Source organism: Equus przewalskii, chromosome 29 (genome assembly GCF_037783145.1).
Source record: "Equus przewalskii isolate Varuska chromosome 29, EquPr2, whole genome shotgun sequence".
NCBI lineage: Eukaryota > Metazoa > Chordata > Mammalia > Perissodactyla > Equidae > Equus > Equus przewalskii.
The window spans coordinates 4,050,613-4,157,038 of NC_091859.1; the positions used below are offsets into that span (position 1 = coordinate 4,050,613).

Consider the following 106,426-nt stretch of genomic DNA (forward strand, 5'->3'; position numbering starts at 1 on the left):
CAGATACCTGAATTGGGACTACGATCTTCTGAAGCCTGATCCAGTTCTCTTCCCGCACAATCAACTTGTTTCTCTAATCTTCAGTGTCTTTTCAAAATTAGCTTCTCTCAAAATGCATGTATCTCAATTTGCAGGTGGGAGCCAGTTTTGGAGTAAAAATACAAATATATCTAAAAGCATAACAGTAGTGAAGTCAATGGGTATCAGGCAATCACTCCTGTTTCTCTCCTACACTCCAGGAAGTTCCCCCACCCCCCAAAGATAAACTGAGAAAAAAAGGAAAAAGGAAACAAAAACTGAACTTCAATTTTTATAAGCTTGTCAAAGACCTTAAAAAATTCTACTACTCAACTAACCTTGCCCCTTCCACAAATAGGTATTGAAGACAAGAGCATTAGAACCTGTCCTTGTCTGTTCCTGGCACGGAGGCTCAGTACACATAAATTGCTCCAGTATTTCTGAATACACTTCTTTAAGCTATTAGGAACATGGTCTAAAAAAACACATTTACACAATTCAGATATTGTGTTAAAACATCTATTATAAAAGCAATAATCATGGATCTATGTTTTGATTATATAAATTGTACTTTTCAGTCAATTTTCAAAACAATTAACTACTCTATGAAAGTTCTGTTGTTATTACAGCCAATTAATGTCTGTATACAAAATGGAACTAAATTAGCTATATGTTAACCCATATTATTTGCAGATCCAAAATAATTTGCATTTGAAGCTCAAGACACATCCATTGAACACCTGCTATCTGCAAATAAATGCAATGTTAGAAAAAGTGAAGTATATAAGCCTACTCAACGTTGCCTTTTAAATTTTTAAGTCTAAAATATTTATTGAGCCCCTAGCGTGTCTGTGACAAATGAGATATAGTTTCTAAAGGAGCTTACAATTGTATACAACTTTATTAGAAAGTTAAAGCGTGCTCATTTCTTCATTCAACAAATATTTGCTGAGGGCACACGGGCTCAGTATCTGCTCTGGGTGCTGCTAGAGCAGTGAAGCAAACAACTGCACTGCTTTAGTGAAGGTTACAATCTCATAGAAGCAACAGCATTAAATAAACAAATGTCCAATGTGGAGTAGCAATTAACACGGTGAGGAAAAATACAGCGGGCTAATGGGATAGACACTGGCATGTAGGAGGTGTATGTCGTGTGTAGCTGTATGATCAGGTATGGCTTCAATGGGGGGAATTCTGCAGGTAAAGGGGACAGCAAGTGCAAAAGGCCTGAAGAGACAGCATCCTCGTCAAACTGGCAGATGTGGCTGAGGTAGAGCGAGCCAGGGGAGAATGTAGGAGAGGGACCCGAGATTAACTGCGGTCAGGTTCTGTAGTGCCTTGGGGGCCATACTGAGGTCTTCAGATTTTATAAGTGTGGTAAGAGGTCGTTAGAGGGTTTTGAAAAGAGGAGGGCTTATGTTTTAAAATCTGGCTGTTCTATGGAAAATAAATTGTAATGAAGTAGGAATGGATACTGAGAAACTGAGTAGAAAGGTGTGACTGCCTTTGTCCAGTAAGAAATGGTGGTGGCTCTAACCAGGATGTTGGCAGTTTGCAGAATGGAAAGAAGTGTTTGGATTCAGGATATAGTTTAAAAGTAGAGCTAACAGGATTTGTAAATTGATTGAATGCAGTGTTTGAGAGGAAAGGAAGAATAAAGTAATAAGGCACATGAAGTGTTTGGAGGAGTAAGAGGGTATGATGATTAATTTTATATGTCAACTTGGCTAGATGATGGTGGCCAGGTGTTTGGTCAAATACCAGTCTAGATGTTTCAAAAAGATAGTTTTTAGATGTGAGTATCATTTAAATCAATGGACTATGAGTACAGTAGATCACTCTCCAAAGTGTGGGTGAGCCTCATCTAATTGGTTGAAGGCCTTAAAAGCAAAGACTGAAGTTTCGCAAAGAAGATGGGATTCTGCCTCCAGAGTGCAACATGGGAAGTCTGCATGAGTTTCCAGCCTGCAGCCTCAAGTCTGCAGCATCAGCTCTCGCCGAGTCTTCCACCTGTCTGCTGGCCATGCAGACTGGGCTTGCCAGCCCCACCATTGTGTGAGCCAATTTCTTTAAAATCTCTGTCTGTGAGTATGTGTGTGTGTGTGTGTGCTTGTGTGTGTGTGTGTGGGTGTAAAGTGGGGGGCATATGTTCTGGTGTTCCTTTCTCTGGATAACCCTGACTAATGCAGAGGGAAAAAGAGAAATAGACACAGGAACATGAGGTGATTTAGTGACAGGAGATTCCTTCTAATTGGAGGACCTTGTAAAAGGAACTAACATTTGATCGCAGTCTTAAAGATTCATTTGTTAATTGGTTCGTCAAATATTGAACTCCTCTGTTGAGATGCTTGGGATACTGTAGTAAAAAAATAGCAAATAAGCAGTCCCTCCTCGTGGGGCTTGCATTCAATTAAGGGGAGAGATGATGGCAATAAAAATAAGAAAATTGCATCATAAGATGTGAGGATAAGGGCTATGGAGAAGCGTAAGGCAGAAAAAGGCTAATGGGAAGTGACAGGGTAGGATGGGTAACATACAATCCCACTGTCAGGTCTTTTGAAAAGGTGTAATTGGAGCAGATGTTTGGAGGAGGTGGTAAAGGAGCCGTGGAGCTTTCAGGGAAGAGACTTCTAGCTGAAGAAACAAGAGCAAGCGCCCAGCGGCAGGAGCACCTTGGCTTTTTCAAGGAGCAACAATGGGGCCAGAGTGTCTGGAGGAGGGAAAAGGGAGGGGAGAGAAGCAGGAGATGAGATCAGAGAGGGGCACTACTGTGTAAGGGCCTGGAGGCCCTTGTGAGGCCTCGGGATTTTGCTGTGAGTGCCTGGGCAACCGATAATTGGAAGATTTTGAGCAGAGGAGTGACATGATCTGACTTACATTTAACAGCATCACTCTGGATGCTGTGTTGAGAACAGTATTTAAATATTTGAATATGAAGATTATAAATATAGATAAAGGCAATGGAATGAGGTCTTAGAAATACTCTCTTATTTTCCTCTAGAGATTTTTTTCACATTTAAGTCTTAATCTGGAATTTAATTTTGTGTAACGAAAAGGAAGTGATTAAATCTTACATTTTTCCACAGGATAGGTAATTATATGAGAATATTTTTTAAGAAGCCCATATCACCTAACTCATCAAAAATGCCATCTCTGTTGTATACCAGTTTTGAGAGGTACATACGGGTACTTCTTGACTATTTTTTCATTCTATCTACAGTCATTCACTACGGAAGGACATTTTAGTCAACAATGGACTGCATATAGGATGGTGGTCCCATAAGATTAGTACCGTACAGCTAGGTGTGTAGCAGGCTATACCATCTAGGTCTGTGTAAGTGCACTCTGTGATGTTTGCACCTGAAAAAATCGCCTAAAGATGCTTTTCTCAGAATGTATCCTCCATGATTATGTGGCACATGACTATATTTATAACTGAATACCAATAAAAGTAGTATACTTTCAAACCTTGAGTTGCAGCTCAAGTTGTAATTCAAGAAACATCAATAATCTTAAATACATATGAAGAAAGAAAAAAGTAAAAACTCTTTCTGATTTCTTGACTTCTATTGGGTTGATTAAATATCCTTCTTTTGTCATTTTCCCTCTACTAGCTTGGTATTTCTTTCTTTTAATAATTATTCTTAAATTTTAATACGTATGCATCACTCAACAGAATCAAAAGTTAGCATCTCCACTCTTCCCCCAGCAATACAAGACCTTGGAATAGTTCAACTGTGATCACTAAGCTTTCCCATCTTCCATCTGATTTTTGCCTGGTGTTACAGTTCCACTTTGTATTTATACTCTTTCTCCAGTATCCACATGCTTTCCTCTTGCATCTCCTTCAAGTATTTGCTCAAAAGCCACCTTTTCAGAGACATCCACACTCATCATCCTATTTAAAACCACAACCTGCCATCCCCACCACCACACCCCCCTCAGAGTCCCTATAAACTCCTTAGCCTCATTTATTTTTTCCATAGATATTACCACCTTTCTAAATCGTGCTATAGCATTTATTTATTATGTTGTCATGCATTGTGTTTCCCTTCACTAGGATTCTAGAAAGGTTTTGTTTTGTTTTTTATGGGTATATCCCAAGCACCAAGAAGAACACCTGGTACATAGTAGTCACTCAAAATACTTACGTATACTAAAGCCTGTATACGATCACAGTGTCTGCGTCTGAAGAGTAGACTACAGGAGGTGAAGAATGGGAGCAGGAGGAGCCACTAAGAAGCCACTGCAATTATGCACAGAATCAAGGAGGTGCCATTTCGAATGGTGAGCAGTGCTCAAGGTCGGAAAATACAAAGACAAATTCAACAGGATTTACTAAGGACTAAAGCCTCCAAAGTTGGGGGCCTGAGCCATCAGAAGGATGGGGCTGCCAGGAACTGAGACAGGGAAGACGTGGGAGGGTCCGGATGGGGGTGTGGGATATCGGAAGCTCAGTTTGGACTGTGTATGTAATTCCGAAGTCACATATATTGCAATTCTTCATTAGTAGATAATGGACAAGAAATATTTTCTCTATTGCTCAGTCGAATTTTCATTAGGATCCTTGTATTTTTCTCCATTTTATAACTTAGTTTTCTGCTTTCTATTAAAAAGTGGTAACTAGTTGCATCAAAGTTTTTTTTCTTAATGGCAAGGCTAATTGACTAGAACATTCAGTAGGTGTAAATATGTGTTCACTTGAATTAAACGGCATTGTAAACAACATCAAATCATCCAATAAAGATATTTATTTGAAACACAGAAACAGTGAGAAATGTCAGTTAATGTCAGAAAAAGTGCCGGTTTATTATTGAATAACAATATAACCGATATAATGGATTTAAAACATTAAGCCACATGAACCTGATTTATATTGCAACGTAGGTAAAATAACAGTGTCCTCTGTCCTAGTCGTTAGCACGCCAACCTAGGCAGAGCTTCATCTGAAGTTCACTAGTCACCAAAGCAGGTCTGTTCCAGATTTAAGTACCAAGAGAAGATTTTGTCCAGAGAACTACTTGGCTACACTTTTCCAGTATCTATTTTTATCTTTCTAGGTCAGTCTCTTCAAATGAGAAAAAGGCAATAAATTATTAAATTTTTACAAAGTAAAGATTTAAGATCACATTATGTCGTCGAGTGTTCAAAATGTGTACTCTTGCTGTATTCCCAATCTCTGAGGAAACGGACAATATGATGCTGCAGTTTATTTAAAACAGTAAAAAAGCTCTACACAGAAGCTGAGTCTGTGAAACTAATATACAGGGTTTTGCACAGGCCTGGCCCAGTGTCAGCATCTAATACATGTCGTCCTTTTACATAACACTGTGCTGCCTGCATGTTACAATATGGATTGTAATCCAGGCACCCTCAGCAGTGATTCCGGATTGGGTCCGCAGAAAGCTCCTCGGATGGTTAAAACTGCACCAGAGGGCGACTCAGGGTTTCCCTGTGGCCCAGGGTTCTGGAGCGGGCTAATCCTGCCGCCTGTCCGGCCTCGGCTCTGTCCCTGCCCGCCGGCCCGGGCCGCTGCGCATCCCCTCGCTGGCCTAGAGCCTGTGCGGACGGACGCACGGAGCCGAGCGAGAGCGTGGTCCCCAGAGGCGGGGGGCGGGGACACTCACTGGCCCGGCCGTTGAAGGTCTGCGCAGTCGGGGCATTCTCTGCGTCCCACCATGGTTCTGAGGAAGAAACTCAATTGTTTATGGACCTTAAGTCTCTGTCTAGTAGCCAGTAAATCGCTTCCCAAAGTCCCCTCCATCACAGACCAGAGTTTTATAGACGCTTGCGTCAAGAGTCACAACGAAATGCGTGGCAAAGTCGATCCCCCCGCGGCCAACATGAAACACATGGTGAGAAAGAACTCGGGCCGGGATCTTATTTCTCTGGTTCGTCCTAAGGCATCTGGGGGATAAATTCATAGACTCATTTGTATGAAATAAGTCTGGACTTTCAGCATGCAGTTAAAAATCACAGGTTGGCTGGGCTGTCTCCTCCAGGGTAGCATAGGAGTGGATGGGAAAGGAAAGCTTGAAGTTCTTCCTTGCCAAGACTTAGTGGATTTCGCTCCCTTGTGCGGGGTTCGGGACGGGGAGAGAAGGAGGTTGGGGAGGGCCGTGTTTGTGACTTGCTTGGTTTATGGTTCAGGCTTCTCTTCGCTGCACGGGTTCCGCCCCCTCCGTTTTGGCTAGCGCTTCCCAAACCACACAGTCAAGGTACTGTGCATAAAAGAACTAGCACTGGCATGGAGTCTGCTTTGTTCTCTTATCTATTTTTATATCTTATGAACTCGAGGTTGAAACAACAGTACATGTGTGGTGTTCATCTGCAAAAAACAATGTTCTACAAGGATATAAATAGTGAAATCACTGCTTGAAGAATATCAGATTGTCAATTCATGAAAAACAATAAATATGTGAAGCTTAATTTCAAAAACCTTGACTGATTGTTGTAGATCTCCGTCATATAGACAATAAAGCAAAACAAGAGTGCTCTATTGAAGAATGAGCGTAAAGAACATGGGATTATTAAAGTAATCCATAGAATTTACAAATTTTTAACAAATTGACTATGAATTTTACTGCTGGAGATTTCCCTTGCATTATAACTTTTTCTTGCATGTAAATAGGATGTCATCATGAAATTATGAACATAACTGTGGATAGCATTAGTCTTGCTTATGTATGTACTAGGCAGATGTAGCTGTACTGTAACTCTTATATCTGCTCCAGCTTTCTTCCTGTCTAGCCAGCAGAAAATAAAGTGGAAGTAGTTATAAAGTCACAACTCAGGCGCTAAAACAAGCTCAAAACTGCACTATGCTGCTACATGAGAAAAGGATGTAAATTTAGGAAATATTGGATTAAGCAAAAATAAACCCATCTCTTTAATCAGAATTGTTAAAATGTTTTGATATGTAACACATACTTTAATCTCCAACAGGTTGGGACAGTCAATGGCATGTTTTGTTATGCAGTTTGCTCTATATTTCAGTATCTTTTTTTAAGAACTATTTTATGTTATAAAAATGCTACTTAAATATGTGTGTGTATATTTACATATATATACACATATTCTATATAAACACATATATATGCTATATTTTCCAAAGGAAACAATGAAAGGGTGAACATAAAATTAATTTAAATTTACATAACTACCTGCAGGAGAGAGGGAAGAAAGGAGTAGGGTGGAGGATACATGAATGAAAACAAGCCTTCTTTGGACTCACTTTGTTTTGTAGTTTGACTTTGTAAACGTGTAAAAGTCTTTGTTGTTTTTACCATTTGCATTGTGGGGGATCAGAATTGGCCACCCCAAAATATGTCTCTTTGCCTTGCCTTGATTATTTTTAAGAACAAAAGACTCTGAAAGAAACTATGACCTTCCCTCTAAGTGCCTAAAAGAAATTTAAAATAAAGGCCTGTCCCCAGGACAGGCCATCACCATAGATAACTCTGGGTTTCGGCAGACTGGGAGGACCCTTGCTAAGCCCACTCTTATCAAAGTTCTATTTACCAAACATTTGCTTTTCCATCTCCATGTGAATTGCCTTCCTCTCCTTTGAAGCCCCAAACCACCACCCCCAACATCCTCCTTTGTCTTTAGCTGAAAAAGGTGTTTAAGATGAGAACCTCTGCCATTTTGGCAAGTTTCTCAGTTTGCCTGAGTCTCTCTCATGTATACATGTTATAAAGCTTTGTTTAATTTTCTCCTGTTATTCTGTCTCATGTGAAATTAATTCATAGTCCAGCCAGAAAGACCTAGAGTGGCTACAGGAAATGTCTTCCTCCCCTACAGCATTTTCTGGGTCTCTTCATTTCTGTGTGCAAATCCATACTTCCACCTGGTATCATTTTCTTTCCACCTAAGGGACATTAACATTTCTTATACTGTGAGTCTGTCGGTAATTAATCCTATCAACTTTTTATGTCTTTGAAGTCTTTATTTCTTCTTAATTTTTGATAGATATTATCACTGGGTATAGAATTCTAGGTTGGACTTTCAAGATGTTTTCCCACTATCTTCTATCTTCTTACACATTGTTTGTGATGAGAAATCTGCTGGATCATTGTCTTTGTTCCCATGTACCTCGTATGTATTTCTCCTCTGGCTGCTTTTAAGAATTTCTCTTTATCCTTTGTTTTGAACAATTTGATTATGATGTGCCCTGGTATAGTATTGTTCATGTTTCCTGGGGTTCATTGAGCTTCTTGAATCTGCAAATTTTAATCAAATTAGGAAAATTTTAGCCATTGCAGATAATTTTTTATCAGATGCCAGATACTTTGAATTTTACTTTGCTGGGTGATGGTTATTTTTGTATTTCTATAAATATTCTTGACTTTTTTTCCTGCCTTGCATTTATGTTACTTAGCATTTTGATCCATTTGTGTCTTGTTTTTAAGATTTGTTAGGCAGGACAAAAGCAGTGGTTTAGCCTAGGGATAATTATCACCCACTATTAAGGCAAGACCTTTCTGAGTACTCTACACAATTCCCAAGACCGTGAGGTTTTCCAATCTGCCTAGTGGGAAGAGGCATTATACCGAATACTGTGTGAGCCTTAGGTAATATTCCCTCTTATCCTTTTGAGTGATTCATTCCCTGGCCTAGGGTAGGTTCCTTATATGCATATGCTAATCAGCACTCTGCTAAACACTCCAGGGGACCCTCTGAACGTCTTCGGAGTTCTCTTTCTGTGCAGGGCTCTCCTTTCTGGTACTCCTTTATGGCCTGAAAATTCTCTCCAGGCAGTAAGCTCAGGCACTCGGAGGGCTCCCTTTGCTGGTTCCCTCCTCTCAGGGATCACTGTTCATTGTTGCCTGATGTCCTGTGTCTTGACAGCTGCTTTTTCACATATTTTGTTTTTATTGTTTCAAGTGGGAAGGTAAAGCTGGTCCTGTTACCCCATCTTGGCCAGAAGCAGAAGTGCTGACTGTTGACTAAGTCTTCAACAGGAGTTTGCCCTGTCTTCCACTACTAAATCATCCAGGAAAACCAGGTGCCTCATTTCTCATATCAATTTCTGTATCTGTCAGAAAATGATAGACTATGCTCTGTTAACAAATAAATCCTGAAATCGCACAGGCTTTCATTTCCCATTTTTTATTTTTTATTGACATTAAACTATAAAACATAATGATTTGATATATGTGTATATTGTGAAATGATCACCACAATCAGTTTAGTAAATGTCCATCATCTAGTATAGTTACAAAATTTTTTCTTGTAATGAGAACTTTTAAGATCTAATCTCTTAGCAACTTTTAAATATGCGAGACAGCATGGTTAACTGTAGCCCCCATTCTGTACTTTATATCCCCAGAACTTATTTGTCTTGTAACTGGAAGTTTGTACCTTTTGACCATCTTCATCCATTTTGTCCATGCCCCCAACTCCCCCTCCAGCAACCGCCAATCTGTTCTCTGTATCTACGAGTTTGGTTTTTTTAGATTCCACGTATAAGTGAGCTCTTACAGTATTTGTCTCTCACTGTCTGCCTTATTTCACTTAGAATTCTTCAAACAAAAGTTTAATATCTCACTCACACAAAGTCCACTAAACAATACATGTTTAGTATCTTACTTGCACCACTCTCCACATCACCTCTTCTCCATGCAGTGCTTTCAGCTGTTTACATCTTGGTGCCATCATGCCAACACATGTTCTTCAGAGTCACCGTTGAGAAAGCTAGAGGGTTGCACAGGAGTGTTTATGATCCGGCCTGGAGGCGATATGTCGTTCCTACCCATATTCCTCTCAGCAAAATTAGTCTGATGACCCTAGCCTGCTTGCATTAAATGTCTCTACCACAGAACTGCTTCTGTGGCCATCAAATATTCTTTTATTCCTTTCCTCCTGTACGCAGAACAAATTCAAGGCCTCCCTCAAAGGGTAAAACCCAATATCCTATCCAGCCACTGAATCAGAGTCTAACATCTCTGAGTGGTATGCAACAATCTCTCCAACCAGGTTGGTTGTGGGCACTCTTGGCCTAGTGACTGTGTCTGCCCTCCACATAAGCAATATTCAATAGTAGCACAAAGAGAAGACAATCATAACAAACACTTCTATTCAGAAAGTGGAAGAATGGGAGCCACACAGCAATCATTGGTTCAGAGCAATTCTGAAATCTGTAGGGCAGGTATTGTGAAGACCTGCTAGACTGGGGGTCAGAAATTTCTTTAATTAGAGGTAGTAAGAGTTCCCTTATCCATTGGTTTCTGTGGTCCCTATCTTCTTCCTCTGCAATGTTCTTGCTCATCCATCATCCTTCTTGGCCCAGTGTAAATTGGGCATTGGGAATGGCATCTTTGAGGGCTGCATAGCCTCTCAGACTGCTTTCTGCCCACGGAAGTTTAAGGTCCAAAGGTCATTGAAAGTATTCAGCATTCCCAGGCTTTTTCACAAGAGGTTTACAATACCTTTGGGAATACGTCTCTCTCAAAAACTCTGAAGGTCTTTCAGCTATATGCTTCCAATCAGTTCCAGGTACCAGGACCCACACTTCAAGTACAGTTTGGAGAAATTTTCAAGCCTTTATTCCTTTGTTTTCTCACCCTAGTGCTTTTCTTTCTCATTTTAATGCCAGTTACCTTGAAACAAGACTTTTGGGAAAATGGGTACACCCTTAACCTGGTCCATTTGCTGAGGCACTTTTTAATCAACTAAGAGGACTTCCTTGGAGTCATGTACTTCATCTCTTCTCTGCCCTGAGGCTTTTTAATCACATGCAAGTTTTATTCCATTTGTTTCTCAAAGCCTTTTAAAAATCTTATATCTTCTTATATGCTATATAGAAGCAATTCATTTTCCATATCTCAAAAAGTCCCACATTTCTTGATTCTCTTTTTCATTTCTGCTTCCAAACTGGCCAGTGTTTTACTCTTGTAATATCTTGTTGAACCCACACTATAACGAACAAACACTATTAATGTTCTGTTTTCCAACCTCTGCTTGGAGCTCCAAGTTCAATGGACTCATGGCCTGCCTCCTGAGTTATAGATCACATTTTGTCAGATGTTTTGCCTCTGAGTCACATGGATTGTCATCGTTCCTGCCTCTGGCATAAGTTTCCTCACGGCTTGTCAGCTAACTGAAAAGTTCTCGCACATGGTTCAGGCAAGCTCGCCACTAACATTTGTGGGCTGGAGGAAAAGTAAAAATGGAAGCCCACATACAGTCTCATTGTTTGCTTAACAATTAAATCTTTATTTAGTAAGGAATGTGTGGTTTCAGGAACTTCATCTAACCCATTCAGATTTGGATTTAATCAGAATAATTTTGCAAATCTGCATTGATCTTATCAGTAACTAAATTTTCATTTCTTCTAAAATAACCAAAACTGTCTATTAAAATTAAAAGGCAAAGTTATAATGGATAAGTATTAATTTTAAGTATTTTAAATTTTTTTAGAAAATTCAATTGTCTTTTTATATATTTTTCTAAATATAAAATTATTCACCATTCTAGTGCTCATGTCCATCTGGTGGCCAATGTAAATAACTGATGTCATGCTCCACTTTGATAACATACAGATCTGCATTTATCCCTACTTAACAGTGAAGGAAATGGTTCCCATTGCAAAATGTGCCCCTTACCCCCAAGACAGGAACATAAAGAGAGAATTGAGGAAACAGATCTTCAAAGGTACTGCTAAACAATATTATATTCTGCAAGAATCTACTGCTTTCATGCAGAAAGGAAAGGAAAGTTGATCTTTTCTCTTACCAAAGTTCATAGTAAGAGTTCAAATCTTCCAAAGCTTCCATATTTCAAATCTTTCTTGGACTCTGAAGCAGTGTCTGTCTCCAATGTCATTGGCAGCAATATTCACAAACCTATTTACCATTCAGCTATAGATGTCTTTTGTTTTGAAAACATCTGGCAAAAGATGGAGACATTCAGTGTCATGGGTCACACTGAGCCTATGCTAAGGAGAATGAGGAAAGTCTTTTATAATAAATTGTGTGTGTGTGTGTGTGTGTGTGTGTGTGTGTGTAATATGTGATGTCCTGTGAAATCTAGACCCAGGAAGGGATCCTTCCTGCCTAGGTCTCAGGGTGGTATACGTTTAGACTTGTATTCTGACTGCACCCTACTTCCAATAATAAGTTTTATAAGAGGCTAGGCAAGGCTGTGATATGAAGTAAACCCTGAAATTTCAGCGGCTTAACAAAAGAAAGTCTCATTTCTTACTTGTACCTGTTGTAGAGAAGGTGAGTTAGAATTGAACCTCTCTTGCTTGGACAAGGGGGAGCCCCCAACCCTAGCTAGCTCATTGACAGGCAGTATAATAAGAGCTTCCAAAGTCATTCATTGGATAATTGCTTTACCAATGTGAAGAAAAGCCAGCCCTGGTGGTCTAGTGGTAAAGATCCAAGGCTCTCATCACTGTGGCCTGTGTTGGTGTCCTGATCAGGGAACCACACCACTCGACTGTCTGTTGTCATACTGTGGCAGCTGTGTGTTGCTGTAATGCTGAAAGCTATGCCACTGGTATTTCAAATACCAGTAGGGTCACCCATGGTGGACAGGTTTTAGTGGAGCTTCAGATTAGGAAGAAGGACTTGGCCACCCACTTCCAAAGGTTGGCCATGAAAACTCTGTGAACAGCAGCAGAGCACTGTCTCATACAGGGACGGAAGGTGAGAAGATGGAGCAAAAAGCCCAGGCAGGGCTCAGCTCTGCTGCACACAGGGTCACTAGGAGTCAGAATGGACACAACAGCACTGACAACAAATGTGAAGAATAAGGAAGAACAAGAGGGTATCTGCTGATTCTCTTGCAATTCTAAAAGTAAGAGGTTTAGTTTCTTCTCATTTCTTCCCCACTTTTTGTTGAATTAATATAACTTTTATATGCAGATTGTTGTTTTTCTTAATTGCAAATGTTTGTCATGTTGGAGGTAACAGCACAAATAAATTTTAAGATAAGTGCTGGCAAGGTTGTGGAGAAATTGAAACTGTTGTACACTGTTGATGACAGTGTAAAATTGTGTTGCAGTTATAGAAAACAGTATGGAGATTACTCAAGAAGTTAAAAATAGAATTACCATATAATCCAGAAATCCCACTTCTGAGTATATATCAAAAAAAGTTGAAATCACTGTCTTGAAGGGATATTCTGCACTCCCATGTTTATTGCAGCATTGTTCACAACAGCCAAGCTGTAGAAGCAACCCAATGGTCCATCAATAGATGAATGGATGAAGAAAATGTGTTATATACATATTTTAGAATATTATTCAACCTTAAAACAGAAGGAAATCCTGCCATTTGTGACAACATGGAAGAACCTGCAGGACATTATGCTACGTGAAATAAGGCAGTTACAGAAGGACAAATATTGCATGATTCCACTCTTTTGAGGTATCTGAAATAGTCAAACTCATAGAAGCAGAGAATACAGTAGTAGTTGCCAGGGGCTGGGAAGTGGGGGGTGGGGGAATTAGGGAATTGTTATTCAAAGGGATAAAGTTTCAGTCACATCAGCTATGTTAGATAAGTTCTAGAGATCTGCCATATGGCATAGTGCCTATAGTCCATGGTATGGTATGGTGCATTCCAGCTTTGTGAGAAGGTAGCTCTGATGTTAAGTGTTCTTACCACAGAAACAAACAAACAAAAACAAAGAGATGCAAAGAAACTCTGAGAAGTATTGGTTATGGCTATTACCTTGATTGTGGTATTGCTATTGTGGTGTTTGCATATGTCCAAACTCATCAAATGGTACACATTAATATGTGCAGTTCTTTCTATCAATTTTACCTCAATAAATCATTTGTTTAAAGTATTATTTTTTCATTTGAATTATTTCTTATAGTCCTTTCAGGAATTTTTGGACATTGACTATGTACTATTTATTGTTCAACATCGTCCTTTTTACACTATCCGTGTATAGCGTAAATTCTTCAGTAACACACTGACACATCCCAGTATTCTCCTGTCCTCAACCCTGTGCACAATATAATGTTTCTTGCCACAGCACAAGCAAAAGCATCATGATTACATGAGCATATTCTTAAAAAGATTGTGTGGGTACTCTCCATCAGATGAAACTGTTTTAATTATCTTTGTTTTTACTTTATATTTTGAAGAATTCCTTAGTGGGCTTTTTCTTCTTTGTGTGTAGAGAAACTACATAGATGTAACTCACTACATGAGAGCTTTGATTAGAAAAGCTTCTGGAGGGTACTGGAGTCACTAGTTACTAGGCATAAGACTGGTGATCGAGCTTCATTAAAATTTATGTCCATAAGCATGTCAAATTCTTCCGTTTACAAGTTAAGGCAGAATATTGCTCAATAAAACGTTTCCCCCAGGGCCAGAGACTTACTAGCATTAAGTTTTAAGTGAAAGTATTGCCAGATCTAAGGGGTGATTAAAATAGATTATCTAGAAAAGTTTTTAATTACATTGTTTAATCAGAAAAAAATGAGTTTTAATTATAAGGTCCTTGGGAATTCTAAAATGCAAATAAATGCTTTTAGTTATAAACACATCTAAGTGGTTACAATTTGTACATACACATGTACATAGTATATGTCTGTTTGAACTGGCTTGAAATACTTGTTTGAAAGCATATAATTCCTTGGCTATCAGATGTTAATTCCTACTCTTTCAAGGTCATGGTGTTTGCCATTTGGATAAGACTAGCTCTTAGTTAGAATGATAGAACAATTTTCTCTTGTACCATACTTTGGATAGGAGATGACTTGGTACAAGCTATTCTAGAGTAAAGCATTAGAACTATGTTTTTTTATTATTATTATTTTTTATTGAGTTATTGATAGGTTACAATCTTGTGAAATTTCAATTGTACATTAATGTTTGTCAGTCATGTTGTAGGTGCACCACTTCACCCTTTGTGCCCACCCCCCACCCCACCTTTCCCCGGGTATCCACTAAACTGTTCTTGGTCCATAGTTTTAAATTCCTCATATGAGTGGAGTCATACACAGATTATCTTTCTCTTGCTGGCTTATTTCACTTAACATAATTCTCTCAAGGTCCATCCATGTTATTGCAAATGGAATGATTTTGTTCTGTTTTGCAGCTGAGTAGTATTCCATTGTATATATGTACCACATCTTCTTTATCCATTCGTCTGTTGATGGGCACTTAGGTTGCTTCCACGTCTTGGCTATTGTAAACAGTGCTGCAATAAACATTGGGGTGCACAGGACTTTTGGGATTGCTGACTTCAGGCTCTTTGGATAAATACCCAGTAGTGGGATGGCTGGATCGTATGGTAGTTCTATTTTTAGTTTTTTGAGGAATCTCCATACTGTTTTCCATAGTGGCTGCACCAGTTTGCATTCCCACCAGCAGTGTATAAGGGTTCCTTTTTCTCCGCAACCTCTCCAAAATTTGTTGCTATTAGTTTTAGATATTTTTGTCATTCTAACAGGTGTAAGGTGATATCTTAGTGTAGTTTTGATTTGCATTTCCCTGATGATCAGCGATGATGAGCATCTTTTCATGTGCCTATTGGCCATCAGTATATCTTCTTTGGAGAAATGTCTGTTCATGTCTCCAGCCCATTTTTTGATTGGGTTGTTTGATGTTTTGTGGTTGAGTTGTGAGAGTTCTTTATATATTAAGGATATTAAGCCTTTGTCAGATATATGACTTGCAAATATTTTTCCCAGTTAGTGGGTTGTTTTTTTGTTTCAATCCTGTTTTCATTTGCCTTGAAAAAGCTCTTTAATCTGATGAAGTCCCATTTGTTTATTCTTTCTATTGTTTCCCTTTTCTGGGAAGACACGGTGTCCGAAAAGATCCTTTTAATACTGATGTCAAGGAGTGTACTGCCTACATTTTCTTCCAGAAGCCTTATGGTTTCAGGTCTCACCTTTAGGTCTTTAATCCATTTTGAGTTTATTGTGGTGAATGGTGAAAAAGAATGGTCAATTTTCATTCTTTTACATGTGGCTTTCCAGTTTTCCCAGCACCATTTGTTGAAAAGACTTTCTTTTCTCCATTGTACCCCCTCAGCTCCTTTGTCAAAGATAAGCTGTCCATAGATGTGTGGTTTTATTTCTGGGCTTTCAATTCTGTTCCATTGATCTGTGCACCTGTTTTTGTACCAGTACCATGCTGTTTTGATTACTGCAGCTTTGTAGTATGTTTTGAAGTCAGGGATTGTGATGCCTCCCGTTTTGTTCTTTTTTCTCAGGATTGCTTTAGCAATTCGGGGTCTTTTGTTGCCCCATATGAATTTTAGGATTCTTTGTTCTAATTCTGTAAAGAATGTCATTGGGATTCTGATTGGGATGGTGTTGAATCTGTAGATTGCTTTAGGTAGTATGGACATTTTAACTATGTTTATTCTTCCAATCCATGTACATGGGATGTCTTTCCATCTCCTTATGTCATCATCCAATTCTCTCAGAAAGGCCTTGTAATTTTCAATATATAGGTCCTTCACTTCCTTAGTTAAATTTACCCCAAGGTATTTTATTCTTTTTGTTGAGATTGTGAATGGAATTGTATTCTTGAGTTCTTTTTCTGTTGGTTCATTACTGGAGTATAGAAATGCTACTGATTTATGCAAATTGATTTTATACCCTGCAACTTTGCTGTAGTTGTTGATTACTTCTAACAGTTTTCCAATGGATTCTTTGGGGTTTTCTATATATAAGATCATGTCGTCTGCAAACAGCGAGAGTTTCACTTCTTCCCTCCCTATTTGGATTCCTTTTATTCCTTTTTCTTGCCTGATTGCTCTGGCCAGGACCTCCAGTACTATGTTAAATAAGAGTGGTGATAGAGGGCATCCTTGTCTCGTTCCTGTTTTCAGGGGGATGGGGTTCAGTTTTTGCCCATTGAGTATGATGTTGGCTATGGGTTTGTTGTATATGGCCTTTATTATGTTGAGGTAGTTTCCTTCTATGCCCATTTTGTTCAGAGTTTTTATCATAAATGGCTGTTGGATCTTGTCAAATGCCTTCTCTGCATCTATTGAGATGATCATGTGGTTTTTATTCCTCAGTTTGTTGATGTGGTGTATCACATTGATTTATTTGCAGATGTTGAACCATCCCTGTGTCCCTGGTATGAATCTCACCTGATCCTGATGTATGATTCTTTTAATGAATTGCTGAATTCTGGTTGCCAAAATTTTGTTTAGAATTTTTGCATCTATGTTCATCAGTGATATTGGCCTGTAGTTCTCTTTTTTCGTGGTGTCCTTGTCAGGTTTTGGGATCAGCGTAATGTTGGCCTCATAGAATGTGTTAGGAAGTGTTCCATCTTCCCTAATTTTTTGGAATAGCTTGAAAAGGATAGGTATTAAATCCTCTCTGAAAGTTTGGTAGAATTCCCCAGGAAAGCCATCTGGTCCTGGGGTTTTATTCTTTGGGATGTTTTTGGTTGCTGTTTCAATCTCTTTCCTTGTGATTGGTCTGTTCAAATTGTCTGCCTCTTCTTGCATGAGCTTTGGGAGATTGTAGGAGTCCAAGAATTTATCCATTTCCTCTAGGTTATCCATTCTGTTGGCATATAGTTTTTTGTAGTATTCTCTTATAATCTGTTGTATTTCTGCAGAGTCTGTTGTTATTTCTCCTCGCTCATTTCTGATTTTGTTTATTTGAGCTTTCTCCCTTTTTTTCTTTGTAAGTCTGGCTAGTGGTTTGTCAATTTTATTTATCTTCTCAAAAGACCAGCTCTTTGTCTCATTGATCCTTTCTACTGCCTTTTGCATTTCAATAGTATTTATTTCTGCTCTGATTTTTATTATTTCTCTCCTTCTGCTGACTTTGGGCTTCATTTGTTCTTTTTTCTCTAGTTCAGTTAGGTGTGCTGTAAGGTTGCTTATTTGGGATTTTTCTTGTTTGTTAAGATGTGCCTGTGAAAATTGCAATGAATTTTCCTCTTAATACAGCTTTTACTGTATCCCATATGAGTTGGTATGGCATGCTATCATTTTCATTTGTTTCCAGGTATTTTTTTATTTCTTCTTTAATTTCTTCACTGATCCATTGCTTGTTCAGTAGTGTGTTGTTTAGTCTCCACATCTTTGTGCCTTTCTCAGCTTTTTTCTTGTAATTTATTTCTAGCCTTATAGCACTATGATTGGAGAAGATGCTTGTTATTATTTCAATTTTTTTAAAGTTGTAGAGGCTTGCCTTGTTTCCCAACATATGGTCTATCCTAGCGAATGTTCCATGTGCACTTGAGAAGAATGTGTATTCAGCTCCTTCAGGGTGGAGTGATCTATTTATGTCTATTAAGTCCAATTGTTTTAGTTTTTCATTCAGCTCCACTATTTCCTTGTTGATTTTCTGTCTGGATGATCTGTCCATTGATGTGAGTGGGGTGTTGAGGTCCCCTACTATTATTGTGTTGTTTTTAACATCTTCCTTTAGGTCTGTTAATAATTGCTTTATGAATCTTGGTGCTCCTGTGTTGGGTACATAGATATTTATAAGTGTTATTTCTTCTTGATGAAGTGTCCCTTTGATCATTATATATTGTCCCTCTGTGTCTCTCTTTACCTGTCTTATTTTGAAATCCACTTGGTCTGATATGGGAATTGCAACACCTGCCTTTTTTTCCTTGCTATTTGCTTGAAGTATTGTCCTCCACCCCTTCACCCTGAGTCTGTGTTTGTCCTTGGGGCTGAGGTGTGTTTCCTGGAGGCAACAAATTGTTGGATCTTGTTCTTTAATCCATTTTGCCACTCTGTGTCTTTTTATTGGAGAGTTCAATCTGTTCACATTGAGAGTGATTATTGATGCATGTGGACTTAATGCTGTCAATCTGTCGCTCATTATCTTGTTTTCCTGTGTTTCTTTTCCTGTGTGCTTTAGACTACCCATTTAATACTGCACTTTCTTATGCTGGGTTTCTTAGATTTTTCCTTATCTATGATTTGTGACTCTGTTCTGTACTTTATTTTAGTGTCTACCTTGAAGTTTGTATTTAGAATCTCGTGTATAATATAGTCTATTCTCTGGTGGTCTCTTACTTAGTCGACCAATACTGATTTAGACCCTTTGCTCTTCCCCTCCTAAATAATTATTTTCATTTTTTATTCCAACTCGTCTTATTAATTTGTAGTTAGAGTGCTACGATCGTCCTTGTTTTGGTAGTTTCCTTATTTTCACCCTAATGCTATAGTTGAATATTTGCTATCCTGTTCTGGTTCTATCCATCAGTCTCCCTAGTCTGTGGCTTGTGTCCCCTTTCTCCCTTTTTTCTTTTTTCAAGTATGAGAGCCTTCTTGAGGATTTCTTGTAATGGAGGGCTTTTAGTTACAAATTCCCTTAACTTTTGTTTGTCTGGAAAAGATTTAATTTCTCCCTCATATCTGAAGGAAATTCTTGCTGGATAGAGTATTCTTGGCTGAAGGTTTTTATCCTTTAAAGCTTTGAATATATGTCTCCTAGCTTGTAGGGTTTCTGTAGAGAAATCTGCTGACAGTCTGATAGGGGCTCCTTTATAGGTTATTCTCTTTTTTTTTCTTACTTCCCTGAGTATTCTTTCCTTATCATTCCTATTTGCCAACTTTACTATTATGTGCCTTGCGGTGGGTCTTTTTACATTGACAAATCTAGGAGATCTAAAACCGTCCTCTACACACATTCTCCGTTGATCCCTAGATTTGGGAAGTTCTCTTCAATAATTTCGTTAAGCACACTTTCTGCTCCATTTTCCTTTTCCATATTCTCGGGAATTCCTATGATCCTTATGTTCTTACTCCTCATTGAATCCATTATCTCTCGGAGATTTTCCTCATTTTTTTTAATTCTTAGTTCTCTTTCTTCCTCTGTCTGGCGCCATTCAGCCTGTCTGTCCTCGATTATGCTGATTTGCTCCTCTAGGTTGTCTACACGGGCATTCAGGGAATCTGTATTCTGTTTTATCTGGTCCATTGTGTTTTTCATCTCAAGTAATTCTGTTTGATTCTTCTTTATGATTTCAATCTCTTTTGTGAAGTAACTCCAGAACTCGGCTTGTTTCTCTTTCTCTCTACCTCATTGAGTTTTTTGATTATAGCTGCTCTGAATTCATTATCACTTAGTTTACCTAATTCCAAGTCCTCAGGACTTAATTCTGTGTTTTTATTGTTTTCCTTCTGGTCTGGGGCTTTTATAAATTGCTGGATGGTAGAGGAGCGGTTTTTTCTCATGGTGGTAGAATTCGGTTGCAGTTACAGCCTGTCGCCACTAGATGGGGGTCGACAGCGGCGTGTTATCTCTCCGCCTTCGGGGCAAGATGGCTGCGCCCACTGGCTTTGCTGGGGGGGAGGGGCTGTTACTCACACGCGCCGGTCTGGGTTCAGATCAGTTCTGTTCTCTGGTCTCCCAAGGCCCTTGATTTATAGGGTCCCCGCGGACGGAAGCTTTCCCCCCCGTCAGCGGGTCTCCACTGAATCAGCGGCAGGAGTCCTGGATGATCCCCCAGTCACGTGGCCCCTCCCCTGCTCCTTCCCGACCCGTGCCGCAGTGATCGCAGACTCTAGGGGAGGGAGCGATGTTCTCTCCTACCGTTCCAGTGCCTCCGAAGGTGTAAAGCAGGGTTTATGATCTCCACCTTCTTGGTATTGTAGGTCTCTAACGAGCTGGCATTATGTTATTCTCTGAAATTCAGTTCTTCCAATCTTTTGTTGTATTTTGGAGGGGAGAGGTCAGCTCACCCCGCCATTTTGCTCCGCCCACCTCCTCAGAACTATGTTTTCATTAATATTTTTTCGTTTAAAATATGTACCAGATTTGAGCTAGTTTTTGTTTGTTTGTTTTTCTTTTAAAGCAGGGAAATCTCCCAATGATTCAGGCAAAACACAAGGACTCTCACAAGCTTAAGGGGAGGTAAAGTTTTCTAGAGTTTATAGCTAAACTGAGATAGCTTAGAAAAGGAATGAATTGTGTAAAAGCTATAGCTAGGAATATACTAAATGAAATGATCTGGCTTGAAAACATTTGTTGACTTGTTGATTTCTTGTTTGTTTGGTTCTGAATTGTATCTTCCTACAGTAAATGTGAGAAAAATGGAAATTCTGTCTTTGGGATATTTTACCTGTTCCAAGTATGTATATTTTTGGTAGAGGGTGGTATTTGAGAACTCATCACTTAGTTTATTCATTTTTCAGAAGAGTAAATTATGAATCATGCTCGGGGAGCTGCTGAAGTCTCTCTTGACTACTGAAAACAAAATTTTTAATACAGCTATTTTTGTAGTTTGAAGGAAAATGAATGATTAAAATGTCAAAAAAAAAAGAATATAGGAAATTAACCATTGAAGTTAGTAGTATGAATTTAAATCTAAAATCTTAAGATGACATTTATTTTCATTAAATCACCTTCAGTTTAATTTTTAGTCCTCACATTGACAAGGGGGTTAAACCTGTGATCTTTAACATTTTGGGGACTCCTCTTCCTCCATCATTACACGAAAAACCTGGGGTCTTTGTTCCAAAGGATAGGAGAAGCATCTTTAGGAATCAAGTCAACAATCATCACTGTCCTTCCAAACTAGTCACCATTGGGATGCCAGTGACATTGTCCATCCACGTTTGGACATGCAACTGCCCCCGTGGCAGTCCTATAGCACAGAACTCTTGATGGGGGCTGGGAGAACCATGTTAGATAGCCTACCTGCCTAGTCCATCATCCTGCCTTCCCCTCTGAAATCTTGCTGTATGCTCAAGGCTGTGATTCTGATACTGGTAGTAGCCATTATTTTTAGCTACTTAAACTTTCTACCATGCCAAATTCTTGAAGCAAGGAATTATAGGGAGTCTATCTACCTCTTGGAAATGTCTTCTTTGGAGTTTTGGAGACAAGAATGGGAAATACAACAAGCAAAGACCTTTAAAAATCACCTTCCTGACAAGATGAGGTAGATCCATTTACCCTCTCTCTCCCATTAAGTACAGCTAATAACCTTGGATATTATATATAGAAGAAATATAAGACTTTTAAAGTTGGAAAGAAGAAAGAAGACAGATTAATTAGAGACTCCAAGACTCAAGAAATGACACAAGGTGAGTTCCCTGGATTTCCTGTTTGATTCCAATATATTCCGGATTTGGCACAAAGAAGCCTGAAACCCAGAAATTCCAATGGATGCAGAAAATAAAAGCTTCAAGAAAAGCCTGCTCTCTCTTGCCAGTGAACCAGGAAAGGGGAAGTCTAGTAAGGCAGAAACCTTTTTTTCCAATGACCCTCCTACTCTGGACAAACAACACAGGAAAACATCTATCCTTTTCAGCCAAGGCCAAGTGGCGAGCCTAGACTACCATACTTGCCTGAAACTAATGAGGCACCCCTCCTACCTCCTTTCCCCCAGTGTTGTATCAGAAGAGGCTAAGTGAAGGGACTTCCAGCCCCCACCAGGCAGCAAGGAGGTGCCGCTCCCCCTCCCAACCAGGGTGGTGTCAGAGGAGGCCAAGCATAGAGCATGAACTTTCACCACCACCCAGCAGTAATGAGGTGGCCCTCACAACAACCCACCCACCCACCATATCAGTGTAGGCCATGTGGAAAGTGAGGACTTCAAGCCCCGTCCCATGGTAATGAGGTACCCCTTCCTCTCCTGTGATGTTGGTAGAGACCAAGTTGGGAGCTTAGATTTTCATCCCCACCTGGTGATAACAAGACACCCTTTCCTCCCCCCATGGGATGACATCAGCAGAAGCAAAGGGGGAGCCTGGATGTCCATCTCCTTTTGGTAGTAACAAGGCATCCCTCCCCACAGCAGGGTTAATAAGAGTAAATGGAGAGCCTGGACTTTCACCCGCCAACCAGTGATAAACAGGTGGTGCCCTGTTTCCCCCATTGGAGCAATGTCAGCGAAGATCTGCTAAAACAGGAGGATTAAATAAGATCTAGAGTGTCATAACATAAAACTCAAAATGTCAAAGATACAATAAAAAATCACTCATCATACCAAGAACCAAGAAAATCTCTACAAGACAACAGATGCCAGCGCTCAATGACATAGGTGTTAGAATTATCTGACAAGGATTTTGAAGTAGTCGTCATAACAATTTTTCAAAGAGAAGTTATAAAAATGCTTCAAACAAATGAAAAAATAGGAATCTCAGCAAGGAAATGGAAGTTATAAAGAAGTCTCAAATGGAAATTGTACAACTGGAAAGATAGTAACCAAAATTAAAAACTCATTGGGTGGGCACAAAAGCACAATGAGTATGACAAAGGAAAAACTCAGTGAACTTGAAAACAGAACAACAGAAATTACCAAATTTGAACAAAAGAGAGAAAATTAACTGAAAAAAAATGAACAGAGCATCAGGGATATATGGGACAATAACAAAATTCCTAACATTCATGTCATTGGACTCCCAGAAGGATAGGAGAAAGATGGGGAGAGGCAAAACAAATATTCTAAGAAATAGTAGTTGGGAATTTCCAAAATTTGGATAAAGACATAAATAATAAATCTGAGTGAAGCCCAAATATGATGAACTCAAAGAAATTCATTCCAAAATACATCATAATCAATCTTCAGAAAATTTAAGACAAAGAAAAACAACTTAAAAGCAGCTGGAGAGAATGCATTGCCTATAGGAAAGCAACAATTTCAATGCCAACAAACTTCTCATCCAAACCCATGGAGGCCAGAAGGAAGTGGCACAACATTTTCGATTTCAATTTCAATTTCACGTTCAAAGAAGAGTCAGCCAGAATTCTATCCAAAGAAACTACACTTCAGGAGTGAAGGTGAAATTGAGACATTCTCAGATTCAGGAGAACTAAGATAATTTGTCATAAGCAGACCTACTCTGAAAGACTAGCTAAGGAAAATTCTGTAAACAATAAGATAATGATAAACCAGGACTCTTGGAACATCAGGAATGAAGAAAGAAGAAGGTAAAGAGTGAAAATATGAATAAATAAACTATTCTTCTCATATTTCCTAAATTATGTTTGACAATTGAAGCAAAAATTATAACATTGTTTGATATGGTTTTAATATATGTAGAATAAATATTTAAGATAATTATATTATTGGTGGAGTGAGTGGTAAAGGGACCTAAATGGAAGTAATATTCCTACATTTCATTCAAACTTGTAAAAGCTGACACCAGTAGTTTGTGATAAGTTACATATATTATGTAATACCTATAGCAACCACTAAAACAGCTGTATAAAGATATATACTGAAAAATACTGTGGATGAATCAAAATGAATTCTAAATAATGTTCAAGTAATTCACAGGAGGACAGGAAAAGTGAAACAGGAATGAAAAATGAGGGATAAAATTAAAAATAAACAATAAAATGGTAGACATTCTCTAACTTATCAATAAGTACAGCAAATGTAAATAGTCCAAATATATCAATTAAAAAACAGAGATTGACAGAGTGGATTAAAAACAAACAAACAAACAGGAGCCAAAAATATGCTGTAACCAAGAAACTCACTTCAAAAATAATGATATAGGTGGGTTGAAAGTAAAAGTATGGAGAAAGAAATGTCATGGAAGTGTGAATCAAAGGAGAGCAGGACTCCCTTTATAAATGTCAAATAAAGCAGATTTCAGAGCATAGAAAATTACCAGAGACAGAGAATGACATCACATAATGATAAAATGATCAATCAATCATAAAGAAATTGTAATAAAAAATTTGTGTGCCCCAAACAGCAGACCTTTAAAATACAGGAAGGACAGCTGATATAACTGAGAGAAGAAATAGAAAAGTCTTCAATTACATTTGGAGATTTCAAAATTCTTCTCTCAACAATAAGACAGAAAATCAGCAAGGATAAAGGATAAAGAACTTAACAATACCATTAATCAACTAGGATCTAATTGACATTTATACAACACTCCACTCAATAGCTAGAGAATACACATTCTTATCAAGCCTATGGAACATTAAGCAAGATTGACCATATCTTGAGCCGCAAAATAAAAACTCAGTAAGTTCAAGAGAATTGAAATTGTATACAGTATGTTCTCAGAACATAATGAAATCAAGAAATCACTGCATAATGATAACAAGAAACTCTAAACACTTGGAAATTAAACACATTTGTAAGTAACCCATGGGTCAAAGAGAAAGTCTCAAGTAAACTTTTAAAAATATATATCGAAAATATATCAAAACCTATACAATGCAGCTAAGGCAGTGCTGAGAAGGAAATGTACGGCACTAAACGGTTATATTAGAAAAGAGGGGGCAGGCCCGTGTCTGAGTGGTTAAGCTCACACATTCTGCTTGGGCGGCCCTGGGTTTTGTCAGTTTGGATCCTGGGCACGGACATGGCACCACTCATCAGGCCGTGTTGAGGCGGCGTCCCATATTGCACCACCAGAGGCACTGGTGACTAGAATAAACAACTATGTACTAGAGGGCTTTGGAGAGAAGAAGAAAAAAAAGGAAAAGAGGAAAGCTATTAAATGGATAATCTAAATTCTACCCAAATAAACAAGAAAAAAAGCAAAATAAACATAAGGAAGAAAATAATGATAAGAGAAATCAAAGAAGTTGCAAACAGAAAAATGATAGAACAGATCAATAGAATAAAAAATCTGATTCTTTGAAAAGGTCAATGAAATACACAGTGGCACAAATTACCAATATCAGGAATGAATCAGGGGTATCATTACAGACCCTGCAGACAAATACTATGGACGACTCTACACACGTTTGACGTCCATAAGCAGAGAAAAAACAGAAATGAGCTTTGCCCTAAACTTTACAACTTATAAAAAATTAACACAAAATGAGTCATATATTTAAATGCAAAACATAAAACTTTTAGAAGAAAAAGTGGAGAAGATCCTCAACACCTACAGCTAGATGAGGCTTCCTAATATGGTGGGTTACTTTGATTAGACATCTCACCAATACCACAAGCTATAAAAGAAAAAGTTAATAAGTTGAATCTCATCAAAATTAAAAAATTCTGCTCTTTAAGACACCCTCTTAAGAGATGAAAAGACAAGCTACAGACTGGAAGAAAATATATACAAACCACTTATCTCAGGAAGAACTGTCTAGAATCCATAAAGAACTCTCAAAACTCAACAGTAAATAAAACAATTCAACTAGAAAATGAACAAAAGACTGAAGAGACATTTCACCACAGGGATAGCCAGATGGAAGTAAACACATGAAAGTATGTTCAACATTGTTAACCATCAGGGAAATGCAAATTAAAACCACAATATGGTATCACTACAGACCAGTTAGAAAAACTAGAATAAAAAATAGTGACAATGCCAAATACTGGAGAGAAAAAGGAAAACTTAACTGCTATGCAAAAACTTTTTCACACATGTTCATTGCAGCTTTTTTGGTAAAAGCCCAAACTTGTAAACATCCAAATTTCCATCAATAAGTGAACACACTGTGGTACATCCATACCATAGAATACTACTCATCAGTAAAGAGGAATAAAATATCGACACAAGAAACAGTGTAGGTGGATCTCAAGAGAATTATGCTGAGTGAAAAAAAGCCAATTTCAAAATGGTTACATTCTGTGGGATTCTATTTATATAACATTCTTGAGATGACAAAATTATAGAGATGGAGAACACATTAGTGATGCCAGGGGTTAGGGATAGGGCGGGGAGTGAGTAAGACTTTAAGGATCATTGTGCTGATGCAAAGGTTGTATATCTTGATTATGGGGGCAGTTACTTCAGTTTATACATGTGATAAAAAATTGCATAAAACGACAAACACAAGTGGATGCACGTAAACCTCTTGTAATCTTAATCCGTTAATAGTAACAATGTCAATTTCTTGATTTTGATATCGTTCTATAGTAGCATAAAACATTATTAATGGGGAAACGAGGTGAAGTTTACACAGGACCTCTGTGTACTATTTTTATAACTTCTTGTGAATCTAGAATTAGTTTAAAATAAAAATTTTTTAAAATCATCTTGCTAATAATAGCAACCTTAAGACAAGGTCACTTTTGTTAAAAATTGTTTCTGGACTCCATTCCGTTCCATCGGGCTCTTTGTCTACCTTTGTGCAAAGACTACACTGTCCTAATGTAGCTTTATGATGTCTTGATATCTGGTGGAGTAAGTCTTCCAGCTTTGTTTTACTTTGTAAAGATTGGCTTGGCTATTGTTGGCTCTTTGAATTTCTATATACATATCATAATCGATTTCCAGGGAAAAAAGCTACTTGGATTTCCATTAGAAGTGAATTAGGTCAGCCTGGTGGCGCAGTGGTTAAGTTCGCACATTCCTCTTCAGTGGCCCAGGGTTCGCCGGTTCGGATTCCAGGTGTGGACACAGCACCACTTGGCAAGCCATGCTGTGGTAGTCGTCCCACATGTAAAGTAGAGGAAGATGGGCACGGATGTTAGCTCAGGGCCAGTCTTCCTCAGCAAAAAGAGGAGGACTGGCAGCAGTTAGCTCAGGGCTAATCTTCCTCAAATAAATAAATAAATATTAAAAAAATAAATTAATTAAATATTAAGATCTATATTCTTTACAATACTGAATCTTCTAGTCCATGAACATTTTATTTCTCTCCATTTATTTCAGTCTTTAAAAATTTCTCTTAGTGATATTTTGTAGTTTTCAGTGTAGAGATTTTTTTTAAATCATTTACTAGAATTATTTATACATATTTGATGTTTTTGAAGTTATTTGTTTCTGGATTGTATATGGAAATACAATTTTGTATATTTTCCTGGTATCTGGCAACTTTGATACTTTCATTTATTTCTTATAGTTTTGTTTGTGTTTTCATTTGAATTTTCTATGCACCCAGTCATCTGTGAATAATGATATATTCCAATCGTTATATATTTTATATCTTTTGTCTTATATATTTATAGGTCACATAGTTTATTGTACTACCTATCTTCCAATACAATTTTAAATAGAAATAATGAGACATCTTGTTTCATTCCCAATCTTGGGGGAAAGCTTTCAACATTTCACCATTATATACTGATACTTGTGGCAGGGTTTTTTTTATAGATACCCTTGATCAAATTAAGAGAATTTTATTCTTAGAGGACTGAGAGGCTTTTTCTCTTTGAAATTATAAATGGACACTCATCCTTTACTTATGACATATTTGCATGACCTTCTGAATTACTAATCTGTGAACTCTGACTGATTTAAATCACATTCAAATATATTTGTTGAGTGCCTTTACTGTACCAGGCCATCAACTGGGTCCTGGAAATACGAAGATGAACTGTGATAGGGTGGGCACTAAATGAGTGGTTTTGAAGCAGAACTAAAAAGAAATGACTAACTATGAACATAATAAATACAAAATAAAAACTATATTTTATTAAAATAAAAATTTAAACAAAAATCAATTGATTACAATCATTAAAATAACTTTAATCCAAACAAATATGCACAATTCAATTTAAATGATTTTTATCTTTCAGACTTGGGATGAAGGTTTAGCGCAGATTGCTGAGGCATGGACAAAGAAGTGCAAATTCCAACACAACACCTGTTTATCAAAATCATATGAATGCCATCCAGCTTTTCAATTTGTTGGAGAAAACATGTGGTTAGGTGGATTCAGAATATTTACACCAAAATCTGCTGTTGTTGCCTGGTATAATGAAAATAAATTTTATGATATTAATAGTCCGTCATGTTCCAGAGTTTGTGGCCACTATACACAGGTAAATATTTGACATTTTATTGACTAGTTCTTATTCATGCACATTTCAATCATAAGACAACTTTCTTAGCATTTTCTTTTGAGTTTATGGAAAACTCACCTTCATTTGGAAGATACTTTTACTGGGAATACAACCCTACGCAGTGAGGTTTTTCTTTTTCCTGAACGTTTAAAACCTTACTCCACTGTCGTCTCACTTGCATTGTTTCCAACAAGAAATCTTCTGTAATCCTTTTATTTGTTCCTCTGCGCTAACATATCTTCTCCTCTGGACTGCCTTTGCAATTTTTTCTTTGTTACAGGTATTGAGCAATTTCATAATAATGTACCACAGTTTTCTTCACATGTTTTGTGTTGCCGTTTACCGAGCTTCTTGGAATTGTAGGTCTACAGTTTAAGTCAAATTTGGGAAAATGTTGTCCATTGTTTCTTGAACTATTTCTGTTACTCTCCCTCACTCCTCTCTTCCCAGAGTCCAGTTACTTATGTAGAAGCCACTCGAAGTTTCCCCACAGTTGATTGATGATCTCTTCTCTTTTTTCTTGAATTTTTTCTCTCTGTAATTAATTCCTGATAGTCTTATTGTTATATCTTTAAATTCACTAATCTTTTCCTTTGTAATGTTAATCTACTATTAATGATATTTTGTTTGTTTTTCATCTTAAACATTAAAGTCTACATCTCTAAAAGTTTTATTTTTGTCTTTTTTATATCATCAGTGACTATACCTAGTATGTTTAATCTTTCATCTAGCTTTTTAACCATATGGGATACAATTATAATTATTTTAATGTTTTCCCTGTTAATTCTAGCATCTATGTTCTGGGTTAGTTTCAATGGATTGATTTTTCATCTTCCTTATGGGTCAAATTTTCCTGCTTCCTATCATGTTAGGTAAATTTTGTTGCATTCCCAACTTTGTAAATTTTGCCTTATTAGATGCTGGAATCATTTATATACCTGTAAATATTTCTGAACTGTCTTCTGGGATACAGTTATCTGGAATTTATTTGATCCTTTTGGCTTCTGCTTTCAAAATATGTTGGGTGGAATGAAAGCAGAGTTTAGTCTAGGGCTAATTATCTCTCACCAGTGAGGCATGGTTCCTATGCATACTGTACCCAATGCCCCAGAAATTATGAAATTTTTCAGTCTGGCTAGTGGGAACAGGCCCTATTCCTGGCCCTGTGGAACCTCTAGTTTTTATAGGTGAGTCTTCACGTGCATGCTCTGATCACTGCTCTGCTGAAATGATGATGAGGACTCCCTGTAGATCTCCACAGTTGTGTCACTGTAAGATTTTCTCCTCTCCTATGCTATCCTCTTTGAGTTCCTGCCTTCTTGGTCCCCCATACTCTCAGCTCTGTCTCTCAACTATATGAATCCATCAAGCTTCTTCTGATTTCCCCATCACTCCACACCCCCAGCCATGGCCTAGAAACTCTCTCAAAGCAATAAGCTGGGACAATTGTACAGCTCACATCTTTCCCCCCCAACTCTCAGGGGGCATTATTCTTTGTTGTCTGATGTCCAGTATCTTGAAAAATATTATTTCCTATAATTTTCCAATTCTTTTTGTTGTTTTAGATGGGAGGTTTGGTGAGAAGTAATAGTCACTTTTTATCCAAGCTAATCCTAGAGATGGCACTGAGCTCCTAGAAAGGCCCATTTAAGCAACAGAAAGAGCTAACTTTGTTTTCCAAACTTATTCATCTGTATAAGTTGAATTAAGATAGAGTGTCTTAAAGCAAGTCATTTTTACCAGAAGTGCACCAAACAAAGAAATTAGCAGCTTCCATGCTCCCTGTCTATTGACTCTTTGTCCAATAACAGTTTGCAATAAGACTGGAAACCCTTCTCAGGATATATGTTGTTAGCAAAAAATATGGTTTGGTTACTGCTGGGAAAATTGAGAGAATGGAATCAAACGTCAGGTATCCTGATAATAAGCAGAAAGCAATATCCTTAATATGACATCAAGGCTGAATCACAGCCTTTGTGTTATCCTTTGTTTCCTCTATTGTTGCAAGGAAAAAGGAACCTGTTCCCAGATAACCCTTCTCACTTAATATTGCTACATCAGAAACGGGAGCTCATTCCTCACTGGCTAATTTACATATATGCTTAAATAATTAGGAATGGGTACATTCTTCATATTGGTTCAAGAATTCTATATTGTTCAGTGTTCTAAACAAAATGAGCTAAAAATTTCTTCATTTGTCTTCTGCAGATATTCATATTGAAATTACAACCAGTGTTCATATTAATGTTACATCTAGTCCCTTTAGTGAAAGCAATACATTTTTAACTTACATATAGTCAATATTTATTTTTACCATTCTCAAAGCAAAAAAAATTCACAATTTAGATATAATAAGCAAATAGAATTTCATGGCATAGTCAGTTATTCATGAACCAAATTTTCAAACATGGTTTCTTGAAAATATATACACTTGTAGTCATATAATTTATTAACTTTCTAAAGCATTCAAAAGGAAAGAGATGTTTTAAAGATCTAGCTTAATCTCATTTTATTAAGTGGAAACTAGCTTATCATTGATCTGTCATTCTCCCAAATCACACAAATGGTTAGAAGCAAAACTCTCTTACTTCTCGATTTATTGTGATTTTACTGCACTTTGCTGACTGCCAGACATTAAAGAGCCATTAAAATATACTTTGCAAAACTATTGATTCTGGCTACACCCAGGCCATGGGAAATAGTGACTAATACGTCATTTATAAAAAATGTTAATACATTTTGTTAGTAGAATTGTAAAATAAGTTTCAGAAAATTCACTTATGTTGTCAAAATCTTTATCATTTTTCCTTGGATTATTTTTGTTTTCCAAATGGAGTAAATCAGTATTTTCCCTTTGTTCATTTGGAGAAAGGAGGAAAATTTTATTCTATCCTTGTCACAAAGGAGTAGTAACATTCTTCACTTCCTTCTCTCTCCCCATGGCTAGTTTTCCACAGGAATCTTCTTCCTTTTGAATAACTTTTCTATTCTTCGCAACTAGATAAAAATAAAGATTCACCATCCCTATGGCAGGCATTGTTTTGCAATAAAGTCAATATGTTTTTAATCTCTATCTGTCTCTTATGACTTGACAAAAGTAAGAATATAGTTAAGACCATAAAATTTAAAATGTGATCATAAACTAGGTAGAATTTTTCTGAGAAAAAGAAATAAAAGTTAATTATTGTTTTCATTTATAATCTGATTTTAATATTGTTTGTATGACATGACCATGAAGAAAATAAAAATATGTTTCATAAATCATCTGGGAGAAATTATGCTTTTTGCTATATATTATATTTTTATTTGTGAGAATTATCAGTGAGGGAAAAAATAGGTAGCACTCATGAAAGCAGCCTTAACAAAATAATTGTTTTAAACTAAATATTAGAAATTAAGGGAAAAATAGCCAATAAGTATTTATGCACATTCATTTTTTGTAGCATGACAAAGATTATACCTGTTCCCACAATGCATTGTTTGTGTAGAGTTTTTTCGCATATTTTATTTTTAAATTCCTTTCCTTATAGGTAGTTTGGGCCAATTCATATAAAGTTGGTTGTGCAGTTAGAATTTGTCCTAACCTTGGGGGAGCTGAAACTGCAGTATTTGTATGCAACTATGGACCTGCGTAAGTTATTTTGTTGTTAAAAATACTTTAAATTGAAATACATGTTGAGAATTGTTTCCAAAAATAGGATCTTATACTAAAGAGACAAGTATATTTTTGATCAGTGAAGTCTCCCTCTATACTGCTAACCAAAAGAAATAGATGAAAATAGAAAGTGGTGAGAGAATGTTACCTTGTGTAAAAAGTTATATCTATCATGAAATATTTAAACTTGAGAGTGAAAATGATGGAGATTGTTAGGTAAAAAAAAGATAACATAAAATGCATTGCCATAGTAATATCTAAATACTGGAACACAAAATAGGTTGGCAAGTGGTCCTCTAATATAATATAACATAACTGGAATGAGTAAATGATTGAGAAAGATGGTGAAAAGCACATTCGTCTAAGAAAAGAATACATAATTTTTAATTGTCTCACTGATACTTGCATATCTAAATGGAAATATAATATTAACCTAATGGGAGTCTCCAAAATGAAATTCTGGAACTCTAGGTCTGTACAAGGAAAGAGATAAAATCAGTTAATAATCCACCTCTCTAACAAACAAAAATTTCAAAATAAAATGTACAAAAGATGAAAACATAGGTAAAGAATAAATATACAGGATTGACAAAAAGGAGCTGAGATATGCCAAAATTTCTACGAAAAGGTACTAATCTATATATCTCTTTCTGTGTTTTTTTCCATTCCATCTCAATTAGAAGCAAAAACAAGAATGACAAATACATAGCCTTAAAGCTTGGGCAGAGTACAATTTTTATAAATACCAGAGAAATTGCAGAACTACTGAACACTTATTTATTGTCATCAAAAATAGAATACACAGAGAAAAAAGAATCCAAGAAAGATAAAAAGAGCATCAGTTAGCTATGAGATAACTTTAGTGGGAACTGATTTCCTGAAAGAGGGGACATAAAAATATTTGAAGAAATATGGCCCAAAACTTTTCAAGCTTAAGGAAAATTATAAACTTGAAGAACTAAGGAGCTTAACAAACCGCAATCACAAGGAACATGAAGAAAACTATACCAACTCACCTTATAATCAAATTTTCAAAATCAGTAATAAAGAGGAAACCTTAAAAGCAGCCAGAGAACATGCTACATACAGAGGAACAAAGCTAAGGATGATGGCAGATTTCTCCTTGCAAGCAGTGCAAGAGAGAAGACAGCAATATCTTTAAATACTGGAAGAAAAAGAACTGTCAACTGAGAATTCTATATCCTATAAAAATATCTTTCAAAAATAAAAGTGAAATAAGGATATTTGCAGACCATTGGAAATGGTAACTACATGGGTAAATATATAGGATATTTTTCTTATTTAATTATCTTTCAAAGAGAATTGTTTAATCAAAGATAATAGTGATGTATCATGAGAGTTATAACATATGTAAAATTAAAATCTGTGATAACTATAGCATAAAGGTTGGGAGGGGAAAATGGTAGTGTATTACCTTAAGGTTATTCTACTCTATGTTAAGTGAAGTAATTTAACTTGACTGTGATAAGTAAAAGATGCATACTATAAACCATAAAGTAACTACTAAAATAACAAAACAAAGAGTAATAGCAAATAAGCTAACAAAGCAGGTACAATTAAATTTTAAAATATATTTAACTAATCGAAAGGAATGCAGAAAAAGAGGAAAGGGGGAACAAAGGGTAGATGAGACAAACAGAATAAATAAGAATATGACAGCCTCAAACCTAACTATGTCACTATCACATCAAATGTAAATGGTACAAACACCCAAACGAAAAGGCAGAGATGGCAAGATTGGCTAAGAAATTGAGAACCAATTATATTCTGTCTACAAAAAGCATATTTTAAATATAATGACACAAATAGATTAAAAGTAAAAGAATGGAAAAATGTTTACTATGCTAACATTAGTCAAAATAAAGCTGCAGGGTCTATAGTAAAATCAGATAATGTGGATTTTAGAGCAAAGAATATTACCTGAGGTAAAGAAGATCACTTCAAAATAATAATGGAGTTAACTGATCATGAGTCAACTTGGATGAAATGGAAAAATTCCTCAAAACACACAAATTACAAAGGATAAATGAAATCTAAAGAAAATTACAAAGCAATATCTCTTATGAACACAGGTACAAAAATTCTAAACAAAATTTAGCCATTGAATCCAACAATATAGTAAAAGCATAATATGCCTTGTCCAAATGGAGTTTATTCCAGGAATACAGGGCTGGTTTAACATTCTAAAATCCATCAATGTAATTCACTATATTAATTAATCAACCTAAAAATAAAGATCATATGATCATATGATCATCTCAATAGAGAAAAAGCTATTCATTCTTCTTTTTTGGTGACAAAGATTTGCCCTGAGCTAACATCTGTGCCAATCTTGCTCTATTTTTCATATGTAGAGCACCACCACAGCATGACATGATGAGTGATGTATGTCTGCATCTGGGAACTGAACCCACAAACCTGGTCCACCAAAGTGGAGCACATAGGACTTTGCCACTATGCCATGGGGCCAGCCCTCAAAACATTCATTCTTGATAAAAGTGCTCAGCAAACTAGAAATAGAAGGGAACTATTTAAACCTAATAGAGGGCATCTACAAAAAGCCTATATGTAGCATTATATCAATAGGAAAAAACTTTGCAGTACTTTTGCTGTACTTTTTCTGTAAAGTACCAGACAGTAAATATGCTAGACTTTGCATGCCACATACGTTCTGTTACATATGCATCTTTGTTTTTGTTTTGTTTTATATAACTCATTAAAAACATTTAAAAAAAAATTCGTAGCTCACAGACTCCATAAAAACAGACCACAGGCCCTATTTGACCTATGAGCCATACTGTGCTGACTACTGGTCCGTAGGTCTATATAAAAAGCCAACAGAATCTATGAAAACTCTTGGAGAACTAATAAGGAAGTTTAGCAATTTTTAAGGATACAAAATCAGTATACAAAACTCAATTACATGTCCATATACTAGCAATGAACAACCATAAATTGAATTAAAATAACAATACCATTCATAGTAGCATCAAAGATATAAATTATCTAAAAGGGTTAATCTCCATAATATACAAAGAACTCACACGGCTTAACAACAAAAAAACAAACAACCCGATCAAAAAATGGGCAGAGGACATGAACAGACATTTCTCAAAAGAAGATATAAATATGGCCAATAGACACATGAAAAGATGTTCATCATTGCTAATCATCAGGGAAATGCAAATCAAAACTAACTAAGATATCACCTTACACCCGTTAGATTGGCAAAAACATCCAAAACTAAGAGCGACAAATGTTGGAGAGGTTGTGGAGAAAAAGGAACCCTCATACACTGTTGGTGGGAATGCAAACTAGTACAGCCACTATGGAAAACAGTATGGAGATTTCTCAAAAAGTTAAAAATAGAAATACCCTATGACCCAGCCATCCCATTACTGGGTATCTATCCTAAGAACCTGAAATCAGAAATCCCAAGAGTCCCTTGCACCCCTATGTTCATCGCAGCATTATTTACAATAGCCAAGACGTGGAACCAACCTACATGCCCAGAAACTGATGATTGGATAAAGAAGATATGGTATATACACACAATGGAATACTACTCAGCCATAAAAAAAAGACAAAATTGGCCCATTCGCATCAACATGGATGGACCTCTGGGTATTATGTTAAGTGAAATAAGCCAGTCAGAGAAAGACGAACTCTATAGGACTCCACTCATAGGTGGAAGTTAACATATTGACAAGGAGATCTGATCGGTGGTTACCAGGGAAAAGGGGGGGTGGGGGGAGGGCACAAAGGGGGAAGAGGTGTACCCACAACATGACTAACAATAATGTACCACTGAAATCTCACAAGGTTGTAATCTATCATAACATTAATTAATAAAAAAAATCAGAAAAAAAAATATATAAATTATCTAGGGATAAATCTGGCAGAAAACTTGAAAGACATGTACACTGAAAAACTACATAATGTTCATGACAGAAATTAACAATGACACAAATAATTAGAGAGATACACCTTATTAATGGGTTAAAGGACTCATTATTGTTAAGATGTAATTTTTCATTGAATTGATCTACAGATTCAATATAATCCCAATAAAAATCCCAGCAGGATTTTATTGTAGAAATTGACAAACTGATAATAAAATTCATATGGAAATGCACAGGACTTAGAATAGCCAAAAGAACTGTGGAAAACAAAACAAATTTGAAGGGCTAACACTACTGTTTTCAAGAATTATTAAAGCTAGAATAATTACAACATTGTGATATTGATATAAAGTTAGACAAAAAGATCAGTGGAACAGAATACAGAGTTTAGAAATAAACCCATACATGATTGACCACATATGTTCAACTGATTTTTCACAAATGCACAAAAGCAATGCAGTGAAAAAAGATTTTTCAACTAATGGTGCCAGAGCAATTTATCATCCATATATAAAAAACAAAGGTAGACTAGGATGCGCACAACATACAACCTTTAAAAACTAACTCAAAATGGATCATAGACCTAAAATGTAAAACCTAAAACTATAAAACTTTCAGAAGAAAACATAGATGAAACTTCTGTGACCTTATGATAGACAAAGATTTTTTAGCTACCACACCGAAAGCATGATCCATAAGAGAATAAATAGATTAATTGGATTTCATTAAAATTAAAAATTACTGCTATTCAGACACTGGTAAGACAATGAAAAGATAAGCCACAGATTGGAAGAAAGTCTTTGCAAAACATATGATAAAGGATTTATGACAAGAATATAGGAAGAACTCCCACAATCAATATTAGGAAAACTTAAAACTCAACAAGAACAAAAAGGACAAAAGATTAACAAGATATGCAGATGAAAAATAAGCACATGAAACGATGCTCAAAATAATTAACCATTAGAGAAATACAAATTAAAATCACAATGAATACCACTACACAACAATTAGAATGGCTAAAGACAGGTGGCTCCAGATCCTAAGGCTAGAATTCTCACACACTGCTAGTAGGAATATAAAGTGTTACAACTACTTTGTAAAAACAGTGCAGCAATTTCTTAAAAAGTTAAATATGCACCTATCATGTGATCTATTCATTCCAATCCTAGGTATTTATCCAAGCAAATGTATGTCCATATAAAGACTTGTATGCGAATGTTCAAAATGTGCATAGTAACTTTTATTTGTACTAGCCAAAAACTAGAACAACTCAAATGTCCGTCAGTGGATGAATGGATAAACCAATTGTGCCATCTTCTTTAGTGGAATACCGCTCCTGTTATCAACGTTTTTCTTTGTGTGCTCTAGGTAAATAACACTTTTTTAAGTCTTCCACTGTCACAGAGATGGAAAAAAGAGATTTTTCAAAATGTATCAACTTATATTATTGAAAAGTAGGCATAATAGCTGCCAAATCTTTTTGGCACATCATCAAGTAGAACTAGATAAGGACTGTGATATTGTACTTTTAAATTAAACCATAAAGCATGTCTCCATCTGCAATTTAAATCTTGCTTATTCCATTTACAAAATCAAGAGGTAATCACAGTGTTTATAACAAAAACGTTGTGACAGTCACATGCATAATTATATCGGGTTTACATCTAATTTGTGTTCTAAAGAATATTCAAAAATATAACTGCCACATGGATCAGGGACATCCTGTAAAGGACAGTCTCAGTAGTTTCTTTTTACAAAAGAAATGAACATAAAATTGGGGTAAAATTTATTTTTTCCTTTTCAACATTCATAACTTGGTGAGTGACCAAAACAACTTGCTTAAATGCATGCACAAAATTAGAGAAATTAATAACCATTTGGCTAATCAATGTTTCTCTTTTTTACAGTGGAAATATTCGAAATGTCATCCCTTACACTAAAGGAGCCTCCTGCTCTATGTGTGCAGCAGGAGACACTTGTGCAAAGAAGCTCTGCTGTAAGCCAAAGGGAAAAATAACCATCACATTCTGTTTGGAGAACAAATTCACTATATTTTAAAATTTGGCTACGTAAGCTTATAGAGAATTTATGGGCAAGATTTGATTGCTGCTATATGATACAAATTATTTGTCATAAATTATCATATTTAAACTCAGATGGCCCCTCCCTTCTTCCCTGATTATTTCCCCTCTCAGGCTAAAGGACAGGAAGGAGGCAGGCAGAACTGATGGAGTTTGCTGCTGCACTCAAAACAGCGATCGGTTGAAGTGTTTCTTATCTGTGTTTTCTTCCATCCACCTGCTTTTATTTCTTGTTACTAAAATAGTGACTCATTCAGAAGCAATACATTAGTGTCCAAATTAATTGTGATTTATAACTATGTTTCTCTTTCATCACCGGCCTTTAGTTTTCAGAACAGAGTTACTTTTTAAGGATAAGTGTGTAAATTCTTGATTGAGGACAGAGTGAGATGGGTGAAGAGTGGAGATGATTTGAAAATTGTTCAAAAAAAAGGTGGTGCCATGAAAGAAGACAGACACAAAAAATGCATATTAATTCCATTTCTGCAAAGTTCAAAATCATGAAAACGCATCTACATCTGGAGCCAGGATACTGGTTACCTTTAGAGAGGAAAGAGGAGTTAGTAATTAGATGAGGATGCCAAGGACTTTCTGGACCTATGCTGTAGTTCCCCAGGTGTGCTCACTTTGTAGTAATTCATCAATCTTTCCATTTATGAGGTATGCATGTTTCTATATTCATACATTTCAATTACGGAATGAATTGTAAGTATGGTCCCTCTAATTTCAGATTTCAAAGAATTTTTAAAAATAAATTTGTTGTCTATCTTGTATTTGCAAACTAATGTTTTCCAGTCAAGGGATATAAAGACAACAATGGTGCACTATTTTTTCACCTCGCCTTCCTGCCTGGTATCTAAACCACCATCATTTTCCACCTGAACTAGTGGTCTCCCACTTCTCTTTCTACTTAAAACTGTTTTACATAAAGAAAATCAGATCAAATAACGTCTTTTCTTAAAATTCATCACTTGCTTCTTACTGCAGTTGAAGACACGCCTGACTCTACACCCCGTGGCTGACAAGCCCAGCGTCTCTGTCTCTGGTCTCTCTCTCCTATTGTATTTTTTGTTATCCTCTCTTTGACATAGTAAGCTCCATCATCTCTACCTCCCAACATTCCAACCTCCTTCTAAAAAGTCCAGCATGCAGATCACCTGTGGGTCTGTTTCTAGTTTCAGGACTGTTTTGTTTTCCCTTGGTTTTGGTAATATGCTCTGTTTCTTCGTGTGGTGAATTGTCTTTAAAGACAGCTGCCAACAATTTCTCCCCTCCTTTACACACAAGCCCCTCCTCCCATCAGGAAGGGACACTGTTTCTCCTCCCCTGGAATAAGGACCTGATAATTGTGTCGGTTCTGGGCCTGGCCTTTAAGAGACCTGGCAGCTCTGGCTTTTGCTGTTAGAAGCCCCCCAGCACGTTAAGAAATCCATGCTCTCCTGCTGGAGATGTCACACTGAGAAAAGCCCTGGAGAGGAGAGGTCATTTTTCTGTTTCAACCCCGAATGAGTTCTGGCTAAGTGCAGCCATGTCGTTGAACCCTGATGACACTACATATAGCAGAGGAATCTCCTAGTAGAGCCAGCCAACCCAGGTCATTGTGAGAAATAATAATTTTTATTCTTTTAAGCCACTAAGTCTTGGATTTGTTTCACAGCAGTAGATTTTGGAAATACTTGGTGTGCCTAGTAAGTTTTTATTAAACGCTTAACAACATGTGTAAAACAAAAATGTAGAGTGTTCTGCCTTTTCCTCTGCTGAACAGTAGAGTCAGGGGTGTTCACCTTAATCCAAACGGAATTCAGTTGAGGCTGGTTAGAATTTATGTAAGGTTCCGTCTACCTCTGTTCGCCCCTGTTCCACAGGTGTAGACTTCTGGGGCTTACCACGGAAAGACTGGTGTGTTCATTGTTGCCTTTCCCTGGTGGGTTCTGAACCCAAATCCTTACTGCTTTAGCATGCAGAAATTACTGAAAAATCTGCTTTGATTTCCAGAGGTTTTCAGCCTAGTGTTTTAGCCTCCTGCCCCCGACAGCTTCAAAATTAAACACACAGCTTGAGTGCAAAATGGGCATCTCTTGGGCTCATTTCTTCCACCTCTACCCCTCAGCCGGATCTTGAACTATGCAATTCTCCAATTATATCTCTCTAGCCCTGCAAGGCCAGCAAAAGCTCTGCTGATTTCTCTGTTTTCCGGAAATTGACCTCTGCCTAGGCAAAGACCAGATTTTCAGCTCTAGTCCTGGGCCCAGAAAAAACAAATGGCCCCAGGAAAAGAATAGCTTTCATAACATCAGCCCACCTCTCCAAGGATCTCCTAATCTGAAATCTTGATCCTCTAGTCTTTGTTGCTTTAGCACTCTTAAACATTGTTTTGTTTTATGTTATATGGATTTTCTAGCTGTGCTTGATGAGAGCTTTTATCTGTCATAAAAGACTCCATCCTGGAGACTGAAGCAGCTGTTGACAGTGGGTCTCCCAGACAGTACCCACAAGCTGCAGAGGCTGCAATAAAGCTTTGATACCTGGTAGCAGGTGTTTCCCTGACTTGTTCCTTTCCCAAATTATTTGGCTAATCTTGGCCCTTTGCTTTTGCATATTAATGTTAAGGTAAACTTATCAATTCCACAGAAGACCTGGAAATTTTGGTTGGAATTACATTGAATTTATAGATAAATTTGGGAAGAATTAGCATCTTTAGCACATTGACTATTTCCATTAATAAAGATGCTTTATTCTGGCTTTTTAAACATTTTCAGTTAAGTTTTGAAATGTTCTCAGTAAAGGTCTTAGACATCAAATTAGATTCCTTGGTAACAGGTATTTGTTGCTATTATAAATGGTGTTTTAAAATTATGTTTCCTAATTGGTTTCTGCTGATTTATAGAAATATACATTATTTTTATATCAGTCTACTATCCAGGAATCTTACTGAATTCTCTTATTATTTCTAATGATTTGTTGATTCTCATGGATTTTCTATAATGACAATCATGTTATTTGTAAAAAATGCAAGTCTTGTTCTTTCTTCTGATCTTTGTCAGTTATTTATTTTACTAATATTAATAGTGAATCTTCCAGTGCAATGTTGATCATGAGCTATAATAGTAGATACCATTCTCTTGTTCCTGACTTTAAAAATAGTGTTTCACCATTATGCATATTTGCTTTAGATAGTTTTTAATGAATCCTCACTGCCAGGTTATGGAAGTTTTCTCTTTTCCTTGTTTTTCTATGAGCTTTTATCTTGAATGAAAGTTTATCAGATTTTTTTTCTGCCTCTCTTGAAATGATCCCCAATTTTTTTTCCTTTAGTGTTTTAATGCTTTAAACTACATCAAAAGATTTCCCTTTTTTTGGAAACCATTTTAGAAGTAATACTGTGCAACTTTAATTTTTAAAAATTTAGTTGTGCTTTAAATCCCACATTGAGTAAATACAATTTTTTTCAATATTGGTCCATTTCACTAATATTTTCAAATTATTGTATTACAAATAATATTGTATACAAATAAATAATATTGTAAAGAGGTAGGTACATGCTGGTTTTTTAATTTTTAAAATCTGTCTTTTATCATATTCTATTTCCTGTTTCCATTTTTTATTTATAACTTCCCTTGTTATTATTTTAAACCACTTTATTGAAGTATAATTGACTTATAAAAAGCTGTACATGTGTTTAATGTATACAACTTAACCAATGAGATTTATACTTTCATATGGGTATCAGGAGTCAAGTGATGGCTCAGTAATCCAAATTTAAACTGTTCTTTCATTACCATGATAAATCCAATTTGGTCATGAGGTTTCTTTTATAGATTGCTAGATTTCTGTTAACATTTTACTTATAATTTTTGCATTTAATTTTAAAATTATGACTGGTCTGTAATTTTCCTTCTTCATTTCTCCTAATATGATTTTGACTGCAAGATTGAAGTTGTCTCATAAAAGAAGTTGAAAGTTGGCAACATTACTTCTTTTAACATTTTGGTTACAATTTTTGTAAGATTCCGATTATTTATTTTTTTAATGTCTGGGAGAAGTTTTCTGTAAAATGATTTTGCTCTGGTTTGTATGTGTATGTGTTTGTAGATTTTTAATTACCAATTTAATTTCTTTAAATGTTCTATGAGGGGCTGGCACGGTGGTGTAGTGGTTAGTTCGGCATGCTCCGCTTCGGCAGCCTAAAGTTTGAGGGTTCAGATCCCAGACCTACACTGTTCATCTAGCCATGCTGTGGTGGAAATCCACATAGAAAATAGAGGAGGATTGGCACAGATGTTAGCTCAGGGCCAAACTTTCTCAAGCAAAAATAAATAAATAAATGTTATGTGAAATTCAGGTTCTGAGTGAAAATTGGCAAATTTCTGTTTTATTCAAGTTTTAATGAAATTCTCTTATCTTTTTATCTCTGTTCTATGTTCCATTTGTTTAAGTCCTATGACTTTTGGTTTGTGCCTTTCCTCTTTTTTGTCCATCATTTTCTATAGAAAGCCAACTTTTAACTGTGTTAACTTCTTTTTTTTTCTTTTTGTTTTGTTTTGTTTTTTTGAGGAAGGTTAGCCCTGAGCTAACATCTGCTGCCAATCCTTCTCTTTTTGCTGAGGAAGCCTGGCCCTGTGCTAACATCCGTGCCCATCTTCCTCTACTTTATGTGTGGGATGCCTACCACAGCATGGCCTAGAAAACGGTGCGTAGATCTGAACCTGGGATCTGAACCAGTGAACCCTGGGCCGCTGAAGCAGGGCTTGCAAACTTAACCACTGCACCACCTGGCTGGCCCCTGTTAACTTCTTTTTTGAGGAGATGTAACATAATGGTTAAATGTTTAGACCTGGAGTCAGATTGCTTAACTCAGGAGGTGACTAAGAGAATTAGTATGATAAATCATACAAAGTGATTTGAGCCCCAAATAAAGTAAGTGCTCAGTAAATTTTAGCTATTATTATAGTTAAGTTCCTCATTATTTTCTATCATTGACCCAGTTTATTTTTTTCATAGCATGAATCACTCTCTGAAATGATCATTTTTATTTATGTATCTGAGTTTTAAATTGATGATAGATTTTCTTCCTTCACTTTTCTTTTAGGAAAAGAACTTTATTATTTCCTGATAACCATACAGACATAGTAGTCACTCAAAAAATGAGTACATGAATGAAAAAAAATGAAATAAATGAATTTCTAACAAATCTCAGGGTCCTGTTAAAATGGCAAATAAGGGAGAAAAATATGATGGGAGAAAGATGTAAAGCAAAGTGTGGAGCAAGGGCCACTGCAGAAATGAACAAGACGTTTAATGAAGGGCTCTGCATATCCAAAACTCAACAAGAAAGAATTATGTTCTTTTTCAAAAACTTTAAATGGGCATGGCAGAGGGCCAAAAATAGAGTTAACTACTGTGTATACTTCTGCCTCTTTTAGGCTTTTGTGCCTTCAATAGAAGAGGCACTCTAGAAATATTTGTGGGCATGACATTGCTGGCAGTGGGCATCTGAGATTTTTAAGTCCTGTGGGATTTGAGGAGGAAGCTTTCACTTACTTAAGGTAAAAAGCCAAACGAAGTTTCCTAAGCTGATTATCTTGTTCAAAAAGTCAGACAAGTAAGTAAATGCTTCTAATTTTATATTATTTTTTCTATTTTAGATAATAAAGAACGTGACAAACTTCAAAGTATGTATCAAAATATTTCAGTGTTGATTCAGTTACTTTCTCTCCTTGAAACTACGTTGAGCTCTTAACTGTTGTGTTTTACCGACAGAGTATCCCAACTGGAAACCACCTGGGGAAGCACCTCCTCAGACAGCGTATAAACTATTGTACCTAATTATTGTTCTTCCAAGAATAGTTTAACTGTTATTTACATACAAGAGAAATTCGAAAGACACAACAATAAAGGAACTAAATGGCTCAATGTAACTCTCATCGGTTTAATTATTAAGACTTCTGAACTCCTGTCTCATCTAAATGTAATGCCTTTTATTGAGGTAACATTGCTTTATAACAATATGTTAATTTCGGGTGTACATCATTATATTTCAACTTCTGTATAGATTACAGTGTGTTCACCACCAAAATTCTAGTTGCCATCCATCACCGCACAAATGTGCCCCTGTACCCCTTTTGCCCTCTCCCCACCCCCCTTCCCCTCTGGTAACCACCAATCTGTCCTCTGTATCTGTGTGTTAGCTAGTTTCTTTGTTTGCTTATCTTCCACATACAAGTGAAATCATATGGCATTTGACTTTCTCCATCTGACTTATTTCACTTAGCATAATACCTTCAAGGTCCATCCATGTTGTTGCAATGACAATATCTCATTGTTTTTAAGGCTGAGTAGTATTCCATTGTATATATATGCTATAGCTATTCATCTATTCATTCATCTATTGATGGGCACTTAGGTTGTTTCCAAGTCTTGGCTATTGTGAATAATGCTGACATGAACATAGGGGTGCAAATAACTTTTCAAATTAGTGTTTTTGTTTACTTTGGATAAATACCCAGAAGTAGAATAGTAGAATATGGTAGTTCTATTTCTAATTTTTTGAGGAATCTCCATTGTGGCTGAACCAATTTACATTCCCAACAGCAGTGTATAAGAGTTCCCTTTTCTCCACATCTTCTCCAACACTTGTTCCTTCTTGTCTTCTTAATGAAAGCCATTCTAAAAGGCATGAGGTGATATTTCATTATGGTTTTGATTTGCATTTCCCTAATAATTAGAGATGTTAAACATCTTTTCATGTGCCTGTTGGCCATCTATATGTCATCTCTGGAAAAATGTTCAGATCCTCTGCCCATTTTTTAGTTGGGTTGTTGTTGTGTTGTATGACTTCTTTATAGATTTTGAATATTAACCCCTTATCAAATAGATGATTTGCAATTATCTTCTCCCAACTGGTAGGTTGTCTTTTCGATTTGTTGATGGTTTCCCTTGCTATGCAGAAGCTTTTAAGTTTGATGTAGTCCCATTTGTTTATATTTTCTTTTGTTTTCCTTGCCTGAGGAGACATATTCAAAAAGATGCTGCTCAGACTGATGTTAAAGAGATTGAAACAGTAATCAAAAATCTCCCCAAAAACAGAAGTCCAGGACCAGATGGCTTCTCTGATGTATTCTACCGGACATTCAAAGAAGAATTAATAGCTATCCTTCTCAAAGTCTTTCAAAAAATTGAAGAGGATATGACACTTCCTAACTCATTTTACAATGCCACCATTACCCTGATATGAAAGCCAGACAAGGACAACACAAAGAAGGAAAATTACAGACCAATATCGCTCATAACTATAGATGCAAAATTCCTCAGCAAAATATTAGCAAATTGAATACAACAATACATTAAAAGGATCATACACCATAATCAAGTGGGATTTATTCCAGGGATGTAAGGATGGTTCAACATCTGCAAATCAGTCAATGTGATACACCAGATTAACAAAATGAAGGAAAAAATCACATAAGCATCTCAATAGATGCAGAGAAAGCATTCAACAAGATACAGCATCCATTTATTACAAAAGCTCTCAATAAAATGTGTATGGAAGGAAAGCACCTCAACATAATAAAGGCCATATATGAGAAATTGAGAGATAACATCATTCTCAATGGGGAAAAACTGAAAGCTATCCTTCTGAGAACAGGAACAAGACAAGCATGCCTACTCTTGCCGCTCTTATTTAACATAGTATTGGAAGGTCTAGCCAGAGCCATTAGGCAAGAAAAAGAAATAAAATGTCTCCAGATTGGAAAAGAAGAAGTAAAATTTTCACTATTTGTGGATGACATGATTGTATGTATCAAAAGCCCTAAGAACCCACCAAAAATCTATTAGAAATAGTTAACAAATATAGTGAAGTTGCAGGGTACACAATCAACATACAAAAATCAGTTGTATTTCTATACACTAACAACGAATTAGCAGAAAGAGAAATCAAGAATACAATCCCATTTACAATCACAACAAAAAGAATAAAATATCTAGGAATAATTTAACTAAGGAGGTGAGAGAACTGTACACTGAAAATTGTAAGACGTTATTGAAAGAAATAAAAGAAAACACAAAGAAATGGAAAGATATTTTGTGTCCGTGGATTTGAAGAATCAACATAGTTAAAATGTCCATATTCGCTAAAGCAATCTATAGATTCAATGCTATCCTTATCAGAATCCCAATGATATTTTTACTGGAAATAGAACAAAGAATCCTAAAATTTACATAGAACAGTAAAAGACTCTGAATACCCAAAGCAATCTTGAGTAAAAAGAACAAAGTTGGAGGTATCACACTCCCTGATTTCAAAATATACTATGAAGCTATAGTAATCAAAATAGCATGGTACTGGCACAAAAACAGACACACAGATCAATGGACCAGAGTTGAGATACCAGAAATAAACCCACATATCTATGGACAACCAATTTTTGACAAGGGAGCCAAAAACAGATAATGGAGAAAGGAAAGTCTCTTCAATAAATGGTGTTGGGAGAACTGGACAGCCACATGCAAAAGACTGAAAGTAGACCACTATCTTATATCATACACAAGAATTAACTCAAAATGGATTAGAGACTTGACTGTAAGACCTGTAACCATAAAATGAGAAGGAAATGTAGGAGAACTGGAAAACAAATGATAAAATGGAAGCATTAAGCCCTCATATATTGATAATCACCCTAAATGTAAATGGTTTGAATTCTCCAATAAAAAGACGTAGAATGGCCAGATGGATTAAAAAACAAGATTCAACAATATGCTGCCTCCAGGAAACACATAGCAGCTCTAATGACAGATACAGGCTCAGAGTGAAGGGATGGAAGATGATACTCCAAGATAATGGCAAACAAAAGAAAGCCGGTATCACAATACTTATATCAGACAAAATAGACTTCAAGATAAGATGGGTAAAGAGAGAAAAAGAGGGGCAGTATATAATGATCAAAGGGCCACTCCACCAACAAGACATTACACTTATACATATCTATCCACCCAACGCAGGAGCACCAAAGTATGTAAAACAACTGTTAACAAGCCTAAATAAGATATTAATAATAATACAATAATAGTAGGGGACCTCAACACTCCACTCACATCAGTGGATAGATCATCCAGACAGAACATCAACAAGGAAACAGTGGAATTACGTGAAAAGCTAGACCAGTTAGACTTAACAGACATATATAGAACACTCCCTCCAAAAATAGCAGAATTCACATTCTTCTTAAGTGTGTACAGAACATTCTCAAGGACAGACCATATCTTGGGAAACAAGGCAAGCCTCAATAAATTTAAGAAGAATGAAAGCTATCCCTCTGAGAACAGGAAGAAGACAAGGATGCCCACTATCACCACTGTTATTCTACATAGTACTGGAGGTTTTGGCCAGAGCAATTAGGCAAGAGAAAGAAAGAAAAGGAATCCAGATAGAAAGAGAAGAAGCGAAACTCTCGGTTTGCAGACCACATCATCTTATGTATAAAAAACCCTAAAGAATCCATTGGAAAACTGTTAGAAATAATTAACAACTACAGTAAAGTTGCAGGGTACAAAATCAACTTATAAAAATCAGTTTCATTTCTATACTCTAATAGCGAACTTACAGAAAGAGAACTCAAGAATACAATTCCATTTACATCTCAACAAAAAGAATAAAATATCTAGGAATAAATTTAACCAAGGAGCTGAAGGACTTGTACAATGAAAACTATAAGACATTATTGAAAGAAATAAATGATGACATAAATAGACGGAAAGAGATTCCATGCACATGGATTGGAAGAACAAACATATTTAAAATGTTCATACTACCCAAAGCAACCTGCAGATTCAATGCAATCCCAATCAGAATCCCAATGACATTCTTCACTGAAATAGAACAAAGAATCCTAAAATTCATATGGGGCAACCAAAGACTCCGAAGTGCTAAAGCAATCCTGAGAAAAAAGAACAAAGCTGGAGGCATCACACTCCCTGATTTCAAAATGTACTACAAAGTCATAGTAACCAAAACAGCATGATACTGGTACAAAAACAGGCACACAGATCAGTGGAACAGAACTGAAAACCCAAAAATAAAACTGGACATCTACACACAGCTATTCTTTGACAAAGGTGCCAAGAATATACAATGGAGAAAAGATAATCTCTTCAATAAATGATGTTGGGAAATCTGGATAACCACTTGCAAAAGAATGAAGCTAGGCCATTATCTCATGCCATATGCAAAAATAAACTCAAAATGGATAAAAGACTTGAAGATGCACTCTAAAACGACAACACTCCTGGAAGATAATATACATAGTGCACTCTGTGACGTCAAACTTAAAAGGATCTTTTCGACTACCACGTCTTCTTGGACAAGGGAAACAAAAGAAAAAATAAACAATTGGGACGTCATCAGACTAAAGAGTTTTTGCAAGGCAAAAGAAACTAGGATCAAAACAAAAAGACAACCCACCAATTGGGAGAAAGTATTTGCAAAGCATATATTTGACAAAGGGGTAATCTCCATAATATACAAGGAACTCACACAACTGAACAACAAACAAACAAACAGCCCAATCAAAAAATGGGCTGAGGATATGAACAGACATTTTTCCAAAGAAGATATACAAATGGCCAATAAACACATGAAAAGATGTTCAACAACACTAATCATCAGGGAAATGCAAATCAAAACTACCACTTAACATCCATTAAAATGGCTATAATCACTAAGACTAAAAATAGCAAATGTTGGAAAGGGTGTGGAAAGAAGGAACCCTCATACACTGCTGGTGGGAATGCTACCTGGTGCAGCTACTATGGAAAACAGTATGGAATTCCTCAAAACTCTAGAAATAGAAATACCATATGACCCAGCTATCCCACTACTGGGTATCTACCCGAACAATCTGAAATCAACAATCCAAAGTAACGTATGTACCCCTATGTTCATTGCAGCACTACTCACAATAGCGAAGACATGGAAACAATTCATGTGGCCATCAACTGATGAATGGATAAAGAAGATGTGGTACATACACACAATGGAATACTACTCAGCCATAAAAAAGACAAAATCATCCCATTTGCAACAACATGGATAGTCCTGGAGAGTATTATGCTAAGCAAAATAAACCAGACTGAGACAGACAAACACCATATGATTTCACTTATATGTGGAATGTAAACAAATACATGGACAAAGAAAACAATTCAGTGGTTGCCAGGAGAAGGGGAGTCGGGGTGGGCACACAGGAAATGAAGCGGAGCACTTTTGTGGTGGCAGACAACAAATAATGTACAACTGAAATCTCACAGTGATGTAAACTATTATGAACTCAATTTAAAAATTTAAAAAGAAAATTTAGAGATCCCATCAAGATGGTGGTGTAGGCAAACTGTGAACTCATCTCCTCCCATGAACACAACCAGGTTACAACTATTTTTGGAAAAATTACCCTGGATAGAAAATAGAAAACTGGATAAAAAGAACCCCCACAACAAGGGACAGTCCTGACTAAGGCGGAAGGGGCAGAAATTCCTTTTGGAGAGAAAAAAAGCTGCCTTCAGGAGCAGCAGAATTTCTCAGCTGGCCAGGCTGGAGTCATCCTAAGGTATGCAGCCCTCCCTGGAGAAGTGAGGTCCTGAGTGGTGGCCTGAGACTGCTATAAGCATCGTTCAGACTCAGCACAACTGAGATGAGTGTCTTACTATCTGGCTTCACTGGCTATTAACTGCAGTGGAGATACCCCCAGAAAAGCTATCGGATGAAAGTTTAAAAGACCCAGATCCTAAAGGGCCCATGCACAAACTCACCCATCTCAGCACCCTAAAACCACCAGAGGAAAGGCTGACAGTCCTTTGATGAAAAGAGACTCACCTGGTAGGCTCTGGGTGCATCTTGGCAAGAGGAGAGACCTCTCTGGAGACTGAGACTTTGGTGGTGGCCATTGTTGTGACTTAGTCCAGGTGTACTGACACAGACTCTGGCAGATACCATTGAAATACTTCCCCTGGCCTGTTAGCCCAGGGGTCTGCAACACCCACTGGAGTGCAGATTTAATCCAGTTCAGCCAGAGCAGGCAGCCCACCCTAGGGACTGACGCCACTCAACAACAAGCCCTCAGGCTACTTTTCAGCCTGCATTGACTTGATCTTCTACAGGCAGGAGAGTGTGTCCACCTCTGTGGGTCAGGGCCTATGTGAGGATCAGGTGAACTGTGGGGGGCATTGGTGGAGAGGTGGGGACCTCTGCAATAGGGTGTCAGGGTATGCTCCATGGGATTGGAAAGAGTGCACAGACCAGGACAGTGTTGATGGTGTGTGTGGTCCTGTGGGGGGTGAGGCTTATCAACACAGAAGACCTGTGCTCCACAAATAGCCATAAAAAGGATCAGCCCCACACTCCAAAGCCTGAAACACTTGAAGGCTCCCATGCCTAGGGCTAGCCCCACTCAGCTGCACTCCTAAGAGAACTGACAACAGCCTTGTAGGCCTGAGGCCTATAGCAACTGTAAGCCCCTGACCGTAGAAACCAGCTACACTGGGCACCTACCCAATTAACAGAAAAACTGCAACAGGAGTGTGCTGTTAGACCTTGCAGCCAATGGTGCTGAGGCTCCCCAAGCCAGATTTACAAACAGCTGACCAGGGAAGGAAAGACTAGACTCCCTGGGTACCTGCATTAAGAGCAAGCCTGCCACAGCCAAAGGACACAAGTAGCCCACAAAGGGGTCACTCCCACGTCATTTGGATTGGTGATGAGAGGGAAGCACACTGCTGGGCCTCAAAAGGCATCTCTTACAGAAGGCCACTTCTCCAAGATCAGGAGAGAGACCCGACTCACCTAATACATAGATATAAGCACAGAGAAAGAGGCAAAATGAGGAGACAAAGGAATACATTCCAAGCAAGAGAACAGGACAAAACCCCAGAAAAAGAACTAAATGAAACAGAAATAAGCAATCTACCTGACAAAGAGTTCAAACAAAACTCATAAGGATGCCCACAGATATTGGGAGAAGACTGGATGAACACAGTGAGCTCATCAACAAAGAACTAAAAAAAGTAAAATAGAACCAATCAGAAATGAATAATACAATACTGTAAATAAAAAAAAACACTATAAGTACTCAACAGCAGAGTAGAGGATACAGGAGAACAGATTAGTGAGCTGGACGAAAGACTAGAGGAAATCACCCAAGCTGAACAGATAAAAGAAAAAAAGAATTAAGAATGAGAACAGTCTAAGGGAACTCTGGGACAATATCAAGCATGCTAAAACTCAAATTGTAGGTGTCCCAGAAGGAGAAGAGAGACAAAGGGGCAGAAAATCTATTTGAAGAAATAAGAGTTGAAAACTTTCTTAAACCTAAGGAAGAAAACAGACATCCAAGTACAGGAAGCACAGAGAGCTCCAAACAAGATAGCCAAAAGAAGCCCATACCAAGACAAATTATAATTAAAATGTTATAAATTAAAGACAAGAGGGAATCCTAAAAGTGGCAAGAGAAAGGCAACAAGTGGCATACAAAGGAAAGCCCATAAGGCTATCAGCAGACTTCTCAGCTGAAACCCTACAGACAAGAAAATAATGGCATGACATATTTAAAGTGCTAAAAGGAGCAAACCTATAGCTAAGAATACTCTATCCATCAAGCTTGTCATTCAGAATGGAAGGAGAGATAAAGAGCTTCGTAGACAAGCAAAAGTTAAAGGAGTTTATTACCAAGAAACCAGTTCTACAAGAAATGCTGAACTTGTGGGAAAGTGATGACCACAAATAGGGATTAGGAAATTATCAAAAACAAACAAACAAACAAACAAACCAGGCCATAAAATCACTGATAAAGGTAAAAATATAGTAAAGGTAGCAGACTGACTACCTGTGAAGATAATAGTAAGGTTAAAAGACAAAAGTACTAAAATTACCTATTTCAATGATAAGAGGGTAATGAGTAGACACACACAAAACAAGAGATTAGATATGATTTCAAAAACATAAAACGTGGGAGGGGAGTGAAAAAGTAGAGCTTTTAGAAAGAAGTCAAGCTAAAGAGTCTATCAACTCAATATAGACAGTTATATACATAGACTATTATATAGGATCCTCATGGTAATCACAAATCAGAAACCTATAATAAGTAAGCAAATAAGTAAAACAAAAGAAATCAAATGTATTACTAAAGAAAGCCATCAAACCACAAGAGAAGAGAGCAAGAGAAAAAGAAAGGAACAGAAGAACCATTAAAACACCCAGAAAAAAGTAACAAAATGGCAATAAATACATATGTATCAAAAGCTACTTTAAATGTCAATGCACTCAATCCTCCAATCGAAAAGCATAGGGTGGCAAATTGGATCAAAAAACAAGCCCCATATATATGCTGCATACAAGAGACCCACTTCATACCTAAAGATACTTACAAACTGAAAGTGAAAGGATGGAAAAAGATATTCCATGCAAATGGCAAAGAAAAGAAAGTAGGGATAGCAACACTTATATCAGACAAAATAGACTTTAAGCCAAAAACTGTGAACAAGAGACAAAGAAGGGCACTACATAATGATAAAGGGAACAATCCAACAAGAAGATGCAACACTTGTAAATATCTATGCACCCAACATAGAAGTACCTAAATATATAAAGCAATTATTAATAGACATAAAAGGAGAAACAGATAGTAACACGATAATAGTAGGGGACTTTAACACTCCACTTGAACCAATGGATAGGTCATCCAAACAGAAGATCAATAAGGAAACACTGGCCTTTAATGACACATTAGACCAGATGGACTTAGTGCATGCATTCCATCCAAAAAAACAGAATACACATTCTTTTCAAATGCACATGGAACATTCTCCATGACTGATCACATATTAGGCCACAAATAAGCCTCAATAAATTTGAGAATATTGAAATAATACCCTGCATCTTTTCTGACCACAAAGGTATGAAACAGGAAGAAAATCAGAAAAACCACAAAATGTGGAGAGTAAACAAAATGCTACTGATCAATGTTTGAGTCAATGAAGAAATCAAAGGAGAAATCAAAAAATTCCTGGAGACAAATGAAAATGAAAATACAACATGCCAAAATCTGTGGGATACAGCAAAAGCGGTTCTAAGAGGGAAGTTTATAGCAATTCAATCCTACCTCAACAACCAAGAAAAATCCCAAATAAACAATCTAACAGTGCATCTAAGGGTACTGGAAAAAGAAGAACAAACAAAGCCCAAAAACAGCAAAAGAAGGAAATAATAAAAATCAGAGCAGAAGTAAATGAAATAGAGACTAAAAGAAAAAAACAGAAAAAATTAATGAAACCAAGAGCTGGTTCGTTGAAAAGATAAACAAAATTGATAAACTCTTAGCTAGATTCACCAAGAAAAAAAGAGAGAAGGCTCAAATAAATGAAATCAGAAATCAAAGAGGAGAAATTATGATGGACACTTCAGAAACACAAAAGATCATAGGAGAATACTATGAAAAGCTATATGCCAACAAATTGGAAATCTAGAAGAAATGGATAAATTCTTAGAATCATACAACCTTCCAAAACTGGACCAAGAAGTAGAGAATTTGAATAGACCACTCACCAGAAAGAAGATCGAAACAGCAGTCAAAAACCTCCCAAAAAATAAAAGTCAAGGACCAGATGGCTTCCCTGGTGAATTCTACCAAACATTCAAAGAAGACTTAATACCTATCCTTCTCAAACTCTTCCAAAAAATTGAAGAGGAAGGGAGGCTTCCTAACTCATTCCACAAAGCTAACATCATCCTGATACCAAAACCAGACAAGGATAACGCAACAATAGAAAATCACAGGCCAATATCATTGATGAATATCGATGCAAAAATCCTCAACAAAATACTAGTAAATCAAATACAACAATACATTAAAAAGATCATACATCATGATCAAGGGGGTTTCATTCCAGGGATGCAGGGATGATTCATCATCCGTAAATCTATCAACATGATACACCACATTAACAAAAGGAAGAACAAAAATCACATGATCATCTCAATAGATGCAGAGAAAGCATTCAACAAGATACAGCATCCATTTATGATAAAAACTCTAAATAAAATGGGTATAGAAGGAAAATACCTCAATATAATAAAGGCTGTATGTGACAAACCCACAGCACATATCATTCTCAATGGAGAAAAACTGAAAGCTATCCCTCTAAGAACAGGAACCAGACAAGGATGTCCACTGTCACCACTCTTATTTAACATAATATTGGAAGTCCTAGCCAAAGCAATCAAGGAAGAAAAAGAAATAAAAGGGATCCACATTGGAAAAGAAGAAGTGAAATTGTCACTCTTTGCAGACAGCAAGATTTTATATATAGAAAACCCTAAAGGATCCACTAAAAAACTTTTAGAAATGATAAATGAATACAGTCAAGTCACAGGATACAAAATCAACATACAAAAATCGGTTGTGTTTCTATACACTAACAACGAAGCAGCAGAAAGAGAAATTAAGAATACAATCCCATTTATAATTGCAACAAAAAAGAATAAAACACCTAGGAATAAAATTAACCCAAGAATTGAAAGATCTGTACACTGAAAACTATAAAACATTGTTGACAGAATCAAAGAAGACACAAGGAAATAGATATTCCGTGCTCTTGGATTGGGAGACATAACATAGTTAAAATGTCCATAGTTCCTAAAGCAATCTATAGATTCAACGCAATCCCTATGAAAGTTCCAACAACATTTTTCACAGAAATACAACAAAGAATCCTAAAATTTATATGGAACAACAAAAGACCCCGAATAGCCAAAGGAGTCCTGAGAAAAAAGAACAAAGCTGGAGGTATCACACTTCCTGATTTCAAAATATACTACAAAGCCATAGTAACCAAACAGCATTGGTACTCGCACAAAAGCAGACACACAGATCAGTGGAACAGAATTGAATGAACCTACACATTTATGGACAGCTAATGTTCAACAAGGGAGACAAGAGCATACAATGGAGAAGGGAGAGTCTCTTCAATAAATGGTGTTGGGAAAACTGGACAGCCACAGGCAAAAGAATGAAAGGAGTCCATTATCTTACACCATGCACAAAAATCAACTCAAAATGGATTAAAGACTTGGAATGTAAGACCCAAAACTATGAAACTTCTAGAAGAAAACCTAGGCAGTACACTCTTTGACGTCAGTCTGAGCAGCGTTATTTTCAACTGCCATGTCTGACCGGGCAAGAGAAACAAAACAAAAAATGAACAAATGGGACTACATCAAACTAAAAAGCTTCTGCACAGAAAAGGAAATCATCAACAAAATGAAAAGACAACCTAACAACTGGGAGAAGATATTTGCTAGCCATATATCAGATAAGGGGTTAATATCCAAAATATACAAAGAACTCATACATCTCAACAACAAACAAAACCAACAGCCTAATTAAAAGATGGGCAAAAGATCCGTACAGAGATTTCTCCAAAGAAGATATACCAATGGCCAACAGGCATATGAAAAGATGGTCAACATCATCAGCTATCAGGGAAATGCAAATCAAAACTACAACAAGATATCAGCTCACTCTAGTCAAAATGGCTATAATTAACAAGACAGAAAACAACAGTGTTGGAGAGGATGTGGAGAGAAGGGAACCCTCATACACTGCTGGTGGGAGTGCAAACTGGTGCGGCCACTATGGAAAGCAGTATGGAGTATCATCAGAAAATTAATAGATCTACCATGCGATCCAGCTATCCCACTGCTGGGTATTTATCCAAAGAAGCTGAAAACACTAATGCATAAAGATACTTGTACCCCTATGTTCATTGCAGCATTATTCAAAACAGCCAAGACTTGGAAGCAACCTAGGTGCCCATCAAGGGACGAATGGATAAAGAAGATATGGTATATATACACAATAGAATACTACTCAGCCATAAGAAATGATGAAATCCAGACATTTTTTACCACGTGGATGAACCTTGAGGGTATTATGCTAAGTGAAATAAGTCAGAGGGAGAAAGTCAAATACCATATGATCTCACTCAGAAGTAGAAGATAAAAACAAGGACAAACAAAGACATAGCAACAGAGATTGGATTGGTGGTTACCACGGGGGAAGGGGGAAGGAGGGAGGGCAAAATGAGAGATTAGGCTCACATGTGAGGTGATGGACTATAATCAGTTTTTGGGTGGGGAACATGATGTAATCTACACAGAATTCGAAATATATTACAATGTACATCTGAAAGCTATATAATGTTATAATCCAATGTTATTGCAATAAAAAAAGAAAATTTAAACGCTTTAAAGGTACATGTATATCTGAAAATTAAAATCATACTCTTTTAGGAGATTTTATTTTCAAATGTGCCCTGCATACAATAACAGGATGCAGATAATATACCTTTTAAAACCCTTATACAAAATTATCTGTAGTATAGTTAACAACACCTCTACAAAGCACAGAATTGGTAAATTCTGGAATTTCTTTTGCCTGAAGACAAAAAAATGCCCAGATTATTCAATTAATTCAGTTTTAAAATTCACTTATGGGGGCTGACTCCATAGCCAAGTGGTTGTGCACTCTGCTTCTGTGGCCCAGCGGTCCACCAGTTTGGATCCTGGGTACAGTCTTAGCATGGCTCATCAAGCCATGTTGTGGTGGTGTCCCACATCGAAGAATTAGAATGACTTACAACTAGGACATACAACTATGTACTGGGGCTTTGGGGAGGGAAAAAAGAAAAAGAAGAAGATTGGCAATAGATGTTAGCTCAGGGCCAATCTCCCTCACCAAAAAGGATACTTTAAAAAAAAAATCACTTATGGGGCTGGCCCAGTGGTGCAGTGGTTAAGTTCGCATGTTCTACTTTGGCTGCCTGGGGTTCACCGGTTCAGATCCTGGGTGCGGACATGGCACTGCTTGGCAAACCATGCTGTGGTAGGCATCCCACATATAAAGTAGAGGAGGATTGGCAGCAGATGTTAACTCAGGGCTAATCTTCCTCAAAAAAAAAATCACTTATGTTGAATTGTTGAGTTCTGTGGACTAAATTATCTAGATCTTTTTCTTCTCAACTAAAGCAACCACCAACTTCCCTCAGTATAAATATTAGAAACCATTTTAAATGTATTTTTAACATGACTGAGAGTTATTTTGCATATGTTGCCAAATACCCAGGAATTTCCACATAGCTAGGCAATTGATGCTATTCTTAAAAAAGAAGCCAAGTGATTTTATATTTCAAATATGCTCGTATTAGGGTTCTTCAGAGAAAGAGAACAAGACGTAGAAGAGGAAGAAAGAGAGAGTGAGGAGAGATTTTAAGTATTTGGCTTACATGGTTTTGGAGGTTAGCAAGTCCAAAATATGTAGGGCAAGCTGGCAGGATGGAGATTCAAGTAAGAATTGCTGTTGCAGTCTTGATTCCAAAGACTGGAAAATCAGGTAGAATTTCTATGATGCTACCCGAAGGCAGAATTCCTTCTTCTTCAGGAAATCTCAGTCTTTGCTACTAAGGCCTTAAAGTGATTAGATGTGGCCCACTCACATTATGGAGGACCGTCTGCTTTACCTAAGTCAACTGATTGTAAATGTTAATCACATCTGCAAAATACCTTTACAGCATTACCCAGACTAGTGTTTGACCAAACACTAGCCAACATAGTCTAGCCACATTGACACATAATGTGTCACTATAGCCTCGCCATAATGACATATAAAATTAACAATCATACTGCTATTTGGCATCATGTATTTGGAGTCACTATCTCTTTAGTGAGCTATTGTTATTTAACTATTCCATTGTTAAAATTTGAATTCATAATTACTCTTTAACTTGCAATTTAAAATAGGCTAAAGTTAGGGGCCGGCCTGGTGGCACAGTGGTTAAGTTTGCACATTCTGCTTTGGTGGCCTGGGGTTTGCCGGTTCAGATCCTGGGTGCAGACCTACACATTGCTTGTCAAGCCATGCTGTGACAGGCATCCCACATATAAAGTAGAGGAAGATGGGCACGGATGTTAGCTTAGGGCAAATCTTCCTCAAAATAAATAAATAAATAAAATAAAATAGGCTAAAGGTAAACTGATATTTACATAGTATACTTTTCAATCTGTTGTATTGTTTATTATTGTGTTGTCTTCATGGGTTTTTAATTAAGAATTAAAATATCCTCTGATTTTTAATGTAATTACTCCATTACTTCTTCAGGCTCCTATTCATCCAAGGACATATGACTCCTTAAATCAGAAAACTGAAATTCTACAGACCACATTAAAAAATGAATTTTTACAGAATTATCTTCTCAGATTTTAAAGAAATATTTGTCAAAGAGTATGAAATTGGCACTGCTCTGGGAACTTGCAAGTAGTGGCAGTCCTCAGAAAATAAGGTCACCATTTGCAGTGTTCTCCACGTACACTGAAGCTGTGAGCAGAGCGTGGGCAGGTGGAGCACCTCTGCCTTCCTAGTGGGGTTTCCCTTCATCAGCAAGAGTAGAAAATTCTGGGTCAAGAGGATGTCTTTTCTATTTCTTGTGATCATAACCACAGACTTGACAGGACATCTTGGGAGGCCTGGCATCACTTGCCATTCTTTGACTCTGAGCACATCTTCTTCTTAATATCAACCTTGTTTCACCCAGTTTGGAATTTCTAGACAGACAGCTCTGGGCTTGGCCTTTTCAAATTCCTGACGACAGTTAACTCAGGCTTTGAGGAGTGCATTTTTCTGGGTGTCCACTTGTCCTACGAGGCTTTGTCTGAAGTTCCAAGAAATTGACTAATCGCTTGGCAGTACAGGGATCAGAATTGTCAGTCTTAGCCGGGCCAGGTTAATCCCATTCTTAGCCCTTGGGAAGGATGGTGAAGAGATGGTTTAAACAGTAGTTTCTCTAACTTTTTGATTATGTATCTCTATCACTAAGGAAATATTGTAGTGACCAACAGTCCTGGTTTGCCTGGGACTAAAGGGTTTCCCAAGACAGGGGAAAGCACACTAAACCCAGGGCATTCCCTAACAAACCAGAAAGTTGGTGACCCTAAGCTTCAACCAAAAGTAAATATGTACCATTTAATTACATGTATTATGTGTATTTTTATAATAGAGCAATATATGTTTAAAATACAAAATTGAACCTGAAAAGGATGACATAAAAATGAATGGAAAAATAAGTGCTAAAGAGATGTTTAGGTCAGAAAGACAAGAATCAAACAATTGATATTGTTTGTCTATAATTAATCTGCAATATCCTTTCAGCTATTTTTGCAAGACATATGACCAATTTCTGATGTTTGGCTTAGTGAAAACTAGGTAACATAATCTGTAATTAAATCTACCTGGGCTCACATACCGGAGCAAAGGAAAGAAACAAATCCTATAACCAACAATTCCCATTTTCCCTCAGCCAAGCTACATACCACCTGCCAATGCCCCCTAGTCAAAAACTACCAGGAACCCACTGAGTTGCACACATTGGATTCGCTCCTCCTAGCTAGTGAAAACACACGGGTTATCATTATAGTAATTCAACAAATATGTATTAAGAATGCATAATATATCTGGCAAAATGCTGTGCTGAAAACTTATTTTAGTCCTTGTCCATATGAGTGAGATGAGACAGCATTTATCAATAGCATTAATTCAATAACAGTAATACCTAGCACAAAATAATATTTACAATGTGCCAAGCACTACGTGCTCCACGTGTAATAATTTATACAATCCCTTCAATAATTCTCAGGTAGATGCTATTAATTTTCATTTCTTGAACTACTAGTAGATGTAAACACATTTTCATAAACTGCATTCAGATTTATACATTTTTTTGAGAGTTATTAAAATAATCTAGGAGAATGCTGTCCTTTGGTGGGAGGATTCCTAGGAGTTATTGCATGCATATAACCATACCAAATAAATACTGAACTCAAGAATACAGGAATAACGTAATTTTAGGAGTCAAAATTTCATATAAATATTCACAGATTTATACTTGATTTTACGGCATTGACTTTTGGATGAGGCACACTGTAATTTAGTTCCTGAGACCCAAACTTATCCTGGAATGTGGATATACACAGTCCACTTACCTATAAGGAAAGAATAGACGCAGCATCATGAAGATATCCACTGCACTGTTTTTGGCTCTATTTTTTCTTTTTGGTCCACTGCCTGTTTATCTCCTTCATTTTAATAGTGCTGTTCATTTTCTCAGAAATTTTAAATGATTCTTAAATGTGCTTTAACAGCACATCGGTGATTTTAATCCTTTGACATTTATCTAACAAATATCTTTTTTGGTTGTCCTCTATTTACATTTTGATGAAGTAAAGTCCATCTTCCCACTTTTGAATGTTGGATTTTATTTGAAGAATCATGTTGATTTTCTCTTGTAACAGTTCTTGTGCATCATTATTATAATTTGAATTTTTCATTAGAGAGAAGATCAATCAAGTGAGGACTGATAAAATGTGAAAAAAGAGAGTCAATAAAGTCAAAACAATATATCTCTCCAATAGCATCTATACAGAGAACAAAATGACACCTATCACTATCTTTAGCCTTATTCCGTGACCATTCTCCTTAAGTGTACTTCCTTAAAATTTCAAGCATAGTGCGCAGAAACTGAAAACTTAAGGAAGCCCAAAATCATCTGAGATAAACAAGAGGCCTAAAATCTCTTCCTAAAATTGCCTTTATTTGCTAAGTGAAAGCAGTATCTCAGACACAACAACAGAAAAGTAAATGGGTATTCAAAAGTACATCGGCAGCAGAACTTGAGTGAAATAATTTAGTAACGTTGTAGTTTTCACATTGCTTGTAAAGAGAGAGAGGATTCTGTTAATTTCCTCTAACAATTCCAATGCCTTCAAGAAAGTTAACATGCTAAATCATTTCATCGCTTTCAAAACGAAGAAAGTGAAAACTTCTTTGAGGGCTAGCTGAATAGCCTCAAATTTCAAAGTTCAAAAAGTCACACCCTACAAAAACTTATGAGAAAACTACATACCTTTTGGTACTGATGTACAATCTGTGATTTAATACATAATATGTTAAACAATGATTAAATAATCCCTAAGTATTACATGTCTCTTTAAAAGTTTTGAAAAAGTATATTTTAGAAATGTAATGCATTTAAAATATTTTTTGTATGAAATCTGTGATGTGGCCCATTCATTGACAGATCTGAAAGGCTGAATGTTTGCAGAACACTGTCAGCAAACCCAGCCTCTTTCTACACAAACCAAATGAGATGCTTTCATGTGCGCTTCCTCTGTACTCCTATGTTAGTCACCTGGGCTTGAAAATAGCTCTACTGCTCATTGGATGGGTGACTTTAGACAACTTACTGGACTTCTTCTCAATTTTTTCATCGGTAAAATGGAGATAATAAAAATAATAATATCTGTTTCTTAAGGTTTTTAATCAATTAAATGAATTGATATTTTCCAAGCATTTAAAATAGTATCAGATAGTTCTGGAAACAGTGGTGATGATTATACAACACTGTGAATGTAATTGCCACTGAATTTTACACTAAAAATGGATACAATGGCAAATTTTATGTTCTGTATATTTTACCACAATTTTAAAAAATCAAAAAATAAAAATAAAACAGCTCCTGACACATAGTAAGGATTTTTGAAATAAATTAAAAATAGCATTTACTACTCTGTATTGTAATTGTTTGATGATCTGTCTATATCACCTTTAACTAAAGGCTTCGTGTGGATATACCACATACCTAGCTTGTTCAGCATTTGTAGCTCTATCACCTAGCATGGGCTCTGACACATAGGAGGTCCTAAAGAAACACTTATTAAATTAATGAGTGAGGTGTCTACCAATGGAATGGGCTGCCTAAGAGATGGTGTCTTCCCTGTTAGCGTAATTATTTAAGCAGAGGGTATGATGATCACCTATCAATGATGTATCAGAAAATATGTCTAATACATAGATGGGATGAGTAAAAGTGTCTAAAATTTCTTCCTACTCTAAGATTGCATTTATTCTATTTATCTTGTGCAATAATATAACAATTTTCATGGTCTTAACAACAGTATCAACGTCATAAAGGAACTCTTTCACTTGCCACCTTTACCCCTACAATACCTTCTGTTCCTATTAAAACACTTTTAGCTTTCTGGGATCTCCTGGCATATGACATGCTTTTTCCTCACTTAGAATGGGCTCTTTCACCTATGTGCTTCACCTTCTTGATGTCTCATTCTCCACAAAGTCTTTCCTGGTTCTCAAAAACGGTGTTAGTTGCCCCATACATGCCACAATAGTATTTTGGCTTTGTATTTATCACATGGTATAGAAGTTACCAATTTCCTAGTTCTCTAAACTGTAAGCTACTCAGGAGCAGGGTCTGTGTCTTGTCTACTAGTCTTTCTCAACCACCTAACACATTGCCTGGTAATAAATATTTATTAAAAGAATAAAGGCATCAATGAAACCATCTTATGAGGTCTACTGCTTTCACTTGTGTACAACATAGATAATTTTTAAAAGCACATTTCTTTTTAGGTATTTTTGGCCAACCAGCTGCAGTGCTTTCTTTCTGGCAAAATTAGGTCCCAGTGTCGGTGATTTTGAATATCTCCTTAATACTACGGAGCACAGTATGTTATATGCAAATGTGTACCCCCAAATATGTACGTGCTTTTATTTTGAATCTAGAATTTATATTCTTCAAAGCAAGTTTTCTTAAGCAAAATATGTGGCAGTAAAGAGACCAGGCCAAAATCTGCTAAGACTCCAGACATTTTTGTCTGAAAAAGAGAAATAAAAACAAAAACACGCATTCTTACCTACTGTGAAAACAATTTGTCAGAGAAGATGAATATCGTTATTCCAGGCTGTCTATACAGCGCTGGTGAGAGAACAGAAATATTTTAACCTTATGAGAATTTGATGATCCCTAGTCTAGCCCCTAAATGCTGAGCTTCCCACTCTTCCATTTATTTTGTGGTTTCCCACTGAGAGAAAAATTTCAATGAGGAATTCCACCTAAAAGAGGATATTCTTTTGTCCACGAGGAAAGTAAAGGGCGCGTCCTGCATTAACTTTCCAACTCAACAGGTAAGGATGAAAAGAAAAATTAATTGAATTTTCATCAGTATCACAGAAGAATGATCATTTCCCCTTGCATAATTAGAAGCTTCCTCAGACATGCTAACTATTCAGCAAGTGGCATTTACCGTACAGATGTCTCATGATTTATTAATGACATCATGTGGTGTCAGAAATCAACTCTGGATAATACCTGCCTACATGAGCTCAGGGAAGAGCGTGCCCTCATCTAACTCAAGCTTCCCTGGTTAGGTCGCAGACAGGGACGACGAGCCCTCTGCAGCTGCATCCCCGGCCTCCCCGCACGCTCCCCGCCCCCCGGGGAGGCGGGGCCGGCCCCTCAAGGCCCGCGGACTGGCAGCCCCCCGGGGCGGGGCGGCGCGTGCGCACTGGTCTCTCCGCGGCTGGTGGACCATGGAGGCCCCGAGGCCCTTCGCTTCTGCTGGGGGCGTCCGCTTCGTCCCCGTGACGCGAGGGGCGGTTTGGAAGCTGTGGCTCTGGGAGCTCTGGCTGCTCCTGCTGGGGGCCGGTTTGAACGCGAACTTTTTGCCCGACGAGGAGGACGTCAGCTTCATCAATGAGTACGTGAACCTGCACAACGAGCTCCGCGGCAGCGTCGAGCCCAGCGGCGCGAACCTGCGCTTCATGGTGAGGCCCTGGCCGCGGGCGGCGGGAGGCGCGGCCCACCCCGCGGCTCGGCGCGTTGGCGGGGGGCCTGGCAGCGGGGCGCTGGCCGGGGGCGGGCTCGAAGGGGCGTCGTCCCACGAAAGGGCGGTGTAAGGCACACTCCCGAAATCAAAGCGAACATCTCAAGAGGACGCTGCCCGCTCAACAAAACGGCATCCCTGGGCTTGGATTAGGGAGAGGCAGGTGAGCTCTCAGCTGGTGCGAGTGAAAGATCAGATCCAGGCTTTATTTAAAATTTTGATTTTTTTTCATCCTGGGTACTTTCACATTAGTTTTTAAGTCTTGTTCACCTTGATTACCGAGTTTTCCGTGTCCACGCGCGGTTTTGCTCGGGGGCGTGTCCCGGCCGCCGCGCCCCGGTCCGGCCCTGAGTCTGCGTCCCTTGCACTGTCGTTCATGCTTCTTTCCCGTTTCCCCCATTTCTGCTTAACGTCTCGTCAGCTGTTCTCTTGTTGCTGTGGAGTCTTCGTAGTTGTCATTAAAAATGATGGCAAAATTTATTGAGTAATAACTATCCTCTTATCAGGCAGCAAGGAGCTTCCAGTTTACATGATAAATGATTTTGCGAGGACTCCCTAGACATAGTTCCTTAGGACAAATTCCAGAAATGGGGTAAAGAAAGGGTATAATATTTTTTTATTTATATGATACATAGCAATTGCTATTCTAAAGGGCTGTGCCAAAGTAAGCAAATAGTAAACCAAGAAGTCATAAAATGGTACTTCATTTTATTGGTAACTTTAAAATGTTATTTTGATTGGACATGTTTTAGTTCTTTCTTGTTCATTTTCTTTACGTTTCCTATTGTCAGCATTTCCTCTCCTGTTTATATATTTTCTTATAGAAATATACTAGCGTTTAGTACTACTTGCTGAAGATAGGTTTTTCCACGCCAGTTTTTATCTTTTGTATTTAATCATAGAATTTGAGGCTAGATTTGAGAGTTTTAACTCTGTATTTCCCACCCTTTGTGACTAATTCTGTTTCTTGCAAGTTTGAAGATTAGCCTTCTTCCTGATAATAATAAATACATAATACTTTTTAATACAACTTTTTATAAGTTTTGTATTTCTAATCTCTAAAAATTATGTTTCAAACATAAAGTATAGAGAATAGTATAGCAGAAACCTGTTTACCCACAATATGTATCTTAATACATGGACGCTTTTAAAGCAGTAGTGTTTTGGGTACATCTTAAAGCCCCACCCTAAAGTTTATACTCCTCTTCTTCCTAAAAGTTGGTGTGTATTTTTCCCATGGATTTTACTAGCACATAAATAGTGACTAAATAGCATAGTCTACGATAATAGTATGATCTACTTAGAACTTTTCCTTGACAGGTTTGGAAATCATACATTTTATTTTTGTTGGTTATTCTTTTTAATATGTATACAAAGTCCAAAGTTAATCAACATCTATAACCTCCTTCCCAATATTAAAAAGATCTTACAACACAAATTCTGAATGTCTCCTGCCCATGTCCATGCTGTTGGTGTCATCTAGTATTTTTGTTCTACCTTGTTTTTAAACTCAAAAAAATTTATTTTGAGGCCTGCCTGGTGGTGCAGTGGTTAAGTTCCCACGTTTCACTTCGGTGGCCTGGGGTTTGCCCATTCGGATCCTGGGCGCGGACATGGCACTGCTTGTCAAGCCATGTTGTGGCAGGTGTCCCACATGTAAAGTATAGGAAGATGGGCACGGATGTTAACTCAGGGCCAGTCTTCCTCAGCAAAAAGAGGAAGATTGGTGGCAGATGTTAACTCAGGAGTAATCTTCCTCAAAAATAATTATTTTTATTGTAAAATATGCATAACATAATATTTACCATTTTAACCATCTTTAAGTGTACAATTCTATGGCATTAAATAGTCTCACATCATTGTGCAGGCATCACCAGCCTCCATGTCCAGAACATTTTCATCTTCCCCAACTGAAGCTCTACCCTTACACGCTAAGTCCCCATTCGCTTCTCCTCGCAGGCCCTGTCAGCCACCGTTCTGCTGTCTGTCTCTATGAGGTTGACTACTCAAGGTACTTCATATAGGAATCATAAGTATTTCTCTTTGTGACTGGCTTATTTCACTTAGCATATTGTCTTCAAGTTTCATCCGTGTTGTAGCGTGTGTCAGAATTTCCATCCTGTTTAAGGCATTATTTAAGGATTTAAGGACTAAGGCTTTGTTTAAGGATGATTAGTCATATTGAGCACCTTTTCGTGTACTGGTTGGCTAAAACTACAAAATTCTTAGAAGAGTACACGGGGAAAAGCTTCATGTCATTGAATATGGCAACAGTTCTTTTATGTGTTACCAAAAGCTCAAGCAACAAGATAAAACATAAATAAATTAGACTTCATCAAAATTAAAAACTTGTGCATCAAAGGACATTATCAACAGAATGAAAAGGGAGCCTATGGAATGGGAGAAAACATTTGCAAATCATATATCTGATAAGGCATTAATATCCAGAATAATAAAGATTTTCTTCAACTCAGCTAACAAAACTAACAACCTGATCAAAAACTGGGTAAAGGAGAGAGGTGACATCAGTGAAATGGTGGAGTGAGCTGACCCAGGAATCTCTCCCCTCCAAACTACAAGCAAAAAATGAACAACTGAATTTCAATCAATAATTTTAAAAATACAGAGATCGTCAGAAACCCACAGCAGCTAAACGATGGAGGGCACAGGCTGGCGCTGCCTTCGGAGGAGTTGGAACGGGGTAGGAGAGAACTTCGCTCCGTCCCCTAGAGACTGGGATTGCTGCCGCGGGTGAGGGAAGGAGCAGGGGAGGGGCCGTGCATCTGGGGATCGTCCAGGACTTCCACCGTCCATGCAGCAGAAACCCACTAACGGGGGAAAGCTTTTGTGTGCGGGGACCCCATGCAGCCAGGGCCCCGGGAGATCAGAGAGCCAGAGCTGATTGGAATCCAGATTGGTGCACGAGAGAAAGTGCCCCTCCTCCCCCAACCCATGGTGCACGCCACCATTGCGGCTGAAGGCGGAAGGCACAGAACGCATGGCTCTCGACCCCCATCTAGTGGCAACAGGCTGTAACTGCAACCGAATACTACCATCATGTGCAAAAACCACTCCTCTACCATTCAGCAATTTATAAAAGCTCCAGACCAGAAGGAAAACAATAAAAACACAGAATTAAGTCCTGAGGACTTGGAAATAGGTAAACTAGGTGAAAATAAGTTCAGAGTAGCTATTATCAAAATACTCAATGAGGTAAAGGGAAATATAGAGAAACAAGTCAACGAGTGCTGGAGTTACTTCACAAAAGAGATTGAAACTATAAAGAAGAATAAATCAGAAATACTAAAGATGAAAAATACAATGGATCAGGTAAATCAGAATACAGATTCCCTGAATGCTCATGTAGACACCATAGAGGAGAAAATTAGCATAATTGAAGATAGACAGGCTGAATGGCTCCAGACAGAGGAAGAAAGAGAACTAAGAATTAATAAGAATGAGAAAAATCTCCAAGAGATAGTGGATTCAAAGAGGAGAACCAATTTAAGAATCATCAGAATTCCTGAGGGCATGGAAAAGGAAAATGGAACAGAAGGAGTCCTCAAAGAAATAATTGAAGAAAATTTCCCAAATCTAGGGATTGAGGGAGAAATGTGTGTGGAGGAAGCTTTCAGATCTCCTAGATTTGTCAATGTCAAGAGACGTACTGCAAGGCATATAGTAGTAAAAATGGCAAAAATGAATGGCAAAGAAAGAATACTCAGGGCAGCAAGGCAGAAGAAAATAACCTACAAAGGAACTCCTATCAGACTTTCAGCAAATTTCTGAACAGAAACCTTACCAGCTAGGAGAGAATGGAATGACATATTCAAAACTTTGAAGGATGAAAAGCTACAGCCAAGAATACTCTATCCAGCAAAAATATCCTTCAGATATGAGGGAGAAGTTAAATCTTTTCCAGACAAACAAAAGCTAAGGGACTTTGTATCCAAAACACCTCCACTACAAGAAATCCCCAAGAAGTCTCTCATACCTGAAAAAAGAAAAAAAGGGAGAAAGGGGTCACAAATCACAGAGTAGGGAGACAAATAGATAGAATCAGAATAGGATAGCAAATGTTCAACTATAGCATTAGGATAAAGGGAAGGAAACTACCAAAGCAAAGACGATCTTATCACTCTAACCACAAACTCACAACACGAATTGGAATAAGAGATAAAAATAATAATTTAGGAGAGGAAGAGGAAAGGGTCTAAATCAGTCTAGGCCAAGTAAGTAAGAGACCACCAGAAAATGGACTATATTATACACAGGATTCTGAATACAAACTTCAGGGTTGCCACTAAACTAAAAAACATAACAGAGACACAAAACATAAATAAGGAAAAATCTAGGAAACCCAGCATAAGAAATTGCAGAAGTCAATGGGTAGGCTAAAACACAGAGGATGAGGAAAAAAGGTAACGCAGGAAAACCGGATAACGAGCAACAGAATGACAGCATTAAGCCCTCGTGCATCAATACTCACCCTCAATGTAAACGGATTGAACTCCACAATAAAAGGACACAGAGTGGCAAAATGGATTAAAGAACAAGATCCAACAATTTGTTGCCTCCAGGAAACACACCTCAGCTCCAAGCACAAACACAGGCTCAGAGTGAAGGGGTGGAAGACAATAGTCCAAGCTAATAGCAAACAAAAGAAACCAGGTGTAGCAATACTCATATCAGACAAAACAGATTTCAAAATAAGGCAGGTAAAGAGAGACACAGAGGGACATTATATAATGATCAAAGGGTTATTTCATCAAGAAGAAATAACACTTAAAAATATCTATGCACCCAACACAGGAGCACCAAAGTTCATAAAGCAACTATTAATAAACCTAAAAGAAGATACTAAAATAACACAATAATAGTAGGGGACCTCAACACCCCACTCACATCTATGGACAGATCATCCGGACAGAAAATCAACAAGGAAACAGTGGAGCTAAATGAAAAGCTAAAACAATTGGACTTAATAGACATATATGGAACACTTCATCCAAAAACAGGAGAATACACATTCTTCTCAAGTGCGCATGGAACATTCTCAAGGATACACCATGTGTTGGGAAACAAGGCAAGCATCTACAAATTTAAAATAATTGAAATAATAACAAGCATCTTATCCGATCATAATGCTATAAAGCTAGAAATTAATTACAAGGACAAAGCTGAGAAATGCATAAGGATGTGGAGACTAAACAATACGCTATTGAACAAGCAATGGACCATTGAAGAAATTAAAGAAGAAATAAAAAAATACCTGGAGACAAATGAAAATGATAGCATGCCATATCAACTCATATGAGATACAGCAAAAGCTGTATTAAGAGGTAAATTAATCGCAATACAGGTACATCTTAACAAACAAGAAAAATCCCAAATAAGCAACCTTAAATTACATCTAATTGAATTAGAGAAAGAAGAACTAACAAAGCCCAAAGTCAGCAGAAGGAGACAAATAATAAAAATCAGAGCAGAAATAAATGCTATTGAAACAAAAAAAGGCAGTAGAAAGGAACAATGAAACAGAGAGCTGGTTGTTTGAGAAGATAAATAAAATTGACAAACCACTAGCCAGACTTACAAAGAAAAAAAGGGAGAAAGCTCAAATAAACAAAATCAGAAATAAAGGAGGAGAAGTAACAATAGACTCCACAGAAATATGATGGATTATAAGAGAATACTACAGAAAACTCTATGCCAACAAAATGGATAACCTAGAGGAAATGGATAAATTCTTGGACTCCTACAATCTCCCAAAGCTCACTCAAGAAGAGACAGACAATTTGAACAGACCAATCACAAGGAAAGAGATTGAAACAGCAATCAAAAGCATCCCAAAGAATAAAACCCCAGGACCAGATGGCATTCCTGGGGAATGCTACCAAACTTTCAGAAAGGATTTAATACCTGTCCTTTCCAAGCTATTCCAAAAAATTAGGGTTGATGGAACACTGCCTAACACATTCTACAAGGCCAACATCATGCTGATACCAAAGCCTGACAAGGACAGCACGAAAAAAGAGAACTACAGGCCAATATCACTGGTGAACATAGATGCAAAAATTCTCAACAAAATTTTGGCAACCCAAATTCAACAATTCATCAAAAGGATCATACATCATGATCAAGTGGGATTCATACCAGGGGCACAGGGATGGTTCAACATCCGCAAATCAATCAACGTGATACACCACATCAACAAACTGAGGAATAAAAACCACATCATCATCTCAGTAGATGCAGAGAAGGCATTTGACAAGATCCAACAGCCATTTATGATAAAAACTCTGAAAAAAATGGGCACAGAAGGGAACTACCTCAACAAAATAAAGGCCATATATGACAAACCCACAGCCAACATCATACTCAGTGGGCAAAAACTGAGCACCATTCCCCTGAAGACAGGAACGAGACAAGGATGCCCTCTATCACCACTCTTATTTAACATAATACTGGAGGTCCTGGCCAGAGCAATTAAGCAAGAAAAAGGATTAAAAGGAATCCAGATAGGGAGGGAAGAAGTGAAACTCTTGCTGTTTGCAGATGACGTGATCCTATATATAGAAAACTCCAAAGAATCCATTGGAAAACTCTTAGAAGTAATCAACAACTACAGCAAAGTTGCAGGGTATAAAATCAACTTGCATAAATCAATAGCATTTCTATACCCTAGTAACGAACTAACAGAAAAAGAACACAAGAAGACAATACCATTCACAACTGCAACAAAAAGAATAAAATACCTTGGGGTGAATTTAACTAAGGAAGTGAAAGACCTATACAATGAAAATTACTAGTCTTTTCTGAAAGAAATGGATGACGACATAAAGAGATGGAAAGACATCCCATGTACATGGATTGGAAGAATAAGCATAGTTAAGATGTTCATTCTACCTAAAGCAATCTAGAGATTCAATGCTATCCCAATCAGAATCCCAAGGACATTCTTTACAGAATTAGAACAAAGAGTCCTAAAATTCATATGGGGCAACAAAAGACCCCGAATTGCTAAAGCAATCCTGAGAAAAAAGAACAAAACTGGAGGCATCACAATCCCTGACTTCAAAACATACTACAAAGCTACAGTAATCAAAACAGCATGGTACTGGTACAAAAACAGGTGCACAGATCAATGGAACAGAATTGAAAGCCCAGAAATGAAACCACACATGTATGCACAGCTAATCTTCAACAAAGGAGCTGAGGGCCTACAGTGGAGAAAAGAAAGTCTTTTCAACAAATGGTGCTGGTAAAACTGGAAAGCCACATGTAAAAGAATGAAAATTGACCTTTCTTTCTCACCATCCACCAAAATAAACTCAAAATGGATCAAAGACCTAAAGGAAAGACCTGAAACCATAAGGCTTCTAAAAGAAAGTGTAGGCAGTACACTCTTTGACATCAGTATTAAAAGGATCTTTTCGGACACCGTGTCTTCCCAGAAAAGGGAAACAATAGAAAGAATAAACAAATGGGACTTCATCAGACTAAAAAACTTCTTCAAGGCAAATGAAAACAGGATTGAAACAAAAAAACAACCCACTAACTGGGGAAAAAATATTTGCAAGTCATACCTCCAACAAAGGCTTAATATCCATAATATATAAAGAACTCACACAACTCAACAACAAAAAATCAAACAACCCGATCAAAAAATGGGCAGAAGACACGAACAGACATTTCTCCAAAGAAGATATATGGATGGCCAATAGGCACGTGAAAAGATGTTCATCGTCGCTGATCACCAGGGAAATGCAAATCAAAACTACACTAAGATATCACCTTACACCCATTAGAATGACAAAAATATCTAAAACTAATAGTAACAAATGTTGGAGAGGTTGTGGAGAAAAAGGAACTCTCATAGACTGATGATGGGAATGCAAACTGGTGTAGCCACTATGGAAAACAGTATGGAGATTCCTCAAAAAATTAAAAATAGAACTACCATACGACCCAGCTATCCTACTACTTGGTATCTATCCAAAGAGCTTGAAGTCAGCAATTCCAAAAGTCCTATGCACCCCAATGTTCATTGCAGCATTATTTACAATAGCCAAGACGTGGAAGCAACCTAAGTGCCTATCAACAGATGATTGGATAAAGAAGATGTGGTATATATATATATAATGGAATACTACTCAGCTGTAAAAAAGAACAAAATCATCCCATTTGCAACAACATGCATGGACCTTGAGGGAATTATGTTAAGTGAAATAAGCCAGATAGAGGAGGACAATCTCTGTATGACTCCACTCATATGAGGAATTTAAACATGTAGACAAAGAGGACAGATTAGTGGCTACCAGGGGAAAGGTGGGGTGGGGGGTGGGTGCAAAGTATGAAGGGGTGCAACTACAACATGACTGACAAACAATAATGTACAACTGAAATTTCACATGATTGTAACTTACCATTATCTCAATAAAAAATTAAAAAAAAACAGTATGGGGATTCCTCAAAAAATTAATAGAACTGCCATATGATCCAGCTATTCCACTGCTGGGTATTTATCCCAAGAACATGAAAACACAAATGCGTAAAGATACATGCATCACTCTGTTCATCCCAGCGTTATTCACAATAGCCAAGACTTGGCAGCAACATAGGTGTCCATCAAGGCATAAATGGATAAAGAAGATGTGGTATATGCACAATGGAATACTACTCAGCCACAGGAAATGACGAAATCTGGCCATTTGTGAAAACATGGATGAACCTTGAGGGTGTTATGCAAGTGAAATAAGTCAGAGGGAGAAAGTCAAGTACTGTATGATCTCACTCACTAAGTAGAAGATAAAAACGATGACAAAGAAACACATAGAAACAGAGACTGAATTAGTGGTTACCAGAGGGGTTGGGTGGAGGGAAGAGGGCAAAATGGTGTGTGGCACATGTGTGTGGTGATGTATTGTGATTAGTCTTTGGGTGGTGAACATGATGTAATCTCCACAGGAATCTAAATATAATGATGTACAACTGAAATTTATATGATGTTATAAACCAGTGTTACCACAATAAAGTAATAATAATAAAAAAATGGGTAAAGGACTTGAATAGACATTTCTCAAAAGAAGATATACAGTGGCCAATAAGCACCTGAAGAGATGCTCAACATAACTAATCATTAGGAAAATGCTAATCAAGACCATAATGACATACCACTTCACACCCATTAAGATGGCTATATCAAAAAGCAGAAAATAATGTGTTGGGGATGTGGAGAGATTGAAACACTTGTGCCTTGCTGGTGGGAACGTAAAATGGTGCAGATACTGAAAAACAGAATGGCAGTTCTTCAAAAAATTATAGAATTTCCATTTGTTCCAGCAATTCCTGTTCTGGGTATTTACGTGATAGAAGTGAGAACAGAGAATCCAACAGCTATGTGTACACACACCCATGTTCACTGCAGCATTATTCATAATAGCCAAGACATGGAAACAACCTGTTTCCATCAACAGATGAAGGGATAAAGAAGATGTAGCGTATATGTACAATGGAATAGTATTCAGCCATGAGAAAGAAGGAAATCCTGCCATTTGTGACAACTTGGATGGGGTTTGAGAGCATTCTGCTGATTGAAATGTCAGGCAGAAAAAGACAAATACTGCATAGTCTAATTTATATGGGAAATACAAAAAAGAAGTCAAACTCATAGGAGCAGAGAATAGAAAAGTGCTTGTCAGGGGCTAGAGAGTGGGGGAAATGGAAAGTGGTTGGTAAAAGGGTACAGACTTAAAAATGAATAAGGTCTGAGGAGCTAATGTAAAACTTGGTGACTGTAGTTGGTAACACTGTATTATATAATTAAAAAAAGAAACTTCAGCCTTTGTTTTCAACTGTAATTTTATTCAAGGTTGAGCAACCGTATTTGTAACTATCGTGACTTATTTGCACACCGTCATGGGAAGCAGTGAAAGTTGAGAGTTAGGCTTCCTGGGTGTAAATCCAGGGTCCACGTTTTACTGGCTGTAAGTAGTTATAAGTAAACTATGTAAGTTCTTTGTGTTTTAGTTGCTTCCTTTGGGAAACAGAGACAGTAATAATAATGCATACCTCATAGGGTAATTGTAAACATTAAGTGAAATAATGCATTAAAAACACTTAGAATAGTGACTGGTACATTGTAAGCGTGTGGTGTGTAAACACTATGCAAAATAAGGCAGTAGAAGGATGGTCCGTGGAGCATTGTTTGCAAATGGTTCAAACAATCTAAAAGGCTATTAATAATGGAATGGTAACATGTATCATATTCTATCCATACTATGGAATACTGTGTAGAGTTTGTAAAAATTAGTTAGATCTAGTTGTACTAATTTGGAACAGTCTCTCTAAATGAAAATTGCAAGTTGCAGGCCAATAATACTATGTATGGTATGATTACAATTGTGCAAGGAAAAAAAAATCACAATTGCTCATCTAAAACATCCACACTTACATCTTATATTTGAATGTGTGTGTATTTGAATGTATACAGAGATAGAGCAATGTATACATAAACAATTTTTTTAGGAATCTTTACCATGGGGAGGGAAATATGTGTGTGTACGATATTCCAAAGTCCTGATGTATTTTTTATAATATATTTCATATGTTGTATTTGTGTATAATCAATGAAATTAAGAAACTCTGGGGAAATCTTAGTATTGGTTTTCAGAAATGTTTACTTTCAAATATACTATAACATACATACTTAGTATTTTTGTTTTACAACTATTTTGTTGCTTTTTCTACGTGTGTTGTTTTCGCTCTTGTCCATAACCAAGGAGCACCATCTTGTGATATTTTCTCACATTTCTGGGAGCATCCGTAAAACTTTACATGTGCCTCTTTTATAACATTTACCAACTGCTACTATGTGTTAAAATTGTGTATATATCCCAGGTGGTTCTCCTAACAGTAAGCAACCAGAGGATGAAATTTATGCCTGGCTTTATATTTTATTCCTCACAATACAATAGTTTGCGTATAGTCAGTGCTCAATAAATAGTTCTTAGATGAATATTTTAAATTATTGTATTACTGTGTATAAAAGAAATGAGGTTAAAAATACATATTCTGAACAGTCTCCATGTAAGGGTATCATAATCATTTGCATCATCTAACAATCTGATTTTTTAATTACAAGTATGTGCATAGACCTTGTCTCAGGAAATAGTCATTTCATTTATGATTATCTCAGAAAACTTTTCCCCCATATAAGTTCCACAGTCAAGACCTATAAGCACAACATTAGAATTATTTTCCCTAAATCTAATGATGAGAACTCAAGGGAAATAATGTAGAGTACAAAAAAACCTTATTATTGTTGTTTTGTTTACTTTGCTTTTTGCGTTTTTTTTCAGACTTGGGATGTAGCTTTGTCACGGACTGCTAGAGCATGGGGGAAAAAATGTGTGTTTGAGCCTAATACTCATTTAGAAGAACTGAGAATGGCCCATCCTAAATTTAATGGTATTGGTGAAAATATGTGGGTTGGCCCTGAAAACGAATTTACCGCGAGTATTGCTATCAGAAGTTGGTATGCAGAGAGGAAGAAGTACCATTTTGAAAATGACAGTTGCTTGGATGACTGTTCTCATTACATACAGGTATCTGATTTTTATATTAATAATTCAGTAGATTCCTTAGTTGCATTACTACTAAGTTTTTATTATGTTTCAGTTCTATAGATAAACCCAAATGGTAAAATGATTACTTCTAATAGAATCACAATTCTAATCAGTCCTAGGTCTTCAAGATGTCTGTGCTTCCATCTATTATGTGAACCATACAGTAAAACATTCCTTAAATATATAAATGTAATCTCCATGCCCAAAGATGGTAGGTACTTTTCCAAAAATGATGGACACTGGAAAAGGAAGTAAGAAACCAGCAAATAAAAATTATTTTTAAATTATTGACTATAAACATAAGTGAAAGACTTGATAATTTTTGCACAGATCAGTACACATACTGCCATGTAACTTATTGATTAAAACATTTTAAGTGCAAATTAATAGTCTTTTCCCTGCCTCGTGTCTAACAGTCCACTCTTACACCTCATCCTCCAGCATACTGCACCACTTGTTACTTCCTGTACATGCATTTGTTGTTTTATGATCCTCTATTTATATGTGACACTAAGGGCAGGGACTTTGTCTCCTCACCCGTATGGTCTCACCACCACAGCATGACATTATTTGGGTCTTCAATAACTATTTGTATCATGAATCAATAAATTATTGAATAAACTTCCAAGCTTATTCAAAAAACGATTATTTTCCAATCAGTAGACTCTGATGTCATGTTTTATGTAGAACTTAAAATCTTGGAATTTTTTTCATGTTGAACTCCTGTTTTTCTGTTCCATCAAATGAATCATATTTCCAAAATAATTTTGATCAGTTCTTTTTTCCTCTAGAAAGTTATGGTGGTTCTCCATTATCTTGCTCATACCAAATAAAAAGAGAAAATTTATTCAATAAATAATTTACATAGAATTAAAAAATCATTAAATAAAATTTATTTATTTATTTCTATTTTATTTTCTAATAGAATTTCCTCAACAAAAGAAAAGAGAAATGCTGACCACAATGGCTCTCTACTCTGATATCGCTTTTCCTTCCTTTCTGTAATCTTAGTGTCCCTCTTTTTCTCCCTTCACAACTTCCATTCTTCGAAAACTTTTTCTCCTCTCTTTTCCCTCTTCCTCTCTGTCAAGAACGTAGAACTCTCGGATTCAACAAGATGTTGAAAATTGATTCAGCAAGTGTGCCTTCCTTTGGCTCTAAAACATTACTCTAGATCAGCATTTATCAAACTCTTTGTCCTAAGAATACAGTATTGGTAGCAAACCTATCAAAGCGTATCTCTAAATAGTTTGGAAGTGCGTCCCTAAGTCCGTGATAATTCTCTCCCTGCATTTAAATGAAGAGTAGTTCATATTCCTTGAATTATTTGGTTAAAGGTTCAATGTGAATTGAATATATTATTGTTTATAACATGGCAGAGTAAATGTTTAGAATTAAATTTTATGATTTTTTGAAAATTTTATTTTAGCTTGTTTGGGACAGATCTTACAAAGTTGGTTGTGCTGTTACTCCATGTTCAAGAATTGGACCTATCAGACATGCGGCAATTTTCATATGCAACTATGCACCAGGGTAAGCTACTTTAAATTTTAAAAATAATGTAAAGATAAATTGGGAATTTTTCAAGGTTAAGTTTTCCTAACTTTCAATATATTCTTCTAAATGTCTTTGTGAATTCTTTCCACTTACTTACCTGGTGATTATTTACCTTATACCTGAATATCTTTCTATGATAGGAAATAACTACCTTCCAAAATAGCTGCCATCTCTGGAGAGCTCTGTTGGAAAGTCTCAAGTATTCTTTCAGGTCAATATGATACTCTAAGTAATATTATTAAAATGTCCACCTAAGAGAAAATATCGTAATCAATATGTCAAGTAAACGGTAAAAACTGACTACATGCTAGGATTGAGAAGGAATTTCTGTCAAATAAAATGCTTCTGGAACTACTCCGAAAAGAAAAAGAAAAAAAAATGATTACTGATTACTGGTTATATGCTCTGAGATAGGAGAAACAACAGAACTGTGATGTAAGTCGGATTAGACTCAGAAGGCCCTTTCCTGATGGGAAGCTTTGCTGAATTCGGACAGGCATGTGAAACAAGTTTGGGATGTGGAGTCTTTGCAAAACTTTTTAGGCTTCCTTTCATTCCCACAGACTGGAAGCATTGGGGTCATATCAATTACATGGAGGAAGTTTTGAAAGTTAACTACTGATTGGTATTGAAAATTCAGAGGACTGGACACTTGTGCAGAGGAGGGAAGAGGTTCCTCTGGGGCACTAGTCTTCATTTATGCACTCAGCACATATGTCCAAGGCTCTGATCTATCTACTAACAAGACCAAAAACGACTGACCATATTTGATTTATAGTCTTGGAAGGAAGGCAAACAATGAATAAGTGAATACATACATAAGTAATATTGAATTAGATGATAAAATATACCATAAAAAAATCAAGATAAGTGAAAAGGGAATAACTAGTAGGGAATATAGATAAGGTGGTTGCAAAAGGAGGTGGCATTTGAGTTGAAAGTCAAACAATAAGATTGCTAAAGAGTATTTCAGGTAGAAGTCAGAGCACGTATAAAATCTCTGAGCTTGAATGAGTTTAGCATGTTTGAGAAATGAATAATGTGCTTAGAGGTAGGAGTTGAGGTAGAGAGTTAGGTGACAGCTACACAAAATGGAATACCATAGACCACGTTAAAGATTTTGGAATTTATTCTAAGTAATGGCAAAGCCATGGGAAAGTCTTAAGCAAGTGAGTGACATCATCTCATCTATGTTTCAAAAAGAACACTTAAAGAAATGGTTACTCTTGCTGTTGTATTAAGAATGGACATGAGTTTCGTTGGTTTTTTTTTAGATTTCACATATAAATGAGATCATACAATATTTCTCTTTCTCTGTCTGACTTATTTCCCTTAGCATGATGCTTTCAAGGTCCATCCATGTTGTCGCAAATGGTAGAATTTCCTCATTTTTTATGGATGAATAATATTCCATTATATATATACCACAACTTCTTTATCCATTCGTCCATTGATGGACACATAGGTTGTTTCTGTGTTTTGGCTATTGTGAATAATGCTGCTATGAACAGGGTACAGATATCTTTTCAAGTTAGTGTTTTCATTTCCTTTGGATGTATTCCCAGAAGTGGAATTGCTAGATCATATGGTAGTTCTATTTTTAATTTTTTGAGGATCCTAAGGAGATGTGTTTTGTGTTTGGACACTAGGTAGAAATACAAATGTGGGAAATGTAAATTAATCATGAGGAGGAATTAGCTCTATGGAGGTCTGGGATAGGTTTCTAAGTAGAAGGAACTGCTGGGCCCTGAGGTAGACATGAGTCATAGTCTTGAATGAGATCACCGTCCCAGAGAGTGCATATGGAAATTTAATTTAAGCACTAAGTGCGAGAGCACTACAATGTTTGACCAAAGGAGAATGAAGAGAGGCTAACAAGGTAAGAGGGAAACCAAAGCAGTGCTGGTAAGAAAGTGAAGCCAAGTGAAGAACTCCAGTCAAGATGCCCAGAGTGGTTAACTGTATGAGATGCTTCTGAAAGAATGAAAAAAATGAGGAAGGAGAGGTGACGGTTGAAGGTATTTGGTACCCTGAATAACAGTAGTGGCTGCGAGGGTATCCCTTGGTGACTGTAGTGGTAAGATGAAGCTGCCAGTTGTTAGCATTACTCTTCTTTCCACCCTCCTGTTGAAATTTCTATCACCCATTTTTCCTTTGATATAAATATTGGCAAGTCTACCTGTGAAGGATCTATGTTGGAACATATTAAGTCAGTGCAAGCCTTATTTGATATATACTCAAAATAGGCAGTCATAGCTGTCTTTCTTAAGAATAGTTGGTAGAAAAATCAATCCATCATAGTATTATGAAATACTGAGTAGAAATGAAAATAAGAGAGCCAAATTGAAAATTGGAATGTGTAGTAGGCTGAATGGCTGCCCCCTAAAAGATATATTCAGGTCTTACTTCACAAAACCTGTGAATGGTAACTTAGATGGCAAGAGTGAATACTGCCTTATATGACGAAAGACGTGATTGAGATGAGGATGTTGAGGGGGGAGCACAGCCTCCACATGTGTTCTCACAGGAGAGAGGGAGATTGAGCACTGGACACACAGGAGAGGAGGACGCAACCTGACCACGGAGGAAGAGGTGAAGTGACAGACCCACAAACCAAGGGCCTCCTGGGGCCACTAGAAGCTGAAAGAGTCACGGAATTCTCCCCCTGAGCCCTTGGAGAGAGCACAGTCCTGCCAACATCTTGATTTTGGACTTCAGCCCTCCAGAACTGAGAGTAAATTTTTGTTGTTTTAAACCACCCCGTTTGTGGTAATTTGTTAAAGTAGCCACAGGAGACTAACACAGAATGGAAGAATAAAAACAGAATTGGCCATAGAGAAAATATGAGTTAACAACAACCTTAGAAAAATTCTCAGAACACAAAGAAGAGGAGTAGAAATCAAAATATATATGAACAAAAATAGGAATCATATAGGACAGATAAATCTACAAATTGGTACTCCTAAAGAATAGAGAAAAATTAATGGAACAGAAATAATAAATAAAAGAAAATGTTCTTAATCCATAAAGATGCCCATGTAAAGATTAAGATAGCTTATAATATATCAGAAAAAGTGAACTAAAGCAATGTTTACCGACATCATTTTCTAGTGATTATTTTTCAGTCTCAAAAATAAAGACTCATACATTTCTAAGAAAAACAAAACAGTATTATTAGATTAGCCTTGAACTTAGTTATTGGAGAGTGTAGAATCAAAGATGATCATGAGAATTTAAGCTTAAGTGATAATATAGTTTTGTTAACTGAGCTAGGAAAAGATGTAGGGTGGAGGAAAAAGGATTTGTTTATTTTTAGACATGTTGCATCTGCAGTGACTGCAGGACCTTTTTTTTAATTAAATATAAGTTTGTAATAGGTGCACCAAAAACTGACTAGGCATGCAAGTCCACAGTTTTTACATGATGTCTATCCAGAAAACACTTGTAATCTGTTGGGAAAGAAATATTTAAAAAAAGGAGGGGGCAACATTAACCAAATATATACACATATCCATATTTTAAATAGGAAGGAGCTGTTGTAAAAGTAGATTTGAGATCATAGAAGCTATTAGCCTGGGTACAGATTCAGAAGCAGTCAGCTTTGATGCATGGAAGATGTGTATTAGGGGGAAAAAGAGGCCACTGGAGAAGGTAAGAGATCTGGGATTGAGGAAAATGACTTGACTCTGGGGCTAGACCCTTAAAAGAAATAAATTATAGTGTCCAAAAGTATGTAGTAAAGAAATTTTTCTTTATTTAATAATTAAGAAAATACAGTCTGGCAGGTAATACCATTTTCTTTACCTCTTGAGCAGACAGCCTCCCTGGAAGTTTGGTAGGGCCGTGTGACTGAGTTTGGCCACTGGAATATAGGCCACCTCCAGGCCTGGCCTTTAAAAGTTTCCTACATGATCCATCACACTCTTGGTCTTTCCTCATCTGCTGGCTGGGATCTGGTGAAGAATTCAGATGTCCCAGAGGATGGCAAAGCCACAAGATGGCATGAGGCAATGCCCCAGAATGAGTGCTGGAAGAAGCCCCTCTACCACTGCCAACACCCATCCTGGAATCACGACGTGAATTCTGCCCACCATGGCACGGAAATGGCAAGGAGAGGCCAGACTCAGGACACAGCTTGAAGAAAGAGCTAATAATGCCTGCTGATAGATTAGACTTCAGCGGTAAATGGAATGGAATGATAAAGGACAATACCTATGTCTTTAGTCTGAGCAACTGGATGAATGGCGATGCCACTAAATCAGATAGGGAAGACTTGCAGAGGAGCAGAGCTTGAGGAAAGATCAAGCTTTCTGTTTCAGACATTGAGCTGTGAGAAGGAGCTAGAATGGAGGTCTAGGATGGGTTCTAAGTAGTGAGGTCTGCAGGTATAACAGTCCTGAGGCAGAATGAGTCACAGTCCTAAGGGAGGTCACCTTGTGGGGAAGTACATGTGGAGAAGGGAGCAGAAGAGACTAGGACTAAGCCCTGTGTCACCACAGTATTTGCACTTCAGGCAAAGGAGTATAAAGAGAGGCTAGTGAGCTAAGAAGGAACCTAGAACTGTGCTGGCGGATTTTTAAAATAATATTTAGACTTATTTTTTCATCAATCTCTTATATGTAAGCTTGCTATCTTTCCATGGTTTTCTGCATACATAGTAATTTGTGATTCTATGTATCATATTGTAATCATTTTAGATATTTTGAATAACAGGCTAAACGTAAAGTGCAAACAATGCATTTAACACATTTGAAGTGATGACAGTATGAAGAGCTCTGACAGGTTCACAAATGAGCCGTGACATCCATGTCACATTCATGGCCAACCAGCAATGATTCTCAGACACCATCAATGTTAAGATGTGTCTTGATTTTTCAGAGATGTTAAAATATGAAAAGATGTGCATGTTAGAATTATGAAACGCAGTATATAACTGAAAGAAAAGATTTACAAAACAGTACATATCCTTACTATGTATGATAAAATGAAAATGTTATATGAAATGTTTTATTCATAGTTAAGTGCAACGTTTAATGTAGCTCATATTTTAAAATACTGGTTGTCATATTAAAAGCACTAAATTTGATTTCATGACCTATTAATGGTTCATGACTTGCAGTTTGAAAAATATTGCCAATTTAGAATACTGTATACAAATGTTTGGCAATGAAGAGAAGGAAATGGGGTAGGTGTGTAGAGTTGAGTGAAAGCTGTGTTTTATAACTTTGGTTGCTGATGCATTTTTATAAGCTAAAGAAATGCATCAATGAGTAGAGACTGATAGAATATATTAGAACAGGCGAGGGTTGGGGAAAGAATTGAAAGAGCAAGTCCTATCTGGAAAAAGGCAGGAGAGAATTAGAAGAGAAAATGTAGAGAAATTCTTAATAATGAATATTTGTCTTCCTTTCTTGCTTAATGGGGCTCATGAGGATTTAATTCTATTTCATTGATCTTTCAAAAGGAAAGATTTTTGGATTTATGTATCCTTTCTCATTCCTTTGTTTTTTATTTCATTATTTTGAGATATTCAGTCTTCCAAGTATTTTTTAGGGGGAGAGACTATGATATGTTGCTGTTTCGGTTAAGATATACACCATTTCTTTATCTTTAATTCTACTTAATATTGAAGATATTTGCAGTTATATATTTTCCTCCAATTACAATTCTTGTTGGACCTTAGGATCTTGTATGATAGAGCCTCTTTCTCATTGCTTTCTATGGATTGTAATTTTTGGTCATTTTAATAAAATGATTAATACTTGATACATATTCATGATAAAAAATTCAAAGGTGCCAAGAGAAAGTGATGGCCCCATCCTTGTCTTCCTGTTACCCTCCCCAGTATTTCATCCTAAAATATATATACAAAATATATCTGTGCATATACAAAAGTTTATCTATTTATGTGTGTGTGTGCTTGTGTTTCCAAAATTCAAACAGGAACACTACACTTCCTGTGGCATTCTTTATTTTTTTTTGCTTAATCATGTGCACTGGAAGTCTTTCCATCTGAGTACACAAAGAGTTTCCAGATTCTTTTTAAGACTTTCACAGGTTTTTTTTTTTAATGGATATGCAAAAGTTTATTTAAACAATGCTCTCCTTTTGATGGACGTTCAGGCTATTTTATTATTTTTATTATAAGCAATAATTGTCCACATGGACTTGTAATTCTCATATAAGTTAGTATCTGTAATATGATTTCATAATCATGGAATTACTAGGTCAAAAAGCATGTGTACTTTTAATTTGGATAGATATTACTAAATATCTATTCATTATGTTCACACCATTTTTCTATTACAAATTTTCTTTTACATCAACATGTGAGACAATTTTTCAACTTCCTTGCTTAACATAATATATTTTCTACCATTTTGCTGTTTACTACTAAGAGTTCAGTGTATTTTCAGTTTTCATCTGCTGTTTTGCATGAGTTTGGGTATCTTTTTGTAGGTCTCAGAAAATTTGGACTTCATTTTCTAGGACCTGACTGTTCCTATGTATTCACTGTTTTTCTTTGAAGTTGGACATTTTTTTTCAATTGTAGAAGTTTTATATAGCAAGAAAATTAGCTCTTTCATGTAATGTAATTTGGAAATATTTTCCCAGTTTGATGTTTAACTTTTGACTTTATTTATAATCCAATTTATTTTTGCCAAAAAGAATTATATTTTTTAAAACAATTTTGTTTTCAAGATTTTATTTTTCCTTTTTCTCCCTGAAGTCCCCTGGTACATGGCTGTGTATCTTTACTTGTGGGTCCTTCTAGCTGTGGCATGCCGCCTCAGCATGGCCTGACAAGTGGTGCCATGTCTGTGCCCAGGATCCAAACCAGCGAAACCCTGGGCCACTGAAGCAGAGCACGCGGACTTAACCGCTCGGCCACGGGGCTGGTCTCAAGAGTTATATTTTTTAATTGTAGAAGAAAGTATCAGTACTTTTTTTCATGGGTTTTGAGGTTTGTGTAATACTTAGACAAACCTTCCCAAAATACTATTATCCTACATTTTCTTCTACCAATTCTTTATTTTTTTGAACTTGTAAATATTTGATCCACTTTGCTTCTGCACATTATTAAGCTGTTACGAGAATTAGTCTCCTGCTTAAAATAACCATAAAGACCAGGCAAAACATATAAAATAACTGTTTTCAGGCATTAAGTGCAACTAATGCCGGGCTATGATCTATGCAAATAGAAAAGAACTCAATGAGACCCCTATATTTGCCTTGCTTTGCTCTCTGAGAGTGTTCTCCAAACCATAGTGAGAGAAACAGAATCCAAGCAAAGAATGTATGTTTTCTGTGCGAAGGATATATCAGTGTTTGTTGATGATAAGGTGTCTGATATTTAGGACCAGGATCCAAAGAAGAGGGGGTTTCAAAGAAGGACCCCCAAAAGTCTGTGTAAAGATTTTTTGTGGGTCCTTGGCAAACTCCTAAGCTGCACATCTCAAGGCAAGTTTCTGGAAGGATTAGATGGAAACAGTTGCTTTGAGGGCTGAAGACCTGCACAGAGATTTCAGAAGCTGCACGGTGCTAAGAAGACAGAGTTGCACTTTGGGCCCAGCTGAAATGAAGAGATGTTGGCAAACAGCCTAGAGCCTTACAAAGCAGAACGTAAATCCAGAAAATATGTATACATTTGACTATATAAAATTTGAAAACTAATTTATGGCTAAAGCAATATCATAAATATAGCCAAAGAAAAATAATATATTTGTGGAATATATGGCAGAATTAGTCTCCTTAATATACAAAGAATTCATATACATTGAAAAGAAAAAAAGAGAAACAACCCAAGAGGATAATGTACAGAAGATATACAGAGATCATTTACTGAAAAGAAAAGAAAATGGTCATCAATCATGAAAAGATACTCGATCTCACTTATAATTGAAGTAATTTAGGTAAAAACAAAAATAAGTGACCACTTTCCACTCATCCATTTGAGAATATAGAAAAGCTTAATTGATATTCTTCACGTGTGAGGGACAATGAATTGGTTCAATCTTTCTGTATTTAGTAGTATAACAAAATTTAAAATATACATACCTTTGAACTTAGAATCTCTTTGTTAAGATTTTATACTATTAATATCCTCATGAAAGTTGGCCAAGATATACATACAAGGATACATATTGTAGCATGTTTTAATAACATGAAACTGAAATAAAAAAAACCAATGACTCAGTAATAGGGAACTGAGCAATTAATGTACTGTACATTATTATGTAGCCATTGAAAAGACTATTGTCTGTCTTTGTGTACCAATATGGAAAGGTCTCACTTGTTAGGTGAAAAAGTAAGATGTAGAATAATAATAATAAGTAAGATTGCATCTTTTTGTTATAGCATTTGATATTACCAGAAAATGTAGTGATTCACAGAAATTGAAATATGATAATATACACCTGAAATTTATAGAATGTTATAAACCAATGTTAGCTCAATAAAAAGAAAGAAAATGTAGTGATTCAATAAGATAGAAATGGGAAATTTCAATTTAGTGGGTAGCTCTGCTCCACTAGTCATTCAAAAACCCAGACTGCTCCTATCTTGTTTCTTCACTATCCCCAGGGGACAAGGTCTTTGTGTGCCTGATCAAATCCAGGTCACAGATATAATCTAGCTCAAGCTCATAGTAAAGGAAAGAAACACGTTGGCAGCGTGACCATCTCCTAAAGCACCAGGTGGGAAGTGATGCTTCACTGCAGCTTCCATTCAATTGGATATAAGATGGAACACATGGCCACATCTAAGTGGAAAGGGAAATTAGGAATGTAGTGAGGCTAGGCATTAACGTGCCAAGCTAGAATACTGTTATTTGAGTATTTCAAGAGAGATTTAGATTGACGGCTAGCAATCTCTATCACAAGTATATAAGTACTGAGAATTTTTGTGAAAAACTTTTTCTGAAGGGAATCATAAGAAGCTGTTAATAGAAGTTAGCTTTGGGGAAACAGATGGAAAGTGGAGGATGGAGACATTTCTCCCCTTTGAAGCTACCCTATTCTGCTTTCTCCTGTGTACTGTACGCTTACAAATATTACATGTATTACTTTATTTATTAACTTTTATATCAGCAAAGGATGTCTGGATTGAGATTGGAGAAGTATTTAAGACATTTTAGAAGGTATAAATAACAATTTGTAGGTCATTGTGTTAAGTAATGAGAAAGAGGAAATAGTGAAGGAAGATTCTCAGATTTATGACTCAGGCATGAATGGTATTGCCCTTAACTCCAGTGGGGAACACTAAACCTTTTGAGAGGGAAGGTGATGAGTTCTATTTTGGGCATAATGAATTTGAGTTGGCTGTGGAATACTTATTTTGAGATGTTTAGTAAGCCGGTGATTATATAGGTCAGAAACTCATGAGTGAGGCATAGCATAGAACAAATATTTGGAGTTCCAGAATACGTATGGTAATTGAAATCATGGGAGTAGATGGGATTGCCTAGTGAGAAAGTATAAAGGAGAAGAAAGAGGACCTCTGGAATGTCATGCCAACATTCAAGGGTACTTAGAGGAAGATAAAGTGGGAGGGAAGACCTAAGAGGAATGGCCAGACAGGTAGGAGAAAAAAACAGAAGAATATGGTTTCATAGGCGACAAGAGGGAAAGACTGTTTTTAGAAGGAAGTAGTAGTCCAAAACTTCAAATTCTAAGAGGACAAGCAAAATAAGGACTTAAAAATATCAAATTTAAAGAGAAGTTCATTGATAAACATAGGAAGAGCTATTTCTGTGGAGAAGAGGAAACTGATGCCAGGTTGGAATGAACTGACGGTGGTTTTGCTGTTGTTTTTATTTTGTTTTTAAAATGGGAAAGATGTGAGCATATTTAAGTATTGACCTGAAGGATTTAATACAGAATAAAAGTGACTCTTTATAAAGAATAAAGGCAGAGTATGTGTTAAGGTACAAGTCCCTGAGAAGATAGAATAGTATTAAAGAGATTAGCCTTAAAAAGAAGGAGGAGCAGTTCTTCAGTTCTATTGAAAAGGAAGGAAAGAGGGGGTAGACGTTTTATCATATTTCGTGACAGAAAATTTCTCAAGTTCCAATCTGAAGGCCATTATGTTTCTCTGTGAAGTAGGACAGATCATGTCCTGAGAATAAAGGGGGAGACAGTGAAGTTGGAATATTGAAGATTGGGAAGGTTTGAAATAGTTATTATGGCAAATGAGAGAGCAAGCTGACTAGGGAACCATAGAAAGATTCTCAACCTAGTTTAATGATTTTTCTCCAGCAGCCCTGAAGCAGACATGAAGCATGCAGACTGTAATATTCCTTCATTTTTTTCCCCACACTAGGGTTTTGTCAGGTGATTGTAAAGGGAAATAGTGCAAGAGAGTTTCAGGTTTTTAGTGAGAGAATATGCATACCAATTGATCTAAGCTGGATAGAGAAGAGACAATGGGATGGACAGGGAGAAAATACACTTGTGGTACCAGTGAAATCAATGGACAGGTGTGGCAGGAGTAAATGAGTGAGCAACCTGGGAGGATAGGAGGTTGCAGTCAGTGAGTGGAATGTGTGATTTTTGGAGTTCAGAAGTGGAGCAGTTGTAGGGGATAACAAGATCCAGAGTGTGGCTACAAAAGTGACAATTAATGGAGTATTGGGAAGTTTTGTGATGGTGAAGAGATTCAGTAACAGAGAGAAGTTGTTCTTAGGTGAATCATCCATAAGCATATTATAATCATCTAGGTCCCAAATTCTGGGAGAATGGCACAATTTTGACTGAAAAAGGCTGAGTCACCTGCCTCATGATCAGAAAGAAGGTGATATCTTGGGGAGGATTAGAGGATGGTACAGCTAAATAATATCACCCTCAAAGGAGCTTTATTGGTGTTTAATTGTGGTCCCTAGTCCTTTAGCTGCAGGATGTGAAAGTGAAGGGAGGAGATGTGACCAATTGAGTCTTACAGAAAGTGATATAAAATAAGGCAGCTTTGCATGTACAGGGATAATTTGAGGCAGAAAACAACAGCATTCATGCTTTCCTTGACCTTTAATAGGTCCAGGAAGTAGTCATGGAGTTTCGGCAAAGATAAATATATTAGATGTATCAGAAAGAGAGCCAGATAGGATCTCTAAAAGATAATCTTTCTTGCTGCATATTGCATTGTATTCTTCTCTAGCTTATTGGGAAGGGTTCTTTAAGTCTTCCTGGGAACCTACAGATGTCCAGATATGAACCAGAAGCCAGCGTTGTAGTATTTCTCAATGATAAATGGAAGTGAAAGTGAAAGGAGTTATTGTAGGTGCTCTAGTTATTATGGCTGTGTGAGATGGAAAAATCAACATCTGTTTGATGCGCTCTGGCCATTGTTCTGTGGACAGTGTACAGACTGTGTGAGTCTGCACGTGGAGAACTTTGAAGGGAAGAACCTGCCTACAAATTGTAATTGCTGGATTGTTGATCCATAGAGCTAGATTACCTCCTTCAGAAACACAATGGTGGCAGGTATGGGTCTAGTGTAGGCGATGAAAGTTTCCATCACCACCAGAATTGTGTTCTCATTCTGGAACAGTGTAGATCTATTATAAAATTTGAATAATGGTCTTCTAATGGACTTTGGGTTGGACATGGGTATAGCTACCCATTCAGCCACCTGGGCAGCATGTCTTTCTCTAGAGCCTGGACACATGTCCTATAGATGGCAATATACCGAAGGTACGGCCAGATATGAGTCTAAGAAAAGTTCCAGAGGACTATATTCAGAGTCTTGATTTGGTCTCGGCGAACCACTCAGCTGCTTCTTGGAAAAGGCAAATGCCTGAAATGGAGAATTTCATCTGTTTCTTCAGGCACTGCCAGGGCAGCTGTGAAATGTCAATACACTTTGCTGTTGTAGATACTTACCTGTTGCTTCCTCCTAATCCAGCCCAATGATTCCAGTTGTAGTTGTGGCAGTGTGCTGTAGACTCAGACTCAAGCTGGTTTAGGTTAAACAACTTAGAAACTCGAACAAGAGGAAGATTGACCTGGGAGAGTATTAGCTTGGCATTTCTGGCTATCTAATATAAATAATGATATGAAATTCAGATCTTTGAAAAAAGGCCCATTGTATTCTAGCACAGTTTGAATTTATTTTGATTGATTGATTCATGTATTTATTTGTATATTTATTGGTTTATTTGCCTTTCCAGAGTTATTCCAGGCTGCAGTTATCAGACATTATGATCACAGGGTGATTGGCCTAGGCTCCGAGTTTTACAGGCAGTCTTTACAGTGAGTAGCTTTTCGCATAGGTACCAGGGCAGGGGTCCTCCATCCCTGCAGTTTTAGGACACGATAACTTCCGCTTTTGTTTCGAAGGCGTCTGTTTCAGTGATCGAGGGTTATTAGGGCAGGAAAAGTAGACTAGGCTTTAGGTAAAGGAGACTACATCAGTTCTTGAATTCTGGAAGGCTAGTGTTCTGGCTGGGATGTAAACAAAATGCATTTCTTCCTTGAAATAGTTTGTTAGTGGGGCAGTGAAATTAGGGAAGTGAAAATAACTACAAACCTCTGGATGACCTTGATGGACCAGAAAGCTTACCATTCAAGAGTGTCGGATACCTTATTGGGTGTCACCAAAAACTTCTGATAAGATATGAGTCAGGAATTTGATATTCAGGTGTTTGAATATGTATTTCTTAGGTTTGCCATTCTTCTAGATTGCCCAGAGTGGCCTAACCATGGACATATATGCCTAATGTTTGTTTTTATAGCTTCCAGTTACACACTGAGTTAATAAGTAATCCTGTTTAATGACTAGGATTAATGACCCTCCCCTCACTGAACAATATCTTCCCTCCCTATCTTCCCTATCTTTCTTATCCTATCTTCTTGGTATAAGCTGCCCAATTCATATTTACTTTTGGGCGTCTTTTTCTTACTTAACTCTGGGCAATTGATGTAATAATTTCTCAGTTGTCGCCTCTGCTTTCTACTGTGTAAATCCCATTTAAATTTGTTTGCTTGTTTATATATTTACGTGTTTTTCATGTAGACCTCAAAGTAATCCATGCAGCTGGATTTTTGGGACAATAGGCATTTCGGGATTTTGCAAACTCTTCAGAAAATTAATATCATTTCTGTAGAACTTTTTGTACATTTCTGCCAACCAGAAAGCAGTTAATTATAAGACATTCCATAACATCCATTTTTAAAGGAAAATTTTGTTACAAACGAAAATGAAAGAAGCTTTAAAACTCACTCATACTTAAATTACAGTACTTTGTTCCAAGGTCATGGGAATTAGTTTCAGAAGAACCTATTTTCTGGGGGAAAAAAGAAGGGAAAGATTACATCTCCAATTTAAGTACTTCCTGAGTCCATTTTATTAATTAAATCACCTTTATAAACTAATTAAAAATTGGTAACCATATTATTTAAATAACATAATATTTGAGACTTTTTCTAACTAAATGTTTTCTGCTTTTTTGTAGAGGAGCTCTGACAAGAAGGCCTTATAAACCAGGACTAATTTGTAGTCAATGTAGCAGATATGACAGATGCACAGATTTTCTATGCAGTAAGATAAAGAAAATGATTTAAATATGAAAAAAATGCATCGGACAACAAGGAAAATGAAGTGTTGAACACTCATTTTTCATTGTCATGTTAATATTGTTCCTTTGATCAGAATGGTATTATTATGTTATCAAAGGAGGGTTGAAACAGTATCATCTTTAGATTTTTCTAAACTACACAGCCTTTTCTGCCCTCTCTCACCCCTGTTCCTGCCCCTGACATACCGGAATCCCAGAAAGAAGGAATGAGAACTAACAGTTATACCCTGAAAAGGCTTCACAGCTGATTCCTGAAATAGCAGCCTGTTAGAAAATGACTGCTCTAAAGGATAGGATATTCCAGAATATTTATATAGAGAAAAGAAGTAAAGTAGCAAATGTTTAATGGCCTTTTCTTTTATTTTTTCCCCCCAAATATTCAAAAGGTAAAAGTAGAAAATATATTTGATTAAATTTTTCTTTTAATTTTTTCAAATGTAAGAGCAGATAGTTGAAAAGTATAATTATACCTGGAATACATGATGCTTAGAGGAATGCGGTAGGGGATAAATTCAGAGAGTAAGAAGGGACATATTAGCTTTTGTGTTGAAACTAGCGGACAATTTCAGCATAATGCCACTGCTGGGTGAATCCACCCTAATGTTTCTGCCCTTGCTTCACTTGAATCAGGATGCAAAGTCTTGCTCTTCCTCGTCCCCTTTCCTTTCGCTTCCTGAAAAATTCAGTCCTAAAGCCATTAGGTAGGTCAGGACATGGAAGGCATCCACACAGAGAGCCAGATGTGACATGTGAGATCCTAAGGAGGATGACTAGAGATCCATACAAGGCAGTGGACATGGGGAGACAGCCTAAGCAGGGTGAGGACAGTGTCCATGTGGGGTATGGCCTTGTATAGGAAGTTAGAGCCCTTGTGGAGTGAAGTGAGTGTCCATGCACAAGGTCAGGCTTGGGATATCAGAGACAGATCAGGATGAAGGGATGGCTGTGCAGGGGTGGCTCAATATGTGCTGTCTGAGCCCAAGCATGGTGAGGAGAACATCAACATGAGGTGGGAGGGAGAAGCCTGGCGTAGAGTATCAGCGCCCAAGCAAATGAGGAAGGCTTCCATGGAGTGATGGTCTGGCACTGGCTGTTGGAGCCCAAGCAGAATGAGGAGAGGATTGACTCATAGGGGTGACCTGGCAAGAGATATTAAAACCTAAGCAGGTAAGGGGGCATCCATGTTTAGGGGCGACCTCACATGAGGTGTCAGAGTCCAAACTAGGTGACTAGGTGACTAGATGACTAAGGCGTTAATGTGCAGGAGGTGGCCTGGCATGGGAGGGGTCAGAGCCTGGTGGAGTAAGCGGGGAAGCCACACATTGGAAAAGTCCAAAGCTGAGTTTCAGAGTCTGAGTGGTGGGAGGGAGTCCAAGTGGAAAATCAGCCTGTGGGTTGCCATATCAAATGCAGGCTGCCCAGCTAAATTTTAATTTCAGATAAATGAAAAATATTTTTACTATAAATATATCCCAAATATTACATGGGATATACTTATACTAAGAAATTATTTGTTGTTTTCGGAAATTCAAATTTAACTAGGCATCCTATATTTTTATTTGCTAATTCTGGCAACTCTACCAGCCTAGTGTGTGGTGTCAGCCCAAGCAGGATGAGGAGGGCACCCATTTAGGGCAGAGTAGAGGCAGTGATGGGAGATTGGCAGCACATGGGGGATTGATCAAATGAGTAAACCGATTAAGCATAATGGGAGACAATTTTCTCACTGTCAGAGAATGGAGTACAAATATCTAAGTGAAGAAAACAAGCATGACTCTTGTGATGAATTGGAATTAGAGGTTTGGGAACTTAAGGATTTCAACAAATGTAAATAAACATAGATGTAAATATCTGTATATGTATGTGTATACATACATATATTCCCTTGTTCTGAGTTGGCCTTAGAGCAGTACCCTCCTACCCCCAAAGCAATGAGCACAACTAGCACCCAGATCTTGATTTCTAAATTCTAGTCTGCACTCAAAGGAACCAGGGCTCATTGGAGAAAAGTTGGTTTCCAGGGCTGGGGCAGAGAAAGCATAAGATAAACGCAGAACATCTTTTTATACCTGAAAGCAAGGAAGTGCTCAAAGAGTGATGGAATATGTAACAAAAAGGACACAAAAGGACTCAGAAGCCATCTTAAAGGGCTCTCACTGGTCAAATCAATTTTTAACTCATTGGATAAAACAAACTATGATTCATACCAATATAATTTAATAGATGAATAAGTTAAAAGTTTGATGAGGAACAGTGTATTTACATAGTTCCAAAGTAACTCCTCATAAAAATACTTAATTACTAAAGGGAAAAGAGTAACTTCACAATGGAGCAGCCTGGCAGACATCACCCTAATAAAGTGATCAAAGTGAACATCATCAGCAATGGGAAGAGCATAACATCACTTTTGTGGTACTTCTACTAAAGATGCATGACCTAGTCCAATCACAAGGAGGCATCATGTAAGTCCAAATTGCAGATTTGTTTAAAAAATTGAGGTTTTGTCTACAAAACAAGTGGCTTGTTATCTTCAAAAATGTCAACATCATGAATGTTAAATAAAGAATGAAGAACTGTCTCATACTGAAGAAAATAAATAGACATGAAAACTAAGTGTAATGCATGATTCCAAACATGGTTCTTTTGCTATAAAGGATGCTATTAGCACAATTGGCAAAAATTGAATGAGGTCTAAAGATTAAGTGGTAGTAATTTAAATATGTTAATTTCCTGATTTTGATGGTTGTATATGGTTATGTAGAAGAATGTCCTTGTTTGTAGGAAATGCTAAGTACTCTGGGATGATGAGGTATCAGATTGGCAACTTTCATTAAAATGGTTCAAAATAGTTATTTGTATTGCAACTTTTTTGTAAGTTAGGGCTTCTTTTAAATTTTTAAAAATTTCTAAAGAAGGATGCAAAATCAAAGGAAAGCAAATCAGTTTGAAGATTTTTGTTAGAGTCCAGGGGAGAAATGAAGTCCATTTTGGAGTATTTGTCAGAGAAATAGAGATGATGAGACAAATTTGATTAATATTTATGGAGCAAAGTTAGCAAGTCTTGGAGACTAATTTGATATGATATGGTCATGAGAAAAAGAGAGTGTAATATAAATATCAGGTTTTGGGTTTGCGTGACTAATGGTCAATGGCAATTTATTGAGATAGGAAGTATATGAAAATAGATGATGGGTTCAGTTTTGATCATTATTTAGCTTTCAGTACCTGTTTAACATCTGAGTAGATAAGACTAGTAAACTTAAGGTACAGATCATGGCTGTATTTCAGAATTATTAGCATATAGATGAGACTAAAAATATAAAAAAGGAAGAACTCAGTACAACACAGAGGGAGAGAACAATAGTATACCAAGAATGGAATCCTAGGAAAAAACAATGAGAAATACTGAAAGAGAACGGGGGCAACAGGAGGAGAGGGACAAGGAGAAGAGGATACCCAAGTGTACCCTTTCATTAAAGCATGCTCATGGAATTGGCAATACGGAGATCATTAGGGACCTGAGAGAGATGTCAGAGGAGTAGTAGGGTAGCAACCGAACTTCCATGAGTTGAAAGTGAATGGAAAGTGAAGAAGTAGAAATATCTAGGGCAATATCATGTGGTCAAAAAGCTTGGTTGAGGAATTTCCAGTTTAAAATAGCATCTTGCTGGTAGGTTCCAACAAAGCTTATCCTAATTTTTCATTAAAATGCCACTAAGGACTCTTTCATTTAGCTAATCAACAAACATATGTTTAGTGGTAATTGTGTGCCAGATTTTGCACCATGCAGTGGGGGTAAAATGGTAAGGAGAGAGACATACTTCCTGCCCTCTTTGAACTTACAGTCTAGCTAGGAAGATAGCATTTAAAGTAAAAAATAATATTGTAAAGTATAAAGCTATCATTTTTAAATTTTATTTATTTAAAGTTCTATGAATTTTCATATATGTATAGATTCAAGTTATCACCACTAAAGTCAGGATATAAAACAGTTCCATGGCCAAATAAAACCTCCCTTGGTTTATTCCTTTATGATTTCACCCCCCTCCCATCCTTAATTCTGGCATCCTCCAAGCTGTTCTTCACGACTTTAGTTTTGTCTTTTTGAGAAAGTCATACAAATGGAATCATATAGTTTGTAACCTTTGAAGACTGGCTTCTTTCACCCAGCATGATCCTTTGAGATTAAGCCAAGTCGTTGTATATATTAATAGTTTATTCTTTATTTGCTGAGTAGTATTCCCTTACATTGAGATACCACAGTTTGTTGAACCATTCATTCATTGAAGGACATTTGTGTTGTTTCCAGTTTTTGGCAGTTGTGAACAGAGCTGCTACAAACATTTGTCTACAGGTTTTTGTGTGGATATGTTTTTATTTCTCTAGGGTAAATACCCAGAAGTGAGACTCCTGGGTCATATGGTAAATATGTGTTGAACATTATAGGTAAATGACAGATTGGTTTCGTAGCTGCTCCATTTTGCATTCCCCCCAGGAATGTATGGGCATTCCAGTTGCTTTGTTTTCTCATGAGCGCTTGGTGTTCTCAGTATTTTTTACGTTAGCCACTCTAAAATAGTGTAGTAGTATCTCATCGTGGTTTTAATCTGCATTTGTGTGTAGTGTAGCGTATCTCTTTGGTTTTGATTTGCCTTTTTCTAATGGCTGCTGATGTGGAACATCTTTTCGTGTACTATTTACCTCATTATATCCTCTTTGGTGAAGCGTCTGTTCAAATCCTTTGCCCATTTTTTAGTTGGATTGTTTATTTTGAGTTTTGAGAGTTCTTTATATATTATAGATATAAATCCTTTGATTGATATGTGATTTGAAAATATTTTCTCCCAGTCTGTAGCTTGTCTGTTCATTTTTTAACAGTATCTTTTCATGAAGCAAAATATTATAAAGTCCAAATTATTAATTTTTCTTTTCCAGATTGTTTTTCTTTTACCATGCCTAAGAACACTTCACCTAACCTCAGAGTTCAAAGATTTTCTCCTATGTTTTCTTCTAAAAATTTTATAGTTTTACATTTAGATCTGTGATCTCTTGTGAGGTTTTTTTTTTTTTAAAGATTAGCCACTGAGCTAACAAATGTTGCCAATCTTCTTCTTTTTTCTTTTTCCCCTTCTTCTTCTCCCCATAGCCCCCCAGTACATAGTTGCATGTTCTAGTGTGAGTGCCTCTGGTTGTCCTATGTGGGACGCCGCGTCAACAGAGTCTAATGAGTGGTCCATGTCTGCACACAGGATCTGAACCAGTGAAACCCTGGGCTGCCGAAGCTGAGCACGCAAACTTAACCGCTCGCCCACGGGGCCGGCCCTGAGTTAATTTTTGAATAAGATGTGAGGTTTTTGCTGAAGTTCTTTGATTGTTTGATTGTACATGGAAGACCAGGTGTTCCATAACCGTTTGTGGAAAAGACTGTCCTTTCACCATTGAATTGCTTCTGCACGCTTGTCAAAAATCAGTTGGGCATATTTCTGTGGGTCTGTTTCTGGATTCCCTATTCTGTTCCTTTGATGTATGTATCTATCCTTCCACCAATCCCACACTATTTTGATTATTCTAGCAATATAATACACCCTTAACATCAGGTAGACTGTTTCCTCCTACTTTACTCTTCTTTTAAAATGTTGTTTCAGCTATGCTAGTGCCTGGCCTTTCCATATAAGTTTTAGAATACACTTGTCTATGTCAACAAAGAGTCTTTCTGGGATTTTGATAGAAATTGCATTAAACCTATAGATCAATCTGGGGAGAATGGATTTTGACTATACTGAGTCTGCCAATCCATAAACATAATTTGTTTCTCCATTTGTTGGGGTATTGTTTCATCAATGTTTTCTGGTTTTCAGAATTAGGATTTTGTACATGTTTTCTTAGAGCTACCTCTAAGTGTTTCAGTTTTTTGGAGCTGTTGTAAAAGGTATTTTAAACTCTTTTGGTTATCTTTCTGATTTCTAGTTTGGTTCCATTGTGGTCAGAGAACATACGGCATGTGGGTTTCAGTTCTGTTAAATTTTTTGAGGTGTGATTTTTGGTCTGAGATATATTCTACTTTAGTGTATATTTGACAGGTTTTAAAAGAATGTGATTCTGCTATTGTTGGGTATAGTGTTGTATAAATATCGATTAGATTCTGTTGTTGATAGTGTTGTCCTTCTATATCTATGACAATTTTCTGTCTGGTTGTTCTATCAATTTTTAAGAAAAGTATGTTGAAATTTTGTAGACTTTTCTATTTTCCCTTTCAGATCTGTCAGTTTTCCTTCATGTATGTTGAAATTCTGTTGTTACATGCACAAACAATTAGAATCATTACACTTTCTGAATTGACCATTTTATCAAAAGTAATGTCCCACTTTATGCCTGACAGTTTTCTTTACACCGGTCTGTTTTTTCTATATAAATATAAAAAAATAAATCTATGTAACTTCAGCTTTCTGCTCATTTCTGTTTATTTTTGAACTGCCCATATTTCTATAGAAAGTGTGCAGTTAGGCCATCTTTTCAATCCATTCTGACAATCTCTGTTTCAGTTGATGTATTTAGACCACTTACATTTGATAAAATTATTAAATGTTTGGATTTAAGTCTACCATTTTATTTGTTTTCTGATTTTTTTGCTCTTTTTTAATTGCTATTTCCCTTTTTATGGCTTCCTTTGAGTTACTTAAACATTTTTCAGTGTTCATTTATCTATTGTGATCTCAACATACCTCTTTGTATAATTTTTTTAGTTGTTGTAACAACATGCATACTTAACTTTTTACAGTCTATTTAGAATCAATATTTTATCACCTCTATTGGAATGTGGAAACCTTACCATCCCTTATGGATCCCTTTACCCTCCCTCTATATCCTGTAGTTATCTTACATGTTATATCTACATATATTGAAAATGCCATCAATGTTAAACTTTTAGTTTTCAACTCTCAAATATATTTTAAATAACTCAAGAGGAGAAGAATAGTGTATTATATTTACCTAGATAGTCTATTTTGTTTACCATTTTGTGACTTTCCCTGCATTCCTGATATTCCAGGTTTTCTTCTGGTATCGTTTACCCTCTATATGAAAATATACTTTAACAATTCTTTTACAGCAGGTCTGCTAGCTACAAATTCCCTTAAGATTCCTCCATTTGGAAATGTCTTTATTTCTTCTTCATTGCTGGAGGTTATTTTTGCTGGATATAAAATTCTTTTCTTGACAATTCTTTCCTTTTGGCACTTCATAAATATTGTACTACTTCCTCCTGGCCTCTATGGTTTCTAGATGAGAAATCCACAGACATTTAACTCCTTGTTGCCTTATGGGTAATGTTATTTTCTCTGACTTCTTTCAGGATTATTTGAAAGTTTGATTATGATGTGTCTGAGCATGGATTTCATTGGGTTTATTCTGTATAATGTATGCTCAGCTTCTTGAATCTGTAGGTTTGTCTTTTTCTAAACTTGGGAACTTTTCAGCCACTGTTTCTTCATATATTTTTTTCAATACAACACTCTTTCTCTTCTCCTTCTGCGACTCTGATGACATGAATGTTAGACTTTTTGTCACTGTCCCACAGTTTCGCTGAGGCTCTCTTCATTTTTCTTTAAAATTTTTGTTCTGTCTTTCAGATTGGATCATTTACACTGATCTATTGTCTTTAAGTTCACAGACTTTTTCCTTTGTCATCTCTATTTTGCTATTGAGTCCTTCCAGTGAGTTGTTTCTGGTTTTGTTTTTTTGGTGAGACCCTGAAGTAGAAACCCAGCCAAGCCATGCCTGGACTCCTGACCCCAGAAACTGTGAGATAACAAATGTGTGTTGTCCTATGCTGTTAAGTTTGTGGAAATTTGTTAACCAACTAATTAAACTAATACAATAATACTGAAAAAGACCAATCCATTATCTATACAAAAAAACTCCAAGAAAAAGAGAAAAACAGATAAGCGTATGGCAAAAGAAAAACAGATCGAAAATGAGAACAGATGTACCATCTTCAAAAAAACTTGACATAGCAGCTTAAAACAAGAGATCAAAGCAAAGATACAAAGGTCAAGGAAAATATAGCAAGACAACAGAAGATGAAGCTGCTAGTAGAGCATAGGAAAAACCTGAAAGAAAAAAGTAGAACCATTACAGAAATGAAGATCACATTGGAAACAGTGCAAGGAACCAAAAATGCTGGAAAACACAATAAGGGATATGAAGGACATGATTGAGAAATGCAAGCAAGGGATTTAAAAGATTAAGGAGAAAATTATAAATATGCACAGGTAAATCAGATTCAACATGTAAATAATTGGAGGCCCCAAAGAACGGAACCAAAATAATAGAACAGAAAATATAGCTGTAGATAGATATATAGATATTTAAAGAAATAATTAAAAAAACCTTCAGAAATAGAAATTCTTGAATCTAAGCATTAGAAGTGCATACTATGAAATACAAATTGGTGCAGCCACTAATGGAAAACAGTAGGTGGTTCTTCAAAAAATTAAAAACAGGATTATCATATGATCCAATAATTCTACTTCTGGGTGTTTATCTGAAGAAAATGAAAATACTTACTTGAAAAGATATGTGCATCCCCCTGTTCACTCTTCATTGCAGCATTATTTACAATAGCCAAGACGTGGAAACAACCTAAGTGTCTGTTGATGGATGAATGGATAAAGAAGATGTGATATACGTATCTCCAGTGGAATACTATTCAGCCATAACAAAGAATGAAATCTTGCCTTTTGTGACAACATGGATGGACCTTGAGGGCATTTGCTAAGTGAAATAAGTCAAACAGAGAAAGAAAAATGCTGTATGATCTCACTTATATGTGGAATCTAAAAAAGAAAAAAAAAAAAAAACTCATGGATACAGAAAACAGATTGGTGGTGGTTGCCAGAGGTGAGATTGAGGGAGTGGGTGAAATGAGTGACGGGGCTGAAAACTTCCAGTTATAACTTATAAACTTATAAGTTTACTATAAACTTCCAGTTATAAAATAAATAAGTCATGGGGATGTAATGTACAGCATGGTAACTATAGTTAATAATACTGTTTTGCATATGTGAAATTACTAAGAGAGTAGATCTTAAAAGTTCTCATCAAAAGAAAAATATTTTTGTAACTCTTTGGGGATGGACGTTAAGTAGACTTATTGTGGTGATCATTTTGCAGAATATACAAACATCAAGTCATTATGTCATATACCTAGAACTAACATGATGTTATATGTCAATTATACTTCAATTAAAAAATAAATAAAGACAACCTTGTAAAGAAAAAAAAGAAAGTGCATACTATGTGCCAGGAAAAAATAACACTAAACAGTCACTATTTAGATACTGCCTAGTAACTTAGAAGAAAAGGAAGAATCCTTTAAGTATCCAAGCAAAAATGTAAAATCATTTATTAGAGAGTTTAACAGTCTGGGTTGAGTCAGGAAAACAGCCACTCTAAGTATTCCAAGAATATAGTGTTTAACATAGTTTACATGAGTGCTGTTAACTCCGTGGGAGCAAAGGTCAGAGAAGTTACCATGGAAGGGCAGAGAAACTGTAGTCAAAGGGTCAGGGAAGCAGATGCTGAAGACCTCTTAGTCTGAAGCACCAAAAATAGGTGGCTCTCCGAATCTCACCAGGAAATTGCTGCAATTCTCAAGAATCTTTCAGAAAGCTCCCACCAATTGTCTCAGCTTTTGGCAGCAAAGCAAATAGTTTCCCATTCTACCAAGAAGCCACTGAATCTCACATCCATTCCGGTCTTTGTCTAACAACCAACTCTGGAGAATGATGGTCTCCACTTCTCTTATATCTTCCAAATTTCACTTGCATTTCTTTCATCAGCAAACTCTAACCTGAAGCTATACAGAGAAAGGAATTCACAGAAAGGTACTTAGTTCCCTGTTCCAGCTGTACAGTACAGAATTGACTTTACGCTGGTGTGGTAGTGATGCTGCGTTGGCAATTGACAGTCCTGCATTGAGGGGTAAAATTCAGCCTGGCCTCGAACTTCTCTACTATAACAATCAATACTAAGAGACGATGGAGTAATACCTGTATCAGCCTTAAGGCAAGAAGTGTGAACCAAGAATTTGTAGGCAGCCAAATCTATTATTTAAGTATAAGCAAACAAACAAATATTGTGGGAACATGCAGTACTTGTGGTACATAGTTCTCATCAACACTTCCTCAGTAAACTCCTAGAGGATGACTTTCACCAAAAAGAGGAGACGAATGGAAAAGTGAAAAGCTGAACTGAAAGAACTGTCTGTAAGCGTTGAACCTTAATTGATAGGCAAAGACTAAAACAAATCAGAAGGTTGTAACTACAAAGAGAAATAATAAATTTACAAATATCTGGTATATATGTAATATACAAATGATGAAACTAATAAAACTTGGGAGAAAAGAGAGGTAGAAAAATGTGCTTAATTTCCTTCTCTTTTATAACCAGGGGCCAAAAGACATTATTTAAAGCTGACAAATCCAACAATAAAGAGATAAGTAAATTTAAATGTATTTAAATGTTTAATCAAGTGCAAAAGTAAAAGAAGAATGCCTAGTGAAAATAAGTGATGAGAAAGAAAGGAAGATGCAAAGAACAAACGTACTAATTACATCATTGCTCTTTCTAAGCAATCAATAGATACACATACACAGAATGAAGAAGAGAAAATAAAGACTGTATGGTAAAAATTTTTTTAAAAGGACCCCCAAAATAGAAATCACTGCCTAAAATATGAAGGAATAAATAAGACCAAGCACAAAAGGCTAAAATAACCTCAAAGACCCAACATCTTCTCCAAGATGCTGAAGCACGATTTCCAACTTTCCCTCTAAGGGTACTGCCACTGCAAGACAAAGCCCCTGGTTGCCACTGGGCTCTCTGTATGCGAAAACTCGTTCTTCCTCCCACTCTCCTTCCTGGCAGAATCCAGGAATGGTTGTCTGGCCTTCATTGCCCAGGTGTGCAGGGGAAAGGAAATTTATTTCCTGAAAAATACTTGAAGAGTATTGGGCCAGATAGCAAAAACAATGAATCCCAGGCTATAGAGTTAACTTTGCTGTCTAGGAATGAAGAAGAACTGAAATCTTGTGAAAATAAGAGCTCACCGAGGAAAGTGAGAAGATTCAGAAGATTAATTTGGAATGATCTGGGGTGGGGAGATGAAAATAAGAGATGTTATAGAGTCCTAGAATATTGAGCCTGGAACAATTTCTAGAGGTCAAAGTGAAGTGACTTATATAAGGTGACACAATGATTTAGAGACTAGTTTAGAATTAGTACTAGATTTAGAGTTAGTGCTAGGATCCACATCTCCTCGCTCCTATACTTCCATGCCTTCTCTAGCAGGCCAGGCTGACTTTCTCTTAAAAGAGAATGTATTGGACTTTATCACTAGCTACTGGTTGGAGGGAGGACATCAAAGATGAGGGCATGATGCCTGAGAACTAGGAGGATGATGCTATTGTTGGAAAAATTATATTCTAGAGAAAGAAGAAATTTTATGTAATTCTCTATGTACTTTCTTTGTCTTTCTAGGTAATGCAGAGCGTGACCAAGCCATATGTATGTATTGTTGTCCTTTATTTCTTGAACAATTTAACTACTTTATGTGAAATCCAGTTTCCAATTCCTTCTTTATTTACAGATTACCGATATTGGTATCCAAGGTGGGAAGTGCCCCGGCCGGTTGTCTGTGATCCACTATGCATATTTATTTTCTTTCTGAGAGTGCTATCTTTTTCACTTTGTGCCACAGTTGTTTTGATGATACAGTCTCAGTTTCCAAATATATTATTGGAAGAACAGATGTTATCTACCCCTGAGGTAAATGAAGTAGAGCCAGAAAAGGAAGAGGAGGAGGAGGAAGAGGAGGACAAAGAGAAGGAGGAGGAGGAAGAGGAGGACAAAGAGAAAGAGGAGGAGGAGGAGGAGGACAAAGTGGAGGAGGAGGAAGAGGAGGGGTAAGATTTACCACCATCGTAGGACAAAAGCATAATACAAAAAAGGCAAAAACCCAAAAAACAAGAACACTGAGCTTTAACAAGAAAGAATATGTACAAACCACTATTGCAATACCTTTTATTCTCTTCTTTCTCATACTTATTCAACCAATTTAAATTTGGAAAACAAATAAACAAAAACATGTATTTTCTAGTAAGTATTATAAGGGAAGCTCTTGGACACTAAGAACAGATAAAGATGTGATGATAGAAATACTAAAAAATATTTGACCAGTCTAATTAATCTTAAGATTTCACTATGTCACCTGATGAAGGAGAGAATTTCTATTTCTTAAATGTGTTTCTATCTCTGTGTTTTAAATATTTTTTAAATGTGATAAGTTTTTTGAGGATTAAATAAGATTGTCCATGTAAGGTGCTCAGGACCATTTGAAGTTCAGGACGACCATTTAATCACTTGGTTTTGCTGTTTTATCATTACTATAACAGTTGTTATTGGTGGTGGTGGTGTTTTCCATGTGATTTGAATGCATCTAATATCATTATTTGCCTTTGTTGTATATGTGTTTGGAATGGTTTAGATGGTACTTGTACATGCTGTTAGGAGACAAATTTATTATTTCTACTTCATGTTACTATTTCGTTAAAGCCTTGCTGTAATTCTTTACTAGGCTATGTGATTTGTTGCCACCAAGGGCTAATAAATGTCAAAAATTTAGCTGTGATTGAGCAATCTGGCTGCTTCCAAGTTTATGTGATAAAATAAAATAAGTTTTTAAAAAGTTATTTACTTGTTATTCAATATGTATAGTAAACATTCATAAATTAGTAATATAAATTAACTACTTACCAGTTGTAAGACTAATAAATGAACTGAATAAAACTACCTAACATAGCAAAGTATGTAAAGAGGTATAAACTCTGTTTATCAACTCTCTTATGTTAAAAGCCTGTCCTTAAATGGGGCAAGATGAGAATTATACAAAAAAGCCCTGAACTATCCTCTGTTCAGTAGTTTCTGGTTTTTCGTTTGTTTTTTTCAAGAGCTCTGCTTTATATATATATATATATAAATTCACGTAATTATGTGATACCCAAAACCACTCTGTAAAGTTGATGTTACTTCCATTTTTTAAATGAGAAAACTGACTTTGGATCTCTGAAGTGGTTCAACCTAGGACTGAGAACAAATTAATCTACGAACATTCTGCTGCATTTATAAGTATAAATTCGTCCTGATACTGTGTTCCATTCCTGCTGTGACTAACTTGTTATATATCTAACTTCTGTTCTCCTACGTCTACTCTGCAACAAACTTTCTGGGTAATTTCATGGAATATGATTGCTCATGATGGTAATGAGGCCACTTCAGCTTCCACCCCTTGGTTCCTGGTCCCATGTAGTCTTCCTCTAGGCAATATCGAGTATTGCCTTTAAGCTGGCATGTTAGCTGCACCTGCAAAAGACCATCCCAATGCTTTATCAAGCCAGAAGTTTCTACATGAAGTGATGTGTAATTCAACCAGTGGATTCCAAATCAGGGCCCCCCTTCTGAAAATCCTTCATTGTGAAGTGAGACCTCTGATAGGATGCTAGTTTGTGTGGTATCCTATTCCTGTGGATCAGGCACTCAGGAAACCCATACATGGTGGTGTTAGTTAAGACTCTGAGGGCAAGAAAGTTAAACCCATACCCAGAAAAGATGTCAGAATAGGTATCTATTCCAATGAAGACAAACCACTGGCTTTTGCAGGATGGAAGGAGCCCAAGATAGTCAACTTGCCACCAAGTGCCAATTGGTCTGCCCTAGATCCTCTTATTTCTGATCTTTCAATCCTTTTCCTTCTCAACACCCAACCTCTGGCCTAGCATTTGCTACTGTCCATATTGATTCTCATCTCAGGCCACTTATTCTTCCATACAAAGTGGATGAGCAGGTATACCACTGAAAGCTCCACCTTGAAGATTTTCCCTCTCCACTATCTTTCAAGGACCCACTGCCCCGCCGAGTATGGCTGTAATGCAGCCATTGTCCATTTTTAGCTTACACCAGCATGTCGAACCAACCAATTGATAAACTAAGATTTGGATTTTTTTCGTTACCTTTGTTTGAAGGTATAGGAACCCCTTCAATATAGTCATAGGTGTGAGCTGAGAAAGGGGGCTGGTATAACTGTGCTGGGTGAAATGGAGGTCTAGGTTGTCTGCTCACTCATGCCTTCTGGTCCTGCTTGGATTTGACCCCATGATGATACTTTGGTTTGATGTCAAATCACATCCTGCATCTGATATTTGCCCAAATGTGTGGATACTCCCGTTTTCAAGTATATAGTCCTTCAAGTACATGTCCATAGGTCCCTTTTGTGAAGTACTAGGGAAATCTTTAAAATGCATACTAGTGGCTTTCTCCTGGGAACTCAGCCACCTCTTCAGTCGACGGTTTCCAGGTGTGAAAACTGGCCCATTCCAGTAACTAAGCACGGGATCATGATTTCTTACTGGTCGCTCCCATGGGCCACTACTGAAACCAACTGTGCCAGTTTAGATCCTCCTGAATGTAATGTCAAGACAGAACTAGAAGTATAAGAGATTTCTTAGGTGATGCCTGTAAAAATGGAGGCATCAATACAATATGGGAAGAGGTAGAAAAAAGAGTCACTTGACAGTGAAGAAATCTGACAAACACTGCCTGAGCTAAGTGAGCAAGGTCAATATCACCAGTGGTAAGTCAGGTTACTAGCATATTTCCCTGCTATGATATGACAAAAATGGCATTTTACCTCTAGTCTTCTTCCCAAGAACATACAGTCCCAGACTAATCATGAGAAAAACATCAAACAAATCCCAATTACGGGACATTCTATAAAATACAGACCAGTACTCCTAAAAACTGTGAAGGTCGTCAAAAACAGGGAAAACCTGAGAAACCATCACAACCAAGAGGAGTCTAAGCTTAGAAGCAAGACTACTAAGTGTAATGTGGTATCCTGAATGGGATCCTAGAAAATAAAACAGGCATCAGGTGAAAACTAAGAAAATCTGATTAAAGTGTGGACTTTAGTTAATAACAATGTATCAAAATCGGTTCATTAATTGTGACAAATATACTGTAAAATGTTAATAATGGGAACAGTAGGTTTGGAGTGTATGGGAACTCTCTGTACTGTCTTCACAATTTTTCTGTAAATCTAAAATTGTTCTAAAATAAAAAGTATTTTAAGAAAATAAAAAAAGAATACTTTGTGGCACATGAAAATTTTATACAGTTCAAATTTCAGTGTCCATAAATAAAGTTTTATTGGAACACAAACACACAAAGGGCTGGGAGAGCAAGAGTGGGCAGGGAAAGCCTTCAGAGTACCGTGCATATCTGACACCTGTGAAATTCAGTTGGAGGAGGCTCAGACTGCAAGGCAACTCTGAGAAAATCTCAGCCCACACAAAGGGGAGCTGTGATGCAAAAATCCCCCATGGAGATCTTGCATGTTGGGAGAAGTAGGTGTTGGGCAGAAATGGCTTGTTAGGGCTGTCGTGCTCAGTCATTGACTGGGGTTGTCCGGGAAAAGTATAGCCTTGGCTGAGACGCTGTGGCAGATTCCAACGTTGCTGCTGCTGATGGCTCTCAGC

The 106,426-nt window shown here is 36.9% G+C and overlaps 2 protein-coding genes across 2 annotated transcripts; both read left to right on the top strand.

Annotated features, from left to right (window-relative positions):
• Nucleotides 1–5,639: 5,639 nt before the first annotated feature.
• On the top strand, nucleotides 5,640–44,223 carry GLIPR1L1 (GLIPR1 like 1). The gene is made up of 6 exons (XM_008544406.2): nucleotides 5,640–5,873; nucleotides 28,380–28,625; nucleotides 32,177–32,277; nucleotides 38,135–38,223; nucleotides 43,954–43,980; nucleotides 44,069–44,223. Exons 1-6 carry the CDS (start codon nucleotides 5,697–5,699, stop codon nucleotides 44,158–44,160), a joined length of 732 nt encoding a protein of 243 aa, XP_008542628.2. The 5' UTR covers nucleotides 5,640–5,696; the 3' UTR covers nucleotides 44,161–44,223.
• Nucleotides 44,224–63,744: 19,521 nt separating this feature from the next.
• Nucleotides 63,745–103,585, top strand: GLIPR1L2 (GLIPR1 like 2). The gene is made up of 6 exons (XM_070599975.1): nucleotides 63,745–64,020; nucleotides 75,443–75,688; nucleotides 77,139–77,242; nucleotides 90,714–90,799; nucleotides 102,375–102,401; nucleotides 102,484–103,585. Exons 1-6 carry the CDS (start codon nucleotides 63,787–63,789, stop codon nucleotides 102,801–102,803), a joined length of 1,017 nt encoding a protein of 338 aa, XP_070456076.1. The 5' UTR covers nucleotides 63,745–63,786; the 3' UTR covers nucleotides 102,804–103,585.
• Nucleotides 103,586–106,426: the final 2,841 nt, after the last annotated feature.

What these genes read in the sequence shown, in the direction of transcription:
- GLIPR1L1 (XM_008544406.2), top strand. Translation starts at nt 5,697, where the DNA reads ATGGTTCTGAGGAAGAAACTCAATTGTTTATGGACCTTAAGTCTCTGT. An exon ending in TTGTGCAAAGAAGCTCTGCT is followed by an intron (nt 38,224 to 43,953) that starts GTAAGCCAAAGG and finishes TTTCTATTTTAG; the next exon opens with ATAATAAAGAACGTGACAAA. An exon ending in AGAACGTGACAAACTTCAAA is followed by an intron (nt 43,981 to 44,068) that starts GTATGTATCAAA and finishes TTTTACCGACAG; the next exon opens with AGTATCCCAACTGGAAACCA.
- GLIPR1L2 (XM_070599975.1), top strand. Translation starts at nt 63,787, where the DNA reads ATGGAGGCCCCGAGGCCCTTCGCTTCTGCTGGGGGCGTCCGCTTCGTC. An exon ending in ATATGCAACTATGCACCAGG is followed by an intron (nt 77,243 to 90,713) that starts GTAAGCTACTTT and finishes GCTTTTTTGTAG; the next exon opens with AGGAGCTCTGACAAGAAGGC. An exon ending in AGAGCGTGACCAAGCCATAT is followed by an intron (nt 102,402 to 102,483) that starts GTATGTATTGTT and finishes CTTTATTTACAG; the next exon opens with ATTACCGATATTGGTATCCA.